Raw genomic sequence first — 144,179 nt, 5'->3', positions numbered from 1 at the left:
AATCAAAAAAAGTTTTAAAAATAAAACTTTTTTTTTGGGTCTAAATGTTGCCAAGAAACTTTGTTAATTTTAAATTATAAAAGTATTTGAGCCAATTATATTCCTGATTTGATTTGTTTTTTATTTCTTTTTTGTTTTCTGTCCATTTACATTAACACACAAATATATCAATTTGTATTTAACAAGGTTGTGTTTAACACCTGAGGCGTACCATACCAGGTTGAAAGTTCCCCTTTTTACATTTTGTTCTTATTACCACAAGACCCACATAAATGGTCGCATTTTATTTTCACACAAACCATACACACATATTCACTCTAAATGGAAAACAATTTTCATTTTAGCTTTTTAGTTTTATATTCTTTAAATTTATGTAAATTTATGCAAGGTCTTCAGCCGGTTTGTCTGTCTACAAGTCATGATTGTATGCATAAATACAAAAAGACAATAGAAAACAGCAACAGTAACGACACCAGCAGCAATAGAAATGGCAGCAGCAATTGCTATAACATAGCAGTAGTAGACGTTGAACGCAACAGTGTCATTTTAAAATAGATATTCATTCATGGACACGTAGTATAGAATTTCATACAATTTCAAACTTACACACATCTATTGACACTTGGAGAACTTGGGGCAAAGGTATTGTATATCCCAGCAAATATTTTCTATATTCATCATTAAAAACTCAGCAACATATGGGTCATAGACCCATACAAATTTATATATTCAAGGTCCTTATTAGATTTGGTGTTGAAAATGGTGAACCATTGCCCTCATATAAGGGCCTCATCAGAAAATGGCTTAAACTGACTTAAAAATACTTAAATAGCAATGAAATAAAGGAAGGATCGATCCACTAATGCTTCAGACTACTTTCCGCAATTCACTTTAGGACACCTGTTTAGGTGGTGAGTCGGACATGGCCGACCATATGAAATATTTTAACAATTTGTTGACAAAACACGGATCTTCTAAAAGAGGGGTTATAGGGGGGCTAGGGGTTAATATGGTCCTATCCTTATAAATTTTGATAGAGGGATTTACGTCTACATCAGTTACTTATGCGGAAAGTTATCGTGATATTAGTGTTTATAAGTGAATTTGGAATATCAAGTCATTTTCTGAAGACAATTTGTATGGGGGATAGGCCCGATCATTACCATTAAGACTTATATAAAACTAAGTTTTTCCGATTTATTCAGTAATACAAGAACATTTAACATAGTTATGAGCTCAGAACCCCTATTCGGGGGGTCCGATTGTATGAGGGCTGGGTGAAATAATGGACAGATTTCAACCATTTTCAATAGCGTCCATCCTTAGATCAAAATTAATAAAATTATTTTAAAACTTGCAAACTGTAGCGTGCGCACAAGGTTTACATGGACACACAGACAGACGGAAGGACGGACAAATAGGTGGACATAGCTAAATTGACTCAAAAAGATTCTGAGCCGATTGGCATACTTTAAGGGGGTCAAGGATCAATACTTTTGGAAGTTACAAACATCAGCACAAACGCATAAGGGGTATTATAGTGGTGTAGGGTATAATAAAGGTATTGGGATGAATATGTTAAAAGTACACATAAAACATCCTGCGAAATTTTTCTGGTATTGGACCATAATTAGTCATAGCTTCCATATAAGGCCCTCTTCCGATAATCACGTAAACACATATATTTCATTACTAAATAAAGATACCGGGATAAATATATTTTCTATATATCATAAATCATTCTGCGAAAAATTTTCCGGATCGATTCATAATTGGGCGTAGTTCCCATATAAGAGTCACTTAAGAGAATTACTTTAACTCACATATTTCATTAACAAAAATATATAACGCTATAAAATTTTACTTGAGTATATTTTGTGTATTTTTTCCAGAATCAGCTGATCATAGCTCTCATATATGGTCCCCTTCCGAAAATCACTAATTATCACCGATTTCATGAATATGTAAGGATATCCGGATAAAATTCGAAAATCACTTAAAGGAATATAGTTCATTAATAATAACGATATTGGGGTAAAATTCGACACGAAATATGTTTTCTATATATACAAATGTGGCCTCTAGTAGGTTAGTGTTCTAGTCTGGTAGACCGGAGGTGGTGGGTTCGATTCCCACCTGAGGCACTAGTTAAGGAGAGCACAACAGGCCCGATAGAGGCCTAGGTGTATTTCTTAGGATTTGATGTATATACATCCTCCTTTCAAACTTACTAACTACATATTCAAATCATTCCCCGAAATTCTTTCGGATCAGTCAATAATTGGACATATATTCAATAAAAGGTCCATAAATTTGTTATGATCTTGATAACTGAGTTTTGTCCATTATACATACATAAATATAAAGTGTATTCTCAACATTGAAGTCGACTTCTTTCGCATGGATTCATTGAATAAATCGATTATTAACGTCTATATCGGGAAATATAATATAAAATATATAATAAATTACTTTATTATTGAATGGAATCAGTTAAACGCTACATACAAATATAGGGAAACTGGATCAATATCGAACATTTTCTAATGGTACCAAGTACATATGTTTTTCGGGTACCATTTAGCTGCCACCGTTAAGTACCGAAAAAGTAAATTTATAATAATTTATATATGTTTGGTTTGTGTGGTTGTGTAGGATATTGATATGTATGTACATAAATGTACTATGTAAGTGTGTTTGAACGTGAAAATACTTAAATAAGTACAAGGAAAGACACAAAGCAGCAACAAGTGTGTTGTTATTTTATAAGTGAATATTCGTGTATGTATGAGTTTGTATACTCCAAGTATTCTAAAGTACACACATTATCCTTGCGTGTAATCTATAGGACCCCCTTTTGTGTACCTACATTCATGTATGTGTGTGTGTGTGTGAAAGTGTTTGCATGTTGTAAGTATGTAGATGTTATGACCGCTTAATTGTTTTATTTACTATTGTCCCGAGAGGTTTTCTTTTTGGTATTTTATGTTGCTGTTGTTGCTTTTAAGTATCACACATTGTTTGTCGTTGACATGGCTAATCTGTTGCTGAGTACTTGTGCTTTGATGTCCATGAAATCTGAGTTGCTGTTGATGAATCTTTTTTTTTCACTGCTCTATTACACTTAAAATGATTACTATTTCAATTTAAAACCACCCACAATGCAACACGTCGCTAATTCTGGGGTCTCGTTTTGAATGGGGTTTTCTCTTACTTTTTTTCTTCTTTAGAACAGATAATTTTTATATATCTTTTTTAACACACACTCTCTGTTATATTATATACTGTATGTATATTTTATGTTTGTCTATTTGTATACAGGTATGATTTTGTACAAACTACATAACACTTTTTTTGTCTACACACAACAGAAGACGGCTTCTAATGTTTGTACTTTACGTTTGATTTCCTTATTTCACGTCTTATCGCTTTAAATGCTCGTTTACAACTGTTGTTCATGTTAAAGTAGTAAAAGTATTTTAAGGAATTCATCGCAGGAATGAAATGAATTTGGTGCTTAAAGCTTAAAATCATTGTTCACTAAAGCTTTTTTCCAGGCTAAGAAAGCTTTTTTTAAACTTTTTCAACTAAGAGTTTAGTAGCATTTTACGGTTACAAGAATATTTTACCATTTTTATCTTTCGACTATAGATAAATTTTAAATAATACTTAGTCGTTGAGAATGGATTTGAATATGATTACATTTAAAGTAGGTAAAATTCAGTATGTAATTATATGAATACAAGGATTATATTAGATGTAATGTATAACAAACATACTTACTATATTATTAACTTATTATACACCATACATATAACTGAATACTATAGAAAAGGTAAAATGTGCATGTCCTACACGATCAGTTAAAAAAGTGTTCAACTTGATTTTTAAATTTCCTTTCTAAATCTGTAATTTCCGCATTATTTCTACTTATATATGTGTTAAAACTAAAAACTTGGCAGCACTTTCATCATTACTTGGTTACTGTATAAACTACAACACCTTAAGTTATGCTACAAAAATAATTATAAATAGATGTGATCAAATGAAAGAACTGTTACAATAGTTGTGTTTTGTTGCTATCAATGAGTGTTAACGCTTAAAGTTAGCAACAAAACGAACAGTACCTGACTTGGCATCACTCCACAGAAGAAATCTGCTAAAATTTGAAATTATTTAAATTTTCTTAAAAAAGGTTTTTTATTTGATATTTTTTTTTTTTATTTAAATTTTATTTTAAAATATTTTTTTATTGTTTGACATAAACACATTAATATTTGTATTTTTATTTTTGAATTGGTAGCACTTTTATCGACGTTAAAATTAACTTGTATAATTTTACACGTTAACTCCTAACGTTTATAAATTTTAAATTTATATGAAATTGCCTTTGAACGTTAGCAACAAAACACAACTAATAAGTAAAAACTATTGAATATTTATTGAAATATTGAATCGATTAATAAGGTTTTATTAATCGATGAATTTTTATAAAATAAGACTACATAACAGGTATCGAAAATTAAAATTTTGAAATTGTAGTAAATTTTAACAAAAAATTAATACTATTTTAGGTTTTGAAATACTAAACTAGCTTTACGCTACATTATAGAATAGCTATAATCTAGACTACAGATGGACTATAGACTAGACTATAGACTAGACTATAGACTAGACTATAGACTAGACTATAGACTAGACTATAGACTAGACTATAGACTAGACTATAGACTAGACTATAGACTAGACTATAGACTAGACTATAGACTAGACTATAGACTAGACTATAGACTACACTATAGACTAGACTATAGACTAGACTATAGACTAGACTATAGACTAGACTATAGACTAGACTATAGACTAACTATAGACTAGACTATAGACTAGACTATAGACTAGACTATAACTAGACTATAGACTAGACTATAGACACTAGAAGACTATAGACTAGACTATAGACTAGACTATAGACTAGACTATAGACTAGACTATAGACTAGACTATAGACTAGACTATAGACTAGACTATAGACTAGACTATAGACTAGACTATAGAACTAGACTATAGACTAGACTATAGACCAGACTATAGACTAGACTATAGACTAGACTATAGACTAGACTATAGACTAGACTATAGACGAGACGATAGACTAGACTATAGACTAGACTATAGACTAGACTATAGACTAGACTAGACCAGACTATAGACTAGACTATAGACTAGACTAGAGACTAGACTATAGACTAGACTATAGACTAGACTATAGACTAGACTATAAGACTAGACTATAGACTAGACTATAGACCTAGACTATAGACTAGACTATAGACTAGACTATAGACTAGACTATAGACTAGACTATAGACTAGACTATAGACTAGACTATAGACTGGACTATAGACTTGAACTATAGACTAGACTATAGACTAGACTATAGACTAGACTATAGACTAGACTATAGACTAGACTTAGACTAGACTATAGACTAGACTATAGACTAGACTATAGACTAGACTATAGACTAGACTATAGACTAGACTATAGACTAGACTATAGACTAGACTATAGACTAGACTATAGACTAGACTATAGACTAGACTATAGACTAGACTATAGACTAGACTATAGACTAGACTATAGACTAGACTATAGACTAGACTATAGACTAGACTATAGACTAGACTATAGACTAGACTATAGACTAGACTATAGACTAGACTATAGACTAGACTATAGACTAGACTATAGACTAGACTATAGACTAGACTATAGACTAGACTATAGACTAGACTATAGACTAGACTATAGACTAGACTATAGACTAGACTATAGACTAGACTATAGACTAGACTATAGACTAGACTATAGACTAGACTATAGACTAGACTATAGACTAGACTATAGACTAGACTATAGACTAGACTATAGACTAGACTATAGACTAGACTATAGACTAGACTATAGACTAGACTATAGACTAGACTATAGACTAGACTATAGAACTAGACTATGACTAGACTATAGACTAGACTATAGACTAGACTATAGACAGACTATAGACTAGACTATAGACTAGACTATAGACTAGACTATAGACTAGACTATAGACTAGACTATAGACTAGACTATAGACTAGACTATAGACTAGACTATAGACTAGACTATAGACTAGACTATAGACTAGACTATAGACTAGACTATAGACTAGACTATAGACTAGACTATAGACTAGACTATAGACTAGACTATAGACTAGACTATAGACTAGACTATAGACTAGACTCTAGACTAGACTATAGACTAGACTATAGACTAGACTATAGACTAGACTATAGACTAGACTATAGACTAGACTATAGACTAGACTATAGACTGACTATAGACTAGACTATAGACTAGACTATAGACTAGACTATAGACTAGACTATAGACTAGACTATAGACTAGACTATAGACTAGACTATAAACTAGACTATAGACTAGACTATAGACTAGACTATAGACTAGACTATAGACTAGACTATAGACTAGACTATAGACTAGACTATAGACTAGACTATAGACTAGACTATAGACTAGACTATAGACTAGACTATAGACTAGACTATAGACTAGACTATAGACTAGACTATAGACTAGACTATAAACTAGACTATAGACTAGACTATAGACCAGACTATAGACTAGACTATAGACTAGACTATAGACTAGACTATAGACTAGACTATAGACTAGACTATAGACTAGACTATAGACTAGACTATAGACTAGACTATAGACTAGACTATAGACAAGACTATAGACTAAACTATAGACTAGACTATAGACTAGACTATAGACTAGACTATAGACTAGACTATAGACTAGACTATAGACTAGACTATAGACTAGACTATAGACTAGACTATAGACTAGACTATAGACTAGACTATAGACTAGACTATAGACTAGACTATAGACTAGACTATAGACTAGACTATAGACTAGACTATAGACTAGACTATAGACTAGACTATAGACTAGACTATAGACTAGACTATAGACTAGACTATAGACTAGACTATAGACTAGACTATAGACTAGACTATAGACTAGACTATAGACTAGACTATAGACTAGACTAGACTATAGACTAGACTATAGACTAGACTAGACTATAGACTAGACTATAGACTAGACTAGACTATAGACTAGACTATAGACTAGACTAGACTATAGACTAGACTATAGACTAGACTAGACTATAGACTAGACTAGACTATAGACTAGACTATAGACTAGACTAGACTAGACTAGACTAGACTATAGACTAGACTATAGACTAGACTATAGACTAGACTAGACTATAGACTAGACTATAGACTAGACTATAGACTAGACTATAGACTAGACTAGACTATAGACTAGACTATAGACTAGACTATAGACTAGACTATAGACTAGACTATAGACTAGACTATAGACTAGACTATAGACTAGACTGGCCACAGACTATAGACTAGACTGGCCACAGACAATGGCCTAAAAGTAAACCCAAGCAAAACAGAACTTGTACTATTCACAATAAAGACCAAGATTTCGAGCTTCCAAGCAGTTAAAGAACTGTGAAATCCTCTTATCGAATAATGCCAAATATCTAGTAGATAATCTACAACCAAAATATCATGGAAATCCAACATCCAGCACAGAGTTAAGAAGGCAACGTTCACCCACTATATTTTGGAATGAAATGGTGACTTAGTCCCAACATAGTTAAATGAATGTACACAGCTATAGCACATATTACCTATAAATTTGCATATAATGGCTATAATTGCTTGCTGCGGAACGAGGCTTAACTAGTCCGAAAGTAGGAGATCAAGAACATGCTAAGATTTTAAGCCTATTACCTCCAATCTTGAACCAACAATCCGACTATATTACCCCACACATGGATTTTAATAGAGTTTTTAAAGTCAGGTTTCCTTCCAGTAACAGTGGTGTAAGGGTGTTGTGGTGTAAGGGTGTTGTTCTGGTGTCTTCTATGAACAAATTGAGGTAAATATAACTTTAGTGTTTTTCAGTCTGAAATATTTGCGATAATCTCAATCTGACCTCAATATTCGCGGCAACACACAGTGGTATAGGAAAAAAAAAAGAGGGAAATAATTCGGTAACTTCTAAACGGTTAATCCGATTTTAATGAAATTTGGTGTGCACAAAGAGGAGGTGTTGTCGAGTTTAGGTTTTGAATTTGGACCTTATAGGCCAACCAGGGGCCCGGCGGGGGGTCCTCAAATTAGGACACCTCGGCTGTTAAATTTTTAAAACGATCCTATTTCTTCATTTGAGTTCCGATTTAAAAAAAATTTCGTATATAGAATCTCCTCATCGAGCACTATAAAAAATGTCGTCGTAGCAGTAAATTATCTCTTATAGTTTAGGAGATATTCGCATTTGAATATTAAAATTTTAAAATTTTTACCGTCCTTACTTTAGTTTTTTTGATAATAGCAGGTCCAAATATTTCCGATTTTCGCCATTTTTTTTTTATTTGCTTAACAACAAGTTTATATACCAAGCAGTGAAAGAATTATGTAAAAATCATGACTGAGTCCAAAGTTATAGGCATTTAAATTTAAAAAATTAAAAAAAGGCGATTTTTTGTCATTTTTTTGGGAAAAAAGTATCTTTTTCTTTTTAAGTTATCTAAAAAGTTTCTAAGAAGATGTATATAGAATTTATACTTTTTGGAAAGCTGACTTTACATAAAATACGATAAATGAAACAAAACCTAAAAATTTTTGATACCGAGGGGACCAGGTCCATCCAAAAAAACCCTATTTTTTATGGAAAATTAAATTTTGAGCAAAAATTCTCAAATCGCATAGTCGATATCAAATTATAGTGACCTGTTTTATATGACCCAATAAGTTCTTAATCATTTTGTAACGGGTTTCGATAACCCCGCCCCTGGTATGGATATAATAGGCAAAAAACCAAAAAATCCCATTTTTGGGATTTTTTAAAACTTTTTTGGGAATTCCGGGATTTCTAATAAGAAAATTCGAAATTTTTATTTAATTTTGGATTTTGAGTAAAAAAATCTACCTAACTGTAAAATTTCATCAAAAAATATTCATAAATAAAATTTTTATTGCAATTTGAAAAATTTGTATCTTCGCAAAAACTGAATAAAAAACATTTTTTAATTTTTTTTAAAAAAAGTATTCCGCGAATTTTTTAATTTTCAAAAATTATATACAGTTTTGAAAAATAGACAAAATTACCTTTCCATTGATATATAACATGCCTACCTAATGTTTTTTAAGTGACAAATTAATTAGGGAAAACTCAACATCTTTTAGAAAATTTGCCTAGCACTATTATTTTCATCCATAAGGTTAACTCTTAAATTTGTTACATATATGGATGAAAATAATAGTGCTAGGTAAATTTTCTAAAAGATGTTGAGTTTTCCCTAATTAATTTGTCACTTAAAAAACATTAGGTAGGCATGTTATATATCAATGGAAAGGTAATTTTGTCTATTTTTCAAAACTGTATATAATTTTTGAAAATTAAAAAATTCGCGGAATACTTTTTTTAAAAAAAATTAAAAAATGTTTTTTATTCAGTTTTTGCGAAGATACAAATTTTTCAAATTGCAATAAAAATTTTATTTATGAATATTTTTTGATGAAATTTTACAGTTAGGTAGATTTTTTTACTCAAAATCCAAAATTAAATAAAAATTTCGAATTTTCTTATTAGAAATCCCGGAATTCCCAAAAAAGTTTTAAAAAATCCCAAAAATGGGATTTTTTGGTTTTTTGCCTATTATATCCATACCAGGGGCGGGGTTATCGAAACCCGTTACAAAATGATTAAGAACTTATTGGGTCATATAAAACAGGTCACTATAATTTGATATCGACTATGCGATTTGAGAATTTTTGCTCAAAATTCAATTTTCCATAAAAAATAGGGTTTTTTTGGATGGACCTGGTCCTCTCGGTATCAAAAATTTTTAGGTTTTGTTTCATTTATCGTATTTTATGTAAAGTCAGCTTTCCAAAAAGTATAAATTCTATATACATCTTCTTAGAAACTTTTTAGATAACTTAAAAAGAAAAAGATACTTTTTTCCCAAAAAAAATGACAAAAAATCGCCTTTTTTTAATTTTTTAAATTTAAATGCCTATAACTTTGGACTCAGTCATGATTTTTACATAATTCTTTCACTGCTTGGTATATAAACTTGTTGTTAAGCAAATAAAAAAAAAAATGGCGAAAATCGGAAATATTTGGACCTGCTATTATCAAAAAAACTAAAGTAAGGACGGTAAAAATTTTAAAATTTTAATATTCAAATGCGAATATCTCCTAAACTATAAGAGATAATTTACTGCTACGACGACATTTTTTATAGTGCTCGATGAGGAGATTCTATATACGAAATTTTTTTTAAATCGGAACTCAAATGAAGAAATAGGATCGTTTTAAAAATTTAACATAGCCGAGGTGTCCTAATTTGAGGACCCCCCGCCGGGCCCCTGGTTGGCCTATAAGGTCCAAATTCAAAACCTAAACTCGACAACACCTCCTCTTTGTGCACACCAAATTTCATTAAAATCGGATTAACCGTTTAGAAGTTACCGAATTATTTCCCTCTTTTTTTTTTCCTATACCACTGTGCAACATTGTCGATAGTCAAGCGGCACTTCTCTCACAAAACCCTTATCCCCTTATTCATAAACAACATTTTGTTTTATAAAAGGTTTATAAAACAAAATTTCCATACGAAATTTGATTTATAAATCGTTTATAAAATAAAATTGTGTTTATGAATAAGGGGATTATACTACTTTCCTATTAGTTAGACAATGCAAGAAGAATAAGTCAAGGTTGGGTCGACTGTCTGACATTTCCCTGCGCAAAGTGAGTATTTTCGAAATAAACAGGCAGATGAGCTTGCCAGAATGGGATCTGCTCTTGATATATCAAACGCCGTTTCAGTAGAAACTCCGTTAGGTTTTATCAGGAGCAGTATCCTTAGATTTTTTCTTCAAAAGGCTGAAAACAGGTGGAATAACTTAGACACATGTAAAGGTACCAAGTTATTGTGGCCCTCCTTTAATGAGAAACGCACAAGACACCTTATAAATCGAAGTTGGCGGGATATATCGAGATTGATAGCAGTAAAAAAAATACAGGGAAATGGAGAAACGGTATTTCATGAAGAGAAACTGTTTTGGTGGCACTTACTGCATATCTACCCTTGGAAAGATTAAGCTTAATTATATCATGAGATTTTTCACGGCTTCAGGTTGGATCTAATACTATACAATACTATATCTGACGAGTGGAGTGGTCCAGTCATCTGTTCGCGCGCAGTGAACTTCCATGTTAAACAACAACACTAGACTATAGATAAGACCATAGACTAGAATATAGACTGGAATGGAATATTGAAACATTGATCCCAGACAAAATGTCATGGTCAAGAAGAAGATTAAAGAAAACACATGAAGGATGGGGTTCTTTACTGAAAACAAAACCATTTAACGCAACGAGGTCTGAATTAAAAATATGGCCTTTTCGAATAATGAAACGGTGGATAGAATCACAAAGATCCTCTGCGGTTAGCCCAACGAGGACAAGAAGCCTGCTCAGAATGGGCAATAATATTATAGTATGGACACACAGGATTACGGTCACAGCTATACAAGATTGGACGTGCGGATTCAGACGAATGTACAACATGTGGAGAGGAGATTATTTAATTAAAAGGCACCGAAGAAGTTGAGTTTGAAGTATTCAAAGTGTCAGATTTTAACTCAAAATTTGAGCAACTAGAAATTTATTATGCGTTTGTTCTGATGTTTGACCAAAATATTTGTCCCATGCCACCTTTCTGAGTTTGTTTTATAATTATATTTATTGATTTTTAAAACAAAACATTTAAATATTATTTAAAAATTGTTTAAAATCAAAGTTCAACTTTATATATTTCATTTTTTCTACAAATACTATAAATAATTTTAATGCCTTTTCATTGTAAACATTTGAATTTACTGATAAAGACAAACCGACTCCCGCCACTTTGTATTCGTATCAGCGTCTAATAATAAAAACAAACAAATAATTTCTTTTTTTATAAAAATATAATTTGGCACATTATTATTTTTATTTTGTTTTGTGTTTTTTTTTTTAGTTTAATATTTACAGATTTTTTCTTAAATTTATGAAATAAAAAACATAGTTTTTCATCTTAACACTTAAAAGTATAAAAACATAGATTAAATAATCTTAAACCTAGGTAGGACTTGATAGTGAATAAATAGAATCTTTTTTTGATTATAAAATAATAAAAAAACAATTTAAATTCTTATATACAAAATAAGGCACAGAATGAAAAATGAATCCATGCGAAAACAGGTAGCTATTTAGCTGTCATTTGTGTCATATGCTCATAACGTTTGAAGGGGTAAATTCATTATCTTACATGGCGGCAACACGTTGCTTGAGTTGTTCCAATTCATTGTAGATTTCGGCGGGTAAATCGGCACCAACTTGGGACTCGTAGTATTTGCGGATGTCTTCGACTTCTTGAGTCCAGAAGTCCTTGGGCAATGAGAAGAGTTCTTTCATGTCAATGTCACCAAGACCTTCAACATTCAATTGACCTTCGGCGGGGATATGACCGATGGGAGAGTCCACATAGCATTGCTCACCATTGCAACGGCGCAAAACCCATTCGAGCACACGGGAGTTATCACCGTATCCGGGCCACATGAATTTGCCATCGGCACCCTTGCGGAACCAGTTGACGTGGAAGATTTTGGGTACATTACCACGGGATTCCATGCTCAACCAGTGCTTGACGTAGTGGCCAAAGTTGTAGCCAAAGAATGGACGCATAGCGAAGGGATCGTGCATGATCACTTTGCCTTTGTGTTCAGCAGCAGCGGTGGATTCACTGCGCATGGCGGAGCCAATGAAGACACCATGAGTCCAGTTGCGGGCTTCATAGATGAGTGGGACACCAGCTGGACGACGACCACCGAAGAGCATGGCACTGATGGGAACACCAGCGGGATCTTCCCAGGCAGCATCAATGATGGGGCATTGGCTAGCAGGAGTACAGAAGCGGGAGTTGGGGTGAGCAGCAGGTTTGCCAGATTCCTTGGTCCAGGGGTTGCCCAACCAATCGGTAATTTGTACACCGGGAGCCAAGCTGCTTTCCATACCTTCCCAGAAGACACCACCATCGGAGGTGTAGGCTACATTGGTGAAGATGGTGTTCTTGAAGACGGTGTTCATGGCAATGGGGTTGGTTTCCATAGAGGTACCGGGGGCAACACCGAAGAAGCCGTTTTCGGGGTTAATGGCGCGCAAAGCACCATCTTTATCGAATTTCATCCAGGCAATATCATCACCAACACATTCGACCTTGTAGTCCTTAAGAGTTGGGTTCAACATGGCAAGATTGGTCTTACCACAGGCCGAGGGGAAGGCAGCAGTAATGTATTTCTTAACACCCTTGGGATCGGTGATGCCCAAGATCAACATATGTTCGGCCAACCAGCCTTCGCGCTTGGCAATGGTGCTGCCAATACGTAGAGCAAAGCACTTCTTGCCCAACAAAGAGTTACCACCATAGCCGGAGCCATAGGAAACAATCAAGTTGTCAGCGGGTTTGTGCAAGATGATGGTGCGTTCAGGATCGCAAGGCCAGGAGGGGCGTTCAATGACACCGTTGGCAGGAGTACCGACTGAGTGAAGGGCACGAACGAATTCTTCATTCTTTTGCAATTCATCCAAGACAGCAGCACCCATGCGAGTCATGATGCGCATAGAAGCAACAACATAGGCAGAATCGGTGATTTCAATACCGATCTTAGAGAGGGGAGAACCAACTGGACCCATGCTGAAGGGAACCACATACATGGTGCGGCCCTTCATGCAGCCGGGGAAACGTTCTTGAATGGCCTTGTCCATATCTTCCTTGGAAATCCAGTTGCCCAAAGTTCCCTTGACACCATCTTGAGGGGTGGGAATAGCTTCCTCTTTGTGTTCGGTGCAAATGAAAGTCTTCGATTCAACACGGGCAACATCAGCGGGATTGGTGCGAGCCAAGTAACAGTTTTCATACTTGGGCAATGGAATAATGGTACCAGCTTCAGTCATAATCTTGACAAGCATTTTGTTTTCCATTTCCGAACCATCGCAGATGTGAATTTGATCAGGTTGGCAGAGAGCTACAGATTCTTCAACGAAGGCTCTGACACCGGGGGTAAGTCTGTTGGCAGAGCCATAGGAGACATTGGTGCCACGGATGTGGTTGTAGAGACCGCAATTGTCTTGCTTAGCCTTGTTTTGCATGGGCAAAGCACCATTGGTACTACAATTAAGAGAAAACGATTTGTTAGCAAATTTATCACTTTTGTTGTCTTAGGTCGAGCAAAGTAAGAACTTTTTTGGCACTTTGAAACACTTTAAAAACTAAAAATTCTTTCTTGTGCCGGACGGACATATTGGTTAAATACTTACATTGGTTTAGTTTGTTCGATGAGTTCAGGCATTTTGTTTGATTAAGTAATTTACAAAAAAGTTTTAAGAAAAAACACTTAATATAAGTTGTATGTGTAGATTTGTTTTAATGATAGTTTTATGTAAAACACTGTACACGATCACAATTGGAAATATCACAATTTTTTTGATTTGTTTTAATTATTTGGCTTTAAAATGTTCTTGTGGTTTTGATTTTAAAAATTTTTCATATGTTCTTCCAAAGTTTTTTGTCAAATATCAATTTTGTTTTTAGATCACTGACAATTTCACTTGATCTTTCCATTTACTCAGACCTCGAGTAACTGATGCCACGCTCTGTATTGTGAGCGCTTTTATACCCAGACCCATGCGAATGTCGGTTGGAAGGCAGGCAGGCGACGCACAGTAAAATCCACAAAAAGCAATAATAACAAAACGGTGTTTTTTCAGTAGTTTGTATAAGTGTGTGTGTATGTGTTTTGGACTAGAGGCAGCTAGAACTCGTCAGTGTAGTTCGGTTTGTTATTGTTGCGTTATCTTTTTACTATATCAAAGATCGGCGTCGGTCGTGTGTGAGTGACTCGGTAAGTTTTATTTTAGTGTGAGTGTGTGTAGTCAAGTGAGTTTTGTTATTGTTTTGATTTTCGCTCTATAAAATTGTGTATCTGTGTGAACATGTGTGTTGGCTATATGGAATAGAGGGTCAAACTTCGTCTGCTGATTGGTTGTTTTATGGAGGCTCGTCAATTTGTTTTGGCCATTAAGTGTTGTTTTTCTTTCTCTCTGCTCTTATCGGAGCAACAAAGTGGATTTTCATGTTGGAGTATTGGTAACCGACAAACTCACATACAGACCCAATTTTCTTTTCCACATTATTTTGTTATTGATTTTGTTATTGTTGCTATAGTTGCTGGTACATACATATATTTCTTTGTTATTGTTTTTATTTATTTGTTTTTTTTTCTTCTTTCTTTCTTATTGTTTTATTTTTATCATTTAATAATTTTGCGTGTATGGCAACAAGTTGAATTTCTAATTTTTATTTGATAAAAATAAAAACAAAAATATAGAAAAGTAAGTTTTGTACAATAATAAAAAAACAATAATTTCGTGAGAAATTATTTTAATCTGATTTGGTTTTCAGTACCTACTTCACCTTAACATTATCTAAAACAAAGTTATCAAAAGAAAAGTTCTTTAAGTTTTATAACTCGTATGATTATTTAGCTATTTGTGTAAACAAATTTTTATTGATTTGAACTAGAAAAATATATTTTTAATTTTTATAGTATTTTCCTATATAATTTTTATTAAATTTGCTTACATTAGATTTACTTCAAACTTTCAATTTAACATTACGCCTTCATTTTGTTGAAATTTTGGTTAAGGGACTTTGAACTCTAAGCTTGTTGTTTACTTTAAAGATTTTCGGAAAAAAAGAGGCACGTTAAAAATTAACTAATACTACTTTAACAATTGTATAAATGTATATGTATTGCATTGTTGTTATACAAAAATTTATTATCAAAACAAAAAAACCAAAAATAAAATATTATTATTTTTTTATTTCAGTTTGAAAATAATTTCTCAAGAAGTACAAGCACATACCGCCCAAGCATTATAATAAATACATTTTTAAGTTATAAATTAATACAGATTATCAATATTTAAAAAATTTCCATTATTCAATTATAGATTTTTTAAAATTGATTGTTCAAATAATTGCATGCAAAAAAAAAAACTGGACTGGTCTTAAAAAAAAAAAAAAAAAAAACAATTTAATTGGTCATTCTATATGTAGGTATATAAACTGAATTTCTTAACTTTGGGTAACTCTAAAAGTTTAAAAAATATAATTTTTTTGTAAAATTTTCCACCTAAACATAATGGTCCTTAATAACTTATAGAAGTTTAAACAATTTTTTTTAAAAACTAAGTAACTAAGTAAAAAAATTGTGTTAAGTTTTAATGCAAATGAAAAATTTTTCAAATACATACAAAATTTCAAAGTGAAAACAATATAGTTTATTTTTAGTTTAGTTTAAAATGGTTGTGTACCCTACAAATCCACATCCACTCGGAGGCCCAAAAGGATCCGTTCTGATTGCCTTCAAAAACAAATAGAAAATTTAAGAAAGGTAGACAGGAAATTAGAGAAATAGCATTTAACACACTTTCGAAGAAAATAATCTAGCTCTTCATGGCATCTTTTCTCGAGCTATTTTTCTCTGTATTCAAGAACAGTTACAAACTGTTTTTGGCTCATCAGCGTCTCTTCAAGCATCCTCCCTATTTGCACAATGACCGGTTGTAACTCCTAGTAAATTTCTAATACCTATCCAGTCCTATTATTTCGGTCACAAGGCTCTTGACACCCTTAAATTCATCCTGCTACTCCAGGATTGGTTTTTAAAGTCCAGGTATTGTTCGAGGATCAGCTACTTTTCTCTTCTGTCAAGTTCCCATCTGATCCCTGTCTGGCTATATTATCCGCGATCCCAGTGCTGCGGTACTCAACACATTCCATTTGTGTATGTTCCTAAGACACAAGAGCTCTTCTACAGCCCGCCATTATTCTAGAATGTACTAAATATTAGGGTTCTATAAATCGACTTTCGAATGATCGAGCAATCGACTTCTTGTCCAAAAAAGGCAAAAAGTCGAAGTCGAAAAGTCGACTTTGTAAATAAAAGTCGAAAAAAGTCGAAAAGTCGACTTTTAACTAAATGCAAAAAGTGGAAAAGTGGACTTTTCGTTTCAACTATAGAACCTTACTAAATACCATTTCAAAGCCATAAGCCCTGCCAGACTTTTAACATTAGTTGTCACTTCTGACCCTCTGAGATTATCGTGCCTACTTCAACAGCCGCTTTCCAAATCGTTAGGATCTCTGGCAACATTCGTCTATATCTATACTCAACTTTAGAACGATCAGTAGTCCAGACTATAGATTATTCTATACTCCAAACTATAGAGTGTTTTCTAGTCCAGAATATAAATTGTTCTATAATCTATTAGCCTATAATCGGGACTACAGATTAGTCTATAGTCTAGACTACAGATTAGTCTATAGTCTAGACTATAGATTAGTCTATAGTCTAGACTATAGATTAGTCTATAGTCTAGACTATAGATTAGTCTATAGTCTAGCCTATAGATTAGTCTATAGTCTAGCCAATAGATTAGTCTATAGTCTAGCCTATAGATTAGTCTATAGTCTAGCCTATAGATTAGTCTATAGTCTAGCCTATAGATTAGTCTATAGTCTAGCCTATAGATTAGTCTATAGTCTAGCCTATAGATTAGTCTATAGTCTAGCCTATAGATTAGTCTATAGTCTATCTATGGATTAGTCTATAGTCTAGACTATGGAGTAGTCTATAGTCAGAACTAAAGAACAGTCTATAATCTAGACTATAGATTAGTCTATAGTCTGGCCTATGGATCAGTCTACGGAACAACTTAAAGTCACCTTTCACTAAGTAAACTTCAGCCCCTGTACCGGATTCCATTTTCGATCCGCAACGTATGGGTTGCGGTTTTATTTGAAGTCAAACTATATAAAATGTCCCTAAATACCCCCGTTGAAAAGTAATAGAGAACATATTGCAACATATAAAAAGTGGATGTTTTAAACTTTGAGATGGTCTTGGATCCATCTTGAACGTTTTTCAAATTGTCAAAGAATTTGTAACTTATTTATTTCTAAAGTATTTCCCAGGCCCCCCTAATCTTCTTCTCAGTTTCCAGAAAAGAAGCTTTGAAGGGACTTTATAGAAAACTTTCAAGGGAACTATAAAAAACATAACAAGCTATATCTTTAACAATTATAAACCTTAAACTTTAACTGTTTAATTGATAAAAAAAATATTTGAAAATTTTCATAAGTACATCCGCTTGCACTTTGGTCCTCTAATAAGTTTTCTGATTCATAAATGTATAAAAGTACATATTTGATAAAAAAATATATATATATTTTCTATGTTAACGTTTTTTATCAAGCAAATTTGATTGATTTCTCAAAAACATTGTAAGTGTTTATTAATCTGTCAATATTTTCATATGTATACCTAGATAAGAGAGAGCGTGTGACCCAGGTAGTGATTAATACATAGAGACAGACAAGGGTTTTATAACATCGCATGGAATTTTCCATATCCTGCATCATCCAGTAAATATTAGGTACATACAAATAAATATATTCGTATAGGAATATGAAACCAAATATGTTAACAACTAATTTATATTATTTCCTTGATTAATTATGACGTACATAAGTATAGGGAAAAATCAATATTTGTTAAGAAGTGTGAAAACAAACATTTATTTGATTAACATTTATTTGATGTGTATAAATAAAAAACTTATTTTGCTACAAACATTTCCTTAAAATTTAATACAAAGAAATATTTTCCTGTTTAGAACAAGACAAAAATATAGGAAACACATTTTTAAATTGTAAATATAACAATTAAACGCATGATAGTTAATTGAAAAAAGTGCCGTAGAAATAAAAATTGTCAATTAAAAAGCTTTTGTTTAAAACATTAGACCACTTTTCCGGAAAAAGCTTGTAATATAATTAAGACTTTAGAGCAATTGCAACATTTGTGATTGATTTTTTGTTTATTTTTTGTAGTCTTTACATATTAATATTACCCTATTAAAATTGTTTAACCATTTTTTAGTAACATGGAAATTCCATGAAGGCTCATAAATTAACTGTCTAATCCCTTAGACAGATTGTAAAAAGTACCAAAAAAGGAACTAAAACTAAACATGTGGTCGTTAAAAATATCGAAGAACTATATTCAAAACTATCTATCTTGTAAAGTTAAGCGTATTCCAAAAGATCATTTAATAAATTGTGATTTCTTAATGAAAAAACGTTAATAGTTTACCAGATATTTATTAGCAACTGAAAATTTCAAGTTTTTGGCTTAACCTAATCCGGTACAATTCTCCATTTGACATAACTTTTTATGGATTAACAACTCATAGCACTTTTTATAAAAACCATTAATTTTAAAGAATTTTGTGCAAAAGCACTTATAATATTGATAACTTTGTTTAATTTTTCCAAAAAAAAACACCTGTTTTTAAAAACAATTCCCAGAGTCCACTTAACTATTTAGCTATAATTTAGTTATTAATTTTATTGATTGCCTATAACAACTGGTAATTTTCGATTTTAATCATATTATCGTAGAACAAAAAACAACTTTTATTTGTTAAATTGTATTCGCTTGAAATATAAAAAATAAAATAATAAAAATTTTGTTTTTATCAAATTCATTTCCTCTAATCATATGATTATACAGTTTTGGACACAAAATATAATATATAGTATATCTATATATAAAATTTATTTTGTCAACTTAATGACATATCATATGAAAATATATATATATTTGAATACATATAAAAAAATATAAAAAAATATTCCAAAAACTTTAGATGATTCCAAATACGAATGAAACGTTTTTCCATTTGATCACAAGATATGTTCCGCATAAATTGTCAAGTTGCCAAATAAACAAAAAAAAGAATGAAAACTCATTTACACACACTTCAATGAACGCACATGTTTGTATTTTTGTATCTATGTATGTAGATGGAAAATATAACGAAAAAATTAAAAAACATAAACATTTCAAATCACATGGAAACTCATCATAAGACCGCTTCCACCTTCAATGAGGAAAAACAAATACATAATTTTTACATTTCTAGTTATATTGTCTTTAATTTAATTGTATTCGGACTCTGAAATCACTTTGAAATGTCCTCTTTTTTGTTTGTAGCGCGTGTGTTGGAAATTTTCGTTGAAAACAAAATCCAATGACCAAAAACGAACAAAGAGTTTTTTTATTATTGGTCATGGAGATAAACAAAAGAAAAACAAATGTTAATAAAATAAATGTAATATATTTTTACGACAATTATATATTATTATCGCCAATTCCAAAGTATAGAAGAAAGTGCAGTTATAAACAAAAGTGAAATATTTTTAATAAATGTGTTTTTGTGTTTATCGATCACTTCAGTTGGTAATTGGCGGTGCTTGGTGACAAAAAAATGTTTTCTGTTATTTCTATAGGTCTGTTACCGACTTAATTCAGAAACACTTTTCTTTTTCATTAACTGCAAATGCCCTTTCCTCGGAAAATTAAATATCGAAATAAGGATAAAAAATTAAAAAGGGTGCTATTGATCTTTTTTGGAGAGTAACATTGGAGTTAAACCTAGAAATTTTAAAACCTATTAATCCTGTTTCGGAAAAAACATCAAAACCGTTTTATGGGGACTTGTATCAATTATGGAACAAACTTTTCTGAATTCTACGGCGCGACTAATTTCTAATTCTAAAACGAATATTATAAGATTTTGCTCACTTTCAATTTCCATCAATGGAAAATTAGTAATTGTGGAAAAGCTAACCAGACGGACGGACATGGCTAGATCGTCTTACAATCCCATAAGGACCGTAGGTTAGGTTGATGCCAAAGAAAATGCTCCAGGGTTTCACTGTATTTTCCATATGCTCCACATTCGCCTGTATAGTTGTGCCCTTAATCCTGTGTGTCCACTCAAAATACGCACCACCATACTAACCGCAGACTTGCTCATTTTAAGGAGACTTCTCTTCGACCCATCGTTTCATTGTTATGGGATTCTCTCACACATTTTTTTAATTTTGTCCTCACTACATTGAATGGTTTTGGGTTCGTCAGGCTAATTACATCGAGCACCCTTCCCTTCCCTAAAAATACAGTACATTAGCTCCTTCCTTGCCGAATACTACCGAGTGGTCTGGTACCCATATAATGCAAACCTTACCACTGGGAGAGTATTCGGTTAAAACTACTATCCAATACGGTATTATGTTCTCCTTTATCTACAGTCTAGTCTCCTTTATCTACAGTGTCCTTTATCTTCAGCCTCCTTTATCTAGTCTATAGTCTAGTCCATAGTCTAGTCTATAGTCTAGTCTATAGTGAAGTCTATAGTGAAGTCTATAGTGAAGTCTATAGTCTAGTCTATAGTCTAGTCTATAGACTAGTCTATAGTCTAGTCTATTGTCTAGTCTATAGTCTAGTCTATAGTCTAGTCTATAGTCTAGTCTATAGTCTAGTCTATAGTCTAGTCTATAGTCTAGTCTATAGTCTAGTCTATAGTCTAGTCTATAGTCTAGTCTATAGTCTAGTCTATAGTCTAGTCTATAGTCTAGTCTATAGTCTAGTCTATAGTCTAGTCTATAGTCTAGTCTATAGTCTAGTCTATAGTCTAGTCTATAGTCTAGTCTATAGTCTAGTCTATAGTCTAGTCTATAGTCTAGTCTATAGTCTAGTCTATAGTCTAGTCTATAGTCTAGTCTATAGTCTAGTCTATAGTCTAGTCTATAGTCTAGTCTATAGTCTAGTCTATAGTCTAGTCTATAGTCTAGTCTATAATCTAGTCTATAGTCTAGTCTAGTCTATAGTCTAGTCTAGTCTAGTCTATAGTCTAGTCTAGTCTATAGTCTAGTCTATAGTCTAGTCTATAGTCTAGTCTATAGTCTAGTCTATAGTCTAGTCTATAGTCTAGTCTATAGTCTAGTCTATAGTCTAGTCTATAGTCTAGTCTATAGTCTAGTCTATAGTCTAGTCTATAGTCTAGTCTATAGTCTAGTCTATAGTCTAGTCTATAGTCTAGTCTATAGTCTAGTCTATAGTCTAGTCTATAGTCTAGTCTATAGTCTAGTCTATAGTCTAGTCTATAGTCTAGTCTATAGTCTAGTCTATAGTCTAGTCTATAGTCTAGTCTATAGTCTAGTCTATAGTCTAGTCTATAGTCTAGTCTATAGTCTAGTCTATAGTCTAGTCTATAGTCTAGTCTATAGTCTAGTCTATAGTCTAGTCTATAGTCTAGTCTATAGTCTAGTCAGTCTAGTCTATAGTCTAGTCTATAGTCTAGTCTATAGTCTAGTCTATAGTCTAGTCTATAGTCTAGTCTATAGTCTAGTCTATAGTCTAGTCTATAGTCTAGTCTATAGTCTAGTCTATAGTCTAGTCTATAGTCTAGTCTATAGTCTAGTCTATAGTCTAGTCTATAGTCTAGTCTATAGTCTAGTCTATAGTCTAGTCTATAGTCTAGTCTATAGTCTAGTCTATAGTCTAGTCTATAGTCTAGTCTATAGTCTAGTCTATAGTCTAGTCTATAGTCTAGTCTATAGTCTAGTCTATAGTCTAGTCTATAGTCTAGTCTATAGTCTAGTCTATAGTCTAGTCTATAGTCTAGTCTATAGTCTAGTCTATAGTCTAGTCTATAGTCTAGTCTATAGTCTAGTCTATAGTCTAGTCTATAGTCTAGTCTATAGTCTAGTCTATAGTCTAGTCTATAGTCTAGTCTATAGTCTAGTCTATAGTCTAGTCTATAGTCTAGTCTATAGTCTAGTCTATAGTCTAGTCTATAGTCTAGTCTATAGTCTAGTCTAGTCTAGTCTATAGTCTAGTCTATAGTCTAGTCTATAGTCTTGTCTATAGTCTGGTCTATAGTCTAGTCTATAGTTTAGTCTGTAGTCTAGTCTATAGTCTACCCTATTGTCTAGTATATAGTCTAGACTAATCACCATTTCCAGCCATTCCAGTATACATTGACGACGTGTCTTATAACCGCCTTTGGCCATTTTATCTAAAATTGTAAACCGTACAGCTGTAGGTGTTTCCTCATATCTTATGTTTCCGCGGATGGAATATCTAACAATGTTACCCATGGCACTTATACATATATAACACTTTTTTGTAAAGACGTCTACCAGATTATTGAAGAATAAGTTAGATCAATCATGACTTAAAGGGACCGTAAATTTAGTGTCAGAACAAGCATATAAAAAAATTAGGAAAATAATACACTCATAGCTGGTGTAGGATCACATTTGGATTAGTTATGCCTGACTTTATTCCATATTTTTGGGCGTTGTAGTCCTAAGGTAATTTTCAAACCAAATAGAGAAGCCGGTGTTCAAAATACCCCAGAGTTTAAAATTTTTGCGAATATTAAGCCTTGTTATTCAGAAAACTTCTTTAATCTTCTAGGGGTGCTTCGATTATTTATGAACTAATCAAGGTTTCTGTTTGTAATACGATTTCTATTAATATTACATTAATATATTAATAATTTTGTAATATAACGATATTTTAAAGGGATTTATTAACTATAAATCAATTTTCCAAGATTGATACATAGGGGCAGAGAGACGGCGTAGGCGGACATTTCTAATCTAATTTAGATATGAAGGTCCCAAAATTAAACTTTTGAAATTATGAACTGAATAATTCTTATAATTCTACTAAAGATTTCATAATCTTTAAAAATAAACATTTATATTTTTTTTAAATATTTCCATTAACGACTGTAATAATTAAAAATAACTGTTTAGATTTAAATATTTTTGTTTAGAAACATACTTGTTTAGCCAGTAGTAAAATCCTGCTAAAAAGATCCAGTAACAAATTAAAACCAAGAATTCATGTTTTAATTAATTTATTTCTAAATTAATATACAAACATTATTTTTTTTTTTAAATCGAGCTTATCTTGAAAGTTTGCTGATTTTTATATTTTTAAACCATTTGATCCATAGAATTTACGTCAATTCAAAATTGTTTTGCTTTTATATATTTTTTATACTAAATATAAATATTCATGATCAGCCGGAGATTTGTTTATAAAAAGCTATACCCTACCATAGGTGGGTTTATTGAAGTGTTTTTAAAATAGTTGTATCTATACTATTTTTGTTAGTATAGGGTTTCATTAATTCGCTTATGTTTTATAATTTTAAAAAATAAATTTCATCATACAGATTTTGTTTTTAAAAATAGACACTTGTTGTTATAATTATTTTGCATTATTGACTAGTAGGCTGACATATTATAAAACGAAAGCGATCGATCCTACGCTCTCTAGGGGGCAAAATATTATACATAAACTATATAGTATTTAAAAACAATATCGCTGAAATGAAAACAACAATATTTTCTTTATTTTCCATCCAGAAACAAAAAAAAATATTATGAGAAAAAAAATACAGCCAGAGACCGCTTAACAACAATAATACAAAATGTTATTAATAAATTTATTAAAGTGATAAGAAAAAAACTTTTTTTGTTTTATTTTCGTCAACAAAATCTATAAAATTTTTAAATTTGTTGCTTAAAAAAAGAGGTGTGTTCATTTCATTTCAATGTTAATGCGATCTTATCATAAAATTAGAAATTTATGATTATTTATTTTAAAATTTAACGCACACTTAAGATGTCTTAAATGTGCGGGTGTGTATGTGTAAATTTTCAGATATTAAACGTGTTACTTTGATACAATGGGCCAAGTACAAGGGGCTCGTTAATGGCCTTTATAGAATGTTCTAGTTTTTACTTTTTAGATAATAACAAGTTATTTAGTTAAAAAGCAAGATTCTTAAATTAGCAAATGTGTAGGAAAGGTAAATGGGCGCAAAATATTATAGGTAATATTATGCATAATAATTTGATTTTAATCCTACATCTACCATAGTATGTATATTAATACCGGCATGGAAAATTCAGTTCTTTCTAACCTCGAAAAATTTGAACTTTTGACAAGCAATATATAGCATAGTCTAGTTTATAGTATATTCTATAGACTAAACTATAGTCTATAGACTAGTCTAGTCTATAGTCTATAGACTAGTCTAGTCTATAGTCTAGTCTATAGTCTAGTCTATAGTCTAGTCTATAGTCTAGTCTATAGTCTAGTCTATAGTCTAGTCTATAGTCTAGTCTATAGTCTAGTCTATAGTCTAGTCTATAGTCTAGTCTATAGTCTAGTCTATAGTCTAGTCTATAGTCTAGTCTATAGTCTAGTCTATAGTCTAGTCTATAGTCTAGTCTATAGTCTAGTCTATAGTCTAGTCTATAGTCTAGTCTATAGTCTAGTCTATAGTCTAGTCTATAGTCTAGTCTATAGTCTAGTCTATAGTCTAGACTATTAGACTAGTACTATAGACTAGACTATAGTCTAGTCTATAGTCTAGTCTATAGTCTAGTCTATAGTCTAGTCTATAGTCTAGTCTATAGTCTAGTCTATAGTCTAGTCTATAGTCTAGTCTATAGTCTAGTCTATAGTCTAGTCTATAGTCTAGTCTATAGTCTAGTCTATAGTCTAGTCTATAGTCTAGTCTATAGTCTAGTCTATAGTCTAGTCTATAGTCTAGTCTATAGTCTAGTCTATAGTCTAGTCTATAGTCTAGTCTATAGTCTAGTCTATAGTCTAGTCTATAGTCTAGTCTATAGTCTAGTCTATAGTCTAGTCTATAGTCTAGTCTATAGTCTAGTCTATAGTCTAGTCTATAGTCTAGTCTATAGTCTAGTCTATAGTCTAGTTTATAGTCTAGTCTATAGTCTAGTCTAGTCTATTCTATTTTCTAGTCTATTGTCTAGTATATATTCTGGTCTATAATCTAATCTATATTCTAGTCTATAGTCTACTTTATAGTATAGTCTAGTCTATAGTCCAGTCAAATCCATAGTCTAGTCTATCCTATAGTCTAGTCTATAGTCTAGAGTCTATAATCTAGTATGTAGTCTAGTATATAGTCTGGTCTATAGTCTAATCTATATTATATCTATATTGTATAGTCTGGTCTATAGTCTAGTTTACAGTCTATTCTACAGAAAAGTATATAGTCCAGTCTAGTCCATAGTCTAGACTATTCTATTGTCTTGTCTAATCTAATCTATAGTCTAGTTCATTGTCTAGTCTATTCCATAGTTTAGAACTTTAAAACCTAAAAAATTGCTATTTTTGCTGTGATTCAGTTATCGGAATTGTTATAATATGTTCCTAAAAAAATGCTTTTTTTGCTGTGATTTATAATAAGTGAGCCTTTATTGCACCAAGAACAATAGTTATTTCCGCAATGAAACCAGTAAAAGCTTTAAAATTGTGTGTTAATATAGCCCTCTGATTCCTAAATATTCTTTAAATGATGAAATCTTTTGAAAAATTTATTAATTTTTTGTTATAAACTAAATAGGCATATTTTGTTTAATATCTTTTGAAAAAAATCTCTACCAAATTTCTATATGCTAAAAGTGAAATTTTTGCGAATCACCCCACATTCTAACACAAATAAATATATGTACGTATACACATGTGTAGAACATATGTTGTTTTTCCCGAAAGACAAAAAAAATATATAAATAAAATCAGAACAAAAATAATACAAATTAATATTCTAAATCCAGAATCACATGCATTAGCTAAAACGTAAACAACAACATTGACCAAAAATACTTAATTAGTAAATATAAACAAAATAATAAATAAATACTACTGCTTAATTTCTTTGTTGACATTTAGTATAATAACAATAAAAAAATTATAATAATATACATACATATTCATTTATTAGTATGTTTTTTTTTATTTTTAATGATTTCAACAATTTGAATCAATAAGTTTCACACGTGTAGTATTTTAGTTTTGACCCCGGGTTACGTTTGACATCATTGATGTCAATTGTTATTATTTTATAGTTATTGAGATATTGAAACCTATTTCAAAAAGTAGAAGTGTTCTATTCACCGAATCAGATATACCCAACATCAAAACCTTGTCAGAAATCGATGAGTCGTGAACATCGGGATGAATTGCAGAAGAGATCCTATAATAGGGACCTAGAAAGCGGTAATAAAAAATCAGTTTTGTTGAGACTTTTAGAGATATTGTTTCATAAAAAACTTTTTTATGCCAAATTTTATTACTGTACTTGTATATTAAAGACAGTTGTTATAAATGTTAAAGAATTTTTAAGATGTGCACCTTATATAGGGTCAAGGGCAAAATTTGGACTAATTTTCCCAAACAAACTGCATCGATAGAGAATAATTGTGCCAGAATAATACCCACCCATCAAATATGGCCCTATATAGGGACTTAGATCTTTAGATTAATATGTATGAATATCAGAGTGATTTTTGGAATAGTGTCAATTATGGAACGGTCTCTTCCGAATTTAAAAAAGGGTTTACTTTTAACAAATGATTTTTGTTAAATTTCAGTATAAGTTTTACACTTCGGAGCGAATTATTAACTATTAACTATTAACTGTCATCTTACAGAAAGATGTGTTATATTCGGATTTGGGTCATTTATGTCCGATTCTCATAAAATTTTGTATATAGATTTCGGTTCCTTTAAAACTTGGTCATAATTGACTTCTTAAAGTTATTATGTGAGACGGTCTTATATGGGAAGATGAGTTAATTATGAACCGATCCTAATAAAACTTGGAATAGAAGTTTTGTTTTTATCAAATTTAGAGCCATTTATTATTGTTAGAGTTAAAGTAATTTTCTGAAGGTGACCTTATATGGAGGTAAGGTCAATTATGGACTGAAACAGAGGAAACGCTCCTATACAGTAATAAAATATCATGTAAATAGATATTGATCGACGTTACATGGACAGAAAATGAGAGTACGTTGATTTTATCATTTCGTTTATCTCTCGTACACCCCATTATGTTTATATATACTGTGTACGATCTGTCCGTCCGTCTGTTTATCAAATGCATGATGGGGCCTTAAGAATTGGACCTCTTAAGAATTTTTTTTCGAAAATATTATCTATTTGCATGGTATTGAAAATGGTCAATATCGGTTCATGGTTTTATGTCCAATATTATGAACCTCAGTTTCATGGACTGGGATAACGGCACTTCCAAGATATTTAGATATAATTTTATATATAACTGTCTTCTCTTGGTTATTCTGAAGATGTTTCTCGTCATCCCCTCTTTAAAATTTTACCAACAGTTCTATTTACACCTCTTTGAGTTGAATGGTCAGGTCCTATATTCGCTCTTTTATAGCGGATTATCCCCCAGATGCCTGCTACTCTGATGAACTGATATTATTATCGTTATATAATAATACAATTCTACATAAAAGTTTTAAACGAACAAATCGTAGGAATAAATTCCACAAGGATCTATCCAAAATGGTCAAAATTAACTTTAAATTAAGACGCATGTTTTGATAAAGGCTTACTTGGTGGTTATATATCAATAAAGCTCCGATTAAGTATCACTTTCAGATACTATTCTATCCGTCTGTCCTTGAGAAAATGTCTCTAAAGTCCATACTTGGCTTCATATTATGATCAAATCCAGACTTTCCAAAAATATCACTGGTGTAGAATATTATAAGGTCGTGTATGTCAGATTTTAAATTCTTACATGATTTAACTACATATGTGTTTATTTATGAAAATGATATTGGTGTAAATGACCTATATTAATAAGTACACGACCTTTAATAAATACATTTTTATTGTAGACACTGATATTGAAAAAATTTCAAAAACCTTGAAAATGTTTAACCTTGAAAATGATAAGAATTAAACCGCCACATCCTATATATGTTTAACAGTTCTTCTTTATTCGTTTTTATAATTACAAAATGAAATATTATCAATATTTCGCTTACATTATTTTTTTTACAAAAGATATAAAATTGTCGTTATTTACATTTTTAATAAACACTTTCGAAAATCACTCGATTTCAGTCTAAAATATATATTTAAAGTTTATAATTCTTTACTCTTTCTAGGTGCAAATTCCTAACTCGCTCTTTTACAAATTCTTAACACGCTCTTTTAAACCTTGCAATTCGTCGTTGATGTCCTGAGGCAAATAAGGACCAACTTGGTCTTTAAAGTATTTCTCGATATCGGCCACCTCTTGTTGCCAGAAATCTTTAGGTAAATGGAAAAGTTGTTGCAAATCTACTTTGTCAGCTAAGCCATCGACATTTATAGAGTTATCGGCAGGCAATAGACCAATAGGTGATTCCTTATAACAGTTTTCGCCATCAACACGACGGAAAATCCAATCAAGTACACGGGAATTATCACCAAAGCCGGGCCAAAGGAATTTGCCATCGTTACCTTTGCGGAACCAATTGACATGGAAAATTTTGGGCACATTACCACGTGACTCCATACTAAGCCAATGTTGTAGATAATCACCGAAGTTGTAACCGAAGAAGGGACGCATAGCGAAGGGATCATGCATTATTTGTTTGCCTTTATGCTCGGCAGCAGCTGTAGCTTCACTACGCATTGAAGCACCCATAAAGACACCATGCTTCCAATTGCGAGCCTCATAGACTAGAGGTACACCAGCAGGACGGCGGCCACCAAATAAAATGGCACTTATTGGCACACCAGCGGGATCTTCCCAGGCAGGATCAATAATGGGACATTGTTGGGCAGGTGTACAAAAACGTGAGTTGGGATGAGCCGCCATCTTGCCAGATTCTTTAGACCACAGTTTACCCAACCAATCTGTAACAGTTACTCCATTAATATTAGACGACTCCATGCCTTCCCAGTAAACGCCACCATCCGAAGTTGAAGCCACATTTGTAAAGACTGAATTTTTAAAGATGGTGTTCATGGCTATGGGATTGGTAGACATGGAAGTACCAGGTGCCACACCAAAGAAACCATTTTCGGGATTTATAGCTCTTAGAACGCCATTACTATCGAATTTCATCCAGGCAATATCATCACCCACACATTCAACTTTATAGCCCGGCAAAGTGGGTGTCATCATGGCCAAATTTGTCTTACCACAAGCTGAGGGGAAGGCGGCAGCTATATAAATTTTCCTACCCTGAGAATTTGTAATGCCCAATATTAGCATGTGTTCCGCCAACCAACCTTCACGTTTAGCAATAGTGCTACCAATGCGCAGTGCAAAACATTTCTTACCCAACAGCGAATTACCGCCATAGCCGGAACCATATGAGACAATTTCATTGTTATCCGGCTTGTGCAAAATAATAGTTCTTTCAGGATCACAAGGCCAAGATGGCACTTCAATAACACCATCCTTGGGAGTACCCACAGAGTGCAAACATTTAACAAATTCGCCTTTACCCTTATGGAGTTCATCTAAAATTTTCGTTCCAGCACGAGTCATTATTTTCATGGACTCTACTACATAAGGAGAATCGGTAATTTCAATGCCAATTTTAGAGAGAGGTGAGCCCACCGGACCCATAGAGAATGGTATAACATACATAGTGCGATCTTTCATACAATAGGGAAAACGTTTTTGTATAGCATTCTGCATATCCTCAGGAGAAATCCAATTACCTAAGGCACCAGGTGTGCCTTCTTTGGTCACCGGCACTGTTTGCTCTTTCTGGTTTGTGCAGATAAAGGTGCGTGATTCTACTCGGGCCACATCTGCTGGATTTGTACGAGCCAACCAACAGTTTTCATACTTTGTAAGAGGAACTATAGTGCCCTGTTTAACCATGAGTTGTTTAAGTAGAGAACTTTCATCTTTGCTACCATCGCAAATGTGTACATGATCGGGTCGACAAAGATCGATACATTCATCAACATAGGACTTGACAGCCGGTGTAAGTTGATTTGGATTGCCATATTGATAAGAGCCAAAGGCACGATAGGCTAAACGAAAATTATATTTAAAGCCAATGGATGATAGTTTTGAACTGTAAAGAAAAATAAAAGAGAATTTTACATAAGTCTATGATATGGAAAGTTTTTTCTATTTCGAGAGGAAAGGGTGGGTAAGTATATATAATTAGACAAGTTTAGGATATTTTAAGGTTATGGTTTCAGAATACATATGTAAATTATTAGAAGTTAAAATTCAGGTGGCATTGTTAGTATTCGAATTAAAGATTTTGGTTTGTGATCAAACTGTCCACTATTTTATTTGGACTTTAAATTGTCTGTTACGTAATCTGAATATTTGTCGTTCTGTTGTTTTGTAAGTTTCTCGTTTTTCTTTTTTTTTTTGCTAAAATGTTGATCTGGCCATTTCTATTAAACTACAACGTAATAGTCTATATTTTTATAGAAAAAATATCGAGAAACTGTACATTTTGTTCGTTATTTTACCCAAAAATATTCCACAGAAATGGCGGCGGTAACGAATTCTATATCAAAACAAACTAGAGAACACGTTTTTTCCACTTAGCGTTTTTATTATTTTTTTATATTTTTTATATTCGTCTTTCTCGTATAGCAACATAAGTAAACAATAATGATCACCTGTTGTTGTTCTTGCTGGCCAATACACAGATACACTCTACAAACAGAACACGCAGATACAATCATCAGCACTATATCTCTGTGTGTAGGAAATTTAATTTATTCGGTATACAACGACTTTACTGATTTTTTAATTTGTTAATTAATTATGTTTTTGTAAGACGTTAATAGTCGGTAAACTTTAAATATTGTATTAAAACAGCGGAAATGTCACTGTCATAGTCTCCATGATAATAGTACGTCTTTAATTAAATTCTTTCGAAGACAAACCTATTTAAAAGGTCGTTGGGTAAGGATGATGTGATGGATTGGGTTACGTACTAAATGGAATCGATCTTGTTTTTTGTGAAGACATCGTGCATTTCAATGACTTATGTATCATCTTGGACAAGACTTTGGATTAGATCGAATATATAGGTTATTACAGTTGACTGGCAGTGGAACCTTAATAATTTATATTGTTCACAAAAAATCAATACTTTTGTAATCAAACGAATAAGAACCGAACATTGAAACCCAGTCTGGCTTCAGAACTTCTTCATCACATCAGATTTTCGAGATATCGCTTCCTAACGAGTGAAAACCCCTTATAATTATTATATTTAAGACGTTACAATAGCTCGAAAATATCTTAATTTATAACATCATTCATCTGAAAGCCCTTTTATAGCTGTTTCAAACTTTAGGTTAATATATCTCAAAGAATTGATGCCGTACAATAGATGTTAATAGTTTCTGATGATATAACAAACTTTATAAATGAAGGTGTCTTCGCAGCGTTATAACGTCTCATATTTACTTCATACCTTAGGACACGGTATCTCGAAAAGATGTGTGATAGAGAAATTCTGAAGCCAGATTTTGATTTAGCGCAGATCAATCCTTTAGACATGTATACCTAATTGGCTCTTTGGGTTCCGATTAATATAATTCCGTTGATAGCACAGGCTAACAAATTTTTAACCCAGAGACCAAAGAATACTTCTCTAAGGGATTGAGGAGCTTTTAATTCGAGACTTTCAGATGACATAACAGATTTTATAAATAGAAGTAACTTCGATGTTATAGCGTCTCAAATATGACTAAAAACGGGGTTTTTTCAAACTTCATAACAAGTTATGAGACCAGATTCGGATAGTATACTTTGGACTCTGGGTTTCGACCTTTTTTAAATTTTGTTTGGTCTGTATAATCTGGGCTATATGTTAACATCGAGAACACTGAGCGATTGTGACTTATTAGCACAGAATAGAGACTTTAATCGGGAGATACTGGTATTCACTTCACATTACGTTTTGCAAACAATTAATCACTCTGACTGCATCGAAAAGGCTAAAGTCGGTATTACGATGAAATCGGTCAGAGAATAGTTCAAGAAGAACTACTAGAATTGTTCTATTGGAACCAAATGTCGTTCATTTCGAGACTTTGATGATGTGAACCTCACTAATGTCAGTTCCCGAGAAGAAAACAATCATGCTGATAGAGTGGTAAATGGCATTTTCGATCATTTCGGTACATTGATAATGTCATTCTTAATAAAGACAGTTTCTTGTTAGAATTATGTCAATTAGCATTGTCCTGTTGGAACCAAATGTCGGTATTACAATGAAATCGGTTAATTATGACCTGTTATTATAGAGGACAGAGAATATCTCAAGAAAAAATCCACCTATAATACCTCGCTGGAGGTATTACGACTAGAGTGGTCCTATTGGTACTAAATGTCGTTCATTTCGAGACATTGATGATGTGATCCTCACTAATTTCAGTTTCTAAGAAGAAAACGATCATGCTAACTGAGTGGCATTTTCGATCATTTCGGTACCTTGATAATGACATCCTTAATAAAGACAGTTTCTTATTAGAATTATGCCAATAAGCACTGTCCTGTTGGAACCAAATGTCGTTCATTTCGAGAAGTTGATGGTGTGATTATTACAGTTTTTGAGAAGAATAAGAATCATGCTGAATGACTGGGAAGTAGAATATTATTTCTGAAACCACATGTTGTTCATAGTGATGTCGATCATTGGGGAAACTTGATGATGGCGTCCTCTAAGAACATTTTTTTAATCCATTATTACCTGGGAGCAAATTCTGGCATTCGAAAGCTTTCAAAATCTCAATAGAATCTTTTGGACCCTGATTATATCGTATGCTCCTTTTGGAGCATTAACAGCGATAACTAATTCAAAATGTGTTATGAAGAAATCGGTAATAGCATTTTGTGGATTCTAAATTCAAACAACGGAACAAATCTTCTAATGATTGTTCAGGAGTTTATCAGAGAGTGCCCAAAATAAATCAAATTCCTCTTCCTTAGCTTTAGCAAAGTTAAAGCGATAGTGTTAGAACCACAGTCGGTCTCTCTCCGTTATTTCAGTTAAAGGACTTTTTTAGACTATGAGTTTATAAAATGTATTATTTCTTACTTTCAGAAACTTCCAAACAGTTGACTTTAATTAGATATTCACACTTAAATTTTGTAGGGTGTGAGTAGCCAGTAGCTAAACACAAAAATTGGCAAACAAATTAAAAAAATAATAAAGTTTTGGGTGAGGGGGATCGTCAAACAAGACAGAATAAAAATACTTGTGTGCAGGTTCGTTGGTATTCTGTTTGTTTTACAAATAAACTTAAATCCAAAAAAACATTTCAGAAAATATATCTTCGAAATTCGCGTGTATCTGAGAGTTGTTATATGCATACGAGCAGAGAGTGATCATGTTAGAGCAAAATTATAATAAAAACAAACTTTTTGTTGTTATTGAATTCTCATTCTCTTTGTTTTGATTTCGTTGATGCAATATAGTTAATGTTGAAGTACACATTTCGTTGTATGAATGAATGTGTGCATTTAAATGCCTCTTACTTTGTACGGTCAGATTGTATGATGCAATGTTTCATCATCATTACTGTTGGCGATTGCTTGGAAACAAGGCGCGATAGACAGTCAACACGTTTCTTGAAAACATCTAGACATTTTTGTTTTGTTATAGAAGAAAATTTCGCTTTCGCTAAAGACCAAGAGATACAAAATGTACATTTTGTACATTTTATATGTATAGAATTTTACTGAAAGTAAAATGAACACAACATAGAGTACATCAGTATAGTACATTGATCCCTTTTGCTGAGACGGGCACGATCATCTAACAACATATGGTTGAGATTTGTAGCATGAACTACTACTAGCTGTATGTGTTTTAGACTAATTACGGGTAGTGACAGATGTGGTATTTTTCGAAAAATATTTTGCTAAATTGTTGTCTTGTATTTTTAGTTCTTTCTACATACATATATGTATGAATGTATGTATAAATATTTTCATTTGATTTCGTATTTTTATTTAACCTCGTCAAATTTAGCACAATTCTGTCTGTTTCTGATAACATTTTGCTGTTTTGAATAAATATTTATAAATAAAGTACATGAGAATAATTTAAAAAAATATTGTATAAAGTTTATAAACAATAATAACCATGACAAGCATATTTTTTAAAAAATCACCAACAAAAATTACACAATTTTTAAGGCAATTACTACCGAAATACTGCCACAAATTCTGATGAAAAAATTACATGTATTTAACGAAAATTACCTGAAAAAATAAGACTTTTTAAATGGATAATAACAAATTTTTTTGGAAAAATTACAACTTTTAAAAAATATAACAAATATTCCGAATAATTAAATACTTTTTTTAATATTTAGGTAATTGTTTCACATTTTTGATCCTTCTGATTTTGTTAATGTCAAGCAACAGTGACAAGATCGTTTTAAAAATCATATGCCTAATAAATGAAAATAAAATTTTTATTTATCGTTTATTTATTTTTAAGAAAATTTGTGTACACGTCACATGACAAAATTCTATATTCTAAATTTGTATGTTTCACAAATAATTGAATATACGTCGGATGTCTGATAAATCAAGAAAGTAAATTTCATAATAGCACAAGATATGATCATTAGAATTTTCCAAAAAATAAAAATATTGTGCATGGGTTTTACCTTGTTCTTTAGTGTCTAAAATGTATTCTACTAGAACAGGAAACTACCCCATTTTATAACTTTTATTTCCGCTAGGGATCCCCGTTATCAGATTTTACCAAAATTAAACACTAATCAATAAAATATGACCCAAACAAGGAAAATAAATTAGTTGTCATATCTTATGCTAATAGGACTTCATTTACAAGCCTTATCATAACGCTAGCTTCCAGGCTAGTCAGTAGTCCACACAATAATGGAATCTGTAAACATGATTTACCGATATCCACGATATCAAGTGATAACATTGAAGCGATATCAAGAGATAAGCTTAAATAAAAGACGGTATTGGACAGAAAGAGACACCAGGCCATTCGGGAATAATCGGCAACGAAAGAGTGTATATACTTGTTATAACTGAAAGGTAATGAAACAAATAATGAAACAAAGATTCTATGGGGCGAAACATAACGATAAGAGGACGAAAGGCCTCTTTAGAATAAGCAAGTCTATTCTAAGTGGACACAAAGTATTGCAGGGACAATTAGACGAAATTAGAAAAACAGTTTCAGACAAATAAAGATCGTGAGGAAAGGACAGTGAAATTCTGGAATTCTTTCTTTTTCACTGCCAGACTTTCTCGAAATTGGATCCAAATATCTTGTGAGTAGTATGATATTGCAGATTTTACATCCTTTAGGAATTTTGATTACAATATTATAATCAACTACGTTCACGAAATTGAGTTTTTATGCATTGGTCTATAATATGTTCATAAAGGTTTTTCCATAAAGGAGCTCACAATAGACCCAATAGTTGCCTGGGTATATTTACTCGAAACTCGATGTAGTTTCAGCCCAACCTACACTGAAAAACGTTTAATACTAAAATGGACTATCTTCAGAATTTATTTCAAAAAAATCTTAAAAATCTCAGGATCTTGCATAATTGATACCACAAATCTTCCATTCATGATATTTATGGTAGTTTTGGTCCTTATGTTTGAAAGCTCACTTTTCAATGAAAATGGACAGAATTTGAGCGAAATTATGTCCATAGACGTTATGACACACTTAATTGAGTTACAATGTCCATGGACGTGACCATTTCAAAAGTATCATGAGCAATGTGACATAAAGTCCATGGATTTCATTTATCAAAAAAGGCTTAATTTAGCGAAGCCGGTATTCTAAATACCCCAGAGGTTAAAACCACTGCGCCCGGCAATACACTTTTTAAAAATAATCCAAAATGCAACACACCAAATTCTTCTCGGGATAAGGGTGTTCCTTTCTTAAATTCTAAATTCAATACATGTCCATGGACATTATGTCGCTTTATTGTATGTCATAAGGTCTATGGATGAGTGCTAATTGAAAATATACATTCAGTGAACAGCACAATAGGCCCGATGGCGGCTTAGATGTTTCACTTCGGATTTGATCCTCCTATCAAACTACCCAACCACTCAAAATTGGTAAAACAATAGCTCAAATATTTCAATCCAATTTCGACGAATGCCAAGTGCTCTACATTCGTCTGAATCCACATGTGTCCACTCAGAATATGTACCATCATACTAACCTAAGACTTACTAATTTTGAGAAGGCTTCGCGTCCAGCTCTCGTTAAGGTCACATTTCGTTATTGCTCGGACTTTTAGTCCAAGTAGCATATTTCTATTTCTGTGTATAAAATATAGAAACCCAGACCGCTTTATTCCCCAGACATCGGTATAGCAACGGATTCCAAGGGGTATTTGCTCTAATATTCGGCTGGAACTTAACATTCTATTTGGGATCAGCATTTCAAAGTTTCCGATATATTCTGTTTCTGGTATGCGATCGGTAATGTTCGAGGATTGTGCAAAGACTTTCAAAGTGCCCAGTATATATTGATGACATATCCTATAATCGCTTTTGGTCAATAATTTCAGCTCTATTACACAAGTATATCTAAATTTCGGAATTTATTTTAAAATCCCGAATCCCAGGATAGCTAAAAATCTATTCCCATTGGCATCCCTAGTTGATATCAATAAATGCATCATTGGTACCATCAGCACAAAATCGCAACTAATAAATAACCTTTCGTGGATGTATTGTTTCATTTGTGCTGACTTTGTCTTTAAGCCAAAAATAGAACGGTCGAATATAGATTATTTCCAAAATATCGTAAACAATTTTTTAAAAATGACGGAAATATTTTAAAAATTTTCATCACATTGAAATAAAATTTCTATAAATTATCTCTTTCATCAAAGTACGTGTGAAAATAATTATTTAAAATTTAAATAATTGTTTTCATTTGAAATTTTAAATAAAACTAAAGAGGTCAAGTTCAAACAATTTGTTTAGCCTTATCAGACAAACCATGGACCTACTATAGCACACATTTGTGACGCCTAAAAAAATCAGAATATTGAAAACACGCGTGTTTTATATATTTTCTTAAAATTTCAAAACAATATACTCAAATCTATTTAAAAAAAATCTGCACCATAAAAACTTAACACACAAATCATTAACGTCATCAGGGTACTTTCCTTAGACTCTCATGATGATCCAATGATATTAAACGTCCAGTTGTTATTGAGCGCTTAAAAACTCAACATATCATAAGAAATGAGGCTGGTTCGTCTGTCTCTGATAACATAAATCAAATTGTTATTTGAACTTTAAAATAGGAAAATAATTTGTAAAGTAATAAATTAATGCTAATTAAAGTTTAAACAAAATTATTCGTATATTGGTGTTAACTACAATAAAATTAAATAATTTCGACTACTTAGTTCCTAACATCAGCTAAATAGTTTATTAGCTGAGTAAATATAATTTAACGCAAAAAGACACTTTTGGTAAAGTTTCCCTAATGGCAGACTATTATTTATATTTTGGGAAAAATAAACAAAAAATGTCTTATCATGAAATTTAAATATATTAACTAAACAGACTTCTTATTAAAATACAATCGTGCGACTTTGTAGACAAGATAAATAGTCTGTTATGATAAAAATTTTTATAAGAAATCTATTAGAGAAAACTTTTAAGCCCGGCCACAAGGGAAAATTACTATTAATATATTTGATAAAACGTTTATGTTAATGCAAAGTTTTACTTTTAAGGTTCATAATTCACAGACCCACAAAATACTATAAAAAAACTTAAAAAACACAATGGGCTTCCCTATAGACCAGACAATAGATTCAACTTAATCTAACAATGACTTTTTTCTTCAACATATTTTTTTATTTACATTATTTAGTTATTTTAAATAAAATATTAAATACACTTCTGGTTTCATTTTAATTGTGTATAAACTTTTGTGACGTCACACACAACCCACAATCATTTTTTTTCGTTTTGAAATGACCATGATCATTGGACTTTGGACCCCATCCATAATCAGTGTAAAACTTGTATTCTATAAAGTGTAGACACTAGTACAATATGTCGTCGGTCTATTTACACTTACATTTCATTTAAAGTGTCTACACAAGTATATCTGTATGTCTGTAAGTATGTCGACCTGTGTGTGTGTGTTTATTTCTGAATAGTAGTTTTCAGATTTTTAACAAAGAACTAAAATTTCTTTATATATAAAATCTATACTGGTAATACTTGTTGTATAAACGAAATATTTGAAAGAATTTTCATCATTTAACACACACTTGAAGGTGAGATACTTACTTACATTCATACATACATACGTACGTACGCGTAATGTGCATCCATCAATTGAAATGAACTGGTTGCCTTCTAAATACACAAAAATCATTGCCCTTTTGAAAATTCTCAAAATGAAATATTTTTTTTCTTGTTGGGCCAAGGTTAAAATTGTATGTGAATGAACGCGTTCAATATGAACATTTTGAATAAATAAAGAATTTGTATCGGTTCTTGATTTTTTTTATATCTACATTTGAAAGTGATTGTTTGTTGTAAATAAGAAATAAGTAATGAAAATATAAACAAAAATATACGGAATATTTGTATATAAACGCTAAAGAGTTATGATATTGAAAAGCTGAATGTTTTCTAAATCTCTTTAAAGGACACAATTTACCTATAAGAGGTTTTTCCCAGTTTGGTGAACCGGAATAATATGAGCGAGTCGTTTTAATATCATTTCGACGAAAGTTTGGAATGACTAAGAAAGTGCTTCAGAATTTTACAGTCTTCTCCACATACTCTACATTCGTCTGAATACGCTCGTCCAATTTTGTACATTTATGTCGGTTAAGTCCCCCCGGGCATGTTTCCTTGATGAAAGACCCACATCTTGGTGTATTGCAATCCCGGGGTAAAGAGGTGCTACCAGTACCTCTAGTCTGCAGGTACTATAAACTGGTGATGGCTCCCTATCTAGTCTTTGGATGATTTGACATAGGGTCTAACAAGATCACCACATAACGGTACTACTATGACAAGACATTAGATAGCTCGAGCACTCGAGCAAAGTGCACGCATGCTGGACCATAAATTCCATATACGCAAATTGCCACCTGCGTGTAAGGAGCACAATCGGGCGGTGGAGAGTCGTTGCAAAAGCTCAACCAGTGGTTGAAAAAGACCACCGTGAAATAGGCCAACAAGGAAGGTGTTTACGTAAAGGTGACTATAAAACACGGTATCACGGAATACTGGATGATGGTTCGGCAATTTATTGGAGTATCGTGGTCGCTGTGGAGTTGGTTTGCAGCCGGCTGCCGTGATCCATAGAACGAAATTTAGTCTCCGCCTCAAACCAAGTGGTAGGTCATGTCCACAAGCATGACTTCAATTCTGGTACTCCAGCACGTCACATCCTTTTTGTACGGATTATGTAGAGGGGCACTGGTCGACGCATTTTACTCACCAGGTATTAAGAGCGCCATGAGCTTAGACCATCAAAACTGCCGGATGGGTTCCTCCCCGGGGCATATAATCTTCATGATATTCCCCCATATTGGTGTTCTTCCAATCCAGGCCGAAAAGAGGAGCAGCCAATACCACTAGTCTTGTCCAAAGTTATTGGAGGGGTCCCTTTAGAGTGCATGTGTTGGCACGAGAAGAGAAGTCTATAACTCGGGATAAGTTCGGTGCTGTTGCCGAGACAACAGATACCTCACAGAAGCTAAGCTTTGAAAATGTGTTGGTGTCAATAGTATGGATGGATGTGAGAATATGCGGGCCTCACACATCCCTATACCTAAAGTGAGTGTGCCGGATGAATGAGAAGTGTGCTAGGTTAATAGTGATGGATGTAAGTTATCTTATACAAGACATGTTCATAGTTTACTCTTTTTAATGAGCAAGAACAAGTCCTCTGCTTATTTGATTAACTCGTATTTCAGTCTACCGATGACGTCTCTAAGTGCTACTGCCGAATCAACAGAGGGATAGCCTCCTGGTTGTAAACGGAAGTACTGTTTTTGCATCTCGGAAGTTAAGCAAATTGGTCAGCAATGTTTAGAGATTAAATAGCTCGAGTCCTTGAGCAAAGTGCGTTTAAGAAGCTCAAAGAGGCGGTACTGGGGCGTCTAATAAGCTCATCCAGTAGTAGTAAAAGTATCACTTTGAAGGCAGGCCGTCCAGGCAGGTGTTCACGTAAAGGACTTCGAATTCTGTTGTCAGAAGCTTTTCGTTTTTCCAATTGTACTTATGAGATTCTCGAAGGGATTTGAATTCTTAAGATTAACTTCCTCAAATTTACGTTCATTTAAAGAAAGTACACTCGCTCTTTCATTGCAGATCATTTTTTCTAATTTTGTTAACATATTCCGTTCCTCCTGGAAGCCGGTATATCTGGGTTTTTAATGTAATAGCCCAGACACGTAGTAACGGATTCCAAAGAGTATTTGCTCTAAGGTTCCACTAGATATGACCTTAAGTTGTTTTTTGCCCATTGTTAATTAATAATCTTGTCACAGCGTTAGGTAATCTAACATTTTGAAATGTAGACTGAAATAATATCGTCTTTAGGGAAAACGAATGCATTATATTCTTCGCTAATTGATATTCTGATTTGGAAGATCCTGCCAAAGTTTGGTGTATGTAAATAGTTTATAATCTGTCTGTTATCCAAAATCATCGCCTACCTATTTGTGGGATAGTAACGCGAACGATCATGACACTCCGATCTAGGTGTCAAGGGCAGGTATAGCATTGTTTTCAGACTCACCTAGGATGTGATCACACAATACTACCGTACACAAAATGGATAAAAGTGTTTTGGGTTCCAACAGATATAATTGGGATGTTAGACTCATAGAGCCAAATATAGCAAGTGAACTATTTTTGGTACCTCGTAAATTTGTTTTATAGAATACGATGCCATTTACAGAATAAGATAATGTTCAAATATGTGCCGCAGAAGCGCTTGCACTGAAAATTATACAACTTTAGATTCCATTCATAGTATGGCCTTAACATTCATATGATTTATTATCGATATGAACTTGAACTTTAACTTGGACCCTAGAAAACTCATTTGCAATCAATAGTAATATTAATATCGTTAAAATTAATTCAGGACCAATCAGTTCCATATAAAGTTTTCGAACACTATTGGCCTTTTTGTTAGTTCCTTTCCTTCTAGAAGAGTTTAATATCCAGTATGATAGCATTATAAAGTATATCCATGATTTTAAATAAAAACAAATTAAGATGATAAATTATTTATGGAAAAAACCTTGGTTGAAGAAAATTTATGAACATTATCATATCAATAACAAACTGTAGGGTATTATTCAAGATGTCTAGACTGATTAAATTTGTTTATTAGTAGTTTCTATATTTTTTCCCCCATTTAGTAGTTATTTCATAGATAAACCAGCGTATGCCCAGTCCAGTTCAACTGGTTACAACTTGTGTTATCAAACAGAAAAGAGCAAACATTTATATATTGAAAGGCATATGAATATTCATATCATTATCACTAATAACTACAAGAACAAATACAAACTAATCGATAGTTAATCGTACAAGAATTATATAAAAATTAGTTAAATTGGAATCATCAACATCATTTGGTATTCCGTAATATTTATTAATATTTCAAATCATTTATTGTTTTATTGCTGTGATATGTTTGTCAGTGTAAATGTTTGTAAAAAGTGTGTTTCGTATAGATTTTCGATAACATTTTCATTAACTGTGATATCGATATTTTAACTGCGCAATTAACTGGGATTGTCGCTGATAAGTTTTTAGCAAACATTTGTATTTACAATGACATAATTGACATTTATAATGCGTAGATCCAGGAAAACAAAATTTCAAATTTAATCAGACCAAAAATTCAAAGTGCAAATGAATTGCAATGATTATACAGTGAAAAATTTTCATTGAAAACTTAATAATAAACACTGTTTAGATTCAAAATTATAGGAAGGTGTCAACCAGTTCTACAGTACAATTTAAGAATACATAATATAGTGGGAACTATTTAAAGTCGTACGCCATTACCGATAACAATATATTCTATTATTTTCATATTCTTATACATAGTAATACAAATGTAATGATTGATTAATGATTGAATTTTTTTTATTATTGAAATTCCCACAGTTCTAATAAACTTGCAGAGGAAAACTACCGTTAAACGTCATAAAAATTTTGGTTGTTATTCGAAGTTCTTTAAAAACATTCAATTACCTTGATCGATATTATTTTAAAACTTTATTTGCGACGTGTTTTTTTTATATATCTAAAGGCGACATACATACTGATAAGGTTAACTACTTCGTTTACAATTTACTTATAGGTACATATCAGTTAATGAAAATTTGGCGTGTGCCGCTAATTATAAATATATATTATTGTTACTAGTTTGGGAATTTTGCTCTTTTTTACAACAAAGAGTTTTTATAATATATTACATCTATTTATAAGTCTATAGTTGTAAAATTTGATAAGATAAAAAAAGTTTGAAACTATTTTTGTGCAAATTTTATATAAATATTTTCCCACTTTTTTAAACAATTTTATATCGTCATGTAAAGCGTAAACGGCCTTAACTTATCAACATTTACAAGACGTAATGTCTTAAAATGTCTAGAGAAGATAAACGTTAAAACCAAGCGATAACATTGCATCAATAAAGTCGTAAGGCAAAAAAGATATTGTTAATTCTACTTAGAAAGTTATTATAAAACTATTTATGTATATATGTTTTAACCCATTAGATCCCAACCATCTTAAAATCAATAAATTAAAATTTTTTGTTGCAAAATATATCTTATTATGGGTTAATTTGAAATAAAATTTAAAAACAAAAAACTTTTAAATTTTGGAAATGCGACTTTTGGGCTGTATTCGGATGGGTACAGCGGGACAAAATGGGTATAAATACATAAATAAAATATATACCAAAAAGGATATAAACATTCTTAATAGATAATTAAGATATATGAAAAAATAGGCATGGGTAGTCCCATTGTACCCAAGCGAGTACACCAATATTTAAGCTTATAAAAATTAACTTAAAAACTATTTTTTAATTATTTTTTAACAAAATCCTAATGGGCTGATCTGTTTTCTTTTTTTTCTTATTTGAAATTTACCGTTATGTTTTTATGACTGTATAATTCGGTACATTTACTCTTTAGTTCCTAAAGTAATATTCCAAAAATAAAATTTTACAAAAAACTCTGTAATATGGATAATCTAGCATTATAAAACTGGTTGTTTTTTGTACCCAAGCGAGTACAGTGGGAACAAATGTGTTAAAGGTAATCCAAATGAGAGTTCCAGAAGTCTGGAAATCTGTAGCAGCATTCTTAGGGTTTCTTAAAAAAATCACTAGTAAATTATAAAACAAGGAGTTACTCAATGGTTCCGTCTTATAATACCACTACTCTCTCTCTCTCTTTCTTTCTTAACTATTGTCACTTAACTCTTATAAATTCCACAATTAACTGGTGATTCAAATTCTTGAAAATTCGACTTTTTCCATTTTTAATTACGATTCATACTCATGCAGTGCATAGATGGAGTAGTGTTTATGGAAATTAAAGATAAATTTGGTTACATAGTTAGGGATAGAAATATCTCTCCGACAGTTTTGCTCCACATAAAGGTGTATGCGTGCATTATTAATGAACGGCAAGTGTTGCTCATAAATCTTCGAATTTTGGGTTCAGATTCTCAGATTTCAGAGGTACATTTTCTTTTGCAGTATAGACAGTGAATCACATCCCACATTGCGACGGTTATCAAGTGAATCAATAGATCCCTCTCACGATTAACCCTACAATAGACTTTGAAACACTGACCCAATCATGAGGATTGTATTGCATTTATGGTCGAATACATATAAGTAAGTTGTGTAATTAGTAAGATCAGATGCAACTATGTACTGATTACACCGTTATAAAAATCCATGATACTTAAAGACTCATCACACTTCGTTTTCACGTCTAGAACAGCAAGAGCTTCTGATTCCTTAATACTTTCACCATTCCCAGATTCTTAAAAAAATGTTGTAAGCAAATCATTCAGGTTTTTCCCCAGTCCCCAGAAATCTTGGTCTATAATTGAACAAAGAAGGATGGCCTAGGATTGCTGTCATCCTCAAAAGCGTAGATAGGCTTAGAATAGCGTCGATAGATTCGATTTAAGTACACCTTGGCACATTCTAACAAAAACCTTGGAAATATCGAGTGTCTATCTTAACTTTCGAGGAAATGATGAATCGAACGATATCTTTATTCGAATGGAAAAGTAGTAGATCCCTAGAAGAACGGCCCTACAAAAGCCTTTACAATGGTATTTAAGTTAAATGATGGACTTCAAACACGATTGCCATATATTGTATAACTTTAGAAAGTGCGGAACAATTTGAACGATCATTTTCAGAAATAGTAGCCCCTCCATTATAGGGATATGTATTGAAAGAGCATGTTTTGAAATGCCGAATATAGTAGCTAATGGAAGATTTAGCGTCGAAGAACACTACTTCAAAATTTGCAATACCAGGAAAAAAAGGTCCTACCAGTACCTCTAGTCTGCAGAGATTATAAACTGGTGATGTTCAAATAACCACGTGAACAGGTAGTTCGTAGGACAGAAAGATCCCCTCGAAGTGCAAGTGGTGCTTGTGGAGGGAAAAAAATGTCGGTTAAAAACAGACGCGCAGTAAAGTCTATAATTCGGGATAAATTCAGTGCTGTTGCAGAGACAACAGATACTTCACAGAGGAGTTAATATTTGTCTAAGCTTTTGAAATGAGTTGGTGTTAAGTATATATGGTACGTGGTGAATGAAGGGGTATACGGACCTTACCCACCCGTAAACCTAGAGTGCGTGTATCGGAATAGCCAGAAGATTTTACTGCCCCGGGGAACAGTAAGAACTTAGCATGAAGACGTTGATCGCAAAAAAACCTTTACATTGGTCTACAAAGAGCTTGCAGATCCTTTGTAAAATCATATATAATTTAATACGATTACGGTGTAGACGGAAATTTCCATTTAAACACTTTAATCCCCATTTTCACCACCTCCAGTTATAGTTTAACTGGTAGTTATTCCTTCAGTTAAGACAAGTTTTGTATGGGAAATGTCAGTATATCTTAAAGTTAAATTATAACTGAACTTGGTGAAAATGGGGGTTAAAATATATTGAGTATTCGATTGTTATCGAATGCCTTAATTTTGACTCCAGAACATGACTATTATATCAAGTATCACAATAACACGATCCACCTTAATACACCTATAGCTTAGACCATCTAAAATAATGGAATTTCAATCAAGGCCACACAAATTAGCACCTTCTTTAAAAACAAATAGACTGTAGTCTATATACATTTCTGTAACAACTGTACATTTTCAATACAATTTTTTTTGCCTCTAAAAAAGTTAAACAATAAAATAGTCTGGCAAAAAAAATATATAAATAAAAACAAAATTAAAACAAAACAAGTTAAATTCTATTTTTATTGCAATTAAAAATTCAAAACATGAAGAAATAGAGGAAAGAAAAAAGAACAAAAACAAGACGATATAAAAACAAAAATCGAACAAAAACATTTCAAATCTAAAAGAATAACAACAAACTACAGTATAATGGGACAAATACAACTATGTACGAATAACTAGAAGAACAACAATTAACATATGTTTTGCAATTTACACTCACAAAAAACTAAGTATCTATGTGCATAACTGTATTATTACTGAATCGTTGTATAGGTGTGTTTACGTCAAGATTTACGTATGTACGTTTATTTTATGTTTGTTGGGATGTATGTATGTGTGTGTGAAAATGAACTGAAGAAGGGGCTCGCCTCAATTCATTCGAGGTTATCACCATGACTTGTCTTGTCTCTGAGTGACGGTATCAAAAACATAATAAACAATTGTATCTACATACCTACTATCAAATGTATTGTATACATTTCTGTATACAATTAACACATACACGGACACTGTCGCTCCTCTTAGTAGATCGGAGTAAAACCTGTTTTTTCTACTTTTCATTTATATGAACCCACCAAAATTTGAAATTTATTTAAATAACCAGCTGTGTGATATTCCATGCCGCGCCCTTTTAAAAATTGTTTTATTCAAAATAGAATCTAAATAAAAACAAAAATTGCACAAACATTTTTTAACTTGTGTGTGTATTTTAACACCAATTTAACACACAGATACAAAGCACGCACACACTGAATTACTTTTACACGGGCAGACACCACAGAAGTACAAAAACATTAGTTTAACAAATTTATTTTATTTAAATAACAATTAGCTAACACGTGTTTTAAAACAAAAATATGCGAATGAATGCCCCAACAAATAAACACTTTCAAACAAGGTTGGCAACCGTTATCGCTAAGCTATCGTTACCGCTAAAATACCTTTTCAGCACAACTACCGTTACCGCTAAAATACCGATACCGAAATAAGCCAAAATACCGATAACGCTAAAATATCAATACCGAAATAAGTTAAAATACCGATAACGCTAAAATACCAATACCGAAATATGCCAAAATACCGATAACGCTAAAATATCAATACCGATATTTTATTAAAATAAACTAAAATTTCCAAAAAGTACAAAACTCTTCACTTTATTAATATTGTTAACATCACTGGCGTTTTTTATTTCTTTCTCAAACATTGGCAACCTTATTTTTCGTTTTGTTTTCTTGTTCACTTTTCTTCTTTACCAAAATTGTCATTATATTGAGACAATAATGGTCATGTAAAAAATGAATGCAAGACAGATGATCATTTCGTTTTCAAAATATGAGTTTTTTAGTATACAGTAAATGTCAAACTCCATACAAACACACTGACAGAAAAATATAAAACTGTTACCATATTAATTCGCTTAAGAATGAGAGCAAACAATATAAATAACTGTTTTTTGTGTCAAAAAAACATATATTTTTTATTTGCAATTTAAAATTTGAAAGAAACGAAACAGCAACATAAATAAATTAGAAATAAAAGAAACTTGTCAGATTTGCGTTCAAATAATTATAAAAAGTGTAAAATGCCTCGTCAAAAAAGTTTTTTATACAGAAAATTTTTTAGAGTTGAAGCCAACACCAATTACAACAAGTGCACAATAATAGAAAATGAACGTGTTTGTGGGAAAATCTTAAGGGTAATTATTTAAGACATTGGACAAAATTCTGTTCGGTATAAGAACACTTGAGGGGTGAGGAAACAAAGGTAGCAATCGCCACCATGGTATTTTTCAAATTGAATAAGCGAAAACAGTATTTTTAAAGATAGTTTTTAATTTATATTTCAGTTTTTCTGCATATTTAGCATAATGGAATTAGAAGAAGATCTAAACAAGTTTGAAACTAATTCACATAGAAGTTTGTTGGCAAATAGGATCCAAAGTTTTTAGGAAAGGTCTTAAATGAAATAGATATTGCTGCCTTAGTTTCTACAACCCTCACTGAATGTTTTGATATCGACACAGGTTAAATTTTAAACTATAATATAGATTATATATACATATATGTATATACATATTTATACTATAGACTAGACTACAGACTAGACTAGACTATAAACTAGACTATAGAGTAGACTATAGACTAGACTATAGACTAAACTATAGACTAGACTATAGACTAGACTATAGACTAGACTATAGACTATACTATAGACTAGACTATAGACTATACTATAGACTAGACTATAGACTAGACTATAGACTAGACTATAGACTAGACTATATACTAGACTATAGACTATAGACTAGACTAAACTATAGACTAGACTATAGACTAGACTATAGACTAGACTATAGACTAGTGTCGACAATTAAATTTCTAGTAAAGAATTTTAATTAACCTTTGTATAAAATTATCGTTTATTTATTGTATTATATTTTTTATAGAGTGACCACGGATCGAACTTAGCGAGTCATATAAAATCCGTCCACAAAAGTACTTGGGCCAAAATAGAAAAAAATTCTATAACAGAACCAGAGAATCAACCCTCAACTTCGAACAGATCTGTTGCAAACATGCTCCAGACTAAAATAGCCATTAATATTAACAAAGAAGTTTTACTTAAATCCTGTGTAGAGCTCTGTTCTGTGAATGGAAGACCATTTTCTATTGTGGAGGACTCAGGATTTCGTAGCATTGTAGACCCAATTATACAAAAATTAGATATGACTTTGAATCGTCGGGTCGTTAAAGATCAAGTACTTCGGAAATTCGATGGTATTGTAAATACAATTTCTAATGAGATTAGTGGCAAATTACTATCTCTTAAAATTGATGGCCTCACACATTTGAATAGAGCATTTCTCGGTTAGTATTTCTAAATTATATATACTAAGACTCTGATTTGCGTCGTTTTTAACTTTTTTCGATTCTATTTTGACTGTTAAAATTTCGATTTGCACTGTAATAATTTTATTATCGTCGTAGCACGAAATTTACTTTTGTTTTGAAATAAACATTTATTTATTAATTTTTGTTATTTTGAGCACAATTTAGTCCAAATTTATTAAATATGTTCGAATTGCGTTCCTATCTATGACATATATCGGGGTCTTAGAAAACATTTTAAAACTCATGTACACAAAGCTGAATTGTTTGTTATGTTAAGGTATCAATGTGCAGTATATTAAGAATAAAAAAATTGTTCTTCGGACTTTAGCTGTGGCAGAATTATTCGAACGCCACACAGCTGAATATCTCAAAGACGTTATTTTAACCACCCTCAAGAAATACAAGATATCAGCAGACCAAATTTATACATGCACCACCGACAACGGTCGGAATATGCTTAAATGTGTTTCGCTAATAAACGAAAATGTAACCGAATTAGAAGACGAGGTGATAAATGAAGAATTTGATGACACTTTGAATGATTTTAAATTAAATACAAGATGTATAGGTAAGTTTTTTTGTTCATGAAATCTATTGTTGAAGCTATGAATTATTTTTTATCTACAAAACATTTTTTATTTGAAAATAAAACTTTAACCACTCTACTTTCAATCGAACCCGAACTTCGGCAAATTTAAAAGTTCGGCCAAACTATTTTCGGTTTTTGAAGTTCAGTGAACCCGAACTTTATGTTATTTAATGAAAAATATGCATTTATGATTAAAAAGTAACAAATATGTAACATTCAAAAACAAGTTGCCATCAAAATATTAACATAGGAGAGATTTTTTGAAATCGGTCTTTAATTGGGTTTGAATAAATTAGGGATTGAAATTTTCAGAACGTTCAAATGTGGACCGATTTTCACAATTTTCAATACCAATAAAATATTTAAACATAAATTTTCTTTAATTTTTTGTAAAATAAAATTCCCTTTTTTTTAAACATCGTTTTATAATAAAAAAAACTAGGATTAAATGCTTAATTTTAAAGTTAAAACTCAAATTAAATATAGCTAATTTTTATTAAAGATTGGGCTTTCATAAAATAATTATTTTGTTTCAGTATAAGAAAACAAATTTTGTATGAAAATTTTGTTTTATAAACCTTTTATAAAATAAAAGTTTGATTATGAATTGGGGGTTATAATCGAAACTACATACATAATTCTATATTTTTTTTAGTTAAATGAAATTTTTAGTATCTTAAAAGATATTGAAGTATTTAAAATGTTTGACTTTTCTTAGCTTTTAATAGTATCTTAGCTAAAAATGTTATTTATGTTTTGGAATACTCGTTAACAGTTTTTCAAAATAGCAGAAAATTTAAACAAGTTAAAAGGGCACTATTTTTACCAACACCATTTTAAATTTTAGAATTTACATTTCAGAAATGTGTATATACATACATATCGTCACCTAAAACGCAAACGGCCCTATTTAACATTTTTAAAATTTTACAGGAGAAGCAAAAAACTATTTAAATTGGAAAGTTTGTTTCTATCAGCGCGATTTATTTTTATAAAATAAACAAATTGTTTAATAGTTAAACCTATTATTTGTTATGATAATTGACATTGGCGTACATAAAAATGGATAAATTGGACTTTTTACCTTTAATATTTAAATGTTTTTGTAGATAGGGCCTTTTGCTAATTTTGGCCGGAGGAGTCTAATTTCTTTTGTGGACATTTGTTTTGATGCAGTACATTAGAATCTGCAATAAAATCGATTTTGGATTTTTGGTTAGTTAGGGCCGTTTGCGTTTCAAGTGACGATATATACTGTCTTATTCATAACAATTCATCAATGGTTTATGGAGCAAATTATGTTTTGAAAATTTGTCTTTTTTTTAATTTATACTTATGTAAACTCTACAATTTGAATATCATTGAGATATTTTCGCTCGTTTTAGGAGTTCGATGTGCTGCACATACTCTGCAATTAGCTGTTAATTGCGTTTTAAAAGAAAAACTAATGGAGAAGGTAACGTCGACCGTAAGAACCGTGGTTAAAAAACTTAGAACTCCTAATGTTGGCATTCTGTTGAAAAATGAGGGATTAAACAAACCGACAATTGATTGCGTAACACGTTGGTCTTCTACTTATGAAATGCTGGAATCAATTAACGGAAATAAAATAAAACAATTTTGCCAGGAAATGTCTCAAAAAAGTGATGACTTTTTTATTTCACAAGAAATGTGGAAGAGCATCTCAGATGCCGTTGATACGTTGCGACCCGCCAATATTGCCACTAAAACGTTGCAAATGGAGCAACTTACATTTGGCGATGCGTATGCCGCTTGGTGCAATTGCAAATTGCAATTGCAAAAAATTAAAACAAATTTTTCCAATAATTTAATAGAACATATGAAAAATAAGGAAAATATTTTATTTGAAAATGACGCGTTCATTGGTGCAATATTTATGGATCCACGCTGGAACGTGGTACTTAAAAACTCTTTAAAGGAACGTGCCATAGAACACGTTATTTCTGTAATAGATAAAATGAATAGTCTTACTCAGACCGATTGCATACTTGTAACCGATGGTGAAATGAATAATAGTTCATCGTCTATAGACAGTTTGGAAGCAATATTACAAAATATAGAAAAGGAAAATTATGGCAAAAATGCATCAATAAGAGAATTATTAAACGAATTTTCAAAAGAAAAAAGACTCTGTCTTCATGACAACGTTATTCAATGGTGGGAAGACAGAAGAGAAATAAAATCACAGCTGTACAATATTGCAATGGTTCTACTTGCCGTTCCAGCAACGCAAGTCAGTGTGGAACGTCTTTTTTCTGGTGTTAAATTTTTAATGAATCCAAGCCGAAATCGTCTGGATGAAGATAGTTTAAATGCAATAGAGGTGATACGCTCCAACAAGGACTTATTTTAACATGATAACTTTATATGTATTTCTTTATTTTAAATTAACACAAATATTTTACAGCATTCATAGCTCTATTAAACAACTTTATATTTAGACATTCCAATTTAAATTATATTTCTGAAATCCAATTGAATTTTTTTATAAATAAATTAGAATATGTATATGTATTTATAAATAAATACAAATTCGATAATTTGGTATTTGTTTTTGAAAATAATATTTTTGTTCTTTACTTTTCTAGGAAAAAATTCAATAAAATCGAAACTGAAAATGCCTTTAAAAAATACTTCTTCTTTCTCAATCTGTAGAGAAACTTAAAATCGGTTGAGAATCAACTAAGTTTCTGACTTATATGTGCTTAAAGGTACGAAACCCCGGTTTTATACGTATCTTAAGATTTTGCATGTGTTTGGCAAATTAAAAAAAAACAGATTCGTGTTCTACTCGGATCCACCTTTCAGAAAAATAGTATAGATATTTGTTTTGGTCGCATATTGTAATAATTGTTAAAAACGAAATCCATACAATTTTGAATTTAATTTATTTATTTCTGAACATTATTTTTTACTTTTAATTTATTAATTAATGAATTAAGGTTGTTATTTAATGTTTCTATATAAAAATTTAATTCCTCGTAAAACTGTTAAAATTATGAGCGCATTAGTAAATGCAGTTGCAAGAGTATTTTGTAATGCTACGAAATGTTGTGTAAATTTGCTCGACACTGTTTTTAAGTTAAACTTAAAAAAAATACGTAAAACAATAATACCAATGTTATTTTTGTTGTATTTAAAAGTTTGCTTATGCAGTGGATTTATGAACATATTTTTAATTATTTAAATCATATCGAAATTGCCGTCAAAATATCTTTTATGTACACTACCGATAACGCTAAAATATCAATACCGAAATAAGGCAAAATACCGATAACGCTAAAATACCAATACCGAAATAAGTCAAAATACCGATAACGCTAAAATAGCAATACCGAAATAAGCCACAATACCGATAACGCTAAAATACCAATACCGAAATAAGTCAAAATACCGATACCGCTACCTCATCACCGTTTCGAAACGGTAGCCAACCTTGCTTTCAAACATAAATTTGGAATAGTAATATTTTGCTGTATTTAAATTTTTAAAATTATATTATGATAATGGTCATAATCTGAGCTACTTAGCACACAAAATAATCAGGCCCATTCTAAAAAATGCTCATTTTTATTAGAACCTTATTCTTAGGAATATCTGTTCATTGGAAGTGCAGAACGGACTTTATTTAAGAAGATCCGTCTCTTTAAGTGATATTGGAATATTTAGGGAAACATTAGACAGGTGAAGTAATATAGTATGTGCCCTTTCCAAATGGGACTAGTTGGCTCTTATCGGTTGAGACAGATAAAATAAATATTTATTGTTATCATTTTATGTTAAAATTCTATTTATTTTTCACAGATTAGTGTAAGTTTCTGCTGCGAAATGTTGCGAATTTTAACATAGCAACTGCAAACTTCAGAAGACTATAACTATTTTTTGATCGATATTAAACTATTGGGCCCTAATGGTATCAATCTAAATGTACTGAACATCTAATTGAATTTCAATTGATAATAATAATTAGCAACGATTTAAACTCCACTGAAATAGGAATGGTAATACGTTTAGGGCCATTATCTCAACCTCCGATTATCGTTTAACCGGTAGATATACTGCCGGTTAAAACAATTTTTGTATGAAAACTGTCAATTTATCGTTTGAGAAAATGGGGTTTGTCTGAAAACTTTACCGCGCAAAATTATTAAATCTTCTCTACTCTAAATAAAAAGTAAATTTAATAAGATGATCCGATCACAAAGAAACTTATTCATTACCAATTAAAGGGTTCAAATGATAAAATTTACTCATTATTTTAATATGGTGATGTCACAGAGATGATGATTAACCAGTGTACATTATAAGATTTAAGTTTGATGTAGAGATGCTTGGCTCCAGGATGACATTGCTTAAAGCTTAATCGTTCGGCTCTTAAAGTCGTTACCAAGTTTTTGCTGATCACAGTTCTGATAGTTTCGGTTTTAATATATCCAACCTTTACTAGACCGATCCTCCTCCTAGTCTGCAGGACAAATTCATACTAACACTCATCAGAATAAAGAACTTGACACAGATGACTGGACGATTGAGCGAAGACACACGAGAGATATGAGAGAAGGTAAGGATCTCTGGATCAAAATTGGTTCTGAATCCCTCCGACTTCTTCGTTCATCGTAAGGGGTCATCAAATATGAGCTCAACCATCAACGGTTGATCTTGCACGCAGAGAAGCGCAGTGATGAATCCAAGCGGCCTCAAAGTGGTAAAGATTAGTCTGCACCAGTCCGAAGCAGCATCGGACGACTTGCTGCGCTTTATGGAGAAGGAAGTTATCCACGTGGCCTTAATTCAAGAATATTGGCATGTAGCCAGCAAAGTTTGAGGCGTACGGTCATGAAACTATATGCTCCTTTATCCAACCCCTGAAGGTAAAATAAGGAGCAGTATTTTGGTCAGGAAAGACATTAAAGTTTTCCTTCTATCTAATTACAGTTCTTGTGATTTAACGGCTAAAAAACCTATTCATACGACCAGCCCTATTCATACCTTACGACGAAGATAATCCGCTACACGTGCTGTACGCACACTGGTAGAATGGTGTAATACAAGGGCCCACGCTCATCATACTCTGTGGGGGAGCTCGGATATAAATGGTAGGATTGAGAGTTTACTTCAATATCTTCTAACTACTAGCCTAAATGTTTGCTATAAGGGTAATAGACCAACGTTCTTCAATAGTAATATGGAGCAGGTAATTGATATTACTTTGGTAGGGAACACTGACTCAGTTAGAAATCTTGATTGGAGAGTATCACTCATTCTAGAATTTCGTACGGACGAACCTTATTATAACATGTTTAGATTCCGCCTCAGTATTGTACTTATCACTGGTCATTAGACTTCTATACAACGACTTTTATATAAGATGCAGTGACGAAAAATAAACAAAATGCACTGAACATTTTCTCTGCCACTGCTCCACTTTTGATGACTTAAGACCAGATATGTTAGGTCAACGAATACTCATACTAGAATACTCATAGACAACGGCTGCCTTTCAAACTATGATTTGCAAAGTATCATTATAATAAAACAAGTTAGAGTGCTATATTCGGCTGAGCCGAATCTTAAATACCCTCCACCAGCAACTTTTGTATTAATACATTTCTAATTAATAAGTTTTCTCATGTCTTAAATATAAAAATCCCAAGATTTAAACAGCTTAAATTTACTACAATTCCAAGATTTATTGAACATTAGAAACACCACTTTCATTTAAATTTTTATAGCGCCCTAAGATATGCTTTAGCGATATCTCGTATTTGCATGTATGCATGTGTGTGAAAGATTTAAGGATTTTAAAAATACATACATATATATAATTTTGTTCTACACAAATTGATAATGCAAATAGTTAAATACGGTTAAAGCGCTTTTAGGGGCAGGACCTAGTATGAGAGATATGACCAAATATAGGCCGATCGTGAAAAATTTTTGAAATAGCATTAAGTGCTTTTACAAAATAGTATTTATGAACAAAAATAGTATTTATTTATATCATTATTTGGTAATGAGTTATGTGCCTTTAAGTGTTTTTCTGAAAGGGACCTTGTATGGGAGCTATGATCAATTATGGATCGATAGGAAAACAATTTCACAGTAATATTTCTCTGTATATGAGCAATATTTCTGCCAAACTTTATATGGATATCTTAATTTAGTAATGAGTTATGTGCGTTTAAGTGATTTTCGGGAGGGGACCTTGTATGGGAGCTATGATAAGTTATGGACCGATCGGAAAAAAAATTATCTGTAATATTTCTGTGCATATGAGTAATATTTGTACCATATGGGTATCTTAATTAAGTAATGAGTTATGCGCGTTTAAGTGATTTTCGGGAGAGGACCTTGTATGGGAGCTATGACCAATTATGGACCGATCGGAAAAAAATTTCACAATAATATTTCTGTGCATATGAGTAATACTTGTACCAAACCTTATATGGATATCTTAATTTAGTAATGTGTTATGCGCGTTTAAGTGATTTTCGAGAGGGGACCTTGTATGGGAGCTATGACCAATTATGGACCGATCGGAAAAAAATTTCACAATAATATTTCTGTGCATATGAGTAATACTTGTACCAAACCTTATATGGATATCTTAATTTAGTAATGAGTTATGCGCGTTTGAGTGATTTTCGGGAGGGGACCTTGTATGGGAGCTATGATCAATTATGGACCGATCGGAAAAAAATTTCACAACAATATTTCTGTGCATATGACTAATATTTGTACCAAATTTTATATGGATATCTTAATTTAGTTATGAGTTAAGCGAGTTTAAGTGATTTTCGGGAGGGGACCTTACTTAATACTTATACCAAATTTTATATGGATATCTAAATTTACTAATGAGTTATGCGCGTTTAAGTGATTTTCGGGAGGGGACCTTGTATGGGAGCTATGATTAATTATGGACCGATCGGAAAAAAATTTCACAACAAAATTTCTGTGCATATGAGTAATATTTGTACCAAAGTTTATATGGATATCTTAATTTAGTTATGAGTTAAGCGCGTTTAAGTGATTTTCGGGAGGGGACCTTGTATGGGAGCTATGACCAATTATGGACCGATCGGAAAAGAATTTCACAGTAATATTTCTTTGCATATGGGCAATACTTATACCAAATTTTATTTGGATCTCTTAATTTAGTAATGAGTTATGCGCGTTTGAGTGATTTTCGGGAGGGGACCTTGTATGGGAGCTATGATCAATTATGGACCGATCGGAAAAAAATTTCACAACAATATTTCTGTGCATATGACTAATATTTGTACCAAATTTTATATGAATATCTTAATTTAGTTATGAGTTAAGCGAGTTTAAGTGATTTTCGGGAGGGGACCTTGTATGGGAGCTATGACCAATTATGCACCGATCGGAAAAAAATTTCACAGTAATATTTCTATGCATATGGGCAATAGTTATACCAAATTTTATTTGGATATCTTAATTTAGTAATGAGTTATGCACGTTTAAGTGATTTTCGGGAGGGGACCTTGTATGGGAGCTATGTCCAATTATGGACCGATCCATAAAATTTTTCCTCTAAAAGAATTCTATTGACATAAGATTTTAATTTGTAAAATTTTGTGAAGATATCGACATTGTGGCAGAAGTTATTAACAAAAAACCCATTTTCCGGGAATATGTACTTTTGTATGGGAGGTATATGAAATTGTGGACCGATTCTGGCAATTTTCAGCAGGGATCAAGATCTTGTGCAGAAACGAATGTATGGTGATTTTCATGGAATTATCTTGCATAGTTTTCGAGAAAATTACATCAGAATGTGTAAAAAATGGTTATTTTTTTCCGAGGTTGTTTTAAATTTTGATTCATAACTTTTCCCGGTGTGAACCGATTTTGCCCATTTGCAATACCAAACAACTTAGGAAAATGAAGAACATTTTGGGTGAATTTGGTTAAGCTCTATTGCTTCGTTTTATCGTGAGCGTGTTTTACACAGACAGACGGACAGACGGACATAGCTAAATCGACTCAGAATTTGATAAGGACCCAGAATATATATACTTTGTTGGGTCTCAGATGAATATTTCTTGGTGTTACACACGGAATGACAAAGTTATATATACCCTCTATCACCACTGATGGTGGTGGAGGGTATAAAAAAGGTGGAAAAACCGCTCAACTATAAAGGTTACTATATAAGGATACAGTAACCCAACTGGTCTTTACTCCGTCTCAAGAGGGCTTTGACTCAGTGTGTTACTTTTTAATAACCTACGAAGGACCATAGTTTTACAAAGAAGGTCTTAGGACTTTCTAAAATTTTTCTGTGGATCTTAGAAGTACGCCAACCTACAGCTCAAAGGTGTTTTATTTTCCAAAATCGTGGATCAACGAAATTTGGCAAAGGTTCTGTAACACGACTTAGTATATGTGACCCAGAAACAGAAATACATGTATGTACTACCGTATACCTAATTATAGCACTAGCTTCCAGGCAAAAATCCGATCAATAATGAAATAAATAGAATAACTATGACGCCAACGGGGATTAACATATTTATCACCAGCCAGAAGGCACTTAGGGCGATATCAGGTGATAAAGTTAATTCTAAGACCGTATTGGATTGTAAGAAAACTTTAACCAAATACTCTCCCATAGGTAAGGTTTAGATCATATGGTACCAGGCTATTTGGAAGTAATCGGAAACGAACTGTTAATGCACTAGCTTTAAAGGAAGCTCGAGGTAGTTGATCTAAGGAACGCATTTCTTTACACTCTATTACTGAAAAGGGGCAGATGGATCAGACGAAGATCTGCTAAGAATAACAATGGCACAAATACTGTAAACTTTATATCTACACGCTTAATTGAAGAAGATCGAACTGGGGTGTCAACATTAAAAGCATGCTAAAAGTTTATTTACTTTTATTATGGCTTTTGTTTTGTTATACCTTGTACTTATCTATTTCTTTGTTTTTGTTTTGATTATGAATTCTCATCATCAGCGATACGAAAACATCAACAGCGACAACGACAATAACAATATTATTATTATCATGTAGTTGTTTTTTTGTTTTTCAGTACAACGTCGTTGTGTTAAATTTAATTGCAAAAAGTTTCCAAGAAAATAAAAAAATAACGAAAAAGATAATACTGACAGACAGACGGTTTACGCACTAAATTTGTACAAATAAAACGAGTAAAAAAATCGAAATACAAACAAATTTAATATTCCAAGTGTGTGCTGTTCACTTACTAACACACTCCTCCAAATAAACATGTTGTTTATAGTTATTATTGACTTACAAAGCTAACGATCGATCGATCACCGATCAAAACATTCAGCAAAAATCTGTGTTTTTCTTGTTTTGTCTTGTGCCATCACACCGAAAGGGGAGTGTAAAATGTTGTTTTAGTCTTGTACGAACTAATACGTACTGGTGGTTTCTATTATTCGTATTTAACTTTTAAAAGAAATAATACAAATTATTTTTCACTTACTGTTGCCAAGTGGCAGCTCAAGCTGTATTTGTTTTGGAATTTGTTGTTTTTTTTTTCTCTTGTGTACTCGTATCGCTTGTTTTATATTTATGACTGTATCAATTTTTTTAATGTTATTACTGGTCTTGTTTGCTTGTATGTATTTGGATTTGGGGCCACTACTGATATTTTGAAACCATGCAACAACAAACACTGGTTGTACAAGTTTAATTTGTGTGAATGTGGGTTTGTTTGTTTTTGGCATGTGGTTGGGATGGGTGGACTGATGTTTGCGCGGGTGTTAAAGTGTGCGCATGTCAGTACACAAGCATGTTTTAGCGGATCTCTCTCTCTCTCAACGAAAGCATAGAGACCGATAAATATGTTGATCAAAATAAAGAAACGGTAAAATTGAGATAAATGGTATTGAGAATTTGATAAAAATTGAAAATAAACCAAAAATATTGCATATTTTAAGGCATATTCTTTCAAATGATTTAGTCGGTCGTATATCCCACTGTTGGGTCCATATTATGCTGACGGAAAGAAAATTTAAGAAATTTTTAAATCTATGACATTTTAAAAAAATAATATTTTTTAGCTGTTTTAAAGAATTTTGAAAAAACAAATTGAAGGGAAGGGAGGCGGCGTCAACCACGGTTCCAACATATTATAGGAGTGATGGCAATTATGATAAAATGAACAATTAAGGAACTGTTTTTACCTTGATTAACTTCCACCCATATTGGTGGAATTGAAATACCGAGGTAAAGAGGTGCTACCAGTACCTCTAGTCTGCCAGGACTAGAGGGTTGTTAGGGACAAATGTATCCTAAGTATTTCCTTATAATGATTTGACCTGGGGTCTAAAACCTATATTTTTTGGTACCACGGGAATCAGTAGCCCGCAGGGCAGTGTTTCGGACTTTGTCGTGTCCAAGAGATCTCTTCGTTGTGCATGTGGTGGCGGGAAGAGAATGGTTCTGTTTTAGATTATTTGATAGATTCGTATTTCGGTCGACCGATTACGCCTCTAGGAGCTATTGCCATCCCATCTTCGTTGTTTAAACGAAAGTGCTTGTTCGTGAACCGGCAGAACCATGCAAGTAACAAAGGTATTGAGTCGTTTCTAGCTCACCCTGTGGTTAAAAAAGTACCAATGTGAAATAGTCCGTTTAGCAGTTGTTCACTAGTGTGTTCCGTGGTACAGCCTATTTAAGAATCTCATGTAGGAATACCTCTCAATCGATGCGTTTTAATATACTGAACACGAGAATAATGAAAAATAACTTTTTTAAAGGGGTCTCAGTTCTTTACCATCGATTCTGATTCTGGGCTGATTATGGGAAAAATATTAAATCTTGTTGCGGAGCAGGAATACAAAAATTTTAATTATTTTTCTTGCGATAAGCTCAAAATTACGAATCTATGAGCCTAAAAAGTGGTCCACGGGACGCCCTAGTGTTCCTGTAAAGCACTCAACTTCTTGTTCACAATCCTAAACTAGTTCCCCCCAGATATTGTGATAAAGAGCTTTAAGCATAATACCATACTCTTGCCAAACTTGTAGATATGTTAAATTGGAGATGCAGAACGGATTATAAAAGAGCTATATATGATTTCCATCCGATTATTATGAGTATATATGTATGTATATCCGACTATGACAACACTCTATACATATCAAATTTACACAGACGGATCAAAATTAAAGAAAAGAATCGGCTGTGGAATCTTTTTGAATGAGTTGAATGTGCAGCTATCAATCAGGCAAATTCATATTTTCCAAATCACTGTTACATAATCTATGACGAATTAAAGGCCATTACAATAGTCGAAGTATATATACAGTATTATAGGATATTACTTACTGAGAGCTTTGTGTATCTGATAGTGAGACATTCGACCCTTTCCCTCGTCCGTCCTAAGTCTGACCACTGAAGTGCAATCACAAAACGATATAATAACGGAACTATGAGTGGACTCAAGTGAGCTATGCTTATAGCGGTTGTCATAATAAACTTTTTCGTAAGAAGGCCAAAAATAAAATGTTCGGTTAACAAAAATTTGGGGTTTTCATAAAGGTTTGGTATATGATTTGAAAATAGTTTGCAACGATGCTACCCACTGTAGTGAAAAAGTGTGTAAATATCTGTAGATTGGTTATCAGCTAAAATATTTTTTAGTGTAAGAGAGAACTTTTGTCCATAAAAAATATGTGCCAGCAAACTAAGCACAAAAGCTTTTATCGAAAGTTTTTTTTTTGCAAATATTATTATTTTTTTTTTGTTAGTAAACAAACAAAATAAAACGGAAGTAAGAAAATTGCAGGTGTAGGGAGAGAGTGAGAGAATGAAAGAAATAACAACAAGTAAAATAGTAATATTGGATCGAGCCGAACTCCATATAACCTACAGGAATTTTAAACTGTTTAAGTGATCAGGTAAAATTTATCGTAACATTGCTTTTCGAGATGTTGACATTCGACTTTTTTGTAAATATGCACAGAATTTGAAGTGCAAATCTTACACAGCATAATTTTTCACTCCATAAAAGATTCAGACGAGATTTCAACCAATAATACCGCTATTTACTGTGTAAAGAGTAACCAATTATGGGATAAATAAAAACTATTTAGATTCCTGTAAGACACTTACTGTACATATTAGCAATCAGCTGATTTTCCGGAATGCGAAATTGTAGAGTACATTCCCTAATTCTAATTACTTTGAACTATTTGCATAAATTGCTGCAGTTTTATTGACCATAACTCTTCGAAAATATAACAAAAGTGGCATTATTAAATGCTGTAGGTTTCTCTCAACTGTAGGGTACAGTACAGTAATACATACTATATAGATCATTATATTCTGGGTACAATTTCTGCTACACTCATTAAATTATAATTTAATTTAAATTATCATTTGTTTGGCTTATGCAATAGGGGAATCAAAATCCAAATTCATACTTGTTATCAAAATTTTCAAGACCTATGTATATGGTCTCACTCTCAATTTATGGCAAACTTTAATATTTTGCAAAAGAAAATAAAAAAAAAAATAATTCAAAAACACAAAATAAAAAATACAAATTGAACACATACTAGAGATTACATATTTTAATCTGAAGCCATGGAAATTTCCTAGAGAAAAAAAAAAGAAAATAAATATTTTTCGCTTTGAAATGAAGGAAATGGTTGAATAGATGGACGCTTGAGATTGGTATTAAAATGATAGGCATACACATGCCAAATGTTCAGTGGAACAAAGAGGGAAGTGGAAATTGATGACTTTGTTATGGTTGCAGTTGTTGTTACATTTTAAATTGTGGTCAAACAATTTAGTATAAAGTTGTTTTGCTTTAATAACAACAAAACAAAAACATAAACAAAATACAGAGATGCAAATCTTTGTTAGTGTTTGTATTAACAGTGGGCAAAAGAAGTCTGTTGACCAAGATTATATTTAAATAATATGTTACAAAATTAATCGAAAAATCTTAACGTGACTTTAACAAAGCATTGCAGGAGCTATTTTGTGGAAATAGTTAAGGCGGGTCATAAAAATGGACGTGATTACCACCAGAATAAATAGTATCCCAAAATTGGGCACCACTATATTTTTATTGTATCTAATTGATCTTGCAGGGAATGAAATCATTAGCCAAACACCAAAGTATTTGCTTAATGAAAATTGTAATCAGAGGCTAAAAACCCTGAAATTTACCATCTAATAACTTTTCAAAGTTTTGAAAACTATGACAAAGTAGCGGTCGATCTAATGGTCCCTCTTTCGGAGAAATGGTGACAATCCATTAACCATTATAGTGAAAGAAAAATATTAGCTCTAGATATTTCCAAATCATGTGACTAGGAAATACCTCAATGTTTCTTTTTATATAGAACTTTCTCAGAGATAGCTATATACGAGTTGTTATACTTAGTTGGGATCTCATCCTACTCTATTCCTTACATTTCTTAACGATATTACGTATATCAGACTTCCAGCCCATTTTACTTTTTTACACGCGACAGTACAGCAAGTCGTTTGCAGATTGGGTATTACGGCATAACATGAATGAGACGCTTAACAAAGGAATAATATCGCGCTACTGATCATGTTGATTCATCTAAACTCTCTATGTTATAGACATAAGAATGTAGTGCGCTGTACGCTAAACTTAATACCGAAATGCTTCCTAAAGAAATTTTTTGCAAGTGTGAAAAGAAGATATACTTCATTCCATCTGATCTTCTAATGTCCGATAAAATGTATGGACCGGCGTTTCAATGTATATATTGGGGCTACTCGACTGCTTACAGAGCATATATTTCTACTGAATCTTTGGAGCACCATCACAATATGTACTATGTTTCACTATTCTCCCGATTTAAACAGGAATGTATTCCTCTGAAATTAGGGATCTTGTTACCGATACACCTAAAGTTATCCGCAACACTACTCTCTCTTTAAGACCACATCCATTTGTAGTCTATTGGACAATAGATCGAATAATGCAATACAGGTAAAACTCGTTCATTTGCGGTTCTATCCACATAAGGAATAAATTACTAGCAGATGCCTTTCCTGATAACTTACATTCCCATTTCTATAACAATGTTCTGCATAAGTAGGGGGTAATGACTACATTTTCAATTACATTTGAAGTAATTGTAATTGAAGATTCACCAATTACAATTACTTGTAATTGAAGTTTATCCAATTACAATTATTTGTAATTGTAATTGAAGTTTCGCCAATTACAATTACTTGTAATTGTAATTGATGTTTTGCCAATTACAATTGTAATTGAAGAATTTCCAGTTACAATTACTTGTAATTGTAAATTTTATTCCTTATAATTACATGTAATTTTGTAATTAGTAATACCTAAATTACATTTACAAGTAATTTTAATTGGAAACTTCAATTGCAATTACAAGTAATTGTAATTTCAATTACAGTTACAAGTAATTGTTATTGGTTATTGGTCAATTACACATTACAAGTAATTGTAATAGGAAAAACTTCAATTACAATTACAAATAATTGTAATTGGTTATTTCTCAATTACACAGTAATTGTAATTGGCCATGTAGTGAATTATTTTGTGTAATCATTACCCCCCATGCCTGTCAGCCACTAATTTCTGGTCCAGAAGAAAAAAATGGACAAGATCAAAATCAACAGAAGTAGTTATTATCGAATATTTTAATATAGATCTGTTAATACATCCCGTTATAAGACTCCTCCCAAATAATGACAATTAAAACTGTTCGATCAGCATCATTGGCCATTGATGGACCACAGTCAAAGCAATTACTAGATAAATATACTTCCCATTTTAAATATCAAGACTACATTTAAGACCTCAAAGGGAATAAAACGACCTAATGCGAGATTTGGTTTTGCCAAAATCGAATCAGAATTTATAGGTTCTCCTTGGACTATGAATATAGTGACGTTTAATAAAATAAGATTTGAAAAAAAATCAAAAACATTTAAATTGAAAAAAATATAAATAAATGAAAAAAAGTATTATTTTTATTCTGTCCAAATACTGACAGGACAAACTGTATCTGAATATAAGAATAAGTAGTAATTTAAACACGTATATGTATATTTAATTGTATTATTTAATTTGACACATACCCATTCTTCAAATGTTGTATTGTTTTGATCAACATTTTTTGGCTTTGTTGTTGTGGAAAATGCTGCTGCTACTGCTGCTTCTGTTGATCTTGACAAACGTTTATTGAACTCTATTGTTCTATTTTTGATCAAATATGCATTAGGTATCTTACAGATACATAAACAAAAACAAACAGACGTAAGTATGTATGTTTTATACGTATGTATATTTGTATTCGTAGTAAATGTATCACAATCTCTATATAAACCTATAAATTAAATAATTTAATTTGTTTATCAAATGCTGTGCCAAAAAGGAGGGTGTCAATGTACAAAGTACTTTCGTTTTCAATTTACTTATTTTTTTTTACTTTTTCGATTATTTTTGTCCGCTTTTAATGTAATTTTAACAATTGTTTTTATTACTTTTTGTTACTAACACCGGTATTTACAGTTTTACAGCCGGAATGCTGAATATTTCGTTTGTTTCAACGATCTGTACGGCAACAAGCAACAGTTGCTACTGAAAATCATTGCTCTGCAACAACATTTCTTATTTTCGATTTACTTTATTAAAACCACAATATTTATGTTTTTTGTTTTCTTCTTTTTTTTTTTTTTTTGTTTGTATCACTTTTTCACATTCGTTTATGTTGTCTGTGTGTTTTAATGTTGTTTTTGTTACTTTTTTTTGTCGTACACAAGTTGTGTGTTGGCGATAAGATAAGACAGGCAGGCCCCCACCAGTTGTAGCTGGTATAGGGAAACACAACGAACATTTGGGAAACCAAAAATGACTGCAAGAATGCATATCACCAGCCGACCAGTTTTCTGGATTCACATTTTACGATGACACACACACACATATGTATAAACACAACATGTTTTGACTGCAATCGGTTTGCTGGTATTTCAGTTGCAGTTGGAATTTGAATTCTCAAATGCATTCATTACGTACGCCAGTTTACAAGTTGTTGATTTCTGTTGTTGTTTTTATTATCGTTGTATATTATTATTACATATTGATAACAATGTTTGAGTGTGTATTCCGTAATTGGATTTACATAGTGGCGACCCCATAAGTTGTTTTCGTATTTGTTGTTTTTTTTTTTTTTTTTTTTCTACAACTCCATACTCAGCTGTTTTGAGTCCCTTACATTGTTGTAATTAGTATGTTAGTTTTATTATGATGTATGTTGATGAGGTGCAGCAACAAACAACTGCACTGTCTGAAACTTAATCAATGAACTAGACAATAGAGGCAGTTAATACTTAGACTAGTTCATAAACTAGTCCACAGTATAGGTAATAAACTAGTCCAAAGGCTGGTCAATAGTCTTGTCTATATGCTATAGTTAACAGCCTAGTCCATAGAATATTCAATAGACTAGTAGGACGCCCTGGTCTTGGCACTATTCTACAATAGCGTACCAATTTTGAATTGAACTGTAAACACTGTCTTTTTAGACGACGTGATCTCTATTTACACAGGCGGCTCAAAAGCTGTTACTGACTCGGGAATTTTCTCCATGTCTTGTTCCTGAAAATGAACGAATTCAGATCTCGAAGGAAATAGATTAATAGTACATAATAAATATATAAAAAATGTTATGATTACACCCTATACTAATATCCTTAGTTCGTAGGGGAACCTATTACCTAGCCATTTCAGTCTGAGACCTTGTATTCTAGGATAGTGACAGAAGAGTACATCAACCCTCTCTAGTTTCTCAATATTCTCACATAATCTACAGGAGTCCATTATGGTATTATCCCTCCTACTGACAAAACCCCTAATTCGTTATTAAAATGAATGTAAGTCATTAGACTTCTTCTTTCTTGTCGCGTTTGCTTTCGCATCAAGTCTTGTCTATAAGGCTTTAGATACTATACAATCCATTATATTATTCCATGACTAATTAATAATGTCGCGCAATCTTTCGGATATCAACATATAATAGTGTCAAATGGGTGGTTTTATCCTCCTGTCCCTTCCAACACAGTTTCATAATAACACTTACAGCATTAATACATTCAAAGTGCAACATGACTGTCAATATAAATTGTTACAACAGATCACAGATCGATGTGTTCCCATATTAGTCCGCCCCTCTCCAGATCGCTAAGACTCATAAAGTCTTAGTTTGTCGAATATTAATATTGTGAGTATCTATGTTTTCTGAAGATATATGTATGTAAATGTCTTTTAAATGACTTTAGTGCTAAAGAAGATAAGTCAGAAATCGTTCGAATTTGAAAATCTTGTTTTATCGGCCTTGGTATAACTATAACCACTTTATTAGATATCTACTACTAAGGCATTTCTTAAACATTTTTATCAGAGAGAAAGGAATAATACGTCCTCGGGTAAGTGGGCCCTCGGGCATGTTTCCTTGATGATAGACCGCACCTTGATGTATTGCAATCCGGGGGGAGAAAGGTGCTATCAGTACCTCTAGTCTGCCGGAACTATAAACTGGTGTTTACAATTCACTGCCTGGCCTAGTCCTTGAATGAATTGAAAAGAGGTCTAACCAGAGCACCACATAATCTGGTACTACGGGTGTCCAGTTGCCCACAGGACTTGTCCTAGCTGGTCAGTTGGTTGAGGTTCCTTCGGGATCTACGTAGTGGCTGTGGTTAAAACCTAAATCGCAGGAAGGGGGTGCTTGGTTAAAAGACTGATACACGGTGAAATATAATTTTCAAGATACATTTCTGTTATCGCTCCCAGATGCTAGGAGCGGTACAAACTACACAGCATGACTGTGGATTAATAAAATGATGGATTTGAGCTGATAATGCAAAGATTGGGTATACGAAGTGGAGTTTTTCTGGTACTTTTTGATGTTTACTTTGATTCGATAGAGCGAATGGAGTAATTGATGGATTTGACGGATGGTGTGATTGGTGGCTTATGATGTGCTAAATAATGGTTTAGCAAGACGGATGCGGAGTTGTGGTGCAAGGTCGTCACTGTCCTTTCTTTAATTTATCGGCGATTTTCCATCATGGTTGAGTGTGTTAGAGCTTACTCTAAAACATGCTCAACTTATCACAGTGGGTCTTTGTGGCCACTGAAATAAGTCTTGTCTATTAAAATGATCCGTGTTTCAGACTACCAATTACGTCCTCTAGGTGTCGAATCAACAGAGCCATCTCAGTAGTGTGGTTGAGCGGCATATAAGGTTTTACGTTTGTCGAGGTTAGATTGAGCTTGGTCATGACACCTGGTCTTATTCAACGGGACTACTATGGTAAGATATTAGATAGCTCGGATACTTGAGCAAAGTGCGCGTATAATGGACCGGCATCCATATACGTTAAGGTTTCACAGCTATACTAAGTACATGAGTTGAATTTACCGTAAGACCTTGGGGTCTTTCGATAGAATCCCTCGGAATCTCAATAATATTGTCAATGGATTCATTTTGTCTCTTTAAGTTCTGTTTTTGATGTTCCAGTCAATTCATGTCCTGTAAGCTTAGCCTTGTTAAACATACTACTAAAAGCCGACCTAAGTTCCTTCGTTGTTCAGGAATGTTACCGGGCAGCATAAATTGTAAATTTTCTTTAGATTTGTGAACTTTGTGAGGATTATTCGACTTGGGACTGTGGGAATGGCACCTTACAAACCCCAACGAGATTGTCATAACGATTAATTATAAATTTTCAACTGATTTTAATTTTAATTATTAATGTAAAATCATAAATAAACAAACCTGATAAGCCCATATAATAGCCCCATATAATCCACATATATTTGGATTTCGAAGTGCATTAAATTCATAAAATTACTCAAAGATTTTAAATAACAGTCAAAATATAAACATTAAACCATTGATAAACGTATTTTTTAAAATTTGTTGCATTCAAAATTACGGGCGCAAAGTTCATTTATTAGTATACGAGGGTTGCTAAAAAATTTGATAATTTTTACTTACATTGTAACAATACACAAATATTCAAAATATATCATAGAAAGTAAGTACTTAGTATACAGTTTTGAAATACATATATTTCGAACAAAATGGGAGATGTACTGAAAACTGATAAAACGTGATCCAAAATCTAGTTTAATGAAGGAAGATCTTGCGAACTTCTAATAAATAATTAGATTACCACATTGAAGCATTCCATTTATGATTATAAAACCAAGCGGTTAATTTTTCTATTTGTTTATAAATAAATATACAACTCTCGTGTAGACTTCGGTTATCAGAGCAAAACTTTTGCAAAAAATAAATGCAAAATAATTTAACAATTGTTTCCATTAATAAACTTATACCTAATTTGCCTAATCATTTCTGATAAGGTTATCTAATGGATTTGTTTTATTTTTTGCAATTCATACCAATAAACATATCAAACCATGTTCAAATATTTATATGTACATTAGGGTTATATATTTAATACAATTTTGGAAAATTCCATATTATATCACTTTTTCTCGAGCGTTAAAAAAGTTTCTGCTACAAATTAGTTAATGTTTCGATATTTAGTCCAAACAAAATTTTAAATTTATTAAATATCGTTGTCTTACCAACGATATTTATGATATTATAGGTTTTAGAAAGTAGGGCCTAATTTTGGTTATCACCCTAATGTACTATGTATATGCACCTTTGAAAGTAGTTCACTGAGATATTTTAAGACATGTGACATTAATTAGATTTTTGTTTATTTTGATTGAAGTTTCTTTCTAAATATATGTCATGGTTTTTATTATTTCCAAACTAATAAATTTTATTTATATACTACCTTTACCCGGTGTGCTTCACAACCCCCATCATATATAAATAAAATAAACCCATACTTTAGTAAATCTTTAAAATTTTTCTTATAAATAGTTAAGTTATTGTACATTCTCAGTGTATCCAAAATATCTGGAATTTCGACCAAATCCCGACAATGCCAGAGATAGTACTCCAGAGTTTCATTGCCCTCTCTACATGCTCTACATTCGTCTGAATCCACACGTCGTAATTCTGTGTTTCCACTCAGAAAACGTACTTATTATGTATACTAACCTCAGGCTTGATAGGGTTCTCGTTCTGTTATCGTTGGGTTACTCCATAGGATATTTGTTGTTCTACCCACCTTTTTATTATTCCAATAGGCCTTATGGGTTTATTTCACCCATATTTTTAAATCAGCCCCTGTTGAGTCTAATGTTTTGCGTTCTTCAGTTTAACTACATCGAGCTCCGCTACCTTTATATTCGTTCTTTCGTAGCCGACTACTACCAAGTGGCCTGGTATCCATATAATGTAAACCTTTCCTCTTGGAGAGTATTCGGTTAGAGCTGTTTTACAATACAATACCAATACGGTCTTAGATTTAACTTTATCATCTGATTCCCCCCGGCGGTATGTAACCTTGAGGAAAGGTCCCATTTTGGTATTATTGCAGTTGCTACCAGCACCTCTAGTCTGGCGGGATTATAAACTGGTGATGATTAAATGTATCCTTGGCCTTTCCTTGGAATGATTTGACAGGAGGTTGAACTATAGAACCACATAATCTGGTACCACGGGAACCGATAGCCCGCAGGATAGAGTTTCGAACTATGTCTTGTCCCTTTATTGGAGAGGTCTCGTCAGGGTCGACGTGGTGGCTGTGGTTTAAACTAAACTTCCCGGGAAGAGAATGTCGGTTAAAAGACTGATGCGGTAATGACTATAATTCGAGGTAAGTTCGATGCGGTTGCCTAAGTCAACAGATACCCGACAGAGGAGTGACTATGGGACTAAATTTTTTAAATGAGTATACCTAGAGTGAGTGTATCGGATGTTGTTCTCTACGAGTGTATCGAATGAATGAGAAGTGTACTGCACAGAAAAAAATTACGACAAATCAATTGTCATATTAATTACAAATTCGTAAATACAATTAATTTTTTAATTAAAAAGGCACCAACAACCAATATTGTAAATACAAAAAATATATTTGTTATTTAAATTTGTTAACTTTTTACAACATTTTTTAACAACCAATTTGTGAAATAGAATAACATATTTGTTAACAAACAAAAAAATTTTTTTAACAATCATGTTTAAAAATTATTTTGTTGGTAATTAAATTTGTTTTCTTAGTAATATATTTGTAGTAATTTTTTTATTAAAAATGCAATTCATATGTGGTTTTCATTATTTATTAAGAAAAATACACTTTTAATACACTATTAATACTTTCTTAAGTTAATGCTAGAGAATATAAATGTACGTATAGGCAGGGCATTGAAAACAGCCAAAGGTATCCATAAAAATTGTGAGATTTTATTTTTGGAAAAGTTTTGCCCATGGACACATCACTTGAGTGAATTTGATACTTTTAGCGGATGGCATGTTGCTGGTGTTCCATTAAGCTGGTAGATAGGTCGAAAATGTTTACCAGAACCTTAGTGGTGATGGATGAAAGGTATCTTATACAAGTGGTAGCATTGAATTTTCCTTCCTTGTACCAGATTTACCACAGTGCGTTCTCTGTGAGTAAGATCAAAGTCCTCGGCTTATTTGATTTATACCGAATACATCTTTAGGTTCTGTTGCATCTAGACGATCTGCCAAGTCGTAAGCGGAAGTAAAGTTAAGCAGCAGGGCAGCAATGTTCAGAGTTTAGATAGATGGAGTATTTGAGCAATGTGCTTGTATATGGACCGTCAGAACCATGTACAGAAATTGTCACCGGCGTGTAAAATACACAAAGGAGCTGTGGTAAGTCGTCTAGTCAGTTCACCCTGTAGTTGAAAAGGCCAACACGGCAGGTGTTCACGTAAAGCACTTCGACATCTTTATTATCTGATAGCACCCTAAGCCCAGTGGACGCCATATTTATTATAATCCAATTTACGTATTCCGTTCCCCCCGGGGTCATGTTACCTTGGTGAAATCTCCATCTAGGTGTTATTGCAACATCCCTGGGAAAAGAGGTGCTATTAATACCTCTAGTCTGCCGGCACTATAAACTGGTGACAATCAAATGTGTCCTCGTCCTTTCCTTTGAATGATCCCATTCTGCCTGTCATGCTATGGCAAATGATTACATAGCTCGAGTACTTCAGCAATGCGCTTGTACATGGACCGGCTCAGCCATGTACAAAAATTGCCGCCTGAGCTCTTCATAGAAGGATTCAGGTGCGCGTGGTAGACCGTCTCAAGTCTATGCAGTGGATGAAAAAGACCACCAGAAATAAGCCGTCAAGGCAGGTGTTCACGTTAAGCTCTTAGACATCTTACGTATTCCGTTATTGCTCGGATTTTTGTTTGGAAGCTAATGTTGTGTTTAGGTACACGATAGTATATTTCTGTTTCTGGAACTTCAATATAGCACCCCAGGCCCACTTTGTCCCCCCTAACACTTTATCATACAATCGTTGCTCTATGAATTCAGGTAAAAGTTTTAAATGTATTTCAAGGATTTCAGTGAACAGATAGTGGAGAGAGGAAGCCTCCTAGATAAGTTCTCCTATTTGATCACCCATTAGGCTTATTCTTTAACCATAATTGTAGATTAATCTGGTCTAAGTCTTTGTACCGCCTATAAAATAACTTATGTCAATTTTACGTTACGTAGTTTCTAAATTCTATTAAAGGGTGTGAGGCGGTATCAATGGATTTACCATTATTATAGACCTTTTGAGTGAGGACTAAGTGTTTTGGGTTCAAATACGAATACCAATGATTCTTTCCAAGTTTTGTTTGCTAGAGTTTTTAGTCGTTCTTGTGTTTGACTCATTTCTGGATTTGTTCGTCAAATGTTATCTTCTTTTACCTCGCTTTGGGATTCAATATATATCGATAGTAGGGATGCCAATCCCGATCCCGAAAATCCCGGGATTTTTCGGGATTGGCAAATCCCGAATCCCGGGATTTGGAAAATAAATCCCGGGATTTTTTCGAGATTAGGATATTCCGAAACCCGGGATTTTTCAAAATAAATCCCGGGATTTGTTTCAAAAACTGTTTTTATTTTCTTTTTTTAAGCCATAATTTTCATTAATTTGAAAATTACGATCTTATTTTATTTTCGACTCATGCAAAACAAAATTCCGCAGAGCTAATTTTATACATATTTGAATCTTTTATTATTTAAAGTGGTATGATTCCATACACATAGCACATATACATTTATTTATTCACTTCGTTTTTATACCCTACACCACTTTAGTGGGGAGGGTATATTGGGTTTGTGCTAATGTTTGTTACGCACAATAATATTGGTTCTATACCCACAAATCGGCTAAGAATCATTTTCCGAGTCGATTTAGCTATGTCCGTCCGTCTGTCCGTCCGTCCGTGTAAACCTTGTAATCAAACTACAGCAATTTTGAAGATAATTCAATGAAATTTTGCATGATCTTCTATTGTACTAGAGACAGATCCTATTGAAAATGGGTAACATCGGTCCAATATTTGAACTAGCCCCCATACAACTGAACCCCCCGAATAGGGCTTTTAAGTTCATAATTATGTTCAATATACTCGTATCTCGAAAAAAAGCTGCAAAGCCAAGTTCTATATTAGCCTTCATGACCCTGATGTATTTTTTGATGATACTTCCTCATTTGACCCTAGCTCCTATACAAAGCCCCCTTCGAAATATGACTTAGTTAGTTAGTTAGTTAGTTAGTTTGAAAGGAGGATGTATATACATCAAATCCGAAGAAATACACCTAGGCCTCTATCGGGCCTGTTGTGCGCTCCTTAACCAGTGCCTCAGGTGGGAATCGAACCCACCACCTCCGGTCTACCAGACTAGAACACTAACCACTAACCTACCGGAGGCCACAAAATAATATGACTTAAATGTACACAATTTTATTCAACAAAAAATAGCTAAAGTATATCTGAGGCATGGTACAATTCAACTTAAATGCTTTATTATGAACAATAAATCACATTTTATTTTTATAACTGGAGTAGGGTATTATATGGTAGGCTTCGCCCAACTATAACTTCTTACTTGTTAACACATCGAAATGTTGGTAGTAGACCGACCCAAAAAGTATACACATTCTGTGTCTGTAAGCTGAAAACACGAGTTAGAAGACTCATTCTATTTCTGCTGCAAATTTGGACCAAAATTGACACAAGAAAACCTAATTGGACCTCCTCTGAAAATCACATTGATGCTGATATTAATATCAATACATTACAATATTTTGATGGTGGGTATTTAATTTCGGCACAGTCGAATACAAACTTTATTTTTCAATACTAGAGGATTTTACATTTCTAACTTTCTACAAATCTGAGTGATACCGGTAAAGGTAAATTACCTTGTTCTGAATGCACATAAAATTTTAAATTAATACTACGAATATAATAACATGTTCCAAAACTAATATGTATTTTGTGTAAAATTCCAAATATTTTTCAAAGAATAGGTTCTAAATTGATGTACGAATAATTGAATTGGTATCTGTTATCAAAGAATAAACAAGAAGTGAAACGCTGTCATTTTTTTACAACAATAACATTACGCTCTTCTCACAGACGAGTACTGTGTAAATCCAACACATATGTAAAAATTTTATTCTCTCTCCAAACTTCAAAACTTTTTCGCGAAAATTTGAGGATAATAGCACTTTGAAATATTTTTTATCACTTAACATTATATTTTATATTTTTTTTGCACAATTTAAACACATTTAATAGCCCGAAAATAATATATTTTTTACAAACGAAAAAAAAAAATATTTTTTATTTTTTGACATTGAATTTTTGTTGGTTGAAATTAAAACTAAAAAAAAAACAATGTTGTAAATTTTCGTATGGTAAACGAAAAAGATATTTCAAATAAATAATTTATTTTTTCAATATTATAGAATAATAAACAAATAGACGTGTTTATAAAATGTTTATAGATAAAATATGTGCAAAATATCTTAAGAAACCTTTCAAAGTATAAATTGAAATGTAATAATTTTTTTTCAATATTTTTCAATACTATTTTTTGCAACTATGTTGACTTGAGAATTCTACTAATACATTCTTAGAGTTAGGTACCGGATGACAGTAGACTTAGGTACTTTTGACAACAGTTTCATTTCTTATTTATTCTTTGTCTGTTATAATTATTAGTTCACATGGAACAGTATGAGGTTTTAAAAAGTGCTTATGTCTAATTTCGGAACTTGATATTTATTTTTATTTAGGAAGTAAGTATGTATTTAAAAAGTTTCAGAAATTATGCAATTCTGAAAGTTTTTATTTAAAAATTGGAATTAATTGGATTGTTTTAATTTAAATATATCTTCAGTCTGCTAAATTTCCACAAAATTAAACAATTTTCTTTACAAATGTCATGATTTAAAGATTTTCATATATAAAATAATTAGATTCATGTAATCCCGAAATCCTGAAAAATCTTGCAATTTTGTAAAAGCCAGTCCCGTTTGGCATCCCTAATCGATAGTTTAAAAGAGAATATTCATTCAAAATTTTCCAGTTGAGGATCAAATGAGAAGGGTTAGTAGTGAAGACAGTGTTGTTGTTGTAATAGTTTCGCTATTGTTAGAAGCGAAAAACTTAAGGTTGATACAATGGTGACTGAGTTAATTAACAATCATTGGTCGATTTGGGAACCGGCTCGTACCGGAGCGTAAATCGAATTATAGTATGAACGTATTTGTTTTGTCATCATTTTCGGTATTTTATAGAAGTTTTAAGACTCTTATAAGGTTCTATACAAAGTTTAAAGTACGAGATTCTATAGGACACAGAGTATACTCTTAGATATCAACACTTTGTTCTGATTTTGTCATTATTTCTAAGAATTTTAATATTTAAATCTGTTTTTTATATACCTACCACTTCATTTAATAAAAAAACATGTTTAATTTTTTTGTTTGTTTTCAACTTAACCAACTATTTAATTTTTATTTGTTTATTAAACGTTTCTGTTATTTACTTTTTTTGCTTTCAAACAATAATTTTAATGTTTAATGTTAAAAATACAATTATGTTTTATAATTATTATAATTTATGTGCATGATTGAATACGTGTACATTTGTAGCTATGAATGTATGTATGTATTTATGTATTGGTTAGGTGAGTTTATTGAATTTATATGCAAGTATGAGAAATGTATGTAAGTATTCTAGATAATGTATAAATTAATTTTTATGTAAAACAAACAAACATTTCCAATATGATACGGAGTATTTGTGGTTTGAAATAAAATAGTTGATCCTAAAGTTAGGCAATGGAATTTAAACATAAAATTAATAAACAGTGAATAACAAATGTTTTCAACTCTTTGAAGAAAAATGTTATGATTTGTTTTAATTTGAAACAAAAGCTTTAACTAAATAATATATTTGAACAATATTTAATAATAATAATAATAATAATAAATGTACAATATCATTTATATAATAATTAAAATAAACATTAAATTGTAGACATTTTTCTTTTAGCCTCAACTAATTTTTAACTTAATAACTAGATTATTTATTTTATAATATTTTTATTTTTTTCATAAAACAGCATTATGACCTGTTTCAAAGTGAATTTTGTTAATTTGTTTTCATCTTGTTTTTTTACTTAAAAAGGTACAATTTATCTCTGCATTTTATATGGCATTTTGATTTTTTTTATATGTATGTATGTTTGTATCAGAAAATAAATTGAAATTAAATTTAAAAACATAAAACTTAAGTAGTATAAAATTTGTTTATAAAAAATTTTTAGTTTTATTTTTCTTTGTTTTCGAAATTGTAAATAAAAATTTAGTTTTCTTTTATTTTGAGTTTTCACGTTTATCTCTTAAAAAAATTATGTATTCACTTATTGTCTTAGACGAATCTTTAAAAGTTTTTCATCAATGTTCAAAGTTTTCTATTTTATATCTTTCATTGTGGCAAACAAAATTATTGTTCAAGTTAATTAAATCATAAAACAAATGGATAATAATAAGTTTATAGCTTTTATTTACTTAAAAACTATTTTCTTTATATTAAAACCACTATAAACTATTCACAGCAGTTTATTTTTTTTTGTCTTACGAAACTTGTTTTAAATTAAAAATATTTTTTATTACTTTTTATTTAAATTATAAATTCTATATATCAACAGAGTTATATTTGGTTTTGTTTGAAAAGTATGATTATTAAATAAAAATTATTATTTTTATAATATTTTAAGCAAGAATTTTTGTGCGTATTAAAGAAACCATTATTTATTTTGCAAATTTTCATAAAATAAAGCGCAAATACTAAACCAAGCAACATTTGGAAAATTATTAAGTCACTAATCGAAGAATTGGAATTCTGTCGACTATTTTGGAAGTTTAAAAACTAATCAGTAGAAACCTTAAGAAAAGACTCGAAAAATTCCATGCCAATGCATTGAAATACTAACAGAATTATAGGAAAAGCCGTTTTAAAAAGACTTTTATAGGAAGAATAGCGGGTGGTACACTATTTTCAGAAGAAAATCGTATATATGACTATTTTCTTTTTAATCAGTATCGAATATGAGCGATATTTTTACAAAGTGCTAATTTTGTAAGGATATCAAACACTTGTAATTCGGATCTGAGTTGGGGAACAACTCTCGTTTCATCGCCATTATATTTTATGGGCGGTAAGGCTTGTGTTTGTTGCCTAGGTTTCGACAGAGTTACGTCTCACTCGCACTAATATAATATATTACTTCGTGTAACTATTTACAAGTTATGCGATTTCGCTTTACCTCGGAGTGAAGTTATGTGTTTAAATGGTGGAGATAATATTATACTCACGATATAACCTCGAGACCATTTAAACTCAAATTTATACCATTAACCCCCATTATCTCAATGTCTGGTTATATTTTATCGTGAGGTTAAATTGACAATTTTCATACAAAAAATATTTTAACCGATAACCGGGGCAAAATAGTATTTTCGTTGAGAGCAAATAATACTTTTCATAAAACAATTTTCGGTGCTCCAACTTCCTATATGAAGGTATAGATCGTTTGGTGGGGTTTCTCTGAATCAACTTGTGATAAACCCGAAAAAAAAAACATTGTCAGACTTTATTTTGAAATAAAAACCCATATATCTTCGAAGCGAGCCCGATAGCAGTCTCGTTATAATCAAGGCAAAAATATTTCCTTGTGAAATTTATTTATTAACACTAATTTTTCTATTATAGTATTTAAGTAAAATTTTATAGATATTTAGAAATTTAGTTTTTGACAACAAATATATAGGTTCTTGATGAGTTTGCACCAGAACTGTTGGATAATAGGCCAGACACATCGCTCAAGAACTTTATCGGTCAAGTGCTGCCGGAGTTAGAGGGGGTAAAAGTTGAATATTTTGGTCATACAGGGTTTTTTAAATGAGTGTAACTTTTCACCTATTGGTCCTAGAAAAAATTGTCCAAAGGAGTTTAGATAGATATTACTTTACTCTTTACTATATTTTTTTTTTAATTTAATTTTTTTCGTATTTTTTTAATTTTAAAAATATGTAGGTATATTGAAGATCCTTTTTTTATAGAATTGGTGTCTCTGACTCCAGGGAACATTTTTAAAAAGATCTGTATTAGCTATTTTTGAGTTACAGTAGGGTCTAGATATATGAAACTATATAATTAAAAATATTTTTTTAACAAAGTTTCTATCGTTTTTATTCGGATTTGGTGTCTCTGAAACTAACTATGCAGTTTAAAATTGTCTACCATAAATATGTGTCTTTTGGCAAGCTATATATCGAGGGACTATATTCAATAGTCTCTATCTAAAATAATACAAGTTTTCAGGAGAGCAAAAAAACTGTTTATTTTGCTAGTTCCTGAAGACTTTTAATTTTTTTTCTTCTACAATATATTTTTACGACCATATTGTAAATCGTTATATAAAAAGAATTTAAAATTTTGCATTATTTGCAAAATTATTCACAAATTTATATCGGATAGAGCTTTTTTTTTCTACGAAAATTTTTTTACAACCTTCAGATAGAGAGTTTTTCATAGAAATATACATTTTTTATTTGATTTAAAATCAATAAAAATTATATTATATGCAATTTAATGAAGTAATAGAAACCAAGTTGTTGAAAAAGCAACAGATTATAAGGTTTTGGTACAAAATCAATGTTATACTATATGATTAAACACGACAATAAAATTAATTAAATTAGTAGCATAATGAGCGATATCTCGAAAACTATTAAGCGGATTTTAAATATTTGTATTCAGCATGTCCACATTAGTAAAGAAATTGTAACAGAAAATTATCCAAAATAATAGAGTTTGAAGCAATTCTTGTATAAGATAAGATAAAGAGTTTTGCATTCAGAATTTTTCTTTTTTTAAGATAGTGATATTTAAAAATTGCTATAAAATTGCCAAAAAATATTTTTTTCTTTGAAATATATGTCACTGATGCGGGATAGTTTGCTGGTTATCATCAAAATCTTATTTTCATGAAAATGACAGATAGAGACTATTGAATATAGTCCCTCGACATGTAGTATTGTAAAATAATAGAAATATTTACATATTTGAGACCCAAGTTTAAAGGACTAAAGGAGAGTCCAATGAATATAAAATATACATTTAGTAAAAACTTATTCCAATTTTTATATAAGTTTTGAAGTGTGGGCTTCTAGGTGGTAAAATAATTCAGATACACGTAATTCAGTTAAGTACTAATATATTAAAAATTTTTTAAGGAAAATATTTTCCAGCATATGTTCAATTTCTCCATTTTAGAAACCCTTTTGTATTGGAGTAGAGCAACTACCGAAAGAACATTTTTTATTTAAATTCAGAAGATATCGATTTTTTATTATTTGGATTTATTCTGATTTGGAACCACCGTGCTACAATTTAAATTTCTAAAGATTTTGTAGAAACCCATTTTTGGGTAATATGTTTTTTTTCGAAAAAAAGCCTGTTATGCATTTTAAGGAAACCTTTTGTAAAATGTTATAGTCCAGATAATGGAAAACATAAATCCGAAGTTTTAGTAAAATTGAATAGTTATCTATATTAATCTGAATTATTGACATGTTTTTAAAAGTTACTTTCAATTAGTAAATCCTAAAAATTTAATTAAAAATTATATTTGTTTTCCTAATTTCCACAAAATTCGACTTACACATAAAAGTTGAGTGAAAATTTTGCAGGTCACTGTTAGAAATGCGCCCTAACGTATGTTATAATTTCAATAAAGCATCATTATTATTACAAATACAAGTGCATAATACTTAAAAGGTTAACCTAAAAATATCAATCATTGAAAATAAAAATAATAATAATTAAATAAAAAAATATCTAAAATACATTTGAATGTGGAGTTGTTCATTATTTAAATTTTTATTTATTTTATAGTTTTAGGGAACATAAATTCTAAAGCGGCAAGCATTTAATTACAAAACAAATAATTATAAATTTGTCATTTGTTTACATAAAATAATTATTAAAAAAACATTTGTAAATAAGTTTATGTATATAATAAAATATATATAATACTAATTATTATTTGTTTTTAATAAATTTATAGGATAAATAAACTCTAAGGAGAAAATAAAATTAAAAACTTTAGAGTTGAACTCTGTTTGGAAATGCGTGTTCTAAATTTCAAACTATTAAAGCAAAGTTAAATATTTATACAGTTTTGTAGTTTTGGGTGATATTTTCAATATTTTTGGATTTTCATTTCAACTGACAAAACTTATTGTAACTAGAAAATTATTTGGTTTGGGTTTATTTATATTTATATTATATTTAAAAAGTAAAATTATAAATAAATCAATTTAGTTTTAGAACTAAAATAACTAAATAACTTAATTCAAATATTCTTTCATAATCATATACTGTTTTAATTGTTGATTTCATTTTAAATTTTAATCATTAATCTTAATAACTACTTACTTAGAACTAAAAACTACATAATTCTTTAATTTACAAATACTTTTTTTATTTATTCTCAAGATTTTTGTTCCTCAATATCGAACTCTTTTTTTTCAATTTTTCAAACATTTTTTTAATATAAATTGTTTTTTTTATTTTAATATTTTTTGTTCTTAAAAATTTACAAATATAAATTAGTTCTATTTATTTTATGTTTTTGTTCTATTTGCAAATTATTTTGAGTTTTATTTATATTTTTTTTTGGTATTTTCATTTTATTTAATTTTTTAACTTTAACTTACTTTTATGTAGTTAATAAAAAAACCAAAAAATTGTTTATGTATATTTCTACTTAAACTGTTGTTTATAATTAATGAGAGGTCTACAGATCGAATACTTCCATTTTAAACGGTTTTTTGCTAGTTGGCACATCTAGATGATTCCCGGAGACACGCATCATTGCTGAACGCATCGTAACAGGTTTATCATCGTCGTCATCATCATCGGATGCATCACTGTGCGTTTTAACATGCCCTCCTAATGCGGGACCACTGAAATCATTCTCATCGTCATCCTGTAAACATGTTATTAAAACATAATTATTTTTAATTAATTTATTTTTTAATAATTAAAAGTTTTTACTGGTCATGCTTAATTGAAATTAACAAAAATTAAAAACAATTTTTAAAAAATATGTAATAATTTTTAGCAATAAATACAATTATTAAAATTAATATAATTATATACACGTATTCAAAATTTTTATCAGTATGTTTTGTAATTATAGGTCAGACTAAAATATCCCTCAATATTTAAGTCTATTTTTGTGCACTGATGAAAAGTGATGTTTTCAAAAATCAGCAGCAAATAATTTAGAACATTTTTCTTTATATATACATAAGTATTTCAAATTTGTTTTCTTTAATTTTGAAATCTGAAATTCTCAAAACCCCAAAATCTGCAATCTTTTTCTGGTTTAAATAATTTTTGACAAATCATATGTATTTATACCCTACACCACTATAGTGGGGAAGGTATTATACGTTTGTGCTAATGTTTGCAACGCAAAAATTTTGGAAGTACCGATCGGCTCAGAATCACTTTCTGAGTCTATTAAGACATGTCCGTCCGTCTGTCCGGCTGGCTGGGTGGCTGTCCATGTAAACCTTGTGCGCAAGCAACAGGCCACAATTTTGAAGATATTTTGGTTGAAATTGGTCCATTATTTTACCTAGCCCCCATACAACTTGATTTTCCGATTTGGGGTTTTTAACTCAAATATACTACCGTCTCTCCAAAAATTGGCACAACTAAGCTTTATATATTTATATAGACGTAAATGACCATGCCGATTTTTATAATAATCGGTCGTCGTTTGAACCTAGCCCCCATACAAACCACCCTCTAAAAACAGTCCAAAAATTAAGTATAACCATTAGTATAGCGATAAAATTCAGCATTACAAACCTTTATATAAAAATATATCTCTCCTACCAATTTGTTGAAAATCGGCCCTTATTTGACCCTAACTTCCATATAAAGCCTCTTTTAGAAATAAATTTGCTTAAATACATCGGAATTAAGGAAAAATTCCACAAAAAAGTTTCTTTATAAAAAATAAAAAATTTTTAAAATATGCTCATGATGTATACTTTCCTACTTGTTTTTTTAATATTGGTCTATTTGGAACGATATTTTTTAGTCAAACGTAAGGAGTTTGCAGAATTTGAAATAATTTAAAGGTCAAGTTTTCCAGATATCTTATCATGAAGGTTCAACGAAACTTGTTTTAGGCCATATTTAAGACTCTATACCTGCGTGAAGCTACATTTATTTATAAAAATCTGTTATGTCATACAAAAGTCCAATCTATCGGTTTTATAATAAAGGTTTAACCGCTGTTATATATTCTTCCTTTTCGAGATATCTTAACCTAAAGCTTTTTTCAAACTTTATTAAAAGTTTTTTAAAACTTTTATAAAAGTATACTATGGTCTCTGGTTTAAATTTGTTGGCCTGTGTTATTATAGGTTATTTGAGCTAGTTGTCCATGTGTTAACTTCTCCAGGGACACCTTTGTAATGTGCAGAGAGTGGGTCAGCATATTAGTACACTTCAACCGAATAACTTAAGGTCCTATTCAAATATTTTGGGTCACAATTTTATACTTCGGATATATAACTCGGATAAGACCGATAAGTCGTGCAGGTTTGGTCAGTGACAGAGAAAGTGAGTGATGTCGTCTTTGTCTTGACAGCTTCTGTATACAAAAGGCCAGTGGCCAGCAACCATTGTATGTTTCGTACATGAGCAAGATTACAATCGTAGTATGTTGTATATCGGTCACATGGCCTTATTTGACCACCTTTTTTGTACATGCTCTTGAAATCTGTCGGTATTTTCCCTTGCTACTGAAGTGCCAATTTTTGCAAGTCATGGACTGTGTTTGATGTCGTATAAATACCATTGATAGCCTCTATATACATACATATATGCTCGATGGAACCTAAATAAATCCCGTTTAATAAAATAAGGAACTACTGTCGAATGTTATCCGGTATTTTTTTCTACAGTATTGAGTATAGTCGTATAGACAGATTGAGTTTTTGACCCATGGCCAGTTCATCCTGATAAAGAAAGCCTTCAATGAAGTGGTACATAAAGCAGTGGTATATAAATTAATTCGACAAGAGGACGTCATTGTTGGTGCAGGGAGCGATTTCAATTGAGAATTATCTCGATCGAGAGCATTGAAAGATGCAAGACTTTCGACTGATTCAGATACCGAAGGTCTTATAAAAATATGATGCTGGTATTATATAATCCATTTGCTGTCCTGCTCAGTATAAAACCTAGGAAAGTACAAAGATCGATGATTTGACCTTGGGTCGAACAACAGAACCTATCTTACCTGGTACCACCAAATTCGAGGGAAGAGATGGTTTGAAAGATTGGTTTAAAGATTGATGCACTGTGAAATATATTTCAGGATAAGTTCGCTGTTGTTGCCGAAAAAAGACGAAAAAGGAAATAGATATCCTTCAAAGGAATGACTGTGTGGTTACGAGTTGGGATTGAGTTCATGGAAATTCCCTACCATGACAGGTTATGTTTAGGGTTTAGTCTGTTTATACCAGACCTACAACAGTGTGTTCTCTGTGAGTAAGAACTCTACCTGGTTGTATGCGGAAAAGATATCGACAGTAATGCAATGGGGCAGTAAGGATCAGAGATTAGATAACTAAAATACTCAAGCAAAGTACTTGTACATAGACCGGCAGAACCATATTGTTTTCAAGGCACACAAGATGAGCTTGAGATGATTCATTTTGTACATGAGAGTTGTATTCCATTTTAGGTCGGATGTAGGTGGTATAGATAGTAAGGAGGTCAGAGAGAGTGAAGTATGTCTTATACCTTTTGAGAAAACCGAGACACTTGAATGCTTCTTTCGACACTTGAAATATGTGTTTGGTCCAGCGAACATCACACTGTATTCTCATGCCCAGAATATCAAGAGCTTCTGATTCCTTAATATTTACACCACCCATAAACATAGATGAAGTAACATGATTTGTCGTGCGTTTGTTTTTTTTCAAGTTTATAGACTACCAAACGGTTGAACCGAAATTTTCACAGTGTATTTCTGTATAAGGCACTTTTTTTTGAAATTTCAAATGGGCGTGGAGCCATGCCCATATTAAGAAAATATTAAATCAGTTTATCTGAGATAATATAACAGTTAGAGTCTTAAAATTTTCTCGGAGACATTTTAGTGGTAATATGATTATTTAGAACAAAAAGTAAGCGGACTAGCCGCTGGGGGCGTGGTATCTCCCATATAAGTTAAATGAAAAAAATCGTTTATCTTGGATACTATTACAGTTAGAATCTTAAAATTTTGCACGAAGAACTTTAACATACATGTTAACATTTTGGGTAATAAAATGGCGGACTACCAATGAGGGGAGCAGCATCTCCCATATGAATTAAATACAAAATTTCGTATATCTGTGAAACTTATAGAACTAGATTCTTCAAATTTTACATGAAGAACTTTAATAAATTAAAATTTAACAAAAATTAAAATAGACATCATATATATAAATATGATAATATAAATAATATATTAGTATATTTGATATAATAAAATCATAAACATTTAAAACAATAAGTATTAGTTTATAAATTATATATATATTTATTAAGTTAATTACCTTTTTAGATCATAACGCATATTGTTAAACCAATTGAACCCAATCTTAATACATACATATGTATTTATGTAGGCATGAAGCTGTTGCATATGTATGTCAGTATGTTTGTATCTATGTAATACTCTATCTATGAAGTAATTAATATGTTTGGAATGTATAAATTTTGCTGTTAAGGTGATTTCTTTACAATTGTTGGATTTGTACAAACAAACACTTAAACAATAATAAAATATTTTAATATAAATTACAATGTTAATAACATTAATTAATGTTGACTTATAAATGTACAACAGTACGTATTAGTAATAAAAAAATTTTATTTAAAGAAAATAAATTACAAATTAAACAAGATAACTAATATGAATGAGCTGTTGTTAGTATTGTTGCTATTGTTATTATTCAATCATTCATTAATTAATGTTTAATACTAGAGTTAGTAAAATGTTTATTGTTTTTGTTTTTTTAATAGACTAAATAAAATATTTGCAAAATTTTGTTATACAAATAAATTTGTTAAAATCTTGAGCTTTCAGCAGGGGGGTTTTTTTAAGAATATTATTTTGTTTTTATATAGTTTCTAGTCTAAATATTTATTACTTTTTTTATAATATCAATCATAATAATAATAATTAATTTCGTTTTAATTTAACTTTAAAACTACATACTCGTTCATATTTGTTTAATGCATTTTCAGTTAATTTCTGTTCTGTTTTTGAAATATTTACTTTTAGTAAAAATCGTTTTCTTTTTAATCGTAGTCCTCAATTCGTAGTAAATAATTAATTAATTAATTTGTTGTTGTTGTTAAATGTTGTAAATAATTGCTGTTTGCTAAAATATTTTCTAGTTGTAAAATAGTTTTTAGTTTTCGTTTGTAAGTAGTTGTTGGTTTTTTACATAATATAAGTTTATAATTATATAATATTTATCTCTTGATTAAAGTTGTTAATTGTTGTTATTAAATATTTTAATAAATCATTAAGAAGGCGCTCTTCTCTCATACTCTTCATCTAATTAATACATATAATTACATATGTATTTAATTTGAAGTTTTCAATTTGTTTAATTGCTTTAATATAAATTTTATATTTTTTTATTTAAATTTTTTAATCAATTTCTATTCATATAAATTTAGTTGATGTTAATTTAAAAAGCACTTTTTATTTCTCTAAGAATTAATTTTTCTCAGTGTATATATTAAAATCAAATGAGCGAGCGTTTGTTTGTTTGTGTGTGTGTTTGCGGGTGTTAAAGATGAGATTACTTTTTTTTAAATTCAAAAATTTTGTAACGTATATATGATTTATGTGTTGTTCAATTAGGAGGTAACCGTTATTGTTAAATTTGCTTTTAATTATGTAAACATTTAAGATCCTTTCTTTCTTTGTTGTATTTTATTTTAGCAAAATTAATATCATCCATTTATGCTGTTGGTTTGTTTTGATGTGGTGTAGACGTTTTTATTTTTTTAAGCGTTTGTATAGTGTTTTTTTCGTCGTTTATTTAAATTTATTTTTTTTATATATTATAATTATATTTTTCTTTACTTTAGTTCTGTACAAAAAGAATTTAGTTGGGAAGTGGAATAAAAAAAAAAGAAAAAGTACAAAGAAATACCATAAATTTACGGTTAATTAGTAAATACTTTTTTAATTATTACAATACGATTTTCAATATAACCACTAATAAATCCGTAGTAGTAAAAGGTTGCTATCATCAAAATCTACAAACAGTTATTGCTTTCTGAATTATAGACAACTTAGCTCTATTAAAACCTTAAACATATAAACGTATAATCCAGGGGAACTTTTTAATACTGTGGATAAGGTAGACAACATACTTATTAGCCCTCAAATACCATAAAGTTATTTAATCTAAAAGATTTTGTCACATTTAAGAAACGAAATAGCTGCTCTGGTTAAGCTTCATGAGAAGGGTCTTTGCATGGTGTTTCAGTTGCTGGTATACATATATGTATGTCACAGACCCAGCTGGCTTCACGCCAGTTACACAACTTATCCTGTCAGTCTAATTTGAAAGACTTTATTGGTGGTTTCTAGTTCTATCGCACTAATGACTCGGACGATTTAAACTTTAACGCTTGTATTTATAAAAAAATCTTATTTTGCTTTTAATGCACTCAATAGTTAAAGCACACTTTAGCCTTAAAAACCATTAATAAAATTGTGATATTCATAAACAAATAATAAACGTATATTAACTATTGTGCTGATTTATGTTTAAGTTGGCAGCACTGTACAATATGGCTGTCATTTTATGTGTTAGTGTTGCGTACAATTAGGATAAAATATTCGTAGATTCGGTTTTCTTAATTTCATATTTTTGTTTATAATAGATTTTTGACAATAAAAACAAACTTTTAAGAAAAATAAATATATATATGGCTTTAATAAATGTCTATTTAGTTCAGATGTATAAATATAACATATAATTTCTAATTATTATTAAAAGTATCCGAATAACGGATATTTTGCGACAAAATATACATCACTATGACACATTTTCTTATTTTTACTTATTTTCCTTGTAATTTTTGATAAATTTTTGCAAATATTGATAAATTTCTTTGATATTTGACTAATTTTAATGCCGGCAAATATATTTTGCATTAGTATAACACTAATCAATATAATTTACATGGTTAATTACTTTATAGCATTATATTTAACCAACAAAGTTTGAAAAAGCCAAATCAAATGATTTTGTCCATCATTTGGTTGACAGACGGGCATTTCCAAATTGCCTAAAAATAGTGCTGGACAATTGGAATATTGTCAAATATTCATGCATTAATCCAATAATGCCTAGATTTGAGTTTTTTCCTCAAAATATAATCGTTTAAAAATTTTCTGGGATTTTATTTACAAATTTGTAAACGTTAAAATTAGAATTTTTAGATTTTATTTTAAAAGAAACCATAATTAGTTTTCGCAATCAACCTAAAATTACCGGAAAAATCTTTATCTGAGAAAAAAATTTTTTAAAATCAACTTATTGTTGGCTTAAAGAAGGGTCCAGCCTACAATAAAATTCTTCTAATTGTCAATGGTTTATTGAAGGTGTTTTAAGCTATTTCACGTTTATAAATACGATTTTCCTGAATTTTGCCTAAAATTGTTTAATAAACCTAAAATAAGTTTTTATAAATACAGCCGTAAGCTTATGAACTGCTTCTGATTTACACGCATAGTTTCGGTCTGTAACGGCATCCCACAAGAAAAGCTAAAATGGAGTCAAATCGAAGCGTTAGGGCTATTTGTGGCTATAATCAAGCCAATAATGCTGTATGGGTTTGTAGTCTGGTGTTACGTGCTCGAAAAACAACAACATTTTGAAATGTTTATTAAATCATCTGCTTTTCCCATTACCGGTGCTCTAAAAAAGAACTCCCACAAAGGCTTTGCTTGCTATGCTCAACTGGACTCAAGTAGATCTTCTATCCAAAAAAAAAGGCAATGTGCATTGCTGTCAGATTGAGTTAAATGGCACTTATTTCAGGGGTCTAGCGAAAATCACTGATCTTCTACCGAGCCTCAAAATTGCCGAACAGGAGTCTCAAGAAGCCCACCTTCTGTGTCAAGCGAAAATCATTGATCTTCTACCGCGACCCCAAATTGCTATTGGCTACCGGAGTCTCCAAAATCCCACCTTCCGTTAAATAACTGCTTCCTTGTGTATACAGATGGTGTCGTCTTCATTGAAGAATTTGGGACTAAAATCTCTTTTAGATTCAATAATGAATGTAATATCCTTCAAGCTGAAATATATCAGCGTTCGAGAGAGGGAGTCAAACTTGCTAAGGTACTATCGAACAGGAATATTAGAATTTATATTGATAATCAAGCTGATATTAAATTCCTAATTGGTTTGTTCTCAACATCTAGATTTGGCCCTGAATGCCGGAGGTCTTTCAATGGTATAGTGAAACAATCGAACTTTATCCTTATATGGATCAAGGGACACGGAAATTTAAGACTAAAATCTCCTTAATGATGAGTGTAGTATTCTCAAGCAGAAATATGTAAGTAATCGAGAGAGGGCGTCAAATTTGCTGAGATACTATCGAATATCGAACAGGATTATAAGAATTTATACTGATCATTTAGCTGATATTTAATCTTTAATTGGTGTATTCTCAACATATAGACTTGTACATGCGTGCAGGACGTCTCGCAATGGTATGGCGAAACATTCGAGCATTATCCTTATATGGGACAAGGGACACGGAAATTTAGGACTTAAATCTCCTTTAGAATTAATGATGAGTGAATTATTCTCAAGCTGAAATATATCAGCGATCGAGAGAGGGCGTCAATCTACTAATGAACTATCAAATATCGAACAGGAGTAACAGAATTTATACTGATAATCATTAAATCCCCGATTGGTGTTTCCTTTGCTTCTAGAATTGTCTATGAATACCGAATATCTCTCAATGAGATAACCATTATATGGAACAAGGGACACTGGATTACACATATCAATAACCGGCACTGTGGCAAGAGCTGTATTCATGCTAATTGAACTAGAATTAGATCAGTTCTGTGGAGTTCCACTACCTCACATAAAAATACATATTCTAAACATCTCTTATTCCAATTCTCAAGGCTGTTGGTCGCGTGAGTAAACTCGATCACTAGAACGTTCTGGCCTCATATCGATCCACGTAAAACTGTTGTTGTTGTTATAACAGATTGGCTGAGACTGATTCTTCCCTGAAGAAAAAACTTCCGGTTGATACAGCTGTTGCTGAGTTGACAATCTTTAGCCGATTGAGAATCGGGTCGTTCCGGAGCGGAGATCCAATGGTCATGTGAACGTAAAACTGTCTATCTTCTCAGTTCAAGCTGCAAAATATTTCTGAATGAGAAGGAAGAAAAGACAGTAGGGCTCGGCTCCAAACTAAACTCTAGGGTCAATTTAATTCAACAATCTTTCTAATCAATTAGAACTGTTCATCGCATTCTTAAATATGTCAAAATGGCTGTGAACTTCGAATTTTCACTATGTTGGATATAGACTTCATACTACGTCTCCATTCAATGACATGTTCATCTATTATTCTCTCTCCTATATCTATGTTTTTTACAGGAACAAAGTAATGCTGGTTGCTGCGTAACCTGTTTACTGGAAATGAGAAATAGATCCATTATGATAACCCGAAGTACAATCAAGAGAATCCCAAATATCTAAGGCACCACTATAAAGTACTGTATTTGGAGGCTGCAGAAATTGGACCAAATCAATTGATCCGTTTGAAGTTAGCATTGGCCCAAAAACTCTCAGACAACACACTAAATGTTGCAGGAAACCAGTAGTTAGACGACCGGGAGCATTTATGTATATTCCCCAGATAATCTTAGACCAAAAGTCTTAGTTAGCAAATGATTGCTAAAGTATTTCGGCTGTATTTATAAAAACTTATTTTAGGTTTATTAAACAATTTTAGGCAAAATTCAGGAAAATCGTATTTATAAACGTGAAATAGCTTAAAACACCTTCAATAAACCATTGACAATTAGAAGAATTTTATTGTAGGCTCGACCCTTCTTTAAGCCAACAATAAGTTGATTTTAAAAAATTTTTTTCTCAGATAAAGATTTTTCCGGTAATTTTAGGTTGATTGCGAAAACTAATTATGGTTTCTTTTAAAATAAAATCTAAAAATTCTAATTTTAACGTTTACAAATTTGTAAATAAAATCCCAGAAAATTTTTAAACGATTATATTTTGAGGAAAAAACTCAAATCTAGGCATTATTGGATTAATGCATGAATATTTGACAATATTCCAATTGTCCAGCACTATTTTTAGGCAATTTGGAAATGCCCGTCTGTCAACCAAATGATGGACAAAATCATTTGATTTGGCTTTTTCAAAGTTTGTTGGTTAAATATAATGCCATAAAGTAATTAACCATGTAAATTATATTGATTAGTGTTATACTAATGCAAAATATATTTGCCGGCATTAAAATTAGTCAAATATCAAAGAAATTTATCAATATTTGCAAAAATTTATCAAAAATTACAAGGAAAATAAGTAAAAATAAGAAAATGTGTCATAGTGATGTATATTTTGTCGCAAAATATCCGTTATTCGGATACTTTTAATAATAATTAGAAATTATATGTTATATTTATACATCTGAACTAAATAGACATTTATTAAAGCCATATATATATTTATTTTTCTTAAAAGTTTGTTTTTATTGTCAAAAATCTATTATAAACAAAAATATGAAATTAAGAAAACCGAATCTACGAATATTTTATCCTAATTGTACGCAACACTAACACATAAAATGACAGCCATATTGTACAGTGCTGCCAACTTAAACATAAATCAGCACAATAGTTAATATACGTTTATTATTTGTTTATGAATATCACAATTTTATTAATGGTTTTTAAGGCTAAAGTGTGCTTTAACTATTGAGTGCATTAAAAGCAAAATAAGATTTTTTTATAAATACAAGCGTTTATCTCTGCAGTATGAATTCGTAACTTTTTCTTCATCCATATCCTATCGAGAACATAAGCAGTTATATCCCCTAGTAATTTTCATTTCTTAGACTTCAACAGATCTCGAAGATATGGGTGTCCGTGTCCACAAAGAATCTTTTAAAAAATCTACTAAATTTAACTGATTTGATATTACTCAACTTCTACTTCTGCTTGGTAAATCAAAATGATCTCATATAGTGCAAAGTAAACACATCTTGTTAATTTTGGGAGAGTAACTATTCATCGATCACATACACTGCTATTCTCATTCACATCTTATTTAGAACCCGACAACACTTAATACTATTTTACAAAATTTCTGGGTTCTAAAACGGAGACGGATTTGTTGTTTTGAGATAGAAGAACTAAAAATAGTTCTAATATAAAGGAACTTCAGAAGTTAATTGATAAAATATTTGCTAGTTATTATATTACTTATAAATCATGATATTTATAAGTGGTTATATAGATAAATAATCGTATTGTAAAAATAAAACGTTTTCTTAAAATTGAGCAAAAGAAAATGAAAGCATTCTATCTACAACTTACTTCAAAGTCTCCAATTGTAAAACGTGTCGCCGCTAATGAATCTTGTGGTGGCATATCCGGACTCACAATCTGAATGTTATTATATCGATTTTTGTTAAATGATATTTTAGTTAAAATACGAGGCAAGGTAAGCATTTATTAAGAAAACAAAACGAAAATGAGACGAAACATTAAAGTGAATTTAAAATGGAATTGTGTGGCAAATATATAATAGTATTATATAGACTATATATAGTAATAAGGATTATATACTTAAAATGTTAGCACAACATATATAAAAAAATTACATACATATAATATAATAAATAGTTACATAGATACACAAGATCAATTTGAAATTGGATCTTTTGATCGGTCTAGAACCCAAAATCATGGCCAGAAAATGGGTTCATATATACATACGTATATTAAATAGTTTAAATCACATACTTAACTTTTTTATAAATAAATTATAGACGTAACAATTTCTAAGCAATTTAGAAAGTGCTTGAAAATATAGTGTTAACCCCTTAGAATCACTACCGTTACTTACATCATCATCGTTATCAATCATTTCCTTAGTGGAGGCGGTTGTTTCATTTCTTCGAATCGAACCTTGATGAATATCCAAATCAACCTTAAGGCATTGGAAGCTACGCATTAGGAACACTATTGGCATGGGTAAAACGCCAGCTAAAATCATAGACAAAGCAATGCCCATAACCCATGGTGGATAGCTCTTAGATTCAACAGCGCCCTATTAAGAAAATTAAATGAAATAAAATTCTATTGATTAAAAATATAATATAATTACCAATTCCTCATTCCAGGCACCATAAGTGGGATTCTTAATAATCATAAACACCACAGAGGAGACAAGAATGGCCACCATGATAAGAGGTCCAAAATAGCGCCAAGTCAATTGCCAGTAGATGCCAGGTCGGTAGCCAGTCATTTGATAAATGTCCTCAGTAAATCTGCAAAAGGATACACATTGAAATTTAGGTTAATAAACCAAGTGATTTTTAATATAGAAACCCCACCTTTCATGGCCATAGATATAAACGACGGCAATCATTTCCATAAGCGCTATAACTACCAGACCAATTGTACCGGCAAAGGAGTCAAACATCTTCAGCCAATACTCGCCAGCACCTGTACAGAAGATGAAACCGACAATGAAGCAGAAAAAACACACCACTCCAGTAACATGTTGTTTCTTAACCCGCTTAATGATGTCAATGTCAAACAGTGTGCACAGCATGCCCTCAAGTATGCCAATCTGTGAACCCAAGCCCAGAGACAATAACATCGTAAAGAAGAGAACAGCCCAGAATGGTGCACCCGGTAACTCGACAATAGCTTGTGTGAAAACTATAAAGGCCAAACCAGTACCCTCGGCAGCCTTTAAATTAGATTAAAAGAGAATATTTGTTTTTTTTTTTAATTATTCGTATAAATTTAGAGACTTATACTTACATTATCTAATTCATGCGATAAACTGCATTCTCCAAGTTCCCATTCTTTTGTTTGATTCATGGTCACTTTGGCCATGGCTGCTTCATAGATTTCCTCGGTGACATTATTGGAAGGCAACATATCATGCTTAAATAAAATGTCTTTATTTCTGAAAAATTCAAAAAACTATTAAAAGACGTTGATTTTTTTTACAACGAGGCAGCAAATGAAAATCGTAATGTGTTTTATTAAGCGTAATATGAAAAAATTATAACGACTTGGATTTTTCTAATCCAGGGATGAAATGGCACCCTATGATCTGGACAGTAGAATAGTTTATAAACTCGACAATACTCTAGTCTAAAGATTAGAGATTCTAGTCTATAGAATAAATCGTATAAGTATAAGTCCAAATACTAAGTCTAAAGTCAAGTAAAAGGTATACCAAACGTCTATTCAAAATTGCACTTAAATGTTCTTTAAAATTATATAAAATTTGAGCTATCGGATAAAAAAAGTAATTCTAACAAGTAAGAAATCTATATTCATCTTTGGCGAATCTTATATTGCCTTCACCATTACATGCCTGAAGATATGGATCCCGAAGATATAGTGGGTCTTCAGAAAATTGATTTTAACAGACAGACGGAAACACATACAAACAGACGGACATGGCTTAATCGACACCGTTATCTATAAGGATATAGAATATATATGTGTACTTACTTTATATGGTCGGAAATTGTATTGTGGAAATTACAAACGGAATGAAAAACTTATACGTATATACCCTTCGCACGAAGGTCAGAATATACACACTATCTTTTGTAAAAGTTATTACTGCTTGAAATGAACCACCGTTTACTTAATCACAATACTAGCTTCTAGGCAGAAGTCCGAGCAATTACCGAATGCGGAAGTTGGATTGAAATAAATATCGTGCAAACAGGGCTTAACTTATTTACCGACAGAAATCAGGGCGATATCAGATGATAAAGTTAAATCTAAGACCGTAAAAAGCTCTAACCGAAAACTCTATCAGAGGTAAGGTTTACATCATATGGGTACTATGCCATTCTATGGGGTGACCCTAAGGAGAGCAGGAAGAGAAGCCTCCTCAAAATTAGCATGTCTGAGGTTAGTATGATGGTACGTATTCTGAGTAGACACACAGGATTAATAGCAGATTCAGACGAATGTAGGGAAGATAGTGAAATTCTGGAGCACTTTTTTACTATTGTCAGGCTTACGCCAAAATTACATCAACATATTTTAGGAGTGATATTATTCCGGATATAACATCCCTCACGAACATTGATTGGAAAATTCTTAGGAATTACCACCGTTTACCTAACCACAATACTAGCTTCTATGAAGAAGTCCGAGAAATAACAGAATGCAGAAATTAGATTAAAATAAATATGGCGCCAATAGGGTAACATATTTACCGACAGCCAGAAGGCATTATCAAGTGGTAAAGTTAAATCTAAGACCGTAGAGGATTATAAGAAAGTGGCCATAAGACTTGCATCATATGGCCATTCGAGAGCAGTCAGCAATGAAAGAGCAAATGTAAAGATCCTATGGCTTAACCATAACGAGGGCATGGCGAGAAGCCTCCTCAAAGTGAGCAAGTCTGAGTTTAGTTAGAATTATGGTACGTATTCTAAATAGACACACAGAATTTCGACAGGATTTAGGCGAATGTAGAGAATATAGAGAGGATAGAGAAACGCTGGAGCACTTTTTTGGCCATTGTCAGGCTTTCGACGAAATTACATCCAAAAATTTTGGGAGTGATATTATTCCTGATATAACATCCCTCACGAAAACTGATTAGAAGATTCTTAAGAATTACGTCCAGGAAACCGAGTATCTGAACATCGGACGGTAATACATTCAGTGAATACTATATAAGGTTATTGTTTTTACCAACAAACCGATAGTAGCCTAGGTGTTCAGATTTGATGTAGATGCATCTTCTTTTAAAATTTAACTTAAACAATTCCTGCTTGTCTGATTGTAATTGTAAAATTGTTTCTAAGTCTGGTCTGATCCTATGAAAAAACATACTTGCGTGTGTAAAATATCTCTTATAATTCCCAAGTTATAGGCGTTCAAATTAATATGTCGAAAATATTCTACTTTGAGCGCACATAGCGCCAACCTGAAGTATTTGTGGGCTCCATTTTCAAAACTTAAACTCAAATACTCCATGACTACACTGTTTAAAATCACCACTATTTATCAAAAAGTAGGAAATTATGGGTACCATACGAATTGAAGTCGAGAGACCTTGAAAGACGATTTTCCATGTCCGAACTGTTGTTTCAACTACATAAAAAAATCATTATTGGAGTTGAAATATGGACCCTTTAGTATAATCTGAAGCCAAGACAGCTGAATCGACACCAAAGGCAAATATCCATGATACTAAGGCAATGATTTGTATGTACTTAGTTGAATCAAGAGGGTCATACCTATTATAAGCTGCTAAAATCTGGCCTGATCATCAGTGTGAACCTGTATCGAATGCCAATGATTCGTTTAAAGCGATTATTTTCCAAAATATATGGCCGGGCATATAAACGTAATATTCCATCATGACAAGGCTCGAGCAGAGATACAAGCCGATGCAAAATTATCGGCGGCGCAACCATTTTAGGTTGGCGGCGGCTGCTTATTATAGAAAATATCGGCGGCGGCTAAATTGTCGTCTCTAATTGACATTATAAGCATTTATAATATTGAAAAATCTCTGTCTCTATATAAGTTTTTTCTGCAGAAAATGGACATTTATAGTAGTTTTCACTCTTTTAATATTAGCAAAATATTGTGTGGCAACTCTTTTCAATTTGTCATAAGAATTTAAATTTGTGGCAACACCGTTCAAATTGGTGAAATTATTTTCTGAAATACATGTGCGATTCCAATCTTTATCAGCGGCTACGTTTAAGCCGACTTAGCCTTTGTGCCGAAAGAAGTCGGCGGCGGCGCGTCTTGCAAAATATTTCCAGCGGCCAGCCGCCGCTGATTTGAGCCTTCTCGGCTTGTATCTCTGGGCTCGAGTTCCTTTAAAAACTATTTATGAAGAAGTGGTTGGGAAGTTTCGCCTCACCCACCTTATAGGTCAGGCCTTGCCCCGATCGACTACTATTTGTTTCGATAGATGCAGAAGGCTTTTTTTGGAATACTTAAGAATGGGCTATACGGCTTGAATCGCTATTGGCCTTAAAAAATAAGTGATTCTTTTGGCCGGAAATTTTTCGAATGTTTCAAAAAGCTGTAATTTAAAAAAAAATCCGTATTATTGTGTGATACATCCATTAGTTGGAAGTAAATTAAGGTTTGCACAATAAAACCTTTTCGAAATTCTTTTTTCCCCACTTTGGTATAAACAAATTCATTAGATTCTATCAATAGCAAAACTATTTTCTTGAAAACTTTTGATCAGGAAACTATTTTAATGCAATTTACTGCAAAACCACCTTCAATTATGTCAATAAATAATTTCAATCATGACATATTTATAAATAAAATAATTAATTAAAAAAGATTTTTTTGTTGTAAATGTTGAATAGAAAACGAAATAATTGCGTCTCAAAAACGTACACATCAAGACCAATTAATAGTAATAAATACTTAACTGAACGTTTAATTGTGAAAAAGGGCATATGAAGCAAAATTTTAGAAGTAAAATATTAAAATATTGAACTTTGACCTATAAAAAAGTAAAGGTTTGAAAACTATATGTTCATACTCATAGCAGCATAGAACCTGGAAATATTTCTAATTGATCGCAAATCTTTTTGCTGATATAAGTGAAAAATTTACTATAAAAATTCTATAAAATTCCCACTTGTTAAAAGCAGTAATCAATATTCAATTAACAGCAATTAATCAGACATCACTCATGTCTCATTTTGTAATCACAAATTGGTTTTTAAGCTCTTATTCAGCTGTCACATGCAATTGCCCAGCACATGTTTGCAACTATTGTAATTGTTTCGATTGTCTAAACGATCATACAAATCAATTGCGGACACTTAAGTCAACTAGCGCCCCATTGATTGAAACCATTAGTCGGTATAGCACCACCTAAACGTTCGTCTGTCTGCTATATTTGTCTGTAGGTCTGTCTGTTTGTCGGTCTGTCTAGTCATAAATGATTCTCGCTAAAAATACTCATGCAATCAGTCGACCAGTTAAAATAGTTGTTACAATTATATTTTAAATAAAATTTAATAATGATCTTGAATATTGTTGATGCGCCAACTAAATAGATTGTGTATTTGTTTTTTTCATTGTACTTACACTTCAATACAACGATCCATATTGACGGTAGCCTTAAAGCCCAAAATGGCAAAAATAACGACACTGGCGTAAATGGCGGTGATGGCATTACAAACGGACACTAATAAAACATCGCGGACGCAATTATTCTTGGGCGTATTATAGCTGCCAAAGGCAATCAAGGAGCCAAAGGCTAAACCAAATGAATAAAATACTTGAGTAGCGGCATCTAGCCAAACAGTGGGATCCGCTAGTTTCTCAACTTTCGGCGTGTACATGTGCATAAGACCCGCACTGGCGCCACGTAAAGTTATGCCACGAATAAAGAAGATTGTCAGGACAATGTAGGGAAAGAGTGAAGTAAAATACACCACTTTACCCGAACTCTGAATACCCTTCATCACAATGAAGAACACAATTGTCCAGGAGAGCAACAAACACAGCACAATCCACCATTTAAGACCGCCAGGCTCATCCATAGAGGGAGCAGCATCCAAGGTTGTGCGATACCAAAAGTAAGTGGTTTCCGAAGAACGCGCACACTCCTCAACTATGAAACCTTCTGTGCCATTGTTAGGACATGAAGCCCAAGGCAAAGGATACTAAAATTGTTTACAAAATCATATTATTTTCCAAATAATTCAACAACTGCAGTCAAGCAGTCATCAACGTCTACTTACCCGGAAACTATTAAACAAATAGAAGAACACCCACGTTATAATCACATTATAGTAGAGGGCCACAAACAACGTCACTATACATGACGAGATACCAATACCACCTAGCCAAGGGTGTATGGTATTCCAGACACCCAGCGCACCCAGACGCATGCGCTGTCCCATGCCCAGTTCAATGAGAAACAGTGGTATACCTTCCAGCACCAACATTACCATGAAGGGTATTAGAAATGCACCTGTAAAGCAAAACAAAGAAGACAAAAGAAATGTTAGAAATTGAATACAAATTAAACTGTGTTTTTTAAGTAATTTGTTCAAGAATTTCGAAATTGATAGTTTGTCCGTCTGTCGTACATTCATTATTATCTAGTGACACAAAATCAATTCGTATTTGTTATTGTTGTTTTTTTTTATAACAATACTTATACATATTATGCCCCCTGGTTGCAATCTAATAAAATTGGATTAGAAATTACGATTGCAGTTTAAGTGCGTGTTGCTTGGAGATACGAAGAAAATAAAAATAAAATTTAATTAACAATTCATTAAGTTTATTGATAAAACTAAATTTAATTTTATCTTTTCATGCAATCGAAATTTTTTAAAGAATCAATATAGTTTTGAACTTTTTTACCAAAAACTTATTGGAGAAAATCATTGTTTTTTGAATGGTTTTCATATCTGTTGTGTAAATTTTTTATAGAAATCGGATTGAAATTAAAACTTAGCTTGTTGTCTGTGAGAGCTATTTTCTTGACAAGATCGGTAGAGTAATACTTATTACTCATTGGTAAACTTATTCGTTCCGTAAGCTTTAAAATTCAATATTCTGAATTTAGATTTTTTAATAAAGAGCCACTTCTTGAGTCGATAAACTATTGGAAGCAATTTAAAAACGTTAATTTCGGTTTAAATTCGTCCACAATTTAACATATCCCCGCCCCATCAAAAGCTCTTTTTGTCATGATGGAATGGCTACCTATTGATCCAATGGCCCAAGAGGTTGACTCAACACAATGTGCCATATGATTCAGTCAGGTCACTCCTCCATTCTCAATTGTCTGGAAGTAATCCCTGACGACATTGACTATTGCATCGCCGAACCATCTTTTGATAGAAGCTTTTAAGTGACTATCCAATACGATCCAATTGTGATGGAAACAATCCTCCAAGAAGGATCGTATAAAGTCTTCACCGATGGCTCAAAATCAAACCATGGTGTAGGCGGTGGCTTCTACATAGCTCAACGTTCCACAATAGGACTGTATTGTATTCCAGGACATCAACAAATTCCTGGTAATACCATAGCGGGCTCTCTTGCCAAGGTGAGTTCCTTACTTGCAAGAGATTACACCGACCCTTTCGTCGGCATACGAGGCATGCGAGGACGACCTGCTAACCTAACATATCCCCGTAATAATTTCCCCTCTGAAATATGTTAATTATTAAGGAGTTATATGAGGATTGATCCATATTTGGTCGCACACTGTAAAGTAGCTATTTCCGATACTATATAAGAGTAAATTCAACATATCGTCATCTTAATATATCATCATCTGAATCCGCACGTTCAATTTTGTATACTTAGATGCGACCATAATCCTAGACGTTTACTTAGAATCATATAATCGTACAATCATATTAACCTCAGACTTGATCATTTTCAGAAGGCTTCTCGTAATGCTCTCGTTAGGGTCAACCTATATAATCTTTGTGGTTCTACCCACCGTTTCATTCTTCCAAGTTGCGTTAAATGGTTAATTATCTCGAGCTCCCTTCCCTTCAAAGCTAACATATTCGCTCTTTCGTTGAGTACTACTCCGAGTGGACTGGCATACACATGATATAAACCATACCTCTGGGAGAGTATTTGGTAAGAGTTTTTTTACAATCCAATGCGGTTTTATATATAACTTTAACATCTGATATCGCCCTAATTGCCTTCTGGCTTTCGGTAAATATGTAAAGCTCTGTGGGCGCCACATCTTCTGCCTTTAAGCTTGTATTGTGATATATTGCTGGGTCTTCAATATAAAAACCCTTGCACACTTTTTCCATTAATTTAGAGCCATATGTGTAGCAACGGATTCTTACACCTTTATAATGCCAATGGGTCATTTCATGACTATGGTTCTCCTACATATAGCCCAGCACCAATGTGCTTTGTTGATCCTGTCCTCTACGTGGTGCCTCCATTTTAATTTCTGGTTAAGGATTACACCTAAGTACTTAACTCTGTCTGTCACTGGTTTCTTCTTCAAGAAACAGTATACTCAGTATACTTAGAAATGTTTGACCTTTTTATTGCTTGTGAATAGACAGATTTCCATCTTCGCGGGGTTAACATTGAGCCATTCATTTGAGTCCAGGTCAAGGCTGTATTCAGAGCCTCCTCAGCTCTTCTACACAAGTAATTGGGATCCTTTATCCCTAGAAGTATTACAACATCGTCTGCATAAGAGACAGGTCTAAGTCCTTTCTAGATTAGGGTCCTTAGAACGCTATTAATCATAGTAACCCAGAGTAATTGGGACGAAATGCAACTTTATGATGTACCACAAAATAGCCTTTTCCTGATAGTTATATCGTACATTTCGCAATTTATACATATGTAGTTGATTCAGTTACTGAGCATATGGACAACATAAAACTGGTCTAAGTATTGTATACAGTTTACTATCGAAGGATTTAACTATGTAGTGGACAACTTCGTTTAACGGGGTTTCTACTGATCGTTTCTTTACAAAAACATGCTGCTTATATTAGAGGACTTTGTCTGGTATACTGCCTACCTATAAGTACTTCAGACAACATTTAAATAATAATTTTTCTTAGCCTTTTTCTACTTTTACTATTTTTAACATTCCCTTAACTTTGTACGTCCATTCTATTTAACTTGCTCTAATTATAAACATTTCCAACCAGATAATGTTGCATTTAGTAACTGAGCTTTATAGAAAAATTATACATTCCGATTAAAATCAATCGAACTACTTGAAAGAAAACTTTCACTAACCCGACTGAATGTTTGACTGATTGGTTGTATTAGTTTTTTATTTTTAAATTATGCAATTCAAAATCAAACAAAAAGTTTAACTAGATCAAGTACAAAATTAACCATAAATTATTATGGGGTTGGGGGAAAAAACTTTTGTACCCTCAACAAAATACACCAACCAATGAATACTAATATTTGAATGGCGAGTATTGCAGTGTTGTTGTCAATTTAATTGAACTGAACAAAAAAGCAATGCAACTAAATAACTTTTTATGATGTTTAATTTTATTTTATTGGCAGGTATTTGAATTATAGACATTTGTATGAATGATATAAATGCTCGTATATATCATACGCTTAACGCTATATCGTTGTAAGGCAACACATTCAGTTTCGAGATGAATGATTATCAGTCTTTTCTGATTAAATCCATTGAACAACTAATTGATTTTGTATAGTTTTTGTAAAAGTTGTATCACTGAATTTTAAAATAAATCATGATTAATGTAGAATTGTCTTTATAATAATATATAAAACTCAGAAATCGGATAGAAAATTTTGAATCGAAGTATTTGTTGATTCTATTTTACGATCTATTTGCGAGAATATATAAATATTTAATATCATTTGTAGGTTCACATACAGTCGTTAATTCCCAACTATAGTTTCTTACTTGTTGAAGCTCCTCCCTATATAGCAAAGAGTAAAAAATTGATACATTTAACAATTTTGCATTGCTTTGCACATTCATTCAATATTTCTGTTGTCGCCATTCGATGCGTTTCCAATTCAAACAATAGAAAAATAAACCTAAATAAACAATTGATTGCAAAAAATAATAGTACAAATATTGTACAATGTACATACAAACAAAAAAAGTATCTGAAATTGAATCACATTGTACATAAAAATGTGTAATAAAAAAAAACGAAAAAAAAAGTTTTTTTTGCCACTTAATTAATGTAAATAAAAACGAATAAAATAAAGCAAAATTGCACTAATATTTTACATAGAATTTCATTTAATGTCATTAATTTCAGAGTCAGAGTCAAATGAAATCATTCGTTTCATTTTGTATATATACATAGATTTGTCGCTATTCGTATTCCATTGACCAAGTTAGATCAAGTTCAAGGTATAAATAAATATACAAATTTAAGTTGTTACAAACAAAACATGTCGACGTATGAAAACATAAAATACTTGAAATATCTTTCTATTACAAGTCTTATAGAGGGTTTACTTTGATTGTTTGATAACAAACAAATTCCATGCGGAATCATATTTACCAATAAGGTATCAAAAATTTAATACAACGACATTTCTATTCTATATTCAATACAAAGGTATTTGTAATTTAGTTTTAAGAATTTTGAAAAATTTAATCGGGAGCTTCAATAGGGAGATCCCCAAAATACATTATGCGTTTTTAACCAAATGGGTTATACATACTTATTTTTTTGTCTGAAACTCACAATCTTATCTTATTCTGTGAAGTCATTTATACCAAATTCCTGTACAAACTATTCCTCCTCATAGCTTAAGAAGATCTTTTTATTGCTAGCATTTAGACCAAATAACAGTAAATCGAGTAATTACTCGTAGAAACAGACCACTCGAACCAGTCGAAATCGAGCAATCGTTATTGAAAATCTCTTCTTTTCTTCAGTTGAAATATGAAAAGTTTGAGAGTTAGTAAATTATGTTTCTTACTTTGATCTCTTTACAACCTGTCAAAGAAGGATCGTAATTTAGTTTGTGGGCACTACCATTTCCTTCGAGTCTCGGACACACCACTTCTTTAGAAGGTAATTGATCCCGATGGTACATTCACACTGATATTTAAACACATGCAAGGAGTGGAATTCGTCTTAATAGATCCAATATGTCATAAAAAACGAATCCGTGACAAAGAGAAGAGTTATTCAAATTCTAAAAATAGCGAAGGGCGTGAAAGAGAAACAATCATACCGACCTATATCTCTCTGTCACCTGGCAGTATTTGAGGATATTTTTCAATCATATAGTTTAGATGGTAACCGTAGAGTCAAACAAGGAGTATCCAGGGAATTGTTAACATCTATTTCTAGTAACTTTCGACACATTTACAATGGAAATGTTGTGTTAACTGTCCCACTATGCCGACAAACTACAATCAAAACAATCCAATGTACTAAAATGTCACCAAAGATGTTCGCAGCAACAATCAACAAATACTTGGGCGACATCTTCCACAGTCAATTTATATCCTCAGTCAATGCAATCACGCACAAATTGTGAATTAAGTCCTCGAAGCAATAGGCAGAGTGTAATGCTTTCAAATAACCTCGACACACCACCGACATAAGGAAGTAAAGGTTCTACTAGTCAGAAAAGATTTCCTTCTAGGATGTCACCGACATAAGGAAATGAAGGTTCTACTAGTCAGGAAACACGACATCGTGCAAACTCAAGATTTCCTTCTAGGATGTCACCGAAAGACTCATTTCTACCATAATCAATACTCCCTTACTGACATGCATATTCAGGATTTGATAGATCGAAACTAGTATTCATAAGCTTTGAACATCTAAAATATCATACTTGTGGGATACTGCGGAAATTAAAATGGAGACGTAGAGGATAGGATTATATTAGATTAGAGAGAGCCCTAAGCACTGCGACCCTATTTTGGATGTTTTGTGGGTTCACCAGAACAGCTTTAATTCACATATGAAAATAACAGGCTTGATTGGTGAGAGGTTGATATATCCTTCGGGGATAGTGTTGCAGCACCTAAGATTCTTTCTCGACGAGTCCTTAGTGTTGGACATTTGCACAATATGTGTTCTGAGGTTTCCTCCTGACAGCAACAAAATCTGCATAGCTTCGATATGGCGTTTCCTAGGATGAATTGATGATATCTGAGACCACAGTGTCCCGTGAGTAGTCCCGTTAGTATTCTGAGATCACTTTTGTTAAGCGATAACAGCTTTTGGGATTTTCCTCTTGATAGCGTGATTAAGCGCTTGGTCTGTCTAAGTTGTTGCTTCCCAGTGGCTAGCAAATTCCGATTCGACCCACGATACGCATCTTTGTCTGACGTAACCTTGCGGGATACTAAAGAATCGTACAGGGCAGATAAGTGGGCGATGAGCGTCTCTATTTGCTAAGCAGTCCGCCAGTTCTTTGCCAGAATGACCTTCATGGCCGGGTACCCAATATATTGTTAATTTTTTGTATTTACCCAGTTCCTTCATTAGAGGATAAGATCAACAAGACACATCAGTACTGGGCGCTATACAGGAGAATCATAGGCATAATATGTAGTCATAGTCCTACAATGATTTAATCGCAACACTGGCTTCTGAAGTGCGGAACAGTGCAATAACGAAATGTATAGATTGGAATTAGTCCGACATCGAATGAGAAGGATAAAACTAAAAGCGTATTGAACTCTCCCAAAGTTAAGCTTTGCATTATTTGGGTACCAGGTCACACTCTAGCTTTAAGACGAATGACGGCTGAATTAAAAATATAGGCTAGAGAATCTCTTAAGGCGTCTTGGAATAATAAAACGGTGTGTAGAGCCACAAAGGTTCTGTAAAGTAGTCCCAACGAGAGCAGAACTAGAATCTTCCCTAGAATTAGCAAGTCTGAGGTTAGTACGATAGTACGTATTCTAAATGTTTAACATGACTGCGGTCACAACTAGACGTATGTAGAGCATGTGAAGGAGACAGTGAAACTCTGCTGCACTTTCTTTGTCTTTGCCAGACTTTCATCGAAATTAGATCCAAATATCTCAGGAGCAATATTATTCCGAATAAAACATCATTCACGATCAGTGATTGGAAAATGTTTAATAATTACGTACAGAAAACTGAATTTTAAACTCATTTATTTCAAATTGTTCAGTTGTCACCTTACACTTCACTAACACTTCTTCAGTTGGACTTTTTACTAAATTACTTCAAATGTCACTTTTATTAAACTTCTGTAACATTAATTTATTCTTAATTCATTATTCGTACTTACCTCCACCATTCTGTTGACATAAGTAGGGAAAACGCCATATATTACCCAAACCTACTGAGTAACCAATAATACTGAGGAAAAATTGCATTTTACCAGACCATGCTGCACGTTCCGGTTCGCCCGGTATCTCTACAGAACTAACGGAATTTCTTTGGGGCGCAGTCAAAACAATTGTTACACCATGTGTACCATCACCGCGGGCTCGGGTATTCAACGGCGCCATTTCATGGCCATTGCGAGGCGCATCAATAATTTTAGTAGCAGCCATCAACAAATACAAGGAAACACCAATCCAGATGAGAGTATTTTTTTCTTAATTGTTTCGTGTAACAAATCACAAAAGTCTATTTGATTGAACACACTCGTTCGTAATTAAGTGTATGAGTATTTTGGGATATTTATTAGTTGGCCAATAACTGAAAAGGAAAGGAACATTTTAAATAATTATATAATTTGTTAACTAATATTAATTACAGGTAATTGTTTCATTTTTATAAAAAAATCCAAGATGGACGCCAAATATATACGGTTAAGTAATTACATATTAATGGACTGTTTAAGATATTTTACATAATCCAAACGATTTAATTATAATATAAATAACTTTTGTCCTTGAATATAAATTACAAAAATGTAAAATAGATCCCAATACACAAAGCCTTAATAATAACAAATTAATATTGACCAATATTTGACATTTAAAATAATTAAATTACATTTTATCTAAAGAAACCATTACTCGGTTATTGTAAGACAAAGATTTATTTTATATACAAATTAAATCTTTATTAAAAATGTTTTGGTTTTTCCCGAGGGCTTTCGCTTCTTTATCATATCCACGTCTCTGTTGTTCTACTTTATTCTACATTTCTTATGTTTGAATGTATTAAATTTTATATTGAAATATCTCTGCTATCGTTGCTTTATTTTCGTTTGATCAATATCCTTATTTTCTTTGTTATAAAGTAAGTTAGTATGCTTTCTGCTGGCATTATTATTGTTGTCTTTACTTTGTTATTCTTTTATATTATTCACATCGAGTTCATGCACATTCATACATACTATACATGTAATTTCACAAGGACATGTCATTATATATCTCGTGCAATCTAATGTTAATGATTGCACAGAATTATGCCGTTAAAATTAAAAAAAAAGAAATCTTAAAGCTGTTTTTTTGGTTGGGCCGATTCTGTATATATTTTCACAATTTCTCTCGTCTATAGTATTTGAGATTTCAACAGACAAATCAAAAAAAGGGTTTATATGAGGTATGCGGTATGCATCCACAGGTTGAACTTATCATACATCTCTTGTTCTACTTACACACCGGTGGCAATTTTTGTATATGGTTCGGCCGATCCATATACAAGTACTATGCTCAAGTACTCGAACTAACTATTCTCTGATCATTGCTGCCCCATTGCTAAAGTTCCGAGATTTAAAAACATCACTGGCCTCTGTTGATTCGGCACCTTGATAAGCCGAAGACTTGATCTAACTCACAGAGAACACACTGTGGTAAATCTGGTATGAACAGAGTTAACCCTGAACATACCCGGACAAGAATGGAAAATTCATTCAACAACTTCTCATTCAACCGACACACTCATTGAGAAAAACAACCGACAAACTCACTCTAGGTATACGAATGAGTGAGGCCCGCAAACTCCTACATTCATCCCGTATCATATACACTTGACACCAACTCATTTCCAACACTTAGTCCCAGTCACTCCTCTTTGTAGTATCTGTTTTCTTGGCAACAGCACCGAAATTTTCCCGAAATATAAACTTTACCTTGCATCAGATTGAGTCTCAGTCACCACATGCACCCCGAAGTTACCTCTTCAATAACCAGGACAAGACAAAGTCCGAAAATCTGCCCTGTGGGCTACCGTTTCCAGTGGTAGCAGATTTTGTGGTTATGTAGTTCGACTCCATGTCAAATCATTAAAAAGAAATCTCCACTTTATGGTTCCGGCAGACTAGAGTTACTAGTAGCAGCATTCTCTCCAAGAGGATACTAAGAGGCAAGTACTCTTGAAGGCACATTTTTATCGCCAAATAAAATATTGAATCGCTGCCTAGAACCTTAAGATTCATACGAGACCTGAACCTCCAATAGTGAACCTCACAATTTCTCTAGTTTTCGTTCTGGAAATTGCCTCGAAAATTCCACAGAAGAGCAGCAGATCTAATATATCACATCCATAAAACAATGTCACAGAGTTTTGTAATACTGACAAAGGAAAAATCGAAAATTTTAACGCTCTAATATAGATACATAGATCAATTTTTCAATCCCTTTAAAATATCGTAGGATATATTGATCTAAGATGCTATCAGATCATCTAGCTACGATGGAACATTACATTAGAATATAGTGTTAGATCGATCCCTAATAAGATTTTGTATTAAGAGATTTCTCAGCAGAAACTTACCAGACCCAAAATCGAATCTACAGATTCTTGTCGTTTGCTAGATAATCATGTTTAGCTTAGTTTAGATATTAGTAAAAATTATAAAAAGTTCGTTGGGAAAATATGAAAGATTGTGAAAGGTAAAATTCTATCTTCAATCGCAAACGCATTAGGTCGAATCTCCTGATAATCCTTTAAGTTTCTGATACAATTGTCTCGATTAAGAGCTTATCCTTACTGAGCAAATATTATCGCTCTCCATATATAGAATATAGAATTAATTAAGTGATTTGAAGTGCAAAATTCCCTAATCGTAGTATTTATCAAATGGTGACCAATATATTGTCAATCATCTGAAGTTCCTCAACCTAGAACAATGGGTGATGTTGTGTTCAATTTAATTGATCGTTGATATTTATGATGCTGCACCCTATAAACATCTGCCTCGATCTCCTAGACAAACTATTTATCCGAACTATTTATCAAGTGATCTGTTATCGGCCTTAAAAGATCTTCAGGTTATTGCTGATATATTAAGGGAAGTAGTCTAGTTCAAAGAATTCGTTTAATTTGTATATCAAAAAATCTAATCCTTGAAGTTTACGTCTCTATGGTTCCATATACTAATAGACAATAATTAGTTGCCATAACTACAATCTTTATGGCTGTGACAAACTACAGTTTGATACACCCTTGGTCAAAAGTGAATTGTCACCACAAAAAAGGCACATTGGCACTACTTATCCAAAGATGACTAGCGTTTTAAATTTTAAATCCTAAAAAGTCTCGTAACTCTAAAATGTTCCTTCTATAAGTTCCAGACAGGATGTAAGTTTTGAACTTAAAATGATCATAACATTGATGACAATATAGGCAAGTTCTTACTATGCTCGCTTAGAAGTAGGGAGTTAGGTAAGTACTTACTAAAGAGTTAAGTAAGTAGTTTTGTTTTTGAGAAAAAAATTAAGCACTTTGTATGCAATTACTATACTCATTCTAAGTAATGCAGGCGGTATGTAGTAGTCATTGAAAAGTTAGTACAAGTGATGTTAAGTACAAGTGATGCCCACGTAGGTACAAGTGATGATCACGTTTTTGCTGGGTATGTTAAACAATTTGTATTATCCTTTAATATCCTAAAGTTATTTTATATATTTAACGTCTGCCGTTTTCTTTGTATTTGTAACTGATGTCTGTATTTGTTTACGTATTTTTTTATCAGCTATTTATATAACGTTTGCATGTATGTATATAAAATAACAACTTGGTCAAATAATCCACTAGTTACAAGCATTTGCAGATGACTTTAGTAGTCTTTAATTTTAAAATAAAATAAAAATGAAATAAAGAAACAAGTAGAGGCGTTGTGATTTTCAACATGTTTTCATTAATGTGGCGCAAGGTCTTTGGCATGAGAATTTAAATCAGCAAAAAAAAGATCTTAAAAATTACTATATTTAAACACTAGTATTGTAAGAGAATATTAAATTATCTTCAGACTTATAAACACACCTACTTACACGCATACATACGGACATGGATATAATGCATGCGGCAAAAGAGACTACAGATTTTAAATCAATATTTTTAAAAGGCAATGGATGGCATTTTACATTTTTGTAAAAATAGATTTTCGTAAATAGAAATTTAATAATTTTTCCCATAAATTTTCCAATGTATTTTATAGGCAATGTATGATGACATTTTAAAAGAACGAAATAGACAAATGAACTTTGTGCAGTGGGTTGTCATAAAGTAATTTTGTGGGCAAAATGAAAGGGTAAATATATATAAAATTTTTTGGGAACAATTCCTATTTAAAAACACATTTAACCAACTTATTCTGCACTTAAAAAGTTAAGGAAAATAAACTTCAATAAGATTTACACAAATAATACCATTTGTATTCTAACGATCCGGACTTCCAAAACTAGAACTAAAGTTTATAGTAATGAGACAATATTCAAAATAAAGTAGAAACATATTCTTCTTCGATATAGGAATATATATGTAAATCGTTTTAATGTGTTTACTAATGATAAATACATATAGACACATGTAATACATATAGATAGTACATTCCTTTGTAATACATTTGAATTTCTTGTTATTATTGTTTACTTATTTTTATTTCTTTTCAAGGTTAATTTTACTTTTAAACTATTGATTTTTAACCTTCGAAATACACGCTCACTAACACAAAAAACAACTCATACACACAAACACTCAGACATTTAACTAATCGCAGTTGGCTAAAAATAAATGCCATGGCTTAAATCACAGGATCTATTTCACAAAAGTAACCAACCAACCAACCGTTCCATTCTATAAACATGTTTACATACATTTATTTTTGGTTCTTTTTACAATGATTCTACTCCTACACAGAGTTTATAATATTTTGGCACGAATTATTCAGTGAGAAGAAAAACAATAACTGGCTGGCGGTCATGAGTCATACAAAGTCATGTGGTACAGATTGTTACAAATTTGTAACATATTATGGAAAATGAAAACTTTACCACAACTAGGACTATTTAACATTGAATGTAAATTATATATATTTTTTTAATTGAATCAACATTTCTTTTAGGAAATATTGGTTTTTTGTTTGATGCATGTTCGAAAACTATAATTTTCCTTTGGCAGTTAGAAAACACGAGTTTTGAATAAGTACGATTTAATTGCTATTTACAGAATAAGAAACCTTTATTAAATAGGTTGAAGTAGGGACTTCTAAACCGCAATGATGCTATCAAGGGAACTATGGCCAAACAGTTCCGTTACTTCCTTAATGTCGTCTGGAATCAATATCAAGTCGACAAACTGTTTTCTATATTGAAATAGGGATCAAATGCAATTGGGAAGATATTTCGATCTTATTATGCTGAATTTGAAAGCGTTGGAAATGTCCAGGCAAAAAAAAGTTAACGTCACGAAATTGAATTCACTGTTTCTATCCATGGAATGACAAGATGCCTAAGTGCTTAACGTGAACACCTGCCTTAACTGCTTATTTCACGGTGGCCTTTTTCATTCACTGGGTAGACTTGAGAACGGTCTACCACTCGTCCCTGAATCCTTCTATGTCGAACTCTAGTGGCAATTTTTGTACATGGCTAAGCCGGTCCATATAAAAGCACTTTGCTGAAGAGCTCTAGCTATCTAATCTCTTGCCAAGTGATCATATTGCGGAAAGTAAGGTAGCAAGCCACCCCGACAGGCTGAAAAGTACCAAACGAATCGAAAGAGATGAGTCAACGAAGACCCCAACATCGCACCCTTTGAATCTATAATCATCACCGATACCGTAGCGTCCCTCTAATGATCCGCAAAGGTAGTATTAACAACTGTTAGTCGCGCAACCACACCACTCTGTTGAATCGGCAACAACACCTAGGGACAAATTGGCAGACCGAATCACGGAATCCATAATAACTTGACAAGACTTATTTCAGTGGCCATTAAGCCCTACTGCTTTATGGTGGGCATGATTAGAGTAAACTCCAAACACACCCAACCATGAAGGAAAATTGCCGGTAAAACAAATATTAAACATCATCAGCAAACCGTTGAAAAACCATCAATCATACTTAAGTATGTAGCGAAACACTAACCCATCAACCTTCTCACATCATCCATCTTCTCCAACCCTTCCGTCTCTTCCGACACTTCCATCTCTTCCGACACTTCCGTCTCCTCCGACACTTCCATCTCTTCCATCAAATACATAATATCCAACAGTCAAAACATCATTTTATTGATCAATCCATGCATTATCAGCTCATTCCCAACATTTTATTCCACAGCCTACCCTGTGGTTTGTACCGATCAACCGTCGATAATAGAAATTTATATTGAAAAGATATTTTTTCACCGTGAATCAAATCAAACCAACTGTCCCTGTCCTCGAATTTGGGTGACCATACAGGACAAAGTCCTGCGGGCAACTGGCCACCCGTAGTACCAGATTATATGGTGCTCTGGTTAGACCCCATGTCAAATCATTCCAAGAAAAGGCCGAGGATACATTTCATCATAACCAGTTTATAGTCTCGGCAGACTAGAGGTATTGGTAGCATCTCTATTCCCTGGGATATTGCAATAACACCAAGGTGGAGATTTCACCAAAGTAACATGCCTCGGTGTGAGTGAGTGTCCCGACACTGTATGTATTAAAGCCAATTATCAGTACTAAGTACACTTGCTATAAGATCGAAATGTCAATGTATTGTCTCCCGAACATTTACCCAACTTATTCGGCACTCGTAAACAATACGATTTGAGTTCTAACGATTTTGGAAAAAGTATCCCGGCAATAACCCAATTTGTCAGAGTATTATGTGTCGTTTTCAGCATAACAATTCAAAAAAAATATCGATCAAATCTGACCCATTCCTCTGGTTCAGGAGATGTTAACGTCCAAAGATTGAATTCGCTGTTTCTTCTCACGAAAATTTCAATGACTGTCCAAGTACTACACAATCAGATAAAAACCTACACAATCCGATGAAGAAATTTTATGGTCAGTGAGTGTCCCGACTCTCTGTGTATTGAAGCCGATTATCAGTACTACACTTGCTATAAGATCAAAATGTCAAAAGCCAGTACATATCTAGTATTTTCTCCCGAATGGCCTGGGATGTTGAGCTCATATAGCCTATAACAGCAAAACAATATATATATATGAGTTTCTCTAACTCCCACTGGAGCATGGGGAGACTAAACGACTAGTTAGCAATTTGAGTTTAAGGTGATGTAGCTTTGTTAACCCTCTTCCCCTAGAGTAGTGATGGGCCTGCTATCTGCGCGTCCAAAACCCGCTATGCAGCCATGATTCAGCGGTTGTTGCCTACTTTCTTGAGACATCCGTAAGACCATATAGGATACATGGCTGGGGCGCCTTCTAAATCTAGCTAGCTTGAAGCGAATGCATCAAAGCCATTACCGGGGGAATACTTGGTCATAGACCGGAAGTAGCTAGCTGCTTGGATTTTTTACAGAGGAATTGTTCTGGCCACTCTTCAACCTCTTTAAAGGTTGAAGAGAAAGCTATAAGCATTATATCATTAAGAAAAAAAACTAGGCCATTACCGGGCCATTTGTACGCTCTGCCTCTCAAAGTTATGTTTCCATGAAAGCTTAAAGTCCAAAAGGTATTTTTTGGTTTTTCTTGAAAATTTCAAAACTTTACACTCTAGTCGAGTTTCTAGAAATTTAAGAATATCATCAAAAAAGACAAGATATACGATTCTTTCTCGCTTGATATGGAACTTAATAATTTACCTATTTTGTAAATCCAATCAGGTAAATTAGTTGTTCCAAATAAAAAGCTTTATTCTCGTAATCTCTTCAATTAGTAAAGTGTTTAGGCATAGGCATCGGTTACTTTTTATGTAGAACTGAGAATAACCCCTCGACATTCAGAATTCGACAATGCATTAAAGGTATCTAGATTCCTCGGAATCAGATGATGTCATAACATGCAAAAAATATAAAAATTTTTAATAAATTTTCGTTTGGAATATCTCAGAGATGAAGGCATCATAAAAATTCATTAGAAAACTACATTAAACATAAAATTTTGAAAATGTACATAAAATCTATGTACACAACAGTTCATTACTTATACATTCATATACATAGATGTAAATATGTAAATGTTTATATACAAATGTATATAATTGCATGTACTAAATTCATTCACCCATATTTTTTGACATTCAGTTGAATATTTGAAGAAGTAGCAAACTAAAATAAAAAATAAGAGTCAATTGTAGTATATAATGACGGAGGCTCGTCCATGCTGACGTAGTTCTAAATAATTGTACATACAATTAAACAATATGCAACACAACACAAATACATATGTACATATATATATATATGTATATAAACCTGCCTTTCGTGTAATTGTAAAAAGCACATCACATGCCCAACCAAACACATAGATACTTATGTATTTGATCTAAATATGTCTATGTATATGTGTATGAATTTCTATGTACTTATTTAACGACTGATTCTGAAGGATATACGAATATAAAGGGAAATAAATAGGAAATAAACAGTTCCTTTCTTTTTGTGTAATTGTAGTACCAGGACATTTGTGACGCCATGAGATGTTTAAACAAATAAAAAAACAAACAATAAGAACAAGAACAGCAACAAAAACAACTATAACGAAATTCCAGCTGAGTTGCACGAGAATGTGTTTGCTTATGTGTTCTATATTTGTTTGTGTATAAGCACATGATGGGAACGAAATGAAAACGAAATAAAGAACAAACGAACAAAAATAAAGCGAATTGCTATGAATTCGCATTTGATTTCCGTCGTAAATAGTTTTGTTTGTGTATATGTTTTTGCACATAAAATGCGCAGTAAATAAAAAGGAAACTTTACAATACCAATCGGAGAAAGAAAGAGAGAGGGAGAAAGTTAAAAACTATATACGATTAACAGAGAGAGAAAACTAATAACGGAGAGAACTCAATAGCAAGACAATTGAAGAGGAGACATTCTCATACATGTGATTGATAAATAAAGCAACACATCAATATGTTAATAAATCAATTGAAATTGAAATAAATCGAACATTGAATCAACATTTATTTATTATAGGTATTTTTCTACCTTTCTCTTACTCCTCTGTTGGCGCATTTTAACAATGCACCACTGTGGTGGCGTATACGTAATATGCTTTTGTTATTTTCTACATACATATGTACATATGTATTTATTTATGACGTACAATTTGTTTACTTTTTTATATGTAGATATTTTTTTATAAAGTTCCCCCAATTAAAATGTTTTTCTAATGTTATTTTATTATTAAACTATTACCACAATTCGTTTCTATTAATAATTCTGTTTATTTTATAAATCATTTCACCTACTACTAAAATATCTACACTTTCTCACTAAGGAAATTCCCAAGAAATCTGCTGTAGATACAATTAAATAATATTTATTTAGCTTTTTATACGTCGACATTTATTAGTAAGTAGGTATTAGTTAAATTTGTATGTGGTTGAATACAAAATACAATTCTTTTTTATCTAAAATAATTAATGATCATTTGCCACCCCATGGTCTTTTATTAAATACAAAATGTTGTGTTTGAAAGCTTTTAATTGAATTGGTTCAGATTTGGAATCATCACTATTAAAAATGTAAAATATAGGAAAGTAGAAACATTGTTCATTAACGTACATACCTATATCTACATAGATACATACATATATTTCGTTTATGTCATAAAAATGGATTAGAAAGATGTATTTGGAATATCGATTTGTGCACATTCAGACTGTTGAGGTCTTCGTTTACTAATTCAAAACTTTTTATCAGTTTAACCTATCTTCCGATACTTAAGTTAGGCGTTATTACTTTAATTACACAGGCCGGCAAATTGTTAACCCAGAGTCGAATCGGGCCTCAGAATTTCTCCATTACAACATAATTTTTGACCTTTTTGAGACGTGAATATATCGAAAATAATGAGTTTTAAAGCTTTAAGAGAAAATATCTCAAAGAAGAAAGAATGTCAGATGTTAAGACTTTATTTTAAAGTTAACAGAATGAACTTTCAGATGGCATACAACATTTTATAAACAAGATTGTTATGGCATTGTTATAACGTCTCAAAATGGAGTTTTTTTTCATATCGGAGGACGGATTCGCTTTCAGCGTGTCTCAATCCTTTACAAAAGTAAAACTTGGTTTCAAATTTTGTCGGCCTGTGTTATTTTTCAGAAATGTTGAACCTCATATAAACCCTTCAGGACACGATATCTTGGATTCCAGATGTAATGAGAAACTCTTAGGCCAGATTCGCATTCAGCGCGGCTCAGTCCTTTATAAAAGTAAAACTTGGTATCAAATTTTGTCGGCCTGTGTTATTTTTTCACAAATTTTGAACCTCATATAGGCCCTATCTCGTTTTAACTCTGTAGCAATTTTTTAATAAACCGTGTTTGGTCATGAACGGAGAGCAATTAGAAAAAACTTCATTCCATGATCCCGTCGTTCAGTCCCTTTCATGCTCTAAATGGTCTAGAACTTCTGACGGATATTTTGTTCTAAACCAAATGAGAGAATATAGTCGGACATGGCAGACTATATAATACCCTAAGTTATTAGTGTGATTTATTTTAATATAATAAAGCATTTATGTTGAATTTTAACTTCATTTCGACCGAAATTCAGGCCGATTCTTATAATATTTAGTGGCGGGATTTATGTTTATATAAAAGTTTTTCTGTCGAATTTCACCGTGACTAGTATCACGGTGAATTTATAAGTGAATTATGAATATTCTAGTCCTTTCCTGAAGTGGACTTTTTATGGGGCCTAGGGTCAAATGAAAACCGATCATTACGAAAATCTGCAGGACTATCAAGGTTTGTGCAAATCTTAGCTCTGCCGATTTTGTCGAAATAATAGTATATTTAACGTAATTACGAGCCCAAAAGTTATGTTCGGGGGGTTTGATTGTATGAGGGCTAGGTGAAATAATGTACCAATTTGATAAGAATGTTTATATGGACACATGGACTGTCGGACGCACAGTGGGGCAGAATGGAAATTTTTTGGAAATAAATCTGGCATTTCTAAACGGCTGATCCGATCGGGATAAAATTTGGCGTGAGCGTAGCCAAGGAGTATTCGAGTTTAAGTTTTGAAGATGAACCCTGCAGATGCCCCAGGGACGGCGCTGTGGCGGCTCAAAGTGGGGTACCTACGACATGTAAAATTTTTAAACTCGTGCCATTTTTTTGTTTTTCACCCAAATACAAAGATTTTTATATTTTGTGAAAGCGCTCGACGAGATCTTGAAAAAACTTGCTTGGACATACTACTTATCTCTTATAATATCCGAGTTATAGGCATTTAAAAATTTAGTGATACAAAATTTACCATACCTTGGTCCGCCTTTTTTAGAATACCGGGCGTAATATGAATATGAATATGACCTATTTTTTATCAAAACTTCAACTTTGGGCGACATGTTCTAAAATCCCAAAGCTGGGATCAGAAAACTGAAAGCAGTTTTGGAAACCTCAATATGTTTTCTATTTACTCCAAAAGTATTTTCCCAGCCCTGAAAGAAATGTGGACCCTATGGGCAAAAAAATCCCATTTTTGGGATTTTCATTCCTATATTTGGGAATTGCGGGATGCCCTTTGACCTTTTCAATTTTTTTTTTGCATATTCTTATTTGAAATGACAAATTTAACAAGCGTTGAAAATTTCATTGAGTTTTGTTCATAAATAAAGATTTTGTCATATATTACATATTTGTTTAATTTCTAAAACTATGATTTATATCAAAATTTTAATAGGATCGCAGATAGCTTCAACAATTTAGTCCATATTTATCCCTTAATATCATTTTTTAGTTAGATATGGAAATTCTCGACCCTTTACAAAAAATTTCAAGCCAATATCTCAATTACATTCAAAAATATGTTCATTTAAACCTGTGTCCTTTAATTTCATCTTTTTCATATTTTAGTATTAAGTATGACAGAACATACATTTGGTGTTGAATAAAATATTTGGACAATTTTTAAAAATTATTTAGTTAATTATTTTATTATAATATTGTATATAAAATAAAAAAAATTATAATTTTATTATGAGCCACGCACAACAACACCTAAATCACCCCACACAAATTACCTTTCCCGCCCACCGAAATATAAAACACAATTTAATACAATATCATCAGTTAGTATAATAGCTTTTTTTTATTTGAACTGTTTATCTTAAACATAATACAATTAATTCTTACAACCTACTTATATAGTTAATTCCTAACACTACTTATTTTCTATAAAATAATCTGTCATATCGGTATACATATCCAGAAGGTAATATAAGTCCTTTAAATCTTCCTTGTTTTGAGATGATAGAGTTTCATAACAAATCCATCTTTTTCGCATAGTTGAAAGAACAGGATCAGAAGATAGAAGTAAACTATTAAAAATATCTTCATTCTGTGATTGCCTGGAGCATTTTCTTGAGCTGAATAGTTGAACATGCTTAAAATCTCGATTCCTCGCTTCCTGGGCTTCTTCTGTTAACTCTCCAAGTGGAAGAATATTCGATTCAATTATTATTTGACCATGACACAATACTTTGTGTACTGTTGGTGTTAGTTCCCTCCATGGATACAGAGATACAAGTAATTTAGAAATTTCAGATGTGTATTCCCCAAATCGATTTTCATTAATTTTATGTTTACTATTCAGTGCCATTAAAATAGTTTTAACTCTTCGAAGCAACTCCTTGTCGATTCCAATTATTTTTGAAGTAATTTCAAAATCACGAAAAAACCTTCTCGACGTATTACCGTCATTTGTACTACCGCAACTTGAAAGTGGTTTGTCGATGTTTAATCCCATCTGAACTTTAAATTCTTCTTGGATTCTGTTTTTTTCCGCAGCTCTCAGTTCTTTCAATTCTTCATTATTTTTTGTTGATTTAGTAGGATAGTTTGTTTTTTTTTTTCCTGGATCGCCTTGTATGATGGTAATATATTGTGTCCTTTTTCATGCAGAGCTTTCCTTAATATTTAGTACTTATTTCGACTGAGACCCAGTTCCAACATAAGCGCTATTGCTTCCTCTTCAGTAAAATTTGATTATGATGTTGGAGTTGGTATACTTTCCACAATTCGCTTAAGTCGTTTTGGTGATGCATTAGGAAGAATAGTTGCAATATGTACGACATCCATATGTTGGTTTTCCTTTTTCAGCATTTCGTTAAATGTATCAGCAATTTCCTCATTTGAGATTGAAAAAAGTTTTTGTGTGACCCTCTTTTTTTTAACTTGAACATAAGTCTTCGTATGACTTGCAAGGCGCTCCTATTGATGTGTTGTAAGTTGAGATTTCCGTAGTAGTTTCCATCCAACTACAAAATTTTAATCGAAATTTCTTTTGATTTCCATCCACAGACTTACTTTTTACATCAAAAAGTTGTCAATTTTTGATATGCCTGTTTTGTCTACTTTTCTACTATATGTAGTTTTTATATAATTTGAAATGTCTTCAATTCTTTCTGGCCCTTTTGAAGATATACTCCATAAAACGGAACACAACTCTTCGTACTTTAATGTAATCTTCATTGTAGATTTATTAAATATGGTACTTAAAATCTGAGAAGTTTACTTATATACCAATTCTTGTCATTTCCGATACAGGTATTCCAAAGTAAAAAATTACGAATTGTTTACCTATTAACATTTAGGACTATATTACTATAACCTGTAATTCAGTCATTGATATTTCTTATTAGTGAATGAATCGAAATTATCATTACCTGTATATTTTTACCTACATGATCATAAACGAAACAGAACGAAATGATCTGTCGAAAAAATTTAGGTAAAAAATAGTTATAAATTTTTGAAAATTTAAGCATAATAGGACCTTTCAATTATAAGGATAAGCAAACAAATAGAAAATAGGTAAATATAAGATTTAAATATGTGCTGTCATACTTAATACTAAAATATGAAAAAGATGAAATTAAAGGACACAGGTTTAAATGAACATATTTTTGAATGTAATTGAGATATTGGCTTGAAATTTTTTGTAAAGGGTCGAGAATTTCCATATCTAACTAAAAAATGATATTAAGGGATAAATATGGACTAAATTGTTGAAGCTATCTGCGATCCTATTAAAATTTTGATATAAATCATAGTTTTAGAAATTAAACAAATATGTAATATATGACAAAATCTTTATTTATGAACAAAACTCAATGAAATTTTCAACGCTTGTTAAATTTGTCATTTCAAATAAGAATATGCAAAAAAAAAAATTGAAAAGGTCAAAGGGCATCCCGCAATTCCCAAATATAGGAATGAAAATCCCAAAAATGGGATTTTTTTGCCCATAGGGTCCACATTTCTTTCAGGGCTGGGAAAATACTTTTGGAGTAAATAGAAAACATATTGAGGTTTCCAAAACTGCTTTCAGTTTTCTGATCCCAGCTTTGGGATTTTAGAACATGTCGCCCAAAGTTGAAGTTTTGATAAAAAATATGTCATATTCGGAAGGACGCAGTGGCAACATTTTCAAAAAATAGGACAAGTTTTTTACGCCAAAGCGTTCTGCGTAAAGATACCTTTTAGAAAACTATAAAATTGTTATATGTTCTTAAAGAAAATTTTAAGACACATTTTTGGCAAAAAAACGCCAAAAATCTAAAATTTTTTGAATTTTTAAATTAAAAAACGTATATTTTTGGATCTGTAAACAATATTGATCTGAAATTTTTTGTATATTATTGGAAATTTTGTTGTCTAACTAACAAGAAAAAATTGAGTCCATTTGGTCCAAAATTACGCCCGGTATTCAAAAAAAGGCGGACCAAGGTATGGTAAATTTTGTATCACTAAATTTTTAAATGCCTATAACTCGGATATTATAAGAGATAAGTAGTATGTCCAAGCATGTTTTTTCAAGATCTCATCGAGCGCTTTCACAAAAAAAAAAAAATCTTTGTATTTGGGTGAAAAACAAAAAAATGGCACGAGTTTAAAAATTTTACATGTCGTAGGTACCCTACTTTGAGCCGCCACAGCGCCGTCCCTGGGGCATCTGCAGGGTTCATCTTCAAAACTTAAACTCGAATACTCCTTGGCTACGCTCACGCCAAATTTTATCCCGATCGGATCAGCCGTTTAGAAATGCCAGATTTATTTCCAAAAAATTTCCATTCTGCCCCACTGTGGGACGGACGAACATAGTTAAACCGACTGAGAAAGTGATTCTGAATCGATCAGTATAATTTAAGGTGGGTATAGACCAATATTTTTAGGCGTTACAAACATCAGCACAAACGCACCACTGTAGTGATGTAGGGTAAAAAAATTTCATAGGACCTTTGTATTGTAGAATATTTAGATATTATTTTGTGAATACACGATTAGTATGTTAACAATGAAGCAAAGTTTCATATAAATATAAACCTACCCTATTTACTGATTTGTCAGTTCATATTTTACATTTTTCTAAAACTTTCGATCAACATCGATAAAACATTACACTTCCCAGCAAAAACTTAAATTGAACAGTAATGAGTTAAAAACCTAAAAAACGGTTTTCACTCCTTAAGGTGGAAGTACACAACACGCGTTGTACGCGGCAACGCGTTTCACATTTTTCAAACTTTTGTACTTCCACCTTTATTCATTAGCATTTTAACTCATTATTTTAACAAGTACTTATCAGGCTCTACTTAAATAAGTACTTACAAATAAGAAGTTAAAAAGTTGTTTTGTTTTGCGCTCAAAAAAAATGCTCACACAGAATACGAATCTGGACTTATACTTCGTCAGTTCGCTGTCGTACTCACAGCACTACTGTTTTGTTTTCACAAAGAAAAACCATTTTATTTCTGCGTGTGTAAAACAATTGCCACCTATAAGATCTAATAATATGTGCAACTAGAAAGGCAAAACTTACTTATCAGATTATATATAAGTCATTATAACAGTAATTAAAAGTAATACAGGCGGTAGTTGAAAAATATTTAAGTTCAACTTATTACCGAGTTTTTGCTGGGTTGATAACCCTTAATACCTCTTTTTCATCACATTCATTTATAAATTCTACTTTACTACTGTATTCACGTGATCTTGGAAAATGTTTCAATCATTTTAAAAATTAACAATTAGAAAAATGTATATCGAATATAAAATACAAAGAATGTTTGTTTAAATTTATCAATTGTTTACTTGATTAATATACATTACTTTTATTGCTGATGCATAGTGGAACAGAATCGAAAATTTTTGGAAATTAATGCAACATTTCTAAATATAACCCACAATATTGGAACAGTATGGTTTTTGGGGCTTATGTACAAAACTCTCATAAAAAAATTGCATATCATTTGAACCGTTTATATGATGACAATTTTATTATCAGAAAAACAATTCTGCGCCACTGTTTACCGTTTCTGATAAACTTGCAGTCTGATAAAGATGTTTTAGTTCTACGATATGAACCGATCTACAGAAAAGTTTCGGTTTTAGTTTAAACTTCACAATATGGATATATATATATTTTAAATTTTAGATATTATAGATCGGGATCATTCTCGAATCTGATTCGATTTGTATACATATCGAATCATACATACATATATACATATGTGTATAAGATATGAAGCGGAACTCACAGTCAAGAGGCTCGTATATCTTAACAAACTGACAAAAGCCGTATATAGTACCAGACCTGACATGCTCGATCACAATCCGGAAAGATCGGATCCGTTAAATCTTGGTCCAAGATGGGAACCGGCATTGAAAGGGCGAATATACCTGGAGGGAATAGAGCTATAGGTAGTTAGTTAAAATATCTAGGGATCGGTGTTATTCCATATATCACATCTTGATTTAAAAGTTCTAAGAAACAATGTCCAGTAAACTGAGTTTGTAAACATTCTCATAACTCTAATCGGATGTAACAATAATCTTCCTTTTAACCTAACTATACCAAGTAAGCATTCTACCACTTAGATAAAATCGTAGCCACCGACAACCCGACATTACCTGCTATTTTGTCATGTGCCTAACCTAGTCAATCGTCCCTCCATAGATTACATGTAAACAGACAAAAAGCTAGTCCAAATGACACAACACATGGCAATTAACCTGTTGGCTTAAGTTTTGTATGTGTCTACTATCTAGACTACTTGTGGACGGTAAAGTATCTAAGCTCTCGCTGGCAAAAGAGACACTAAAGTGGCGACTGCCTGTACTCTTGTTTACAAATAGTACATTCATGACGTAAGACTTAGAGTCAACCTAGTCGTTGGACGTTGCATTGACTCTTTGACGAACTGCTGGGTTTATGTCGATTTAGTCAGTTTTTTCAAATAGCCACAACATACTTATGTAAACTACTAAAAGTATGTTTATTGAGATATTATTATTATTATTATTTTTTTTTTTTGCTCTAACATTTATTTATTTAAAATGAGTCGTTAAAATCATTTTTCAATTCTTAATGAAGGTATGCATCCATTAGGGATGCCAATCGGAACTGAAATAAATCCCGGAATCCCGATATCGGGATCCCGGGATTTTCGGGATTTCAAAATCCCGAAAAATATAAAAAAATTCAAAAAAATCTTAATAATTCACCGACAAAAATAACATTTTCTATTTCATATTGCAATATGAATACACCTAGAAGGTGTTTACTTTCCAATAAGCATTTTGTGAAAAGAAAAACAAATTAATTCAAAGTACTTATAATAAAAATCTTTCCATCCCAGGTACTGAATAGTAGAATAAAAACCTACTTTTGAGCAAAAGCTTCTTATATCTTATAAATATAAAATAATACCCATGATATCCAAATTTACAATGGTTTCTAAATTTACAATTTGATGAAACCTAATATTTAGATAGTATGCGTAACGGGGATCCATACGAGGCTACATAGAGCTCCTGTACTGCACCTATGTACTCATTAGGGTGATCGACTCGATTTTTCAACCGGTTTTAAAACCGGTTTTTTCTGCTTTACCAGTGTCGGTTTGTTCTTAATGTTGATTTTTCGAATATCGAATAACCCGGTTTTTTTACTTTTTAAACACCGGTTTCGAATACCTTTATTTGCTTTGTATTCAAAGATTATTTAAATTTAAATTTTAAAAATATTCGAGTCGAGGAACTAGTGTATATTTTTCTACAGCTCCTTTGGTTAAACTTTTTTGATTTTCCTAATTAATTAAAAAAATTTATTTGTAAAATTAATAACTATTTGATAAAATTTTATCAATTTTAAGATTATATTCCAATTACAATAATTAATTTACGGCTGAAATTTTACGGAAGTGTTGGAATGCCTATACAAATTTCCTAAACAGGACTTTTAAAATAAGCTAGGATTACATAGTACCTTATGTTTAACAGAAGTGTCCCACTTTTTTCCTAATTTTTTCATATTAAAGAAATAATGTAAATCAGACGACTAGATCTAAAGTTATAATCTTTTAAACTGTTAAAAATCATTTCGGGCCATGTTTTATTAATCAAATTTAAACATAAACATTAAGTTTTTCAAATTAAAATATATTTTTTTATTTATAATGAAAACCCGGTTAACCGGTTTTTTCTGAATTTGAAAAATATCAACCGGTTTTTTTAAAATGTCAACTATTCGAACTATTCGAAAACCGGTTTTTGGAAAATGTCGAATAATCGATCACCCTAGTACTCATGAGACCATTCGTCTTGAGATGAATATCGGATATATGGTTTTTAATGGTCAGTAGAGAAATAGTAATTCCATAGTAATTCCAGCTTTTGCCGTGTTCTCTAACCCAAATAAGGGAATTATCATCTCGCCATCTTATTGACATCCATTATAGATTCTAATACACCCATTAGATATCCGATTATTGCCCTTTTTATACCCTATACCACCTTAGTGGGGAAGGTATATTGGGTATCTTCGGAGTATTGCTTTTGTTTTATACTGTCCTTAAATACCCTGATGAATTTTGAAGTTATCGGGCTTCTTCTCATCCTAGCCTAGTGTCCACATTTCGCTTAAAAAGAGAAGTGCCGTAATGAAATTCAGCATAAATAAATTTTATGTAACCGTAAATTCTTCCTCCAAATTTTATGAGGATCGACTCATGTGAAGGCTTCCCCCAAGCATATTTCAGAAAATAGTTTTTTAACAATAAATTGCTAAAATATATCTGAGGCGAGGTATAAATCAACTTAAATGATTTATTATGAAAACTAAATCACATTTTACTCTCATAACTGGTGCAGGGGGTTATATGGTCGTCCTCGCCCGCCAATAATTTCTTACTTGTTATTTTTATATATCCGATAGTATCTATGCCTATTTGTTGCCCTTTTTATTTTTGATATTTCAGCTTGTAAGTTAGTATAGTCATCTTAAGTCCAAAAACTTTTAAAATTCTCTTATTTAATAGTTTATAATGTATAAAATAGCGGAAAAACACTTAAAAATTCGGGATTTTAAAATCCCCAAATTTCCCGGTATTTCATTTTTTAAAATCCCGGTTTTCGGTACTTTCAAATCCCGAAAATCCCGGGATTTTCGGGAATTCCCGTTTGGCATCCCTAGCATCCATCCACTGACACACACAAGCATATTTATTCCAAATCTAAACAATTTGAAAAAATACACATACAAACATTTTTGCACAGAATAAAAAAAAGATTCCAATCAACCACATTTAATTTAATTTTATTTTTTTTTTTCATTTATAAACATTTTTCACCCCGCAAGAAAAATAAAAACAAAATGTAAAAATATTTCAGCACAACTTTATTTAGCGTACTTTTACAAAAGAAATACAACAACTATAGTCAAGAAACAACAAAAGTATAAAAATTCTCTCGTTTTCGTAAAATAAACGGAAAATAATTCATTTTATTACACAACATTTTATGAGTTACGTAAATATTTAACAAAATACAAACTGCAACAACAACAATAAGAACAAACGTAAATCACTGACTTATGACGCCGGTACATATTTGCAAAAATAAAATGATAAACTTTAGAAATTCTCATACCACAGAACGATACTTTGTGATATTGAACATTAATTTAAGATGAATTATATTTTAATGTTGTTTGTTTTCCATTTTACTATATACGCTGTAATAGGCAAAGTTTCTTATTTACAATAGATAAATATAGAATATACATTAGACAGGTGCAAAAAAATATTATTTACAGAATTTATTATTCATCTTGGCCACATGAAGCTAACACTGCAATAATGTTTCGTAGCTTTGCTCTCGGGGTGTTTATTAAGGCTTGAGATATTTGTGGATTGTTTAAAGTCCACTTGATCTTATACAATCTACAGATAGTCTCATTCGGCAACCTGGATTGCACAAGCTCTTGAAGTTTGTCGTTTGCAGCTTGAAAGCGGAATGCCGACAAAGTTGTAGGTATACTCTCCTGCTATCGAGGAGTCTTGTTTCACAATACTGTCCGCAATGGTATTGCCAGGAAGCCAGTACATTCCTATTATGCAATGTTTCGCCATCTCGTAGGGAATGTCCGGCATTCCAGGACCAATTTTAATATTGTGTAAACACTACTTATGGGCTTTAGTACAGCCTGGTTGTTGGCTGATAGTTCAGCTTAAAGAACTCTACATTGATCGGGAAGTTTGAAGAAAACTTATGTTCACATTTGTGCTACACATGTAAGAGCCATCTCTTACAACGTCTTTTGTTTTGGAGCCATCAGTTTATATCGTAAACTTTTACTGAATGTTTTGTTTATAATCTGGACTACAGACTAATCTATAATCTAGTCTTTATAATCTGGCCTATAAACTACTTTATAGTTTAGAGTATAGGCGGCTCTGTAGTCTGGACTATATACTACTCTTGTCTCGACTAAAGACTACTCTATAGTCTGGACTATATACTACTCTTTAATCACGACTATAGACTAATGTATAATCTGGACTATAGACTACGCTATAGTCTGGACTATAGACTACTCTATAGTCTGGACTATAGACTACTCTATAGTCTGGACTATAGACTACTCTATAGTCTGGACTATAGACTACTCTATAGTCTGGACTATAGACTACTCTATAGTCTGGACTATAGACTACTCTATAGTCTGGACTATAGACTACTCTATAGTCTGGACTATAGACTACTCTATAGTCTGGACTATAGACTACTCTATAGTCTGGACTATAGACTACTCTATAGTCTGGACTATAGACTACTCTATAGTCTGGACTATAGACTACTCTATAGTCTGGACTATAGACTACTCTATAGTCTGGACTATAGACTACTCTATAGTCTGGACTATAGACTACTCTATAGTCTGGACTATAGACTACTCTATAGTCTGGACTATAGACTACTCTATAGTCTGGACTATAGACTACTCTATAGTCTGGACTATAGACTACTCTATAGTCTGGACTATAGACTACTCTATAATCTGGACTATACTACTCCATAGTCTGGACTATATACTACTCTATAGTCTGGACTATATACTACTCTATAGTCTGGACTATATACTACTCTATAGTCTGGACTATAGACTACTCTATAGTATGGACTATAGACTACTCTATAGTCTGGACTATAGACTACACTATAGCCTGGACTATAGACTACTCTATAGTCTGGACGATAGACTACTCTATAGTCTGGACTACAGACTACTCTATAGTCTGGACTATAGACTACTCTACCTTAAAGTCTGGACTATAGACTACTCTATAGTCTGGATTATAGACTACTCTATAGTCTGGACTATATACTACTCTATAGTCTGGACTATATACTACTCTATAGTCTGGACTATAGACTACTCTATAGTCTGGACTATAGACTACTCTATAGTATGGACTATAGACTACTCTATAGTCTGGACTATAGACTACACTATAGCCTGGACTATAGACTACTCTATAGTCTGGACTATAGACTACTCTATAGTCTGGACTATAGACTACTCTATAGTCTGGACTATAGACTACTATATAGTCTGGACGATAGACTACTCTATAGTCTGGACGATAGACTACTCTATAGTCTGGACTACAGACTACTCTATAGTCTGGACTACAGACTACTCTATAGTCTGGACTATAGACTACTCTATAGTCTGGACTATAGACTACTCTATAGTCTGGACTATAGACTACTCTATAGTCTGGACTATAGACTACTCTATAGTCTGGACTATAGACTACTCTATAGTCTGGACTATCGAATACTCTATAGTCTGGGCTATAGACTACTCTATAGTCTGGACTATAGAATACTCTATAGTCTGGACTGCAGACTACTCTATACTATGGACTATAGAATACTCTATAGTCTGGACTATAGAATACTCTATAGTCTGGACTATAGAATACTCTATAGTCTGGACTATAGACTACACTATAGTCTAGACTATAGACTACTCTATAGTCTGGACTATAAACTACTCTATATTCTGGACTATAGACTACTCTATAGTCTGGACTAGATACTACTCTATAGTCTAGACTATAGACTACTCTATAGTCTGGACTATAGACTACTCTATAGTCTGGACTATAGACTACTCCATAGTCTGGACTATAGACTACTCTATAGTCTGGACTATAGACTACTCTATAGTCTGGACTATAGACTACTCTATAGTCTGGACTATAGACTACTCTATAGTCTGGACTATAGACTACTCTATAGTCTGGACTATAGACTACTCTATAGTCTGGACTATAGACTACTCTATAGTCTGGACTATAGACTACTCTATAGTCTGGACTATAGACTACTCTATAGTCTGAACTATAGACTACACTATAGTCGGGACTATAAACTACACTATAGTCGGGACTATAGATTACTCTATAGTCGGGACTATGGACTACTCTATAGTCTGTACTATAATTTACTCTATAGTCTGGCCTATAGACTACTCTATAGTCTGGACTATGGACTACTCTATAGCCCAGCTATAAACTAATCTATAGTTTGGACTATAGACTGAACTATGAACTAATTTACAGTCTGGTCTATAGATTACACTATAGTTTGAACTATAGACTACTCTACTCCCAAAAAATTCAATTATATTTCAGGCGATACTTGATCACATTGCTAAAGTGAAAAACATACATACGTCAAATATAAGTTTAGCTTAAATTTCTATTGTGAATACGTGACTTCACCTATAATTTATAATTAGAATCCTTAGTTATAAAAATTATTTGCGTAAAAACTATACTTAGTTATAATTTGGTTTATATACATTTTTGACATTCTCTTTACTATACGTGATGGTTAACGTTTGTCTAAAAATATAACGTCAATTGTAATAAAAGTTTACACTTTTATTTTATTTCAAACACAAACAATTTGTGTAACTAATTACACGTTTCAACGTTCTTAAATTTTTATTAAATATATTTTGTAATATTTTGTACTTTGTCCTTTCATAACACATAGAAATAATTTAAATATTCTTTAAAATATTGTATACATATTTTTGGACTAGATATTTAAAATTTAAATTTTCGAGTTGTCTATAGTCTAGACTATAGAGCAGTCGATAGTCCAGATTATAGAGTCCCGATTATAGAGTAGACTAAAAGCCAAACTATAGAGTAGTCTATAGCCCAGACTATAGATTAGCCTATAGTTCAGACTATAACTTATTCTATAGTATAGTATAGAGTAGTCTATAGGGCAGCCTATAGAGTAGTCTATAGTGCAGACTATAGATTAGTCTATTGACCAGACTATAAAATAGTCTATAGTACTGACAACCGATTAGTCTATATTCCAGACTACAGAATAGTCTATAGTCCAGACTATAGAGTAGTCTATAGTAAAGACTATAGAGTAGTCTATAGTCCAGACTATAGAGTAGTCTATAGTCCAGACTATAGAGCAGTCTATAGTCCAGACTATAGAGTAGTCTATAGTCCAGACTATAGAGTAGTCTATAGTCCAGACTATAGAGTAGTCTATAGTCCAGACTATAGAGTAGTCTATTGACCAGACTATAAAATAGTCTATAGTACAGACAACCGATTAGTCTATATTCCAGACTACAGAATAGTCTATAGTCCAGACTATAGAGTAGTCAATAGTCCAGACTATAGAATAGTCTATAGACCAGACTATAGAGTAGTGTATAGTCCAGACTATAGAGTAGTCAGTAGTCCAGACTATAGAGTAGTCAATAGTCCAGACTATAGAGTAATCTTTAGTCCAGACTATAGAGTAGTATTTAGCCGAGACTACAGATTATTATATAGCCCAGAATATAAAATAGTCTATATATGTATATTAGTCTATAGTTCATAGTTTTCTGCAGTTCAAAATATAGTGTAATCTGTAGTACTGAAAAAAGGGTAGGCGCTCAAGATGCGAAAGAGTCGTTCTATTAGAAAGTTTTATTCTCGCTATTTCAGAAGGCGGAAAATAACCTTTTTTCAAATTCGAGGCCAACATATCTTAAAAATCTGATATGATGAAGAAAGTTTGATTTGGACAATTATAAAGTTTTATATCTTCTTCGTATATGATTTTAAAGCAATTAAAAAAATCTATTTTTATAATAATTTAATAGACATAAACGTTTTTACCCTTGTCGATGGTCACGTGGCCAATTAATTTATTTAAAATTCTAGGCTATTCAAAACATTTAATATTGGAAATGCTTTTCAAAATCTCTTTTGAATATCAATACAATTAAATATAGCTTTTCAATAAAATTTTCAATAGCAAATGTATAAAAAAGTAAATGTTTTAAAATAAACAAACAAACACTTATGAAAAATTGCACATAATTAAAATTTTCATGGTTCGGAATTATTTTTTTGTTTTTCTTAAAAAGTAATAAAAAAATATTTATTCACTACACTATTTCCAACTGTAGTTGAGTTATTATGTGGTTTTAATATTTTGAAAAATTTCGAAATTTTTATAAAAAAATAAAAAGTGCGCCATGATTTTAGTTAATTTTGTTAACAAACAAATGAACAAATCATAAATAATGCATTGAATATGTAGTGATTGATGATTTGTGGATAAATGGAATAAGTGTATGGATAAGTGCCTATTGAAATAATAAGTATTCTTCTTACTCTTTATTTATGAGAAAATTTGAATGATATTGTTTTGATATTTCCTTCCTTCTTTTTTTATTTATTTTAATGCACAACTAAACACACTTCCCAGCAGTTCGGTCGGACAGTCCCGAACTACCTATTTAACACACCGACTGTTAAGGTGACTAGCTATTTTAACATGTGCTTGTACCACGAGGGATTCAATCGTCACCCCATAGATTACGAAGAGACAGACAAAAAGTTAATGTTTGTGTTTTAAGTGTCCACACTCTCGCTTACAAAGGGGACACTAAAGTAGCGATTATCTTCACCCTCGTTTACGAAGAGAACATCCGTGACGAAAGACGAATTAGAGTCAACCAGGTGGTTAGTGGAAATCACTGTATTTTTCGGATGCATTGACCCGAACTGCAGGGATTATTTGAATCGATTCATACATATTTATTTATGTATGTATCTGTGAATTCATATGTGTACTTATGAATTTTCGAACAAGTATCCTCATCTATATAAAATCTTTTAATCTTGTACAACTATTTCTCTTTTTATTTACCTTTCCTTTTGTGTCTTATAAATAAAAAACAAATATTAAGTAAAATACATAGATACAATTAAATTTCATATTAAGTATTTATGTTTATTTTTATTCGTGAGTGAATGAATGTTTTTATAATCAACACTTTAAGTGATGATTTAAAAAATGTTGATTAGGGTGGTCCAAAAGAAGAAGTAAATAATTTTCAGAATTTTTTCAGAAATTTAAACAAGATATTTAAACAAGTAAGAAAGTATAGTCGTTCCTAGCCTATATGGTCGGCTAAGACTTAAAAGGGAAATAAGCTCATTCAAGCGATTTTGGTTGACAGATTCATAATATCATCTAACCCCATACAAATGTCCTTTCGGAAACCACCTCCATATAAAACAAGTAAGAGTGTTATATTCGAGTATGCCGAATCTTATATACCCACCATCAAACCGTATGCCGTAAAGGAAATGCTCTCCTATAGACATTAGGTTGATATTTGAAATAGGGCTTAATTCAATCATGGCCACATCACTTTCTTATTAACAAAATATTAATTTTAAATAGTAAAATAGTTTTGTCCAACTTTTAACCATGAACTTACATACATACTTATATTGGCGGTCAATCGGGGTCAATTATAAAATTCTGCAGAGAGATTTTGGCTTGTAAGAAACTTACTTATCGAATTTCATGCTATATTCGCATTTTTAAGCTAGTAATGTGTGTTAAAGTTATTTTCTTAGGGGACCTTATATGGAGAGTTGAGTCAATTTTGAACCGATCCTCATAATATTTGGTAGAGAGATTTTAACTCATAAGAAACTTGCTTAGACGAATTTCATCGTTATACTCTTATTATTAAGGCAGTAATGATCGTTAAAGTAATTTTCTGAAGGGGATCTTATATGGGGATTGGGGTAAATTATGGACCGATCCTCATAAAAGCCGGTAGATAGATATTTGATCGGGAGAAATTTACTTATATCTAATTTCAGCGCTAGACTCGTATTTTTAAGCCAGTAATGGGCGTTAAAGTTATTTTTGCAGGGGACCATATATGAGGGGTTGGATCATTTATTGACCGATCCTCAAAAAATTTGGCTCATATGAAACTTATTTATGTCAAATTTCATCGCTATACTCGCATTTTTAAAACAGTTATGACTGTTACAGCTGTTTTTCGCAGGGCCAATTTTATGGGGGCTACGCGAAAACGTGAACAGATATTGTCCATTTTCAATACCAAACAAATCTTACCTATAAGACATGTTTGTGCAAAATTTCAATTCTAGCTCGTGCTTTCAACAGACAGACGCACGGACGGACGGACAGACAGACATGGCTAGATCGTCTTAGAATTTAATAAGGACCTAGAATATATATACTTTTGTGGGTCTATGATCAATATTTAAATGTGTTACAAACGGATTGACAAAATCAATGTCAATATAAAAGAATAGAACTAGAACAGAACTAGAAATGAAGTAGAACTGAACTAGAACTGCATGAGCTTTACTACATTTTATGGGGCCGAACTTTGAAATTCTTATATCAAATAATTTCTGACTTATCTTATTTTAACGATTCCTTGACAATATAATTTTATACCCCATGTTTTTTGAGGGTGGGTATAAAATTATATTGTCAAGGAATCGTTAAAATAAGATAAGTCAGAAATTATTTGATATAAGAACTTCAAAGTTCGGCCCCATAAAATGTAGTAAAGCTCATGCAGTTCTAGTTCAGTTCTACTTCATTTCTAGTTCTGTTCTAGTTCTATTCTTTTATAATATAATTCAACATTTGTATAGAGAATGAAGATAAAAACATTTTATAATTGGGAAAATTTACACAAATGTTCAATTTTTGTTTGCTTTATTTTGGCAAGAAACCATTGAAAATAGATCGGGTATTAAAGCTTACATTGTAAGTGGCCTGGATGTATATACATCCAATAATATGGTTCCAAAATGAAGCAATCGTAGCCTAGAAAGTTACGAATACTATCCTAACTTTATTTACCGGGCAGGCAAACTATTATAGTATCTGATACGAATCCAACGCACTACCACAGAACTAGAAGACTACTAGACTAAGAACTTACAAAATGGGGAACCCATATATCATCTAATTCGGGGTATTAACTGCAATGTGTTATATATTTTGTATTACCCACTCCCTGCATCGTTTTACAGGTTAAAATTTACTCCATTGAAATAACTGAGATATGAATTTGAGAATGTAATGTCAAGACCTAGACCTATGATCTAGAAGACCTAACTTCTTTTCATTTTAATTCAGTATCTGTACAGAAACCTTTATTAAGTTGATATGTCCTACTGGGAATGAGGACATTTGAGAAAATAGCCAACGAACACGCAGTTGAGGGTTCTTTGACGAAATTTTTTATAACCAATTATTCACGCAATCGGTCATGATCGTTGACTGGGCGACAGGAGAATTCAAGTGATCTGTATGACCACTTGCAGAATAACCGAAAATTTTCTGAACCTGTTTCACAGAAAATATTGTGAAATACTAGTTATAAAATTTTTAAGTTAATATTACTAACTGTTACAAACGGGATGATAAAATTTATTTACCAACACTTTTTGGTTAAAAGTTTTTCAACATTTAGCCAAAATATACTTTAAATTACATTCTGCTGCGTAGTAAATTTTCTGCCCTAAAGGGTAAAGTTAACTTTACACACAAACCAGTTAAAAAAGTTTGTTATGTATTTGTTCTTTAACATACTTACGTTTATGCACAATATTTAAATATGTATGTATGTCTGTATATGACTAAGTAATACAACCACTAATTTAAACAAATGTTTATTTGATTTAACAAAACGTTTGTAAAATTAAACAACATCAAACTTCTTGCTCAATTAAAGCTATTTCCAATACAAATATATCGACATGCATACATACATATGTATGTATATTTGTACAAAGAAAAGTTACAGCTTTCGCCTTTTAATATTTATGTTTGTTACATCAAAAATATTACTTTTCCTCAAGCTTTTAGTCAAAAAAGTTGTCGAGGGTAAAAAGCCATGGCTGGCAAACTCTATAATAAATATATTATTCATCGTTTTCAATTCCTTAAAATTTCCTTTGACTGTAACTTTCCTTTAGTACATTCGCACTCTGATCATACTTAATATTTAAACTGAAAAAAAATAAAACACAAAATATTTCGGTACTTTTGTCATCCCTTATTACTACTGTTTTTTTTGCCTTCTTGGCATTCATGCCACATGGTTTTCTAATGAATATTTCAAGTGTACTTGTTTGTGTGTGTGTGTGACATTCATTTTTGTAAAAGCTAAAATCAACAACAACAACAAAAAGTTTAGAAATAATAAAAGAAAACAATAAAACACGACAACCCAACAGAAAAGAGGTCCTTAAAATGTTTTGCGTTTTTGTTCAGCTTGTCTTGAACTTTTGTTGTGCTGTATAGGATGTATAGTTTACACAGTAGTGTAGATTTGAATACATACGAGTGGATTATTTTGCGTCGTAATAATTTTGTGTTATTTTGGCAAACAGCTTTCCTGTGTTAAACCTCGTAAGCTCACCCTTTCATGCCGCATAAATAAACAAGCATGTTCTAAAAGTTGTTGTGTGCAGTATAGAAAAGAATGCTTTCTATTATTTTAATAATTTCTTTGAATGAAATGAAATTTAGTTACAGGATTTAAGAAACCAATACCACACTACTGGATCATTAAAACATGTGTTCTAAATTTTAAACGAATTTCTGTAAGCGTACCTACATACATATACATATATAGAGTTATTTAGGTCTTAACGGAACTGTATTATCATCTATATCTGAACTGTATCATATAGCTAAACTGTTTTCTTATATATCGATATTTTTAAGAACATCAGTGTCAGTTTTGGAATAGGTTTCGACTATGGACCAAACTCTATACACTACAAGAGGGCAAATTATGGACTTCATGTGGCTTTCGGTTGGGATGGATGAATGTTAACCCAACATAAACGGAAATCTGCCTTTTCACAAGAAGCGAAATATCTACATATACTGAAACTCTGTTGTTGAACAGGACGATGTCAGTGACCTATTTAGGCTTTATTCTTGATCGGCAACTAAAATGAAAATGCCACATGGAGAATATAACTAACAATGCATGTCGATCATAAGCTCAAAATGGGATCTTAGTCCAACTATGACACAGGCCACAAAAAGTCGAAATCCTAAGAGTTTCTGAAGGATTGAGCCCCGCTATATCCGAATTTGGCCTCCGATTTTCACATCTGGGATTTGATATATCGTGGCGTGAAATTTGTAATGAAAATTGTATTTTTCGTACATTTTGCTGAGGCAGATTCGGATTCGGAAATAGAAAACTATACTTAGGTCTCTGGGTTAAAATTTTGTCGGCCTGTATAGAGTCGATTCGACCGATGTCATCATCAGTAGAAGTATCCGTTCAATAACACAGGCCGACAAAAAGTCGAAATCCTAAGAGTTTCTGAAGGATTGAGACCCGTTAAATCCGAATCTGGCCTCAGATTTTCTCCATCATATCTGGAATTTGATATATCGTGCCGTGAAGTATGAAAAAACAAAATTTTTGGCAAAAACTGTATTTTTCGTACATTTCGCTGAGCCAGATTCGGATTCAGCAGAAATAGAAAAGTATACTTAGGTCTCTGGGTTAAAAATTTGTCGGCCTGTGTAATTTGTAATACCTAATCCAAAGTGTTTTCAACAGACGGACGGACATGGCTAAATAGTCTTAGAGTCTAATAAGGAATTGTCTTAGAGTCTAATATGGAATTTATATACTTCTGTAGAGCTAAGTCTAGCTTCCATTAGTACTAGTTTTCATCATTGTCAGATACATATATTTTTTATAAGTAGAAATTTATGACCGATTATGGCCTATATAGCCTAGGTTATTGGAATAAAGAAATTTATATTAAAAAAAAAATAAAAAAATAATACATATATTTAAAGTACTGTGTTTACTCTAAAAAAAGCATACCTCGTTTAAGTTTATTAAAATAGAATCTTTTTACATTTTCCGTATTTGTTTGACTGATATTTACATAACACTTTTACTATTCAGTTCACCACTACATGGACACTTTCATATACAAATACAAAATCAGAAACACCCAGCAGTTTTGAAAGGAGTCAGTGCCACTCTTTTAAACGCAGTTTTTTCGCCAAATGTATTTATAAATCTAAACTAATGGAATATATTGTTAGTCTGAAGCTCGATTATATATATATTTGAGCCATTTGAAATCTATTTAAAAAGATTTTGTAAAGCAGAGTAGAATTTAGTGTTCCCATGTAAGCAAACGGGTAACCAATGTCTCTAAGAAATCTGAAGAGAGGATAAGTAATAATTTTGATATACATATTACATTGCAGGGTTAATTCTCCATTTGTTATCGATCTATTATAATGTGTTAAGGATACAACCATCCTGTACTACAGGGTAATATTTGTTATTTTTAAGTCATACTCATGGTACTCGCTCGCATTCGTCATTGTGGAAAAGTACTGACACTGAGATTTTATTTAAAATAAATAGATAAACAATTGTTTTACAATAGAAACTACATGGTTTGCGAATAAAAATAAAACAGTTGGTTTGTTTCGAAACAAACTAGTTTTCCTAGCAGTCGTTTGTTAACAAAAAAAAACTGAGTTATTGTTAAGACTGACAGTCTTCAAACAAGAGCCAAAATTAAAGGAACAAAGTCGAACTCTAAAAATATGAATTAAATTGGATAATTTTAAAATCAAACCTAACAGAAACGTACATACATTGAAAAGTAATGAGTTAAAAGCTATTAACACGATCGCTTAGAAATAGGGAGTTAAATAAGTAGTTACCACTCTTGCTTGCAAATAGGCAATTGAGTAATTTGTCTTGTTCTATGAAAAATATAGCCGACAAGGATGCGAACATAAGATCTTGTATTTGTTACTTAACTATTCAAGAATGTTTACAAACAGACGCTAATTTGTCTGTAAGAAGAAGTCAAATCCCGACCTGGCTTCGGTATTATTATTATATGGAAGATTATCTCGTCTTTTCAGAAATAGATACTCTGCCGAATGCAGGAGTTTAAAGTTCTGAATATTTCAAACACTGGTTTTGAATTAGTTGATGGACTTTATGTCACTGTTGTTATGGACGTTGTGACACTTAATAGTGTACAATATCGTCCAAGGACGTTATAATCCTGCAAAAGAGTGCATGATCCATTTAAGTAATCCCCAAACTACTCCCCTGCAAATATTATTGATATACATGATCCATTTAGCAGTTCTGTGTAATGCAGAATGTATGTAATGAATGTGTGGATTACGTGGTCCTCACTTAAGACATCGCATCGTTAAATGGATGTTTTTTTGTCATATAATTGGATTAGTTTTGGACCAGTCCTAATCCCCCGCGGAGTACACTTTACATTTGACATTATGACACAACCTCCGTTACGATCTTCCAAAGAAAAAATGGCCTCAGTTAGTTATTGCGCAAAATTAGATTTAATACCTTTACATATCTGTTATTTTACAATTGAATTAAGTACAATTTTATTTAACAATAGACGAACAAAAACTATTGTTTCCTAATTAAAAGAATCATAAATGTTCCATTTAACAAAACAATAATTAAAATACGTTTTCAAATTAAAATAATTCACACAACATTTTTAAAGATCCAGAGTAAAATGAATATATGAATATATAAAATTAAATATTTCAGACCCCAATAAACAAAAATTTTGGCAATGCCTAAAATTTTATTGTTTATTTATACGTTTGAAATATTTGTTTCTTTATATTTCTGAACAATTTTCAAACAAATCAATTTGAAGATTTTTACCATTTTGAGATTTAATTTAAAGATAAACAGAACTGGGAAAAATATTATAAAAATTCAAATTGCAAAAATAAAAATGAACATTTTAATTTTTATCAACATTTACTTGAGTTGCTCTCAAATAACACACAAGCAAACACGTGTATGTTTTCCCCCCTTCCACTACTTTGTAGCCCCTTTATTTAAATGACATGTGACATAGAAAATAAAGAAGAGGAGAAAAATGCTAATGAATTGTTGTAATTTTCATATTTGCAATTTTTAATAAATAATAATTTTGTGTTTTTTTTTTTGGGAAAACATAAAACAAACGTTTACACACTCACACAAAATAAAAAAAAATTGATTTTCTGCCAAAAGTATAAAAATCACACTGAAGTCAAGAGAGAGAGTGTAAGGCCATGGCAAAATCTTACATGCCAACTAGGAAGGAAGGTAAGCTCAACACACAAACAAACAAAAAACATAGAAAGAACATTCGCACGCAGACATCAACAACAAACACACCCATACACTGCAAAACATTCACATGGATAAATGTATAAGAATGTTAGTGTATAGTATAACCCTGTCTGTCCACTCTTTCAATTGTGGAGCAGAATGTAATGTAGCAAAATGAAAAGTGGAAATACTCATAAATAGATCCAATGCCATTGCCAGCCTCACTGCAGTATGGACAGAAAGAACACTAGTGTCAATACGCAGGAGCAGCATATTCATAATCCCCACCACCATACCATCAACATGAAACAACAACTCGGTACACATCATCCCTAATGTCATCATCATTATGAAAGACTTTGACACTAACATGAACAAAAACCTTCGCATATACTCAGATATCCAAAAAACACATACTGTCTCATACAAAATTTAGAGGCATCCAAATTCATGGTACATTGTACTAGTTTCGTCATGTCTTCATCCAACGCTCTCTCTCTCTCTCTTTCTGCCACTCTTTGATTTCTGTACCAGAATTTTGTGTCTTTTACATCTTTATCTGCTCCATGCTGTGAATACACTTAAAGAAATTTATTTGTTTGAAATATTTTTTTACAAACTATTCGGCCTTATTACGAGAGGCGTTGTCGTAGTCGAATATGAGTCGTTTTGTTAAAATGGTATTACGAATATCGAAAAAGACTTAAATTCCTATGCATTTTATATTGACTTTGTCAAAATTTGAAATAAAAAACGTCTGCGACAACGATTTCGCCTACGACAACGACACTCGTAATATGGGGGATTATTTAGAATTGAAACCTTTCTGAGATTCGACTAAAGGTCGGAACTAAGCTAAATCATTTTTTACGATATTGAGTATTAAAATATTGGGTATTGAATTGAAAATACAGGAAACGAACTGCACTTGCACATCCCTCGGAACATGTTATCTTGTTATTATTATTATTAATGCAGTCCCGAAGTACAGGGGTGCTACCAGTACTTCTAGTTTGCCAGGACTTTTGGATTCAAATGTATCCTCGGCCTTTCTTTAGAACGAATTGACCTGGGATAAAAACAGGTTAAATCATTACCGTATTGGTACTACGAAAACCGCAAGGACAGAGTTTCGGACTTTGCCATATATCCCATTTATTGGAGAGGTTCTTTCGGGGTACACCTGGTGACTGTGGGTTAAACAGAAAATCGAGGGAAGAGAATGTTGGTTAAAAGACCGATGCGGTGAAATTTAGTTATATTTCGGGATACCTCTCAGAGAAGTGACTAAGTGTTGGGAAGAATATGTGGGTACTTCGGTATACTTAAAATAAATGTGTCTGATTTTTTCTCAAATAAATGTATCAGTAAATGAGAAGTCTGCTAGGTTCAATGGTGATGGATGTACGGTATCTTATACAAGATACACCATAGAATTTTCCTTCTTGTTAAGGGTTTACTCTCTTATAATGTTCAGGGCTTACTCTCTTAATTTCAGACTTACCACAGTGCCTTTGACTTATTTGATAGGACCGTAAATCTATCGACCGATTACCTCTGAATATGCAGTTCCCGAATCAACAGAGGCCATTTCATCTGCGTGGTTGTAAACGGAAGTTTTTCCATATCAGAAGTTACGCAACGGTGCAGCAATGCTAAGAGATTAGATAGCGCGAAGAGCAAAGTGCTTGTACATGGGCCCACAGACCCATTTACGAAAATTGCTACATGAGTGTCCCTTAGGAATCACAAGGGGGCGGTGGTGGTTCGTTTATAGCTAACGCTGTAGTTGAAAAGGTTCAGAAGATGGCACTTCCACATCTTCTTCTTTCACATGATTCCCACGGCACGATATCTTGGTGAACAGCCATTAACTTGGAGTTATTGTAATACCGGATAATATATGTTCTACCAGTATCTCTAGGCTGAGGACTAGAAACTGGAGGAGTCAAAACGTTCTAGCAGTTATTTGGATTCAGGTCCACAAAGTGGTTGTGATGGACTAATCACAGTGTCTTCTATGTGTGTAAGGAAGCATTATCCTGCAACTCCTTTGAGTTGTTACAATTCCTGAGAATAGATTTGCTACCAGTACCTCTAGTCTGGGAACTAGAATGTATTGTTAATGAAGATCGTACTTCTGTCTACCAAATACGTCTCAAGGTACGGTTACCGAAACAATAGGAACCATCTCAGTAGTGGGATTATGTGTGTGTTGTCGAGGAAGGCTTCAGGTATGGACTGCAATTTTCAGAGATCAGATAACATAAGAATCTGAGCATGTCCGCTATATTCAAAAATAGCCACCTGTGTGTTCTTTGCAAGTCACAAAGTAGAGGTGGTGAGACGTGAGTTAAGGTCTAATCGACAGGTACTCACGTAAAGCAAATAACTAAGGGCTTTTCAAATAGTTTAGACTTCGCTCACACATAGTTTATCTATCATATTGAGCTAGATATCGTGCCCTTAACATATTTAAAGTGTTATAATAGCACGAATACTGCTTTTTTATATAATCTGTTTTGGATCTGAAAGTAGAATCACCCAACTTTAAAATAAAGGTCTAATCTCTTTTATACTTATATCCTACTTTCTTAAGCTTGGAATAATAATACATTGCTAAGTTATCATCCGTTGAAGTTTTTGTTGGAATCTATAGTTCTTTTGAAATTTTAGATTAAGATATCTCGAAGAAGATGGAAGATACAAGAGAATATAAACTTTTGTTTTAAAGTCGACAGATTGGACTTTCAGATAACTTAATAAAGTCTTTAAAGGCGTTTTTTTTTATTTTAGAACATGATATCTTGAAAACGAGATTCAGATTCAACAAAGCTCCTTCCTTTAGAGAAGTATACTAAGATCTCTGGTTTTCGACTTTTTGTTAATCAGAAGAAGGCTGCAAAGCAAGAATTAGCTTTAAATATGTCCTATTTTGCCACAATTTTTTAACCGTTGAAAGGTTCGAATCAAAATATATGATTATAAATGATCCTAGTTGATGAAAAAGGTAAATGTTAGAATAAATTGTCCATCCATTCACCCTCGAAAAGGTAAAAATTTAAGCCGGAAGTTTTGGCAGTGAGAATATATGATTTGGCATAAACGATTTTAAGTTTTGTCTAAATTATTTACTCTATATAAAATTTCTTCAAGTGTATATCAATATTTTCATTTTCAACTGTAAATTTACGAAACAACTTTGTATATTGTAAATGTGAATATATGTACATATGTATGTAAATGATGATGAGCATGATGTAAACAGACCACCCTCCTGCTCCACCCTAATTACCGAAAATTTTTAGAGAGGTTTGTGCATATGTTGTTGTTTTTTCTCGTTTCTGTTAAAAATGTGCAATTTTTCAATTTTTTTTTTAAAAAAGATTTTCCTTTTTTTTTTGGTTCTTAGAAAATTAATGTATTTTATTTACATACAAAATGTTTATTGTCTATTTTTGTAACAAATTTATTTTCAAGTGCAAAACGTAAAATAAATTATTGGAAAATTGTATGTACGTTTAGTTTTTTTGGGGTCTCTTAAGCATGCAATATTTTTGCAATAATTTCACAATTTTAAGTTCATTTAAATAAATTTTATTGTAAAATTTTAAAATATTTATTGTAAATTGTTAAAATAAGTACAAATGTATGTACATATGTATGTACAAATATGTAAAAAAAATACAATGTTGGCTTTTTTTTTTTGTTAAAAAAAAAAAAAGTTTTAAAAAATGTTGTTAAAATAAAGTACACAGAGAGCGAGACAGACTAGAAGAGAGCAAAAAACCGAACAAATATACAAATAAACTAAAAAAACTGCATTAACAATAAAATTAAATTGTTTAAACAAAACTGAAAAAAAACTACTAAAATTTTTAATGACGTTTGCGATAATAAAAATTCTTGTATAATTATTTTCCGTATTTAAACAAATGCAGACATAAATGCTTTATTTACCAAAATGATTAACTCTATTTATGAATTTTGTTTAATAATTACATAAAACTACAAGTTTAGTATAAAATAGTGTATTTAGGTTTTAAGTAAATATATTATATATTAAATAGCTATATTTATTTATTTAAAATTTTAGTAAATGGAGTTAATCAGTTTGGCAATTGAGGCTTCCCCACGCACGCACACACAGACACTACTAATATTATATGTAGAGGTTTAGGTAATTTTTTTGGAATAATTTATTTTGCAATTATACAATAAATGATTTAAACAAAATCACATACTCTTAGGGAATATATTTATTTTTAAAAGCTTAAAGTTGTTTTTTAAGTAAAAGTTATTTTTATATTTTTAATTTTTATTTAAAAAAAGTCCTTTTGTAATATTTCAACACACACTATTCTCTCTTACACAAAATTTTGAATAAAAACTAAACACACATACACTCTTTTTTATATTTTTTTGAAAATTTTCTTTAATACGAACTTTTTTCCAGTCGTTGTAAGGGTAGTTTTGCTCCCATATAAAGTTGCTTGATTATAGATGACGAGGTGTACTCGTAAAAATGTTGATTATATATTTTCTTAAGTTTCCTTTCCTTAATACTCCATTCAGCGAAAAAAAACACAAACTTTAATTTTTTCACTTAAAGTAAAAGAAAACTTAAACACACTCACAGATTTAGATATTACAAATAAAATACCTTTGTTTACAATATAATTTTCTCAACCGTTTTTTTGCATGTAAATATATTTAATATTCGCCAACAAATGTTTTATTAATATTTCAATTTTTTTATTTCTATATTATATGTTTTTGTTGTTTTTTTTTTTTTCTTCAAAATTATTTTTTCAATTGAAACACTGCGTTTATTATTTAGTAGACTACCGGCGCTTAGAACTTTCCGTTATAAACTGATTCATATTGTGCTGTGAAAGAAAATTCGCCGTGTATAAGTTAGTTGGTTCTAATATATGAACCGCAAAGGGTGAAACTTTATTCGTATTCGTTTGTTTGTAAAAGTGTTTTTATTTATGTATGTGTTTGCAGAAACATTTTTGAATCGAATCATTTAATGAAATACGAAAATTTTGAAAAAACAATAAAAAGCTTATTGTACTTGTATGCGTATGCGCTTTATTCTATAAACGTCAAAATATTTGTAACAAGAAAAAAGCTTTATTTTGCTTTTATTTCGTCCACATGGTTTTAAGGATAATGAAAGCAAAGACAAGGCACAAAAATAAACACGTGCAAACAAAATAAAGGGAAACAACATTAATTACACTCAACAAAAAAGGATAGATTGCCTAGGAAATTTGTTAAAAGTAAATAAGTTATTATTTCACATAAAAAAACTCACCCTTACTAAACGGGTCTGTCATATTAACCAGGTTAACATTTTATTAAACCGGTTCAACACAGTTCATAAAATATACTTTCTCTCCTTTTTTATAAATGAATAATTTACAGCTTTCATCAAAAAAATAATGAGATTTTATTTTCACGACACCACAGTAGTAGTGGAAGATGTTATAAGTTTGTTCTAATGTTTGTAACGTTC

The 144,179-nt window shown here is 32.0% G+C and overlaps 3 protein-coding genes across 7 annotated transcripts; all 3 read right to left on the bottom strand.

The window, feature by feature from the left end:
* Nucleotides 1-12,133: 12,133 nt before the first annotated feature.
* Nucleotides 12,134-14,869, bottom strand: LOC119599535 (phosphoenolpyruvate carboxykinase [GTP]). Its single transcript, XM_037949314.1, has 2 exons — nt 14,542-14,869; nt 12,134-14,392 (listed from the first exon to the last, which is right to left on the bottom strand). Exons 1-2 carry the CDS (start codon nt 14,571-14,573, stop codon nt 12,490-12,492), a joined length of 1,935 nt encoding a protein of 644 aa, XP_037805242.1. The 5' UTR covers nt 14,574-14,869; the 3' UTR covers nt 12,134-12,489.
* A 14,113-nt stretch (nt 14,870-28,982) lies between these two features.
* On the bottom strand, nt 28,983-65,697 carry LOC119599536 (phosphoenolpyruvate carboxykinase [GTP]-like). Of its 2 annotated transcripts, none has more exons than XM_037949315.1 (2): nt 65,175-65,697; nt 28,983-31,093 (listed from the first exon to the last, which is right to left on the bottom strand). In XM_037949315.1, exons 1-2 carry the CDS (start codon nt 65,207-65,209, stop codon nt 29,200-29,202), a joined length of 1,929 nt encoding a protein of 642 aa, XP_037805243.1. In that variant the 5' UTR covers nt 65,210-65,697; the 3' UTR covers nt 28,983-29,199. The 2 variants fall into 2 exon arrangements, with proteins under 2 accessions (XP_037805243.1, XP_037805244.1); XM_037949316.1 differs by lacking the exon at nt 65,175-65,697 and adding an exon at nt 59,545-59,564.
* A 14,749-nt stretch (nt 65,698-80,446) lies between these two features.
* LOC119599539 (sodium-dependent neutral amino acid transporter B(0)AT3) lies at nt 80,447-143,544 on the bottom strand. 4 transcript variants are annotated; one of them, XR_005231078.1, is made up of 11 exons: nt 143,102-143,544; nt 105,723-106,138; nt 98,711-98,943; nt 98,052-98,632; nt 93,759-93,906; nt 93,323-93,684; nt 93,094-93,256; nt 92,833-93,036; nt 92,301-92,369; nt 85,225-86,778; nt 80,447-81,581 (listed from the first exon to the last, which is right to left on the bottom strand). XR_005231078.1 is itself a non-coding variant. In XM_037949321.1 (10 exons), the coding sequence occupies exons 3-10, from the start codon at nt 105,988-105,990 to the stop codon at nt 81,390-81,392; spliced, it is 2,151 nt and encodes a 716-aa protein (XP_037805249.1). In that variant the 5' UTR covers nt 105,991-106,138; nt 143,102-143,260; nt 143,319-143,543; the 3' UTR covers nt 80,998-81,389. The 4 variants fall into 4 exon arrangements, 3 of the variants coding, with proteins under 3 accessions (XP_037805250.1, XP_037805249.1, XP_037805248.1); XM_037949321.1 differs by lacking the exons at nt 85,225-86,778; nt 92,301-92,369 and having other exon boundaries at nt 80,998-81,581; nt 143,102-143,260; nt 143,319-143,543; XM_037949320.1 differs by lacking the exons at nt 85,225-86,778; nt 92,301-92,369 and having other exon boundaries at nt 80,998-81,581.
* Between the last annotated feature and the right edge of the window lie 635 nt (nt 143,545-144,179).

Source organism: Lucilia sericata, unplaced genomic scaffold (assembly GCF_015586225.1).
Source record: "Lucilia sericata isolate MDLA Ls3-8-SP2 unplaced genomic scaffold, ASM1558622v1 Contig000080F_arrow, whole genome shotgun sequence".
Lineage (NCBI taxonomy): Eukaryota > Metazoa > Arthropoda > Insecta > Diptera > Calliphoridae > Lucilia > Lucilia sericata.
Note: the sequence above shows the minus strand (reverse complement) of the source record. Positions and strands in the feature narration are given on the sequence as shown.

Coding starts and splice junctions, on each gene's coding strand:
- LOC119599535 (XM_037949314.1), bottom strand. CDS start 14,573: ATGCCTGAACTCATCGAACAAACTAAACCAAT. Junction 14,393..14,541: donor ATCGAACAAACTAAACCAAT/GTAAGTATTTAA, acceptor TCTTAATTGTAG/TACCAATGGTGCTTTGCCCA.
- LOC119599536 (XM_037949315.1), bottom strand. CDS start 65,209: ATGTTGATCAAAACAATACAACATTTGAAGAATGG. Junction 31,094..65,174: donor ATACAACATTTGAAGAATGG/GTATGTGTCAAA, acceptor TTTTCTTTACAG/TTCAAAACTATCATCCATTG.
- LOC119599539 (XM_037949320.1), bottom strand. CDS start 105,990: ATGGCTGCTACTAAAATTATTGATGCGCCTCGCAATGGCCATGAAATG. Junction 93,907..98,051: donor ATGGATCGTTGTATTGAAGT/GTAAGTACAATG, acceptor TGAATTTTTCAG/AAATAAAGACATTTTATTTA. Junction 93,257..93,322: donor TATATCTATGGCCATGAAAG/GTGGGGTTTCTA, acceptor ATCCTTTTGCAG/ATTTACTGAGGACATTTATC.